This window comes from Odocoileus virginianus, unplaced genomic scaffold (assembly GCF_023699985.2).
Source record: "Odocoileus virginianus isolate 20LAN1187 ecotype Illinois unplaced genomic scaffold, Ovbor_1.2 Unplaced_Scaffold_19, whole genome shotgun sequence".
Taxonomy (NCBI): domain Eukaryota; kingdom Metazoa; phylum Chordata; class Mammalia; order Artiodactyla; family Cervidae; genus Odocoileus; species Odocoileus virginianus.
Genome location: NW_027224281.1, coordinates 194,170 through 338,348, shown reverse-complemented (window position 1 = coordinate 338,348; position 144,179 = coordinate 194,170). Strand labels below are relative to the sequence as shown.

General features: G+C 37.7%; 8 protein-coding genes, 1 non-coding gene and 4 pseudogenes across 9 annotated transcripts; 4 read left to right on the top strand and 9 right to left on the bottom strand.

The window, feature by feature from the left end:
* Positions 1 to 441: 441 nt before the first annotated feature.
* LOC110122516 (olfactory receptor 8G1-like) lies at positions 442 to 1,413 on the top strand (annotated as a pseudogene).
* A 5,215-nt stretch (positions 1,414 to 6,628) lies between these two features.
* LOC110152887 (olfactory receptor 10D1B-like) lies at positions 6,629 to 7,561 on the top strand. The gene has a single exon (XM_020916700.2). It carries the CDS (start codon positions 6,629 to 6,631, stop codon positions 7,559 to 7,561), a length of 933 nt encoding a protein of 310 aa, XP_020772359.2.
* Positions 7,562 to 34,640: 27,079 nt separating this feature from the next.
* On the bottom strand, positions 34,641 to 35,573 carry LOC110122519 (olfactory receptor 8D2-like). Its single transcript, XM_020870043.2, has one exon. The coding sequence runs from the start codon at positions 35,565 to 35,567 to the stop codon at positions 34,641 to 34,643; it is 927 nt and encodes a 308-aa protein (XP_020725702.2). The 5' UTR covers positions 35,568 to 35,573.
* A 13,145-nt stretch (positions 35,574 to 48,718) lies between these two features.
* LOC110151625 (olfactory receptor 8B8-like) lies at positions 48,719 to 49,660 on the bottom strand. Its single transcript, XM_020915017.2, has one exon. It carries the CDS (start codon positions 49,652 to 49,654, stop codon positions 48,719 to 48,721), a length of 936 nt encoding a protein of 311 aa, XP_020770676.2. The 5' UTR covers positions 49,655 to 49,660.
* A 6,636-nt stretch (positions 49,661 to 56,296) lies between these two features.
* Positions 56,297 to 57,226, top strand: LOC110151629 (olfactory receptor 8B3-like; annotated as a pseudogene).
* A 7,175-nt stretch (positions 57,227 to 64,401) lies between these two features.
* Positions 64,402 to 65,340, top strand: LOC110151621 (olfactory receptor 8B3-like). Its single transcript, XM_020915014.2, has one exon. It carries the CDS (start codon positions 64,414 to 64,416, stop codon positions 65,338 to 65,340), a length of 927 nt encoding a protein of 308 aa, XP_020770673.2. The 5' UTR covers positions 64,402 to 64,413.
* Positions 65,341 to 76,233: 10,893 nt separating this feature from the next.
* LOC110151622 (olfactory receptor 8B3-like) lies at positions 76,234 to 77,166 on the bottom strand. Its single transcript, XM_020905113.2, has one exon. It carries the CDS (start codon positions 77,164 to 77,166, stop codon positions 76,234 to 76,236), a length of 933 nt encoding a protein of 310 aa, XP_020760772.2.
* A 7,049-nt stretch (positions 77,167 to 84,215) lies between these two features.
* Positions 84,216 to 85,117, bottom strand: LOC110121991 (olfactory receptor 8B3-like; annotated as a pseudogene).
* A 12,590-nt stretch (positions 85,118 to 97,707) lies between these two features.
* Positions 97,708 to 97,813, bottom strand: LOC139033589 (U6 spliceosomal RNA). The gene has a single exon (XR_011486127.1). It is a non-coding gene; the product is annotated as a U6 spliceosomal RNA (small nuclear RNA).
* An 8,881-nt stretch (positions 97,814 to 106,694) lies between these two features.
* On the bottom strand, positions 106,695 to 111,393 carry LOC110147739 (olfactory receptor 8B3-like). The gene is made up of 2 exons (XM_070462980.1): positions 111,382 to 111,393; positions 106,695 to 107,630 (listed from the first exon to the last, which is right to left on the bottom strand). Exons 1-2 carry the CDS (start codon positions 111,391 to 111,393, stop codon positions 106,695 to 106,697), a joined length of 948 nt encoding a protein of 315 aa, XP_070319081.1.
* Positions 111,394 to 117,386: 5,993 nt separating this feature from the next.
* Positions 117,387 to 118,316, bottom strand: LOC110151627 (olfactory receptor 8B3-like). Its single transcript, XM_020915019.2, has one exon. The coding sequence runs from the start codon at positions 118,314 to 118,316 to the stop codon at positions 117,387 to 117,389; it is 930 nt and encodes a 309-aa protein (XP_020770678.2).
* A 10,370-nt stretch (positions 118,317 to 128,686) lies between these two features.
* On the bottom strand, positions 128,687 to 129,610 carry LOC110151626 (olfactory receptor 8B3-like). The gene has a single exon (XM_020915018.2). It carries the CDS (start codon positions 129,608 to 129,610, stop codon positions 128,687 to 128,689), a length of 924 nt encoding a protein of 307 aa, XP_020770677.2.
* Positions 129,611 to 140,429: 10,819 nt separating this feature from the next.
* On the bottom strand, positions 140,430 to 141,352 carry LOC139033581 (olfactory receptor 8C8-like; annotated as a pseudogene).
* Between the last annotated feature and the right edge of the window lie 2,827 nt (positions 141,353 to 144,179).

The window sequence follows — 144,179 nt, the reverse complement described above, 5'->3', positions numbered from 1 at the left end:
GACTCATCCATTTATGAGTTGATGAACATAAATTCAAATTATTTCCAAATTGGATTGTTATGCATAGAGCTGCCATGCACTTTTAATGATTATGCTGCTGCTGCTAAGTCACTTCAGTCATGTCCGACTGTGTGACCCCATGGACAGCAGACCACCAGACTCCTCTCCACGGGTTTCTCTAGGCAAGAATACTAGAATGAGTTGCCATTTCCTTCTCTATTAGTGATTATACACATGGCTAAATTTTTAATATAAAATATATTTATTATATTTGAAAATTTGGTTTTATAAATATTGGATTGAGATATACTTTGCTTACATGAGTGGACCCAGAGTTAAGTGATTATATAGGTCAAAAGCATGCCTAAACCGTGAATCATTTATATGAAACATCCTATTCCCAATGAAAAGAAAAATAATGAATTCCCTGCAATGACCGTGTTTTTCTCTTTTCCCTCCAGAAACAATGCAGAGGGAAATGGCAGCAGAAAATCACTCCTCAGTGACTGAGTTCATCCTCACTGAGCTCACAGAACAACCACAACTCCATCTGCCTCTTTCTCTCCTCTTCCTGGGAATTTATGTGGATAGGGTGGTGGGGAACCTGGGCATGACCATACTGATTGGGCTCGGTCCTCGCCTGCACACCTCAATGTACTCTTTCCTAAGCAGTTTGTCCTTCATTGACCTCTGTCAGTCAGTCCACTGTCATTACCCCTAGAATGCTGGTGAACTTCATGACAGAGAAGAACATCATCTCCTACCCTGAATGCATGACACAGCTTTACTTCTTCCTCCTTTTTGCTGTCTCTGAGTATTACACGTTGGCTGCAATGGCTTATGGACTCTATGTTGCCATCTGTAGCCACTTGCTGTACAATATTATCATGTCCCATCAGGTCTGTTTCTCCCTCATTTGGGGAGTGTATGTGATGGGAGTGATACGTGCATTCTCTCACACAGGCTGCAAGCTTAGGGTTCATTTCTGTAAATTAGATGGGATCAACCATTATTTCTGTGATCTTCTGTCCCTTCTAAAGCTATCCTGCTCTAGCTCCTATGTCAACGAATCACTGGTTCTGTTTTAGTGCACTTGACATCTTTGAGCCCAGTCTGATCATTGTCAGCTCCTACATCTTCATTATTTCCAGCATCCTCCACATTCCTTCCATGGAGGGCAGGTCCAAATTCTTCAGCACATGCAGCTCCCACATCTCAGCTGTTGCTGTTTTCTATGGGTCTGCAACATTCATGTATCTGCAGCCATCATCGGTCAGTTCCATGGATGAAGGGAAAGTATCCTCTGTGTTTTACACTATTGTTGTACCCATGCTGAACCCCCTGATTTATAGTTTAAAGAACAGAGATGTCAATGTTTCCCTAAAGAAAATGCTAGAGAGAATATTCTTTTGATCAGAAATAATATGAGAATGATTTTTTAGTCTATATAACTGGCTATTTTATTGTGTACATTGATATTTAATTTTAGTCCACATGCCAATATATATTTATCAACATATATCCATACATTTAGTGGCATTATACTGACATTATTTCATAATCATTTGGCCTGTGATGCCATTTGTCTCTGAGTTTTTTCTCTCATAAACATCACTGAGACACAGGTTAAAAGAAATACTAAGGATGATCTGGATCCGTGGACCCACTAAAGTCATCAACATCATCTCTCCCTCTGTTCTTCTCTACAATTGATAAAAACCCTCAGTCGATGAAATATCTTCTAGCAGTTATCACTAATGTTCTTTCTTCTATCCGATAAAAAACAGCAAAACCGATATAGTGTAATGATTGTAACCTCTAACTTTTGCACATCTAATCTGGAAAAGTATCTTTCCCAAATCCTAACTTGTGAATATCTGATTTCTCATGTCATTAAGTTGCATTGACAACCAACCTTGGGCTTGGAAAAAATTTCTAGATATGATCCCAAAAACATAACTCAAGAAATTGATAGTGCAGATTTCATCAAAATTAAAATATTTTGCTTTTCAAAGACAGTGTTAAGAAAATAAAAGATGGTTTTAGATAAGTGTATACACTTTTATTTTTACATCCAATATATATGTAGATAGATGGATAAACAGTAATTTCCAGGTTTCATATTTTGCTTTCTTAAGTGGCACTTTTTTATGATAAATGAAAACCACCTGACCTACTATAATTCATTACCCAGCTTAAGTATCACGCATTCTCTTTTAGTCTTTTTATGATATCCTTTTTCACTAATGTTAGGTGACACTTAAAGAATCCTAGAGTTTGCCTTGTTTCTGATGTGTGACTGGACTCTAGATAAAAGTGTGAATCTATTGCATAATTCTGGCACTATACCAGAAGCCACATCAGCCACAATACCTACAGTGAATGCTAGATATTCCTTTCCAAACTTGGATAATTCTTCCATATGTATGACCTTTCATATTTACAAATCATAAGAAAAAAGTACTCTCCCCTCTGAATCACATTCAATTCAACATCTTTGAGCTATCAGGGTTTGAAGAACCATGCTTGACTTCTTCCTCTTTGGTTTTCTTGACCAATTTCTACCACCCACCCATGCACTTATAAAAGAAATAATACGTGAATATTTACTTTATATTCTGGGCATGTCAGGCTTACCATTACCAAGTCAATGGGTTGCTAAGCCAGACAACTCAGGGTTACAATTGAAGATTCTGTCACTGGATGTGTGTGTGTGTTTGCACATGTGTGCGTGCTCAGTTGCTCAGTCATGTCCAACTCTTTGAGGCCCCATGGACTGTAGCCTACCAAGCTCCTCTGCCCATGGAATTTTTCAGGTAAGAATACTGGAGCGGGGTGCCATTTCTTACTCCAGGGGATCTTCCAGATCTAGAGATCCAACGCACATCTCCTGTGGCTCCTGCATTGGTGAAACCCCAAAAGAGGAGCGTCAAATTTATCATTCTATTTGACTTAATAATAGCTTCAATTGCTTTTTCACAAGCAGTTATTTATGTTGATGAGAGAGAGCTGATTTACAAGTGCATTTTGAAGGTCATTTTAATACATGAAGGAAGTTAATTAGTATAAAGTATTTGTGAAAATTTATTTCCTGTTGCTGGACTTAGGGTATTTCAATGTTCATACTCATAATTCACAAATCATCATGGATTCAATCAAGTCTGTTAGAATGTGAGAACCAGAAACATTATTTCTGTACTTTCTTTGTTACCTGTATTCAAAACTACTGGAAAGTGGCTTCAGAGATTTAATCAGAACCAGATGAAAGTTCATATTCTGACATTTGGACTGAAATGCATTCATGAGCAGAAATCTTCTTCCTTCAACTTTCTCATATTCTAAGAAGGGTTTGTTAGATCAGTCATACATTCTTAAAAACTTTATTACATAATATAACTTCTGTAATCTTCAAAACACATAGAATATAATGAAGATCTATACAAAATGTACTCTGTATAAATCTAGAAGACATATCTATAGACTCTTGAAAATAACTTGATTGCTGCCTAACTGGTATGTGAAAACAACATGATTTATAATAGATGCTACACTCTTACATCAGCACACTAAGACAAGTTGTTATGGACCAATGGTATCTCAGGAATTGTTGGAAATGTGTATAACATTTAAGATGTTATAGTTTATGAAATGTGCAAAGAAGATGACTTATAATGGCAAACACCAGTGTTTGCCCCTGCAGCCTCTTTTGTTGATGAAATTAGACATTTATTATTATAAATGAGTTCCTACAATGACAAAATGAGAGACATTTAGGGAAGATAGGTATTATAATAATTAATAAATTTTTGTACTTAAATGTTTGTGAAAATTTCCTTTTCTGAATTGTGCAAGAGACACTACACTCAACTGTTCTCATGATGTTGGTTAGAATCTTAAGTATATACCATCTATTATGAAGATTTAGCCAGATCAGCTTATCTTTTTGCTTTTCAAGAATGCTTGATGTCTATAAAATAAGGGAACTATGGCATTAGTTGGTATTAATTCTGCAGCATGCTCGTTCAGAGTTTCAGCTTTTATCCTGGAGAGGATAACATACAAATCTATACCATCATCCACAGTACCTAGAGTGAACCCTAGATTTTCCTTTCCAAACTCGGATATTTTTTTCCATATGTATAACCTTTCACATGTAAGAATCATATGAAAACGTATCCTTCCCTTCTGATACACATTCAATTCATCAGTCTTTGAAGTATCAGGGTTCAAAGAACCATGCTTGACTTTTTCCTCTTTGATTTTCTTGACCAATTTCTACCACCCACACATGCACTTATAAAATAAATAAAATGTGAATACTTATTTTATATAAATGCTTTTGTGTTAATATAAATACACAGACTTGCAAAAGTGAAACTTCAACTCCCAATTATAGAGGTAGGATTTATTTCTATGAGTGAGACCATTTCAGGCCAGTTGGGTGGGGAAAATATCTGCAAAACTTAAAAAATATTGCAACTCATAAATAGAAGTGAAATAAAGAGACAGGCTGGTATTTTTTAATGATGAAAATTTTCACTGATGTTGCACCATAATCTGCATATTGCCTTGGGAATCATCCTCAGAAAATGAAATTTCTCTGTAGCTATGGGACCTATTGAAATATAATATGATATTGAAAGACTCACCTCCCTCTCTGGAGCTACACTCTAGTACCATAAATGTTTCAGTGAATAGTAGATAAAGACAGTTAATGGTTGTAGAGTGCCTGGAAGACTTCTCCAAATCATAAGAATGAATCTGTGAGTGGGTTTTCAGTCATAAATGGGCAAATTTGCTTCTGTATTGTCTTTTCTTTTGGGGGCAGGAGGAGAACAATAAACTTGGGATCAGATTTGAGTATGACTTTCTCTTCACTTTTCAGTTTTAGTAAAGTTTCTAACTTTCTGAATGTCAGTGTTCTTTTTTTAGAAATTGGGATTCATTACCACTACTTCACAAGGATTTTGCAAGAATTAAGAGATCATAAAACTACATTATAACAAATAATAAATATAAACATATCTTTATTTTAAAGTTATTATTTTGAATGAATGTTAGAAAGGCAGAATTAGTAACTCAGCAGATGCTCCTATTGTTCTTTGTGGGAGAGCCAACTATACCATCTAACAGATGTAAGAACTTGGTCAATTTTCTTAAACTCTTTGTGCCTCAGTTTCCTAATGTAAACAGGAATTAACCCTACCTATCTCAGAGAATTGTAGTAAGGACTAAAGGTGGTAATGTACATGAAGTATTCAGTAGTGCCTGGACATATTTCTATTAACATAACTCAGGTTTTATCTATTTTAATTAATTAATTTTTATATTTTTAAAAAATTGGATTATAATTACTTTACAAGCATGTTGTGTTATTTTCTGCTATATAACAGAATGAATCAGATACATAGACATATTCCCTCCCTCTTGAGCCTCCCTCTTACCTTCCTATCCCACACCTCTAGGTCATCACAGAGCACTGACCTGAATCACAGGTAGGAACCTGTGCTATACAGCAGGTTCCTACTTGCTTCAAAGAAAAGTAAAAAACTACACACTGAACACAAAAGCACCCCAAAGAGTTTCTGTCATTTTAAAGGACTCTTGCTCAGTGGCATTCTGGCCTTCCCCATGGCACGTGTCTATCTTATATTAAGATACATTAAGAATGGTATTAAGTGGTTATTGTAACTTTTATAATGATATTCATAATTCTTATTGTTATAGAGGCAGATAGATTTATCATATTTAAATCAAAGTCATCTGCTCACCAAGAGAATCACTTGTTAAATTTGTGCCTCTGCAGATATATTTGAGAAAATGAACAAAGTAATAAAGGCAAAGAATTACAGAGGATATTAAGGGTGCAGGTGGGAAAAAATTGCATTTAAATTGGGAATGCAAGTTCTTCATATCTGAAAGAATATCACCCTACAAATAAACAAACCCTTATCATGATGAGAACACAACACTTAACAAGGCAACTTAGCCATTAACTTGTTCCTATACTGAAGCAAAATCTAACTTTTTAGTTTAGATTTAGTTCCACTTTTGTACACATCATTTGCAATGGATGAGCACCCAGCATATCTACATAGCAGCTCTTCAATTATTTGAAGATGAAAATCAGGTCTCAGCTTCTCTAAGTAAAAATTCCTGGGAGCTTTCACAGTAGAAAAGTTAGAAATTTGACTCTGCAGACATGAGTTTTAATCTCAGACCAGTTATTTTCTAGCTACATGATCAGGTTACTAAAAACTCCCCATGCTTTTTATGTCTTCTTTCACTTAATAAGGTTGTTTCTGAGACTTAAATTTAAAAATAAAAGAAATTAGCATAACACTTGCAAATATTTAGTCAAAAGCTGTTATTTTAATTAAAGCATTTTCATATGGAATAATTTCACTTAAGTGGAATAATTTCAATAAAGTCACTTTATATATTTATAATGTTGCTTTAAAAGTATTTAGTTTATTAATGATGCTTTGTAAATTACACTTGCTAGAAGGACACATAAGGTGATAATTAAATAATTGCTTATCCTTTATTAAATAGTTTCTTGGTTTGACATCAGTGCTGACACTTTGGAGACCTGTATTCTATGTTGAAGTCCAACATTCTAACACAGATGAGGAACATCTCACTGGTGACTGAGTTTATTCTGCTGGGCATCCCGCACACCGAGGACCTAGAGACCATGCTCTTTGTCCTGTTTCTGTCCTTCTACATCTTCACCCTTATGGGGAACCTGCTCATCCTACTGGCGATTGTCTCCTCCACTCGGCTGCACGCTCCCATGTACTTCTTCCTGTGTAAACTGTCTGTGTGTGACATATTTTTCCCCTCTGTGAGTTCCCCCAAGATGCTCTTCTACCTCTCAGGGAACAGCCGAGCCATCTCCTACGCAGGCTGCGTGTCCCAGCTCTTCTTCTACCACTTCCTGGGTTGTACCGAATGTTTCCTGTACACGGTAATGGCCTATGACCGCTTTGTTGCCATATGTTACCCTCTGCGCTACACAATAATCATGAGTCACAGAGCGTGTGCCATCCTGGCCATGGGCACCTCGTTTTTTGGGTGCATTCAGGCCATCTTTCTAACTACACTCACCTTCCAGTTGCCCTACTGTGGCCCCAATGAGGTGGGCTACTACTTCTGCAATATCCCAGGGATGCTGAAGCTGGCTTGTGCAGACACCTCGGCACTAGAGGTGGTGGGGTTCATCAGTGTGGGTCTCATGCCCCTCAGCTGCTTCCTTCTCATCCTCACCTCCTACAGCTGCATCGTTTACTCCATTCTTCAAATCCGATCGGCCGAAGGCCAACGGCGTGCCTTCTCCACCTGCAGCGCCCACCTCACTGCCATCCTCCTCTCCTTTATGCCAGTGGTTCTCATCTACCTGCAGCCCACCCCTAACCCCTGGCTTAATGCAACTGTTCAGGTCCTGAATAACTTTGTCACCCCCATGCTAAACCCCTTGATCTACAGTTTGAGAAATAAGGAAGTGAAATATTCTCTGAGGAAGGTGCTAGAGGAGATGGCCCTGATTCATGAGAAGTGATAGAGGTCATACCGTATTGCTTATGGAGGACTTCGCACAGAGATATTATCTCTGCTCTCTTTTACAGATGAAGAAGCTAAGATTAGAAGATATGAAGTGAATTGCTCCAGGTCGCTAATAAATTACCCTACTCAGGAGGGATAATAGGATATCCTACTCCTCCCATTTGGCAATAAAAAACCTAGGTCTTCTGTCCCTCACTCTTTGTCTTCCTCTCCTCCTAATCCTCTCCTGTTCCTTTCTCCCTTACCCTAACACTTCCTCATCTTGGCTGACATGATTATATGATTAACCTCTCAAATGCCTGCATCAGATAAGCCCTCATTTGATGGTCTAGGGATTGTAGAAAAATGGGAAGGTTTCAACCATATGGCTTCCAGTGGTACTCTGTGACCTCTGAAATGAAAAGAAATTGTGTAAAGAAAAAAGACCTCTGGGTGAGACCTCAGGACCTTTGTCTCCTAATGACTGAATCATAGGTATCAATGTACTGTATCACCCACAAAGTCTGCCTATTGGTCTTCAACCTGAAAACAAGCCTTGACTAGGATTTGAAGCTGTAGATGAAAGAGAATGTGAAGAAGGTAGCCAGGGGGAGTCTGTGAAGCGGTGACTAGCTCTGTTGCTTTTCAGTATTCAAATTTTAGTTTGTCTTTATAATCCCAAGCACAACCAGCAGTCCATGCAAAATCTAAGCTGCTATTGTTCTATGGTTTTGGATACTTTGCTTACCAGAAAGCTGTGGCTTTAGTGCTGCCCCTCTAACTTCCTTTTTTCCTTTGTCTAATGAGCTCAACATAAGATATGTGCTATTCTAGCCCAGGCAGAAATTTGAAGGAAAGTGAAAAGTGAGATGAGAATAGAAGGCGGTGATGGGAAGAGAAAGGAGTGATTGGAAGGGAAGAGAGTGATTGGTGATTGAAAGAGAAGGGGGTAATGTGAAGAGAAAGATGTGATGAGAAGTTAAATGGATTCTGGGACGAGAAGAAGAGGTAGAGGCCAGTTGGCTCTTCTTTTGTTTATTTTCAGGATCAGAGTTCAGTCAGGGATTCTCCCACACTTGAACCAGTCACAACATTGTGTTTAAAAGCTCATATCAGGGTGATGAGGTGATGTGTGTTTTTAAAGGGAAGAACATTTCTCCTGCTCATTTCTCTTAAACCCTGTGCCTTTTATTCTCTCTAACAGAAATGCTCCTTCCAGAGTCTTTAGTAGAACAAATTCATTCTTATCACTGTTAGTTGCTCAATCATGTCTGACTCTTTGTGACCCCATGGACTGTACCCCGCCAGGCTCCTCTGTCCATGGGATTCTCCAGACAAGAATACTGGAGTGGGTAGTCATTCCCTTCTCCAGGGTATCTTCCTGACCCAGGGATTGAACCTGTGTCTCCTACATCACAGGCAGATTCTTTACCATCTGAGCCATCAGGGAACCCACTAAAGACCCAGTTAAAATATTTTCTGTGTGAAACTTTCTTTATGCTAAGCAAGTCAGGCTCTCATTTCCCTGTGTTTTAAATCAGACTTTAAAAAAACATCCCTCCATTGTGCTAGGATAAGTTTTAGCAAAGCCATTTTTGACACTGAAAGTAAAGTAGGTCCAGGGAAGGTAATGAGAAAACAAGAGTTAGTTGTGGACTGACTAAATAAAATCAACAGTTCATTGAAGAAATTCTGTTGAAGAAATTCTGAGTCCCAGATGAGTTTTTTATTTAGTTAAGGAAGCAGAACCTCAGTAACATATCTGTCAGTTATCTCTTTTATTTAGTTGTTTATTTTTTGGCTGTGCTGGGTCTTCGTTGCTGCATGGGCTTTTCTCTTGTTGTCGTGAGTATGGCTTACTCTCCAGTTGGGATGTGTGGGCCTCTGGTGGTGACTTCTCTTCTTGTGGGCTTAGTTGCTCCATGGTATGTGGTATCTTCCTGGATTAGGGATCAAACCCATGGCTCCTGCATTGGCAGGTGGAATCTTAACACTGGATCACCAGGGAAGCCCCTGTCAGTTATTTCTAATCTATCAAGTATCTCAAGAGTCGAAAGGGCAGAAACATCTTCTGGCTCTTGGGATGAAGATGGAATGGTAGTCATAGCCCTTGTCCTCTAAAGTGTTTTTACCAAACAGAGGAAACTTGGCAGCAATCATGTTTTCTTTTCATTCAGTAATTATTTTTGGATACCACATTCCTACCTTGTTTTCCTAGATGAGATGGTTTGCTTTCATTGCCAACTGGAACTCTTCCCAGAGCTGGACTTCTCTCTTCTCTTTCAGTACTTTAAGGAGATAGAGTCCTGATCCTTTTGTCCAACTCCATTGTTTTCCATTTATTTTACTCTGTGCCTTGACCATGCTTAATTACATTTCTGGAGCCAAACTCTTCTGACTCTATTGCCACCTCTCATCTCAGACATCCATTTGGAAGCTATCAGCTATCACTGTCATTGATCATATATCTGTTTGAATTGTCTTTGGTTGCTTAGTCCCAGGATTATCTAAAATACCTACTACAAACCAATAGATTACTCTTAGCCTTTCACTAAAGTTTCCTACCTATTTGTAGCCCTTGTTCTGGTTAAAACAGAGGCATTTAACACAGCTTGTTAAGTGAGGCATGTTAAACTCTAAAAGTACAATGTGAGACAGAATTATATCATGACTCAGTACAAGCTCTATAAAGAAAAGGAACAAACATTGTTTAGTTTCTAACTATGTGCCAATAAATTCTCTTTAAAATTTTTGTACATTTTTAATTGGCTATATTAGCATCTCAACATGTTGAATATCATTCACATTTTTCCAGATGTGGGAACTGAACTCCAGAATGGGTAAATAACATCCCTAAAATTGTATTGAATCAGAGGAACTGTAATTGAAGGTGTTGTGTGTGTGTGTGTGTGTGTGTGTGTGTGTGTGTGTGTATGTGTGTGTGTTCTTAGTAGTTCAGTCATTTCTTACTCTTTGTGACCCCATTAATTGTATCATGCCAGAATCCTCTGTCCATGGGGATTCTCCAGGCAAGAACACTAGAGTGGGTAGCCATTTCCTTCTCCAGGGGATCTTCCCAACCCAGGGACTGAACCCAGGTCTCCTGCATTGCACAGGTGGATTCTTTACCATCTGAGCCACCAAGGAACGTAAGATATATCATACCACATATTCAAGATATTTTTTGGATTGTATATGAAACATTAATGTATAAGTAAAATCATGATGAAGCAGAAAGAAGTACACAAATTTTGTCTATGACTTTTAATTTGTGTAGTTCTGTGAAATCAAGCCACTTGAAAGTGTTCGGAGTAGGCAATGTTGATATTAAAAAGAAATACAGGGTTGTCATTTACCTCAAGGACCTAGTATTGATGTGTATATACATATACATACACACACACATATACACAATAAAATACATATACAATATTTCATGATTTGATATTTTAAAAATAAGTAACATTTTCAAGTACCTACTGTCTACCATCCAATATATTAAAACAGTTCAGTTCAGTCGCTTAGTCATGTCCAACTCTTTGTGATCCAATGGACTGCAGCATGCCAGGCTTCCCTGTCCATCACCAACACCCAGAGCTTGCTCAAACTCATGTCCATCAGTCAGTGATGCCATCCAACCATCTCATCTTCTGTCATCCCCTTCTCCTCACATCTTCAATCTTTCCCAGCATCAGGGTCTTTTTTAATGAGTCAGTTCTTTGTATCAGGTGGTCAAAGCATTGGGGCTTCTGCTTCAGTATCAGTCCTTCAAATGAAGATTCAGCATTGATTTCCTGTAGTATTGATTGGCTCGATCTCCTTGCACTCATAGGGACGCTCAAGAGTCTTCTCCACACCACATTTCAAAAACATCACTACTTTGGTGTTCAGCTTTCTTTATGGTCCAAATCTCACAGCCATACATGACTCTTGGAAAAACCATAGATTTGACTCTATGGGCCTTTGTCATACATATATTAAATATTCCACTCTATTTTTATTAAACATACTAATATTATTAATATTAAATATATTCAATATACTAAATAGTCCACTCTATTTTTCTCATTTAATTCTTATAATTACTTTGTGAAGTGACAACTGTTACTATTCATCATTTAAACGGTTAGGGAATCAACATTTAAGGCAGTAGTTTAAAGAAAGAACTTAGCAGTGCTCAAAGTTAGGAAATGTAAAACTAGTTATCATACACAGGTATGTCTAATAATAATATTGACAACATTCTGTAGTGTTCCTTTCAAAATAATGGATTTAAAATAAGCTGGATAGGAAAATTATAAGCTTCCTTTTGTACTGTTTCTTTGAATACTAAAGGAGGTCAGGAGAGAACAAGATGGCAGAGGAGTAGGTGGATGTGGAGTTCATCTCTCTCCACAGACACATCAGGAATACACCTTCAGACACAGAAGTGCATGCAGAACAGCAGCTGAGAGCAGACAGGAGTACCTGACCAGTGGAAAAGAATATATAGAACCACGCAAAACTCGGTAGGATGAAGGAACTAGGGAGAAAAACAGGAGTGTTAGTAGGACTGGACCTGCCCTTGGTGGGTGGGGGAACTGAAGCAGGGGTCCGATCCCCACATTGGGGCAATTGTCTGAGTCAGAGGAGAAACATTTAAGGCTGAGAGTGAAACAGCTGATCTGTGGCAGCCTAAATGGAATAAGACTCGGATAGCTCGTGCTGCAGCCATACATACCCTGGGCAGGGATGCAGGTCTCCTGGAAGGCACAGTGGCTGGGAGCTGGAGTTTAGGGATTGTGGAGCAATCCCAGGGCGAGGGATGCTGTTGATTGCAGACCGATTGAGGGGATGTGAGGGAGGAGATTGTGGTGGGAAATGCCTGTGGAGGAAAGCCGGGCAGCCATGGAAGCAAGGGGATACTGCTGAGTCATGTGTAGGGGGTGGAGCCATCACTATAACCTCTTTCTCCCCATAGGCCAGCATCGGCAGCTGAAGAGTAGAGAAGCTGGCCCATAAAACACCAGACACAATGAACTACAGGGTAGGAGCCCAGCCAGGGGGGGCCCCTCTATGTGCCTGATGTGCCAAACAACAGAGAAGGACCCCAGGCAAGGGAGCCCTCTAAGTGCCTGAATGGGCAGAGCTACAGAGAAAGACTGGCCAAAGAGGCCTTCTGATCACCAGCTACAAGAGGCTCGAAAAAAGACTGATAGGGCCATAACTCCTGTGGTGGAGGCAGTCCGTGTCCCTGCACATTTGGCACCCACAAGCAGCTGAACTACCTTCACAGTCAACTCTCACTGGGGCAGTGCTGCCACAGGCAAAAAAAAAAAAAAAAAAAAAAAAACCCTTTCATCTATGTGAGCCGCTTTTCTTTGGCCGTGTCCAACTTTTTACAACCCTATAGACTGTGGCTTGCCAGGCTTCTCTGTCCAGGAGGCTCTCCAGGCAAGAATACTAAAGTATATTGGCCAATACTGATTGCCTTACCCTTCTAGAGCACTGTATTTTCTGCTGCCCTAGCTGCCAACTCCCCTGAGTACCTGGTGCTGCCAGAACCCCTGTGACCCAAGCAGCTGCACCACCTCCACACCTGGCCCTCACAGGGGCAAACCCAAGTCCTCCAGGGCAGCCTCAGGAGCAAACCCCAGTGGACGACCCACATGTAGAGGTGGAAATAAAACCACAGTTGAAACCCAGGGGCAGTGTGGCTAAGGAAGAAGCCTTCCCACCAGCTGTACAGGCTGCAGATTAAGTCCACATGATCAACTAGGCAGACTCTGTGTCTGTGGAATATATAAAAGGTCATTGAGAGCTCCCACAAAAGAAAACACACTAGTTCTGATAGCTGTGGACATTGGAGGCAAGAACACATAGGAGTAGGACCAGATTAAGTATTTGAGCTGCCCCAGAGCAGGTCCAGAGGTCAGCACAGTGTTGGAGGGCATTCTAGGGTGGTAAGGTGAACTGTGATCCTCAGTGAAGGAAAGCCCTCTGACAGTAGTGACTCAAGAAAAACAATTATTCTCATGTGTTAACTTGTTCTCTAGATTCTTTTTAATTTCTTCTTCTTTTTTTTCCTCCTTTTTATCCCCTCTGTTGCCATTATCGACTTTATTGGTATTATCACACTATGAAATATGATTAAGCTTTTGAGCTTTTTTTTTCTTCTCAGTCACATTTTTTTATTGTTATAAACCTCTGCCTCTACATTGGGCTTTTGCAGTTCTGTGGAGTTTTCCTTTTTTTTTCTTTCTTTGTTTTCTCTTTTCTTAATTTTAATTTTTAACTTTATACATTTATATATTTATTCCTTTGTTTGCTTTTCCTACTGCACTTTTCCCCTTGCAGTTAATCTTTAACATACAAAAATCTTCTTTTCTATCTCTTTAACTTTGCATATCTATTATTTCTTTCTTTTCTTTCTTTCCTTTCCTCTCAACATATATGTTAGTTTTATTTTCATTGCTTTATTCCCCAATTGGCACCTTGCTTTACTTTTGTTTTCCCGTTTATGCTTTAGCTAGTTTGGTTTTGGTAGATATGATTTTTAGTTTTCTTTGTTCACTGGGTCAATCTACTGCACTTTATTTTTGTTGGACTGTCTCAATTTTGTTTACAGGTGTATATGTATATGTGTATATTCAGTCACACTTTTTATTGTTGTTATAAATCTCTGTCTTTGCATCAGGCATTTGCAGTTCTGTGGCGTTTTCCTTTTTGTTTTTGTTTTTTTTTTTTTCTATTTTCTCTCTACTTATGCTTTTTTTTCTCTTTTTAAAACTTTAATTTTTTAAACTTATGTTTTTTCTACATTTATTTCTTTTTTTGCCTTTCTAACTGTTTTTTTCCCCTTGCAGTTAAACTTTAATGTATATAAATCTTCTTCATCTATCTATATTTAACTTTGCATATCTATTCCTTCTTTCTTTTCTTTCTTTCCTTTCCTCTCAACATATTTGTTAGTTTTGTTTTCATTGCTTTATTCCACACTTGGCACATTATTTTAGTTTTGTTTTCCAGTTTGTGCTTTAGTTAGCTTTGTTCTTAACTGGTAAATATAATTTTTTATTTCTTTTGCTCATCGGGTCAATCTAAGGTACTTTATTTTTGTTGAACTGATTTGACTTTGCTCATTGGTGTATATGTAAATAAGTATATTCCATTATTTTAATTATTTGCCTGATTTTGTAACTGCCATTTGTCTGGGGTTCATCTTTGGTTTCTCATTTTTGGGTATTTGTTTTAATCTCACTTAATGCCATAACAAACCACTTGTGGAATCTTCATTCCTGGCCAGAGATCAAGCCCTGAGCCTTTAGAATGGGAGCACTGACTCCAAGACCCTAGACTACCAGAGAACTAACACCAGGGAGAATCAAAAAAGAAGTCACACTAAGGACACCACTTGAATAAAAGACCTGGCATCACCAACCACCAGTACCACCCTATGCAAGACTCCTCATCTAAAGAAAACACAAAGCAAAAGAACAAACCCAGTCATCAGAAGACAAATTCACTACCTCACTCAACCTTTCCCATCAGAAGAAAAACAAACAAACACACAAAAAACCTCAGCACAAATCTCACCCTATGTGAAAATTACACAAACCACTGGAACAACTTTAGGAAGGCAGAAACCAAAAGGAAGAAAGAATTCAACCTTGAAGCCATGGCAAAGGAGACCTCAAACACAATAAGTTTAAAAAAAATAATGAAAAGTCAGAGAAACACTACACAAATGAAGGAACAAACTAGAAATACAACCCCCCCACCCCCTTAAAAAAAAAAAAAAAACTAGAAATACAGAAGTCCAAATAAATGGAGAGGAAATAGGCAAACTACCTGAAAAAAATTCAGAATAATGATAGTAAAGATGATCAAAAACCTAGAAAACAGAATGGAGAAAATTCAAGAGTCAATTAATAGAAACCCAGAAGACTTGGAGAATAAACATATGCACACAAACAACACAATTGCTGAAATTAAAAATACTATAGAAGGAATCAATAGCAGACTCTGTGAAGCAGAGGAACAAATCAGTGAGCTGAAAGATAAAATGTGGAAATAACTTCTAAAGAGGAGAATAAAGTGAAAAGAATGGAAAGATCTGAGGATAGTCTCAGAGACCTCTGGAACAATATCAAACACAACAATATTGGAACTACAGGGGTCCAGGAAGAAGAAGAGAAAAAGAAAGGATATGAGAACATTTTTGAAGAGATTATAGTTGAAAATTTCCCCAACATGGAAAAGGAAAGAGTCAATCTGGACCAAGAGGCCAATAATATTAAAAGAAGCAAGAGAAAAGCAACAAGTAACGTATAAGGAAACCCCATATGCTTAATACCTGATTTTTCAGCAGAAATGCTGCAGGCCAGAAAGGAATGGCAGGATAGATTTAAAGTAATGAAAGGGGGAAATCCAGAACCAAGACTACTGTATTCTGCAAGGATCTCATTCAAAATTGATGGAGAAATCAAAAGCTTTTCAGACAAGCAAAAGTTAAGAGAATTCAGTACCACCAAACCAGCTTTACAACAAATGTTAAAGGGACTTATGTAGTCAAGAAATACAAGAGAAGAAAAAAGATCTACAAAATCAACCCCAAGCAATTAAGAAAATGGCAATAGGAACATATATATCAATAATTACTTTAAATATAAATGGATTAAATGTTCCAACCAAAAGACACAGACTGGCTGAATGGATACAAAAACAAGACCCATATATATGCTGTCTACAAGAAACCCAAATTCAGACCTAAAGACACATTTAGACTGACAGTGAGAGGATGGAAAAATATATTCCATGCAAATGGAAAGCAAAAGAAAGCTGGAGTAGCAATTCTCATACCAAATAAAATAAACCTTAAAATAAAGAAGATTACAAGAGATAAGGAAAGACACTATATAATGATCAAGGGATCAATCCAAGAGGAAGACAACGATTGTAAATATCTATGCACCCAACATAGAAGCACCTCAATACATAAGACAAACACTAACAGACATAAAAGTAGAAGCTGACAGTAACACAATAACAGTAGGAGACTTTAACATCCCACTCACACAAATGGACTGATCATAAAAACTGAAAATTAATAAGAAACTGCAAGTCTTAAATGATATATTAGATGAGATGGATCTCATTGATATCTTCAGGACATTCCATCCAAATGCAGAAGAGTACACTTTCTTCTCAAGTGCACATAGAACATTCTCCAGGATAGACCACATCTTGGGTCACAAATCAAGCCTCAGTAAATTTAAGAAAATTGAAATCATATCAAGCATCTTCTCTGACCACAACACTATGAGACTAGATATCAATTACAAGAAAAAAAAAAACTGTAAAAAACACAAACACATGGAGATTAAACAACACATTTCTAAATAACCAATAGGTTACTGAATAAATCAGAAGGGAAATAAAAAAATTTCTAGAAAAAGAGGACAATCAAAACACAACTCAAAACCCATCAGTTCAGCTCAGTTCAGTCACTCAGTCACGCCGGACTCTTTGTGACCCCATGGACTGCAGCACGCCAGGCTTCCATGCCCATCACCAACTCCTGGAACTTACTTAAACTCATGTCCATAGAGTCGGCGATCCATAAACCATCGCATCCTGTCTTCCCCTTCTCCTCCCACCTTCAACCTTTCCCAAAAGATCCCTTTTTGGGGTCTTTTCCAATGAGTCATTTCTTCACATCAGGTGACCAAATTAAAGTGTTGGAGTTTCAGCTTCAGCATCAGTCCATCCAATGAATATTCAGGACTGATTTCCTTTAGGATGGATTCGTTTGATCTCCTTACAACCCAAAGGACTCTCAAGAGTCTTTTCCAATATCACTATTGAAAAGCATCAAGTCTTCAGTACTCAGCTTTCTTTATAGTCCAACTCACAAAAATTTTGGGATGCAACAAAAGCAGTTATAAGAGGGAAGTTTATAGGAATACATTCCCACCTCAAGAAACAAGAAAAACATTGACTAGAGAACCAAACTTTACATCTGAAACAACTTGTAAAAGAAGAACAAAAATATCCCATAATTAGTAGAAGGAAAGAAGTCATAAATATCAGAGGAGAAATAAGTAAATAAGAAATGAAAGAAAGAATATAAAAGCTCAATAAAATTAAAACCTGGTTCTTTGAGAAGATAAACAAAACTGACAAACCTTTAACCAGACTCATCAAGAAAAAAAGAGAGAAGAATCAAATCAACAAAATTAAAAATGAAAAAGGAGAGGTTACAAGAGACAATGCAGAAATACAAAGGATTATAAGACACTAACATGAACAACTATATGACCAAAAAATGGATAGCCTGGAAGAAATGAACTGATTATTAGAAAAGTTTGATCTTCAGAGACTGAACAAGGAAGAAATAGAAATTATTAGCAACCTAATTGCAAGCACTGAAATTGAAGCTGTGATCAAAAATCTCCCAAAAAACAAAAGCCCAGGACCAGATGGCTTCACAGGAGAATTCTATCAAACATTTAGAGAAGAGCTAATGCCTATCCTTCTAAAACTATTTCAAAAAATTGCAGAGGAAGGAACATTTCCAAACTCATTCTATGAGGCCACCATCACCCTGACACCAAAACCAGACAAAGACAACACAAAAAGAAGACTACAGGCCACTGTCACTGAGCAACATAGATGCAAAAATCCTCAACAAAAATCTAGCAAACAGAATTCAGCAACACATCAAAAAGCTCATACACCATGATCAAGTTGGGTTTATTCCAAGGATGCAAGGATTCTTCAATATATGCAAATCAATCAATGTGATACACCATATTAACAAATTGAAAGATAAAAACCATATGATAATCTCTATAGATTCAGAAAAAGCCTTTGACAATGTACAGCACCATTTGTGACTAAAACTCATTAAAAAATAGGCATAGAAGGAACTTATTTCACCATAGTAAAGGCCATATATGATAAGCCTACAGCAAACATTATTCTCAGTGGTGAAAAACTGAAAGCATTCCCCTTAAGATCAGGAACAAGACAAGGGTGTCCACTTTCACCACTATTATTCAACATAGTTCTGGAAGTCCTAGCTACAGCAATCAGAGAAGAAAAAGAAATAAAAGGAATCCAGATTGGAAAAGAAGAAATAAAGCTCTCACTGTTTGCAGATGACATGATACTGTATATAGAAAACCCTAAAGATAGTATCAGAAAATTACTAGAGCTAATCAGTGAATTTAGCAAAGTTGCAGGATACAAAATCAATACACAGAAATCACTTGCATTTCTACATACTAATGAGAGGGTAACAGGCAGGAAGGCCAGGGGTCTCCAAATGGAGGAAATAGGCTGCAAGTGTCAGACATTTTTATCTCTCTTAAGCGGCAGGAGGAAACAAACTAGCGATATTTTTTTTTTTTCCTTCTCTATACAAATTTAAAAGAAGGTTTCTCTGAAAACACTGTGCCACCATAATGACACCTGGTTTCACTTGAAGTTAACTATTCTCAAACCTTGAGTTAACCAATACATTTTTCTTATGGAAATGTTTGTCTTAAGCTATGTTAATGTACTATGCATTTACCCCAGACTCTGTCTTCAAGTCAGTTCTGCCTAATGGCTCAGAACCTACTTGACAAACCAGTATGTTATACTCAGATATTGTTCCCCTAATCTATGTAAATGAAACTATTTGTATGGTAATCTGCCCTTCTACAAGATTCAAGTCAATCATTTTATGGCCTGGGATGAATCATCTGGTGCCAAATGCATCTTATGGATGAGGGGCCTGGTGCCATTCTGAGTTTTAAGACATTCCTTTCTTTCATTAACAGACTGCTAGTGACTATATAGCATCCAGCTGAAGACTAGCAGGGGGGTACTCTTTCTGCCCCCTTCTGATGCCTATGTCAGAAGCTTTCTCTATCTCCTTTATACTTTAATAAAACTTTATTACACAAAAGCTCTGAGCAATCCAGCCTCATCTCTGGCCCTGGATTGAATTTGTCTCCTCCGGAGGCCAAGAATCCCAGTGTCTTATCGTTCAGCAACAACCTTTCACTAACAATGAAAAATCAGAAAGATAAATTAAGGAATCAATCCCATTCACCATTGCAACAAAAAGAAGAATAAAATATCTAGGAATAAACTTACTTAAGGAGACAAAAGAGCTGTACACAGAAAACTAAAAAATAGTAATGAAAGAAATCAAAGATGACATAAACAGATGGAGAGATATTCCATGTTCCTGGGTAGGAAGAATCAATACTGTGAAAATGACTATACTACCAAATGCAGTCTACAGATTCAATGCAATCCCTATCAAATTACCAATGACATTTTTCACAGAACTAGAAAAAAAAAAATCTCACAATTCATATTGAAACACAAAAGACCCAATAGCCAAAGCAATCTGGAGAAAGAAGAATGAGCTGGAGGAATCAACCTTCCTGACTTCAGATTATACTACAAAGCTACAGTCATCAGGACAGGATGGTCCTGGCACAAAAACAGAAATATAGACCAATGGGACAAGATAGAAAATCCAGAAAAAAAGCCATGCACCTATGGGTACCTTATTTTTGACAAAGGAGGCAAGACTCTACAACGGGGCAAACACAGCCTCTTCAATAAATGGTGCTGAGAAAACTGGACAGCTACATGTAAAGAATGAAATTAGAACACATCATACACAAAGTTAAACTCAAAATGGATTACAGACCTAAATGTAAGACTAGAAAGTATAAGACTCTTAGAGGAAAACATAGGCAGAACACTTGATGACATCAGTCAAAGCCAGGTCCTCTATGGCCCACCTCCTAGAGTAATGGAAATAAAAACAAAAGTAAGCAAGTGGGACCTGATTAAACTTAAAAGCTTTTGCACAGCAAAGGAAACTATAAGCAAGGTGAAAAGACAACCCTCAGAATGGGAGAAAATAAAAGCAAATGAACCTACTTATGAAGGATTAATTTCCAAAATACTCAATACCAGAAAAACAAACAACCCACTCAAAAAGTGGGAGAAAGACCTAAACAGATATTTCTCAGAAGAAGACATACAGATGGCTAACAAACACATGAAAAGATGCTCAACATTGCTCATTATTAGAGAAATGCAAATCAAAACTACAATGAGATATCACTTCACACTGGTCAGAATGGCCATCATCAAAAAGTCTACAAACAATAAATGCTGGAGAGGGTGTGGAGAAAAGGGAACACTCTTGCACTGTTGGTGGGAATGTAAACTGATACTAGCTACTGTGGAAGACAGTGTGGAGATTCCTTAAAAACTAAGAATAAAACAATCATATGACCCAGCACTCCCACTGCTAGGCATATACCCTGAGGAAACCAAAATTGAAAAACACACATGTATCCCATTGTTCATTGCAGCACTATTTACAATAACTAGAACATGGAAGCAACCTAGATGTCCACCAACAGATGAATGGATAAAGAAGTTGTGGTACATATACACAATGGAATATTACTCAGCCATAAAAAGGAATGCATTTGAGTCAGTTCTAATGAAGTGGATGAACCTAGAACCTATTATACAGAGTGAAGTAAGTCAGAAAGAGAAAGATAAATATCATATTCTAACACATATATATTGAATCTAGAAAAATGGTACTGAAGAATTTGTTTATATGGCAGCAATGGAGAAACAGACATAGATAATAGACTTATTGACATGGGCAGAGGGAAGGAGAGGGTAAGCTATATGGAAAGAGAAATATGGAACCTTATATTACCATATGTAAAATAGATTGCCAAAGGAAATTCACTCTATGACTCAGGAAAATGAAACAGGAGCTCTGTATCAACATAAAGTGGTGGGGTGGGGAGGGATATGGAAGGGACGTTCAAAAGGGAAGGGATTTATGTATACCTCTGGTGGCTCAGAAGGTAAAGCGTCTGCCTGCAATGTGGGAGATCTGGGTTCAATCCCTGGGTGGGGAAGATCCTCTGGAGAAGGAAATGGCAACCCACTGCACAGTACTCTTGCCTGGAAAATCCCATGGATGAGAAGCCTGGTAAGCTACAGTCCATGGGGTCACAAAGAGTCGGACACGACTAAGTGACTTCACTTCACTTCATGGCTGTGAAGAGCTATCCCTCGCCCAAGGTCAGGGGCAGTGACAGAGAGCGCCAGGCTGCGACAGCACAGGAGCGGCCCAGAGGAGCCACGTCCGAGGTCAGGGGAGGCGGCCGAGAGGAGCTAACCCACGTCCAAGGAGCGGCGGCTCCGCAGGCGCAGGAGGGCTGAAAAGAGCTACTCCACGTTCAAGGTCTGGAGGGGTGGCCTTAAGGAGAAACCCCTCGTCCAAGGTAAGGAGCAGTGGCTGCACTTTGCTGGAGCAGCCGTAAAGAGATACCCCACGTCCAAGGTAAGAGAAACCCAAGTAAGATGGTAGGTGTTGCGAGAGGGCATCAGAGGGCAGACACACTAAAACCATAATCACAGAAAACTAGCCAATCTGATCACATGGACCACAGTCTTGTCTAACTCAGTGAAACTAAGCCATGCTGTGTGGGGCCACCCAAGACGGTCAGGTCATGGTGGAGAGGTCTGACAGAATGTGGTCCACTGGAGAAGGGAATGGCAAACCACTTCAGTATTCTTGCCTTGAGAACCCCATGAGCAGTATGAAAAAGCAAAATGATAGGATACTGAAAGAGGAACTCCCCAGGTCGGTAGGTGCCCAATATGCTACTGGAGATCAGTGGAGAAATAACTCCAGAAAAAATGAAGGGATGGAGCCAAAGCAAAAACAATACCCAGTTGTGGATGTGACTGGTGATAGAAGCAAGGTCCAATGCTGTAAAGAGCAATATTGCATAGGAACCTGGAATGTTAGGTCCATGAATCAAGGATGCTTTTGAACTATGGTGTTGGAGAAGACTCTTGAGAGTCCCTTGGACTGCAAGGAGATCCAACCAGTCTGTCCTAAAGGAAATCAGTTCTGGGTGTTCATTGGAAAGACTGATGCTGAAGCTGAAACTCCAATACTTTGGCCACCTCATGTGAAGAGTTGACTCATTGGAAAGACCCTGATGCTGGGAGGGATTGGGGGCAGGAGGAGAAGGGGACGACAGAGGATGAGATGGCTGGATGACATCACTGACTCGATGGGCATGAGTTTGAGTAAACTCCGGGAGTTGGTGATGGACAGGGAGGCCTGGTGTGCTGCGATTCATGGGGTCTCAAAGAGTTGGACACGGCTGAGCGACTGAACTGACTGACTGACTGATGGCTGATTCATGTTGAGGTTTGACAGAAAACAACAAAGTTCTGTAAAGCAATCATCCTTCAATTAAAAAAAAAAAAAAGGCATATAACCCCCTCCAAAAAAAAGAAGAGGTCATATGTTTATTATTAAAGACAAAGGTTATATTTAGAAGACATGAATAATAAAATAAAATACAAAAAACATAATAATTAAAAAATGCATTGATGACATCATATGGCACTTTAGTGACCATAATGTCAGTGATGTTACACACAATCAAAAGGAAAAGATGTATCCATTTATGAATGAATAACTGCTACAGAACTTGCAGCACTTGCTCAACCTCTTTAAACTACTAGAAAGGTGAAAACCACACTTTTGATATACTAATAGGAATCACAAGTCTATGACGAATGCAAGAAAAAAAAATAACCAACTAGATGAACAAATTAGCCTTGCGGTCACCCTGGCTTTTTCCTTTTGTGGAATTTTTGGATGTGGGCACAGGAAAGGTGATTTAAAAACTTTCATAGAAGTCTTGCTAAACTAACGAGACAGAATTCAGATTTCCGAGATATTAGAATGGCTAGGGTTTGTGGGGTGGAACATAGAGAGGAAGGAGGTATTCAGAGAAAGTGCTCCAGAAATCAGCACGGGGTCCTCTTGAATAAATGATTAACTACTAATTTGTGAAATTCCCCAAGACAAGGCAAAGTAAAATGCTGGAGCAATCATAACCGGTAGGAAGCTATAAGCAAAAATATTTCAAGTACTCAGAGCTGAAATGATATGGGACGTTTGGTAGAGATCCAAGAGCGGTCACATTCAGAATTGGGGCTGAATTAGCCACCGAGGAAAACTACTCCAGACACATAATAAGCCTGAAACCAAGGTTTTGATTAATCAAGATGATCCAGAAGTTACATAGCTACCTCTCAGAACAAGTTCCAACCCCCTAAAGAAGCATACCAAAATGCAGCACTCCCATGAGGGCCCTAGAGCTAATAACTGTTTTATAGTTCCACCATCCAGAGTGGAAAACCGTTGTGCTACAAAGAACATTGGGTAGGGTATGAAGATTTTGTCTCAGTAGTGGAGCAAAACTATCAATTGATTAGAGGCTGATCAGGTCAAATAAAACTTAATAGCAAGCCTTGAAAGAAGCAAGCTGTCCCAGATAACTGCATCACAGAATCAAAAATATCCAGATACATAAAGAAATTGAAACATAAGGCCCATCATTGAGGTAAAAATAAGTTAATATACAAAGACCCAGAAGAGTGACAAATGCTAGAATTAGTAGGCAAGGACATAAAAGAAATTATTTTAATTACATATCATATGTTCAAAAGATAAAAGAACTCATAAGAATCATGCAAAATATGGATGATGAAAAAAGTCTCAGCCCAAGTTCTGAAGACACACTGTCTCCATGGAGGTTTGGATCTCATGCCAGGCAGGAGTGGCCTTCCTCAAGTCTTTGTAACATCCTAGATAGAATATTCCTCCTTGTATCTACTATTACTATATTCTTTAAAAGTGTCTTATGTTCTCATGAGCTAAATTCCTATTACTTTAATCCCCAATTTAAAATGCTTATATTAAAATTTCTCTATTCAAATCACTGTGTGGTTTCTATCTCTTGACTAATACATTTTCCACCTAATGTCAAGAACAAAGCAAAAATGTTTGTTCTGACCACTTCTATTCAATATTGAGTTAAGGATTCCAGCCAGAGGAAAAAGTTGAGGAAAAGAAATAAAAGCATCCATCTTGAAAGGAGGAAATAATGTTCAGTATTTGCTGACTATATGAGCATTTTTGTGATAAATGCTAGGGAATCTATCAAGAAGCTACTAAAAATAAAAAGCAAATTTGACAAAGTTTCAGTTCTGTGTATATAGCAACCATCTCATAAAGTACAGATGTGTATGGCAGTGGGTAGAGGTATTGGCCAATAATATTTTACTATTTCTAAATTTTATGTGAAATAATACATTAGTAACCATAAGAGGATTGTGAAATTTAAACACATACCTACCATTATTAAGGACAAAAATTTGCTTACACCCCTTTGTAGTCAATCCCCAAACACTCCATCCCAGGTAAGAATTTATCTTTTTTCTCACTATGTATTTGTTTTGCCTTTTCAATAGTTTTATATGAATGGGATCTATAATGTAAACTCTTTGATGTCTAGACTTTTTCACTTAGTATAATGCTTTTGATATTCATCCCTGTTCTGATGTGTATTTGAATTCATGTCTTTTTTATTATTGAAATATGCCATCTTATGGAGATAAGTCAATTTATTTACTCACTTATTGATGAATATTTCACTTGTTTCCATTTTTTTTACTGTTTTAAATGAAACTGTCATGCATGTGTATGTACAAATCCTTGCTGAGACATGTTTTCATTTTTGAGGTTAAATATATTGTTGTATCTTATGAAAATGCGTATTCAACTTTAGAAGAAGCAGATCAACACCATTTCAGTAAGAAAACTCAGGAAAATGTCCTTGTTTCTTAAAATTACCAACATGATGACCTTTAGTGAGAAATTTAAAGTAACTTTTGTTACCATTTACATTATCCTACAAGAACTCTTTGAATTAAGACATCTATTAGAAAATAATTTTTGGTTAATTAATCTCAAAGGTCCTCATTCACCAGTCATATAGAGATCAGACTCCCTGCCCTCATTATAATATCTGATTATTTTACCTCCCGTTCCTCAACTGAGAATTTTGTAATGAGACAAAGTCGATTGATCACCTTGGGAACTGGATGAAGCAATTTAGAAATTTTCTTAAAACGATGAGGGGCTGAATTCTCTCGTGGTATTCTGAGGCAAATCTGAACAGCAGTGCAACACTTCCACGTTTACTGACTACACACACAGATGCCATTTAGACTGAGTTCTCTAGCGCCTCCCAAGTGAAACTGATTCCTCCTAAGTCACTGCACTAAAAGGGAAAGCAAAATCTTGTAGCATCGACCTTTCTCATGGTGTTAGTAATAAATATGCCTTACACAAGTTTCAAATAGCTGTTATTGATTCTGACAAGATGCAGCAGTGAAAAGGATTGCTTGATGCTAGGGCTCCAAATGACTGCATGTTCTGGATATGTAATCTCACTCGCAAAAAAAAAAAAAAAAAAAAAAAAAAACAGTGAAATCTGCAAATCACATTCTGTCAGGCAGTCCCTGTGCTCAGAGCAGACTTTGCCCTGTGCATAATGAAAGGTGGAATTCTTAAACAAGTTCACCCAAAAACAGAGACCGGGTAAACTATTTGAGCCTCACAACGAATTTCAAGGGAGAATACAGAGGGCTAAATTTATCAAACCAGGCAATACATTTATCTTAATTAACCAGATGTGGGCTCATTCTTTCCATTTGTGTATGTGGTGCAGACTTAGCTCAGATCATTCCCATCCCATGAAACTCACAATTCAAGCATATATTATGTGTTTGGAGCTTCTCTAGTGGCTCATTTGGTACAGAATCTGCCTCCAATGCAAAAGAATGAGATTCTATCCCTGGGTCAGGAAGGTCGCCTGGAGAAGGGCATGTCAACCCACTCTAGTTTTCTTACCTGGAGAATCCTGTGGATCAAGGAGACTGCTGGGCTACAGTCCATGGGGTCACATAGAATTGGACATGACTTAGTCACTAAAGAACAACAAATATATGCTTATGTATTCTTCAGATAAATAAGAATTCAGAATTCCTTGGGGGTTGGGCCTATAAATCTTGTACTATCTTTGTCTGGCTTTAATATCACAGTAATGCTGGCTGCATGAAATGGATTGTATTGTATGTTTATAAGAATTTATTCATTTCTTATAGACTATTAATTTTTTTGGTGTGTAAATGTTCATACAAGTTTACTAACCTTCTATTTCTGTGCATCACTTTTATCGTTGCCTTTCATTTCTGATTTTATCTGAGTCCTTTTATTTGCTTATTGCTGAAGCCTTGCCAATTTGCTTATCTTTTTCAAAAAGATCTTAGTTTTATTAATTTATTATTTTCTATTCACAAATTGATATATTTGTTATCTAATTTTTACTGTTTTCTTCCTTCTAATTTGGGGCCTCAGTTCTTCTTTTTATAGTTAAAGTATAAAGGTCAGCTGTCGAATTCAGTCTCTCTTCTTTTTAAATATAAAGACTTCCTTTTTATTATAACTACTGAATTCTGCAAAAATCTGCTGATATTTAAATAGAGGTTCCATCATATAGGGCTTCCCTGGTGGCTTAATTAGTAAAGAATCTTCCTGCAATGCAGGAGACCCAGGTTCCATCCCTGGGTCGTGAAGATCCCCTGGAGAAGGAAATGGCTATCCACTCCAGTATTCTTGTATGAAGAATCTCATGGACAGAGGAGTCTGGCAAAGTACAGTCCATGGGTTGCAAAAAGTCAGACACAACTGAATGACTAACATTTTCACTTTTTCTATCATATAAGTTGAATTTCTTCTGCTGCTTTGAAAATCTTCTTTGACTTTTGATGATTTGATTATGATGTGATTGTGTTGATTTCTTTGTAGTCTTTTCATTGTTATTGTTCAGTCTTTGTTATGTTCATTCAGTCATGTCAAACTCGTTGCAATCCCATTGACTACAACATGCCAAGCTTCCCTGTCCTTCACCATCTCCTGAAGTTGCTCATGTCCATTGAGTCAGTGATGCTGTCCAACCATCTATCTCATCCTTTGTCATCCCCTTCTCCTCCTGCCTTCAGTCTTTCCCAGCATCAGGGTCTTTTCTAATGATGGGTGTGCTGCAGTCAGACACGACTGAGTGGCTAAACTGACTGACTGGTCCTATTAATATGTATAAAATAGGTAACTAATAAGAACCTGCTGTGTAGCTCAGGGAACCCTACTCAGTGCTCTGTAGTGACCTAAATGGGAAAGAAATCAAGAAAGAGGGAGTATCTGTCTCTCTCTCTATATATATATATATATAGCTTTGCTGAACAGTAGAAACCAGCACAACACTGTAAAGTCACTCTGCTGCTGCTGCTAAGTCACTTCAGTCATGTCCGACTCTGTGCGACCCCATAGACGGCAGCCCACCAGGCTCCTCTGTCCCTGGGATTCTCCAGGCAAGAATACTGGAGTGGGTTGCCATTTCCTTCTCCAATGCATGCATGCATGCTAAGTCACTTCAGTCGTGTCCAACTCTGTGCGACCCCATGGACAGCAGCCCACCAGGCTCCTCTGTCCACAGGATTCTCCAGGCAAGAATACTGGAGTGGGTTGCCATTTCCTTCTCCTGTAAAGTCACTATACTCCAGTACAATTAATTTTTTTTTCAAAAGGAACACAGTACACACAATAATGGGTATACATTACCTTTATAGGAAGAAAAAGAAGATGTGTGTTTCTTATTCATTCTAAATTTTTCATCTTTGTGTGAGTGATAAAATTATTTTAAATGTTTGAAAGACTTAGGCTTTCAAACATTTGTGTCTCCAGATTTGTATATTTTGAGAGTCATTCAAAGTATTGAGCATTATCAGCATTGAAGTCTCTTTATTCCAAAAGGTGTACCTTTGACAAGTGCTTCTGAGGCCAACAGGAAGAAAACAGGGCTAAGGAGGTGAAAGGACTCTTCCTCTATCTCCTACTGACCTGAGAACCATGTTTCAAGATAAATGAGAAGGAGGATATTTTGTCTAATGTTCTTTCCAATATTTAATATGTTACCTGGGTTTGTATCTAAGCTTTTATTTTTTATCTTGTGGAGACTTATGTGGACTGGAGTACAAGAAGGACAAGTAATAAATACATCGACTAGAAGCACTCCAGGGCACTAGAACGCTCAGAGACATATGGAAATCCCATTGATGCTTTCTGCACCGGAGGTAGGTGAACTCACATTGGAAACACTCCTGCAGGAGGTTGTAACCCAAGTTAGGAGGAAGTGACAAGATGAGATTAATAAGCGAGGAGAATGGTGGACACAACCAAGTGGAAAGAACAGTAGGGCAAGTCTCCTTCTGGATTAAGCACAAACATTGCACAAGGTTAGCAGCATTGCTAATCACAAACCGTCCTCTATTAGATTGGGTACAATTGCCATGAATAAAACTGGACACTTATGCTGATACTGCTCAGAGACTGAAGTTCTTCGGCACTGCTTGCTTTGCTTAGGAAACAGGTTCTTGTAATTACCAAGAAAGATCAAATCCCCTTCGACTGACTGATGTGCATATTTATACGTCAGTGATTGAGTTATTTGATTGGCTAAAGGCAAAACATCAAAATTCATCTGATAGTACAAACTCTTGCAAAAAAACCTCATGATATTCAGTTTCCTAGTCTTAAAAAGCAAGAGGGTGGCACGTTATTCAACTTTTATTTGCAGCTTGTTAAATGTAGGGACATCATTAGATCTATCCACAGGTCCCCCAAGACCCACTGAGCCTGGAGATTATCAGAGTGCTCAGTATTTAACAACTTTTTTTCAAAAATAATTATATCATCCCCTGTACCTGCCTATTTCTATATTTCCCAAGAGTAGTAAAGATTCCAAAATAAGCTTTTTATTTTATATTTTCATGTCACCTATGAGGATTCTGAAACACAGTGAAATAAGATCAGTGACTACTGAAAGGCAATTGCTGGTTATTGACTCTGATTTCATCAGTCAGTAGAAAAAACTGGAGGAAACTAATAAAATATAATGTTCCTTACAGCTAATGTTCCTTACATTCAATGTAAGACTGTCCTTTATTTTTCTTTTTAAAAATTCTAATAAAATATACATATTTACTATTTTAATCACTTTAAAGTGTACAGTTCTGTGCCATAAAGTACATTCATATTGCTATTCAGTCATCATACCATCATCCCCAGAAATTGAAACTATACTCATTAAATAATAACTCCCCATTCTTCCTCTCCCCAGGCCCTGGTAACCACACTTCTTTCAGTCTCTATGGATTTGACTATACTAAATACTACATATAAGCAAAATCATAATTTTTCTCCTTTTGTGTTCAACTTATTTCACTAAGCATAATCTCCTCAAGGTTCACCCATGTTATGGTAAGAGTCATAATTTCTTTCTTAAGGCCAAATAATGTTGCATTGTATGTACATACCACATTTTGTTTACTCATTTGATAATATAACCTGGGTTGCTTCAAACTTTCAACTGTTGTGAATAATGCTGCTATGAACATGGGCATACAAGTATTCCTTTTTTTGCGGGGGTGGGGAGAGGGAATTATAATTTCCACTTTATTTTTATTGTGGTTGGGATTCCAAATACCCTTTAATTATATGATATGATGCTGACAGTAGAAGATAGTTATATTTCTTGGTTAGTTGCTTATTTGTTTGCTTATTCTGTTTGAATGACTATGGTTCAGAGGGTAAAGAATCCACCTGCAATGCAGGAGACACAGGAGATGCAGGTTCAATCCCTGGGTAGGGAAGATCCCCTGGAGGAGGAAATGGCAACCCACTCCAGTATTCTTGCCTGAAAAATCCCATGGACAGAGGAGCCTGGCAGACTAAAGTCCATGGGTTGCAAAGAGTGGGACATGACTGAGTGACTAAGCACTGCACTTCTGCCAAACTAAAAATGTGGCAGCCCTCTAGAGGTCAAATGCTGTGAACCACAGAGTTTGGCAATATAGACAGAACATAGTCTCGTCTGCTCTTCCTATCTAAGGACTTAGAGCCTTATACAGGTCAGAAATCTGCTGGGAGCCCAAGATATATTTTCCATGAATCTTCCCCCCTGAACTCATCTTTAATTACCAGTGATGCAATGATAGTATTAGCATATTACCAGCAATGATGTTTCTGTGACTGCTCCTATACTGTTTCTGGTGACAGGAGTTTATATCATTAAATGGCTTGAGCAACCTAAATCCATTGTTGTTTATTATACCTTTCCAGCACTCTTCCTATTCTAGGATAATTGTGGCATGTGTTCTAGGGACTTAGTTGTTGCTGTTCAGTCACTCAGTACTGTCTGACTCTGCAACCACATGGACTGCAGAATGCCAGGCTACCCTGTCCTTCACTATCTCCTGGAGTTTGCTCAAACTCATGTCCATTGAGTTGATGATGTCATCCAATCATCTTACCACTATCAAAGACAATGGTAGCGTTTAAGGGCGCCCTCTACTTTTCTGCTCTAGGCTTGCCAGAAATATCAGGGTTTTACCACTGAACTCCCTTCTCTAATGAAGTCCATTTGTCAAGTATCCAAGGATCTCTAGCAAAGTCTACACATAAATGATGTATTAATACAGTTGATTCAGAATTGGGTTTTTTCAGTAGTGTGTTTTAATTCTCTCATTCCAAACCTGTTCCAATAATAACAATAATATCACTGACTATAACTGCTGTTCCTAGTTTTGCAATTAGAACTACTCTTAACTGATGCTTAGGACTAAGCATTTTACATATGTACTGTTCATTTGGTCAAAATAACTGACCTAAGTTCCTAGAATTCTCTGAGACTCACTTTCTTCTGCCATTCATGTCTGTTCTTTCTCACCCATATGGATGGGCAAAATTATTCTGTATCTAGGCAGTGATGGAGGTGGATTTGTTGACTAACCATAATATATAGGACCTGTTTCTTCCAGCTTAGAAACTGTCTGAGTAAAATATAAATGGTTAGATAACGTGAAAGACACTCTACTTCAAATCAGTCCAAGGAGCCAAACCCTCAGAAAAGATAACTGAGATCATTATGGCTGACTAAAGTACTGGAGTTTGTTTTAAATGACAGATATGAAAAAGCTATGAATGCCTCTAGTGAGCCTCCAGGGTGTAGAACATAAAACAAAGACATTGCTTTTTTTTTTATATCCACACACTTTGATAATAACTTGGACTTAATGAATATCCCTTTTCCAGGTGTCTAGATACATGCCCTGAAAGAGTTACAGTAATATTTTGTGGCTTTATGTCTTATAGTTTGAGTCTTTTTTTTTTCTTTCATTCTATTGTAAAAGACAAGCTATCTGAGAACCCTAGAGGATACACACAATTCTCCATTAATCTCATAGGTCCTTATTTTCCCGTGGGAAATAAGGCTTTTCCATGGGAAATAAGGCTTTTCCATGAAAAGCCTTAAAAATATCTCCCCAAAGATATCTGCTTCCTAAACCCTGTAACCCGTGGGTGCTACATATTAGGGCCAGAACAGACTATGCAGATGTGACTAAATTAAGATCTTGTGATGGGGAGAGTACAATGGATTATCCAGAGGGCCCTAAACACAATCAGGCACATGCTTATAAGAGGAAAGCAGAGAGTGATTTCACAGCGAACAGGAGGAGGCAATGTAACCAGTCAGGCAGAGATTGTGGTTATGCAGCCACAAGCCAAGGAATTCCACCAGAAGCCAGAAGAGACAAGGATCAGATTGTCCCTAGAGCCTCTAGGGGGAACTAGGCTCTTGTCCACTCACGTGATTTTTGGATGTCTGACCTACAGAACCGTGAGAGAATAAAGTTCTGTTACGGTAATCCATTGGGTTTCCCTGGTGGCTCAGACGGAGACCTGGGTTGGATCCCTGAGTTGGGAAGATCCCCTGGAGAAGGAAATGGCAACCCACTCCAGTACTCTTGCCTGGGAAATCTCATGGACAGAAGAGCCTGGTGGGCTACTGCCCATGGGTTGACAAAAGAGTAGGACATGACTGAGCAACTAACATTTTCACTTTCTTTTTCACATGGTAATTCATTACAGTAGCCACAGGGAACTAATAGAAGGCCCAAAACAAAGATTTGCCATAGCTCCTTGAGAGAAAGACATCCCCCCAAATTTCACCTTCTTAGATATAAGCTGTGTTCAGGCCAGGAAATGAGCATATGGAGACTGGAGGCCCACTTACAAATGGTGATGGTATGTAAATGAGAAATTTGAGAAAAAGGCATTCTTAAATTATTAAAAAAGTGTGACTCTCTTCAACTTTCTTCCTCATAGCCTAGTTATGCCCTATGGCAAAAACTACCACAAGTTTCATAACCACACTTCTGCCCTTTTTTTTTTTCTTTTTTGAATCTAAGCATCCCCCTACCCATATACTCTTGCCTTACCTGATTTATTTTTTAAAAAAGCGTTTTGTGACCTATTACATTACATATATGTCTCCTTGTTTGTTTTCTTTCTTTGATACCAGAACCTAAATCCAATGAAGGTAAGGACTTTTGTGCTTTTATTCATCTCTTTATCACCAGTATGAGGAATAATGCTAAGTATATACTGCAATATTTGCTATATGAATAACCAAGAGAATTAATATAGGAATGGATGTATGATTTCAAGTCCCTTATTCATCATGCCCATAGACCTCAGAATGCAAAAGGAGCCAACGGTCTTTGAAAAGTGATATCCACTGAATGAATTACATTCAAATGGAAGTATTCTAAGCATTATAGTGCAAATGACTTTTTTTTAAGTTTTCTTACTCTGCTAAAATACAGCTATTGCAGCCAAGGTAACATTAACTTTAAAGAAGCTGTACTCATTTTATTGACTCTGTTGTCATCAAAAGTTCTTAATTCTCTACAGTTAACCAGTGTTTTCCACTCATCAATTTGGTAAAAGTATAAATTTTATATTATCCATGCACATTTTAACTCATTAATTGTGCTCATCATTCCAGCCTCTGGAAGTCTTTGAAAATCATCTTTGTTTCATCCACTAAATAAGTTGTTATGACAACTTCATACTTAATGAAGGTTAATGGCAAACCTAATTAAAAGTTTTCCAATATTCTTATTCAAGTCATTGAACAAAGACAAAAAATCATTTAGCTTGACCCCCAACCACTTCATGCATATACCTCTAAGACCCCCATACTTAAGAGTAGAGTAAGATGGAAGTTATGCACTGATGCCCAAAATGATGTCTCAGGGCAAGTAACCACCAAGGAGGTTGTGTTTCTGATCTCCAAGAGGGCTGGGTTCCTGCACCAGAGGGAAATTGTGGATACAGTCAAAGTCACAAGGTGATTAAAACAAACAAACAAACAAAGCAACACTATGATTCATACAGAGTATGGGTGGGAAGAGCTATATACAATTCCAGGAGAAAAGAAATAGCATTGCCCTCATTAAACTAATTATTCTAATACAAAATAAAGTAAGTTCAACACCCCAAGCCAGAACCACACTCTACTAGACTTCTAATGGATTAGTTATGGCTTAAGTGATAGCCTCCAAAGAAAGGCAATGTGAGATTTTAGATTAGTTATAATTGGTCTTAACTGAATATGATAAGACTAGGCTGACTTTGACATCTCTTACCCTCACCTCTTCACCCTAAACATGCTCTCCCCTCCCCACACACACACCACAATCCACCTTTGTGTGGTACTTTATTATAAGTACTGCAACCCCCACAGCTCTGTCATGATATCCATATTCTCAATATTTCTATATAATGGCTTTAGGCCAAGAAAAAAAAAAAAAAAAGTTTCCCTTGGAAGTTTAAAGATATCTCTATTCCTGCCCTTCGAGATGTTGAATCAGTTAACATTATCTCTTTTCAAACACAACACTAAACCCACTCCTTATTTATCAAGCACTTTCAAAATTAATATCTTCAACATATTCTTTTTTGTTTTTGTTGTTCACTTGCCCTCCCTCTTCTGCTAAATCCTTTTCCTTGAATACAAGTAAGATTTCCAAATATTATATTGACTATAAGAAAATCTTATCATTTGATTAAAATGACTAAAATGCCTCAAACATTCTCAAGTACAAATATATATTTTGTAAGTAACAGTGAATTTTGTCTCTAGAGGAGAAAAAGAAATAACACAGAGCTCATGACAACTTTTCATCTGGTTCACTTCATCTCCTCTCTGTGGAAATCTCCTTTGTTGGGGTGACTACTTTCCCCCAAGCACCTTCCTCAGTGCATTCTTCACATCCTTGTTCCTTAAGTTGTAGATCAAGAGGTTCAGCATGGGGATCATGGTAGTATAGAATATGGAGGACACTTTCTCCTGCTCCATAGTATTGCTAGAAGGACTCTTGAAATACATGAATGTTATAGACCCGAAAAAGATAACCACAGCCATGAGATGGGAGCTACAAGTGCCAAAGGCTTTGGAGCGTCCCTTGATGGAGTGAATATGGAGGATACTAGAGAAGATGAAAGCATAAGAGATGAGTACAGCCAGTGTCGGTGCCAAGGTATTAACTCCTCCAATAATAAACAGCAGTATCTCATTAACATGGGTGCTGGAGCAGGAGAGACTCAACAAGGGAAGAATATCACAAAAATAATGACTGATAACATGAGACCCACAGAAGGACAACATTGACATGCGGGTAGTGTGAACTGTGGCCCCAAACAAGCCCAGTGAATATACTACACCCATCATTATGGAACAGACCCTATGGGACATGATAATATTGTAAAGCAGTGGGCTGCAGATTGCAACATAACGATCATACGCCATGGCAGTGAGAAGATAACCTTCTGCTATTACAAAAATAAGGAAGAAGTAAAGCTGAGCCATGCATTCCTGGAAGGAAACAACATTCTTCTCTAACACAAAACTCACCAGCATCTTTGGAGTAATGACAGAGGAGTAGCAGAGATCAATGAATGACAAATGGCTGAGAAAATAGTACATTGGAGAGTGAAGCTGAGAACAGAGAGCAATTAAGAAGATCATGCCCAGGTTCCCCACCACTGTGACAACATATATTCCAAGGAACAGGAGGAAGAGTGGCAATTGAAGCTCTGGGCGTTTTGTTAACCCTTCAAGGATAAATTCACTAACTGAAGAATGATTTAAAGTAGTCATTCCTTACAAGATATTATCTGCAGAAAGAAGTGAGACAAAATAGGTGCATTAGAGTTATTTTCTGATTCCCAAAGCAGCATGACAGGTCCTGTCTTGATTGGGTCCATCTTTCATCCGTCCCATGTCTTCATCCTTTCCAGTGATCTCTTGAAAGCTCAAGGACATGGTACTGATGAACCTATTTGCAGGGCAGGAATAGAGATGCAGACATAAAAAACAGACTTGTGGACACAGCAGGGGAAGGAGAGGGTGGGATAAATTGAGAAAGTAGCATTGACGTGTATATACTACCATATGTAAAATGGGCTTTCCTGGTGGCTCATCTGGTGAAGCATCTGCCTGCAATGTGGGAGACCTGGGTTCGATCCCTGGGTTGGGAAGATACCCTGAAGAAGGGAACAGCTACCCACTCCAGTATTCTGGCCTGGAGAATTCCAAGCGCTGTATAGTTTATGGGGTTGCAAAGAGTCAGACATGACTGAACGACTTTCACTTTCATCTGTGAAACTGATAGCTAGTGGGAAGCTATCCATTTTACACATGGTAGTGTATATACGTCAATGCTACTTTCTCAGTTAGTATAGCCAGCATTGTAGAGCTCATCCTGGCACTCTGTGATGACCTAAAGTGGTTCGGGTGGGAGGGAGTCTCTAGAGGGTGGGATATACAATAACTATCACTGATTCAATTTATTGTATGGCAGAAGCCAGCACAACATTGTAAAGCAATTATCCTCCAATTAAAAAAAAAATTAAAAATGATAAGAATCTACCAAAGAACAAAAACAAACAAGCACTCAAAGACAAAGACTAGAACCATAGCCCAGAGCCTTGGTTCCACCCAACACTCAAATACCCCCCTATAAGTCATAGCTTTTTCATTTTACTCCTAGGCTTAAGCCAATAAGTACCTCACTTTGAAAAAAAAAGTACAAACTTTCAAGACCTAATTAGTTTTTCTTTAATATCCTTAAAGGAATATTGCTCATCCCTTTCTCTGACATATATGAATAGAACCTTCAAATTTGGTTGAAACATGGCTTCTAATCTAGCTCTAATGAAATAAAAGTCATCCTTTTTGATTTCTCAACCCATCTATATGAGTCATCATAATATTCTTTAAAACAGGGAATTTAGAAACAACAAACTTATTAAAGAGATTGTATATTATACAAAAAGAAATTCAATCAATGGCTTTAATCAATTCAGACTCCCACTTATCTCTCTATTGTTCTCTGGTTGGAAGACTTTAGTTAAGCCAGGAAACTCTTTTCATCCTCTGTCAGCAGATGTGGTTAACAGAAATATGGTGCCAAAGGCTGTTCTTAGACTGTATTTTAAAACTTTCTTGTTCAAGAACCAGCAAAGAAGTAAGATTAGCTTTCAGGTATATTTCCTGAGCCATCAACAAATCAGTGTTTCATTCCTGGCTCTTATCTGCTATCGGTAATCAGAGGGCCAAACTTGCACTGACCTTTCTCTCTCAAAGCTGTTATATCAGAAGTGGGGATTTCTCCTTCACTGACTTAGTTTCTCCTAAAGAGGAATCAGGGGAAAGAGATTCCTGCTTTCAGTGCATGCATTCTTTATTACCTAAAGGAATCAAACTTAATAACTTTTCATTGAGTGAAAAAAAAATAAATGGAGAAAAAATTCTGTACATAGAGTGATATATAATTTGATTTTATTTTTCATGAAAAATAAAAACAAAAATCCTGTTTCATCACAGACAAAAATTTATGAAACTTTGCTTCAATTTATTTTCTCTCTCTACCTTCCACAACATGCTGAGGGTGCTCAATATATGTGTTGATTAAAAGGCTTAATTACACAGGGTCATTATCTTTGGGAGCACATGAGAATAAATATCTTTTGAATTTCTTATATGTGGAATCTAAAGTATGACACAAATGAACACACTCACAGACATAGAAAACAAACTTGTGGTTTCCAAAGGGGAATGGAGGTAGGGGAGGGATAAATAGGAGTTTTGGATTAGTAGACATACACTATTAAACATAAAATAGATAAACAACTACACTGTACTGTATAGCTCAGGGAACTATATTTAATATCCTTATAGTAAACAACAATGGAAAAGAAAAATAAAGAACATATGAGGGAAAAAAATGTTTCTGAATTGAGAAAATTAGATAAAACTTAAGAAAAGAGAATCAGAGTTGCCAGGATAAAACTCAAAGTAACCAGATTAGCAAAGACCATGAAATTCAAGCATCTCCAGGTAGATGCTCTGAATTTGTCTGAACAGAATTAATACTAAAGTGGAGGTTTTTGTTATTCAGACCAACATTCATTTTAGGTTGAGTAGCACAGTTTCTTAAGAGACTCAGACATAAACTGACTAAAATTACTTTTTTAATCCCAAATAATACTAAAATCATTACCAGTAGGAAGGGTTGTCCAGAGGTCAGAACCAAAAAGATTTCTCTCCCTGTCGAGATATTCCTGTTGATGTTGAGACTCAAGTTGCTGATCTGTCAAGTAAACAAAACCCATTACTAGATTGTGTTTTGATGGAGTCCAGTAGAATGAGAAAAGCAACATATATGCAGTAACTTTTCATTCATTTGGAGATATTAATCTACAATTTACCAATAAACTGAATGTAAGTAAAAATACCTTGAAAAGTGAAAGTGAAAGTTGCTCAGTCATGTCCCATTTGCAACCCCAGGGACTGTATTCCATGGAGTTCTCTAGGACAGGATACTGGAGTGGGTAGCCTATCCCTTCTCCAGGAGATCTTCCCAACCCAGGGATTGAATCCAGATCTCCCTCATTGCAGGCAGATTCTTTACCAGCTGAGCCACAAGGGGAGCCCAAGAATACTGGAGTGGGTAGCCTATCCCTTCTCCAGTGGATCTTCCTGACCCAGGAATCCAACCGGGTCTCCTGCATTGCAGGTGGATTCTTTACCAACTGAGCAATCAGGGAAGCCCAAAATACCTTGAAGATACCAATATAAATGTCACAATATCATTTAATAAAATTTATCCATTTGCCAATCCACTTAGGTTTCTCTTAGTGCCCTGTTATTCTTTTCCTTATGAAATACTTCTAACAAATGTGGAGAAATCAGAATGAAGGTAGAATTTTAAAAGAGGAGGGGAGACATGAGAAAGAAGGCTCAGGATAGCAAGAAGAGAAACTTAGCAAAAAAGGAGACCTCCAGATAACTATTTGAAAAGACCCTGATGCTGGGAAAGATTGAAGGCAGGAGGAGAAGGGGATGACAGAGGATGAGATGGTTGGATGTCATCACTGATTCAATGGACATGAGTTTGAGTAAACTCCAGGAGTTTGTGATGGACAGGGAGGCCTATGGTGCTGCACTCCATGGGGTCACAAAGAGTCAGACACGACTGAGCAATTGAACTGAAGTGAACTGAACAGTATAACTGGGGGGCTTCCCTTGTGGTTCAGCTGGCAAAGAATCCACCTGCAATGTGGGAGACCTGGGTTCCAACCCTGGGTCGAGAAGATCCCCAGGAGAAGGGAAAGGCTACCCACTCCTGTATTCTGGTATGGAGAATTCTATGGACACTACTGTTTGCATATGTGTGTGTATGTGTGTATGTGTCTGTATGCCTAATTAATTTTTTTTAATTCTAAAGTTTTGTTTCTTTAACAACACAAATCTAAGAAAACTCTTCTTGCAAAAATCCTACTTTTTCCATGTAGGACTATTTAGGGCAGATGTTGATTTGCTATTTTCTCTCACTGAAAGATAACATAACACTAATAACATTTTCCTAAACTAATTTGTTGCAGGATCTGAATAGAGAGTTATAGTTATGGGGGAAATCCTGTTATTCTTTCTACGATGTAACTTTATTTGAGAGAGAAGAACAAAATTGGCTTGATACCCAAATCTCAAATACTACTGGGAAAACAGATGTCTGTCTCTTTGGGATCTGATGAAGTGGGTATTTTTGTCAAGAAAGTATAATTCGTAAGGTTTAATCTTTTGAGTAGAGGATGAAGCTTAATTCTTCATAGAATTCAAATATTGTGAAAAAGAGATATTCCTGTTTGTATCTTTATCCAAGCAAATAGTTATAAAACATCTGTATGACTTTGTCAATTTCAAATCTTAAATGCTGTGATTGTATAATGACACACGGAGTGTGAAGAATGGGCTAAGAGCACTTTGCATAGAGTCTGTGTGACTAAAGCAAGTCACCCTCTCTGAATCTTTGTTTCCTCAACTAGAAAAAGAGTAGCTATGAAGACAAAGACTTGTACTGAGATTTGAAAACTTTATACCACTGGGTTACCATCTGTGATTCTTACACTTACAAAATATGTTCTGAGTTTACTTTACCTGTGTATGCCAATGTTCCCCAAAGTAACAGGCACCCTTACCCATGTAATGAAAGTATAGGAGTGTATTCACCAAGAAAAGCAGTGTTTGTTCCAGGGTCTCATCAAGAAGGGCACTCTCTTTAACCATGAAAAGCAAAATTTTTTTTAATTATAATTTAAAAAGCAAAGCAGTCAGGAGATTCCAGGCATTTCTACAGTGGCTTTGGAAGAATTTTCAAGAGTTTGGTGCATATTAGAAGCTATGAATAACAGAAATTCCAGGATTCAGATTTAAGAAGGAGCTGTGTTAGCAATATGTCAACTCTGTTCTTGCTGTTTTAGGAATACCAATTGCAATAAACTGGTCAGAAAAGCACTGGGAGCAACAAGGGGATGAGGTCATTAAATGCTGCTGATCCCTGAGGTTCTGTAGTCCATGGGGTCACAAAGAGTCTGATACAATTTAGCGATTGAACAACAACAATAACAATATAGTGGAGCATTCTGACTTTTCCATATGTAAATATTCTCACCAGTTACTTAAACTTTAACAATGACAGTTAACAGCCCAGCAACTTAAGTCTGATAATTTAGAATTTCATTCGCCAGTTCTGCCTTAAGTAGGACACCATTTTCCTAGCAATTTACATCTACATAAGAAAGATCCTTTAGTGTTTAGTCAAGCCAGTGTAACAGATTTCAGAACAAGAGAGATTTAAAATAATTGGGCTCTGTGAAAACTGTTTGGCTCATTGGAGCATCTGATAGGAAATATTGAAACTGAATTGCAGAAAATGGGTAATTAGATCAAGAAAATTGTCATCCAGTGTATGGACTGACAAAGAAGCAAACAAGTACATTTAAAGTTCAGGATTACCTTTCTCCAGGCAAAGTTTTCAGAACAGCTGGCTTGTCTTGCTATGTATGTCTTTTTGCAGTCATTGAAAACTTAAATGAATATAATCTCAAAAAATAAAGAATACAGTAACATAGTGATTAGAGCTTAAACATCACTCTAGGCTCAGTCTACCAAAAATCATGTGTTGGTTTTACCACTTAAGATTTGTGTGATTTAGGGCAATTATATCACTTGTGACTCAATGTCTTCATCTGTAAAACCTGTCTCCTAAGATCCTTTTAGTTAATAGAGGTTATTAAAAAACTGGTATATTATTAAGTACTGAATAACTATTTTATATTATTAACCTAAAATCATGAAGGAAAAAAAAACACTAATTAGAGTGTTTAAATAGAGCCAATCCTGGCATCACTTCAAACTTTGTCACTGCTGAGAAGTTGATATCCACTCACCTTAAGATATTTATTTCCTTTCAAAGACTGGATCTTGATGTTGTTTGCAGATATTGAGATGGAGCTTAGAAATATACAACTGCAAATTCCCAAAGGTCTACAAATGCCTCAAGATTTGGCCTTATGTGCATTAGGCAATCAATGGAAACAAACAAACAAACAAACAAATTAGGTCTCAAAAAGATCACCCAAGGGACTGGTCTCTGTTAGTAAAATGCAGTAATGATATATACACTGTCTTCTATAAAACAGTAGAATTTACAAACTGTTTCACCAAACATTCCTCCTAGCAAAATTTTTTTGTCCGAATCTCTACTCCAGTTGTTCTCAGACAGTCCCAAAGAGATGTGCTGTCTGGGAAAGCTTTTGAATTTTTCTATTTAATAGTCCATCTGTTTTTTGTCATAAAATTAATTAAGGGAACATAAGGTCTCAAATATAGTTGTTTCTGGAACAAAGCTAATTCTTTGTGCAGCGAATGATTTCAATATTTTAATTACTTTGAGCCACCCGGTCAACTCTCAATCAATTGAAGTATTTCTGTAGCATAGGAGCAAAAGTAAATTTCTGATGCTTCCAAACAGGCTGAAAGTGAAAGTCACTCAGCCGTGTCCGACTCTTGCAACGCATGGGCTCTATACAGTCCATGGAATTTCCTGGGCTGGAATACTAGAGTGGGTAGCTGTTCCCTTCTCCAGGGGATCTTCAGAGATTGAACACAGGCTTCCCACATTGCAGGCAGATTCTTAACCAGCTGAGCCACCAGGGAAGCCCTCGAACAGGTTAGGTTGCCTTATTAATTGTACTTTCTTAAACTATCATCTTTTGGTGAGATCTCAGTGTTGTTAACAATTTGAGGGAGTTATCCCTTTAGTTCTTCTCCACAAAAATATTCACATAAATTAAAGGTCATCTATGCTTGGAGTCATGTTAGAATTTATATGTAAATCTAAAGTTATGACCAACCTAGACAGCATATTGAAAAGCAGAGACATTACTTTGTCAACAAAGGTCCGTCTAGTCAAGGCTATGGTTTTTCCAGTGGTCATGTATGGATGTGAGAGTTGGACTATAAAGAAAGCTGAATGCCAAAGAATTGATGCTTTTGAACTGTGGTGTTGGCGAAGACTCTTGAGAGTCCCATGGAGACCCAACCAGTCCATCCTAAAGGAGATCAGTCCTGAGTAGTCATTGGAAGGACTGATGCTGAAGCTAAAACTCCAATACTTTGGCCACCTGATGCAAAGAGCTGACTCATCTGAAAAGACCCTGATGCTGGGAAAGATAGAGGGAAGGAGGAGAAGGGGACGACAGAGGATGAGATGGTTGTATGGCATCACTGACTCAAAGGACATGGGTTTCAGTGGACTCTGGGAGTTGGTGACAGACAGGGAGGCCTGGCATGCTGCAATCCATGGGATCACAAATAGTCGGATACAACTGAGTGACTGAACAGCAAATGAAAAAGGAGAAGCTAAATGTTCTTCCCAATCAGGTAAAGGCTAGAGAAAGGCAAGGTGATTGCACTAATGCTCCTATTCCATACGGAGGGAAACTCCAAGAGCAGAGTATAAGTATCCCCTTAATCCTCTGCTCTTGGAGTGCAAGTAGCCCCTCCATATTCCACAACCATTTTTACAGATTAATATTCTACTAATAAAAATTGCTGAGGCTCTAATGTGTCTATTGTTTGTATGTTCTACTTCCCACTCATACTGGATCATTCCCTTTTCTGTTTAAGCATTTAATTTTCCCTGAGAAAATCCCCTGCAGGCTAACATATGAGAAATTTCCACTCAGAGACGTTTTGCATATTTTTCAGTCATCCCAGTATTATTACCTAAGATGAAGCAACAAATGAGTTCAAAGAAGGGGAAAACATAAAGTAAATATACAAAGTTAAGAGATAGTTGTGGGGGGAAAGTGGGTTTTTTGCAGGGAGGGGCTAGAAGGAGGTAGAAGGAGGCAGTATACCAGGAGAAAATGCTGGAGCTGTGATAGAGGCCAAATTATGAAAGACAGTATTGTTATGGTATTTACTTTGAAGTTATTTTTAATCTTTTCCATATTGTCTTATTCTGATAATTTAATGTAGCCTACAAATCTCTACATGGTACACTAGTTAATCTGCTTTTGTACAGATATGACAGATTTAGTAAAAAAAAATAAATACAATATAAATATTGCAGTTGGATAAATTGAGAAGTATTGGGACTTCTGAGATAGGTTTTCAAAATAATTTTCTTTTACCCAATGGAATACATCAACAGCATATTTTTAAATCAACCAGCTACCTTAGCCCTAGAGACATATTCTCAGAAATTGCTACTAATGTTAATAAAACATCTCTTACCATTCTAACACTCTTTAATTTCTTTCAGCTTTTTCATTTACCCTCAATAAAATTCCTTGCTTTCTATTCCACTGCAAAATTTCTCTTGGGAATGAGAAAAGTAATATGCTTGCCATGTGTTAACAGTTGAAAATCAACTTTTTATTTCAAAACAATCTCTAAGACAAACATTCACCTAATTCATTGTCAAAGCAAAGTGGAATTGTTTGTTGTCAGAAATTAACAAATACTTTCCTATATCTTATTTATGCCTTAAAATATGAAGCTGTAGCCACTTTAAAAATGATTTAATGAATTCATGCTCTAAAATCACAGAAATAAAATATATATATGTATGATTTATATTGACTTTCTGAAATTTTTAAATAAAAAAATCACTAAGATTAGATGCAAAGAGAGACACTGTAGAATTTTTAAGCATTTTAAATATCTCTTAAAATTTTATATTAAGCAATATCTTCTTCATACTGAATGGTTGAAACACCAACTTTTATGCTTTAGAAGCAAAAAGTATCATAATTTATTTTATATTACAATATAAAGAGTATGAAACACTGAATGATTTCCAAACAAAAACTGTGTCAAACACCAGGAATACAAAGATTAAAAAAAAAGAGTCTGAGTTTTATAGGATTTCATAATCTATTAGGGGTAGCAGAGAAGTAATTCTTTTTCAAGATTAACTGTGTCAAGTAGTATAATAGGGTTAATGAAGAATACTTAAAACTATGAAGAATAGACTAATGCTGGAGAAGTTGATACAAACCAAACTGGGCAGCATTCACTATAGTACCTATTTTCAACACACATCTACACTGACTGCCATTTTATATTTTTTCATCTAATAATTTCTAAAGGCTAATAGAAGTTGGCAAAAATTTTGCATGTGTTAATAAAATCAGGAAAGAATGAAAGTAGTAAATCACAAATGCTCTTGTTCACTGCTTTTGTTTTTGTGAGCAAATCTGAAACTGTGTCTGTCATATGAATTCTATTACTGACACCAAAGACATACTTAGCACTAAGTCCTCAACTTATTAGACATACTGCTTTAGTGTGTAGATAGATATTTTGTGATATTATTCTATTAATTTATTACAGAATCTGCAATATTTGCCCCAGAGGTAGATATCATTCCACATAGCAAAGACAGAGTAATAGTAATTTCTCTATGTTCCTTAATGTTGCAATTACATAATTACAATTGTAAAAGTTAAGAGGAGAAGGGAGAGGAAATGCTGAGAAACCTCAGAAAGAGAGAAGAAAGAAAAAAAAGAAAGCAAAAAAAGGAAGGAAAGAAGGATGAAAGGAAGGAAGAGACTCTGAATTAAAGTAGAAAATATATTCCATTTCCATTTGATTAAGGTGAAGATCCAGCCATGAAGAAACCCAAACGAAATCAGCAGAACAATACAGTCCTCCAAATTCCTCACAAAAATTCTGTTGCTGCCAAGCTCTTAGGGTTTTCTTCATAGAAAATTGACATCATTATTGCTTAGACTATAGGTAATGGAGCTCAAGATGGGCCCAACATTTGTATGAAAGACTGAGGTCACATTTGCCCAGCCCATAGACTCTACATTAGAAGCTGAGCTGTACATGAATGCTATTGCCCAGAAGAAAAGTGAAACAGTCATTACATGGGAACCTCAGGTGCTGAAGTACTGAATCAGAGCTTTAGCTCTGCTCTCTGTGGAGCTGACAGAGATAATACTGGAGATGATAAAAGTATAAGTGAAAGTAGTGCTGGTGTGAACCAAAATGTTCATCCTATTAGAAGACAAACCACAAGCTCATTGTTGCAAGTACTGGTGCAGGAAAGCTGAAGCACAAGAAGTATATTGCAAAGATGGTATATTGACAATATACCAATGACAATATACCAATATACCAGTATATTGACAATATTGGCATCATGAAAATTCGGTCTTGCCATATAAAGAGTGTGGATTCCTGTTCCCCTTGGCAATTTCCTGTATATTTTATTGTATAATTTGATGTATATGATATCTGATGCAAGATCTAGCTATTTTGCAGAAATGGGGCCCACTAGAGTATCTAATTCAGCATATAGCAAAAGGTGAAAGTTGGTATCTTTTACTCTCTATTTTTATATTTACAGAAGTTTTCACTAAGTTTTTGAAAAAGTTTTTCTTGTAGTTTCTTTTTCTGCACTCACCCTGAGATTGGAAGAATACTCATGTGGGTAATCTATGAATATGTTCTACTTCCTCCCTGTCCTCCACTCCTTACTCAACTGCAATCAGACTTTCACTTCTATCATTTCCATAATATTATCCTCCAGAGTTTATAGATTTCCAATGCAAAAGCCATCTAAACTCTACAGTGCTGAATACTACTGACTCCTCTTTCCTTCTTGAAATTGCAAATTAACTTTCTTGATACCATGAAATTGCTTATTATTAAAGTTTATATGCATCCACATATCTTCTTGTCAAGAGACAACTTTATAATCACAGGCCATTAGATATGGAAAGCTCCAAATCAGCAGTTAACCAAACAGGAATATAATCATTTGAAAATAATTTTAAAAGGGCATATTCTTGAGTCCTGATCTGAGATGTATTCCAACACAGTAGGTCTTGAAATGGAAAAGAAGATAATAATATGAATTATTATTCTGAATGATTCTAACACATATCCAAGTTAAGAATGATTAATTCAGTTCAATCTTATTACTGTATGTCAAGAAACTGAGAGACAGTGATTGCAAGATTTTTTTAATGAATAGAAAACATGTTATCATACAGTCAAGGCTCTTATTTTTCACATTATTAAACTGAGGCTCTAAAAATGAAATGATACTACTATATAGGGTCAAATCCAGGACTATACCTCATTTACTGTAGCTTGAATCCCAAGCAAATAAATAACAACCTTCACAAAAATCCTTTTAAGTTGATATTATTATTTTTCTAATTTTGGAAATGAGGAAACATATTCTGAAATGTTAAGTCTTTCAGAATCACACATTTAGCAAATGACAGAACTGAATTTTAAGCACAGGTAGTAAAAATTTAAACCAGAAACTGTGAGCTTGCTCACCCTAATGGGCTTCTAGGAGCCTGTCCAACTCATAACTTCATTTCCTGACTCTTAAACACACACAACAATCTACATGAAAACAAATCAATCTTTGTTTTCCATCATTGTGCATTAAGAAAAGCACCGTGGAAGTTAATTGTTACAAAACTCATTCCAGGAGGAAGTGGTAATAATTCTTAGAATGACTCACCTTCTCCCCAAATATCTCTTCTTTATGACTCAAAATTTTAAATCAAATTGAAGGACTCACTTATTCCAGACATAAATTACTGAGCCTTTACCAAATACCCAACACTTTGTTAAGCCCTAGAGATAAAACTGAGAAGACACCCAAGGTGCTTTCCCTCACAGGGAAGACAGATAATCAGGTGATTAGAAAAGCATGTGAAAATTGCTCTCATTACTCCATGTCAGGCCTGACTGCTACACTCTGGGAAATTAAAAAAAAAAAAAGAGCACCTAAACTTTGCAAGGTGCATTAGACAGATTTCCATTCAACTGACACTTAAATATCAACAGAAAACTAGGTGGGTTATAAATAGGTAATAAAAGCATGCTAGAAAAAGGAAAGCAATTAGAATATAACCAGGAGGAAGCCTCATTGTTCAGTGAGCAAAATGAGTTTTCATGGAAAGGCAGAAAAATGAAAACAAGACAAACCCTCTGTGTACTCTATAAGTTATCATGTGATTCTCTTCCCACTTTTGAAAATCCAAGTTGAATAAGTAAACATATGTTTTACCTAACATATTCCCTTGTATTGAACTAAATTTTTTCCTGCAAATAAATAACTTAAATTTTTCTTATAATTAAATACATAGAGTGACATTGAATATTTAAAGGAAATAAATTTCAGTAGAGTGGAATATGTGCCAGGAGAGGGTAAGCATATACCTGAAGGTCATCTACCCATCTTTCTGTCCAGGAAAGACCTCCTGGATTTATGGATAACCTATTACCTGAAGGATAAACAAGCTGTGTAAGACAAAGGACTCTTTCTTTGTACATGAAGGTGTTCCAGACTAAGAGGAGAGCTTATAGAAAAATAATGCAAAGGAACAAGAGTTTATTTAATTTGGGAAAGTTCAGTATAACTTTTGCAGAGTACTGGGAAGAAGCAGGGAGGAAGGAGTTGTAGCGACAGAAGATCAGACTGGAGAGGTGATCAGGGCTCAGACAGAAAGATCCTTGCTTGTTCTACTGTGGAACTTTGGTTTTACCTTGAAAGAAATTCCAGTGAACACAGTAAACCAAGGTAAATGTGATTTTATTTGAAGTATGGAAGGAGCATTCCGGTTGTAGTGTGGAGAATGGATTTTAAGGGGAAAGACAAGAAAGGGAGAAGCCATTAGGAAGACTGTTGTCTGGATGAGAAATGATGAGATATGTTCATGAGAAGAACAAGAATTGTTATCAATTGATAAATTGGGTGTGGAGGACAAGTAAAGAGAGGGGGATCAAGGAAGATACCAATTTGGGATTTGAGCAATTTAAGTAGATGGTGCCATTCACAGTGACAGAGACCAAAAGAAGAGAAGAGAGCTTGGTAGGCTTGGTGATGTTTCTGTGATTAAGTTGATTTTACAAATTAAGTTCAGATGCCTATAGAGCATTCAAACAGAGATATTAGGAAGTTAAACATAGGTTTAAAGTTCAAATGTGAATTTCACATTTGAAGTTCACATTGTTTTCTGTGTAAAAATTTTCCATAATCAGAAAATTCTTATCAACTATGAACTAGTCGACTTACTTTTAAAAGGTGTGAATATTCTTTCTGATTTTTAAGAGGAAAGCACTTGGAGGGAAGATAGAAATAGAGGAAGAAGAGAAAGGAGGCAGGAATAAATTTCATAGCTGTGAGACCCTCAATTCTTTGCTACAAATATTAAGTTGCATCAGTTTCTTCCCAATAACCCTATAAAGTAACAGGATACCCATATTTTGCAGAGTATTAAACCCAAACTTTCTAAATCAAAGTCTTTCTATTACACAGACTTTCTATTAAACCTAACTTTATCCTGTGTGAAAGAACTCTATATAGAAAAAAATTATTTTGAAAGAAAGGTGTATTCTATTATCATAATTAATACTGTTCCAGTTTAGAAAGATATGTTTCTACTCAAGGTTTTCTTCAGGGCGACCTTAACCTCCTTGTTTCTGAAGCTGTAGATCAGAGGATTAAGCATGGGCACCAAAATAGTATAGAATATGGTGGACACTTTCTTCTGGTTCATGGACAAAACAGAAGAAGGATGAAGATACATGAATGCCCCTGATCCAAAGAAAACAGACACAACAATTATATGTGAGCTGCAAGTACTGAAGGCTTTGGATCTTCCTTCTGTGGAACTGATGCGGAGGATACTGGAGAGGATAAAAACATATGAGACAATGACAGTGAGTCCAGGCACAGCAACATCAAAGCCAACGATGATAAGAACCACCAGTTCATTGATGTGAGTGCTGGTGCAGGAGAGCTCCAGGAGGGGGAGGATGTCACACATGTAGTGGTTGATGGTGTTGGCATCACAGAAGGTCAACCTCAACATGCATCCTGTGTGGGCCCAGGCAGCAATAAAGGCCCCCAAATATACAATCACAGCCATTAAAGAACAGACCTGAGGGGACATGGTGACCTTATACAGCAGGGGCTTGCAGATGGCCACATAGCGATCATAGGCCATCACTGTCAGTGCATAGCACTCTGGTTTGACAAAGAAGCAGTAGAAAAACAGCTGAGTCATGCATTCTGCATAGGAGATGATGTTCCTCTTTGACACAAAATTTACCAACAGTTTAGGGGTGATGACAGAAGAGTAACAGAGATCAATACAGGATAAATTAAAGAGGAAGTAGTACATTGGAGTGTGGAGCTGAGAAGTCAGCCTAATTAGAGTGACTAAGCCCAGGTTTCCTGCCACGGTGATGATGTAAATTCCCAAGAAGAGGAAGAACAGGGGTACCTGGATCTCCAGATGTTTAGTTAAACCCACAAGGATTAACTCAGTGACCAATGAGCTGTTTCCAATATCCATTCTCTTCCAGTGGGATCTGAAAGATAGGAGAATAGAGTCATATTTGAGGCAGAACTCAGATTCCCCATGCAATCCCATGCCCAGTCCATTCAGGACCAAGAACCCAAAGACTCTGCTGAGGCTTAACTATTTTACAGAAATAAATTATAAATAAATGGATCTGGCTCTGCTCATACCGAGAAAGGCAAGTGCCGAGGGGGGGGGGCATCAGCATAGTAATACTGGGCGAATCTAAGAGTTCAAGAGAATTTAAGAAGAGCAAGCATTTCTCACCTTTTCTCCCCTCAATTTGTCACTAACAGTTGTTATTCCTTCACCTGCTAAAGTTTGTATTTGTTAATATTTACTCACTACACTTCATCTACCCTGTGCTAGCTACCAATCCAGACTGGACACTATGTAGTGGCTGATCATAATCACATGTCCACAGCAGAGTTGTGGAAACAGAGATTCAGAGAGAACCTTTGGCTTCTCAAGCATACACAACAAGGAAATCATTAAGTCAGACCTAGAACCTGGGTTTCCTGCATAAGAAATTCCCTAAAGGGCACAAATCTTAGAAACACTGCAAACCCACTGATCTCAGCACTACCTTTAATTTCTAATTTCCTCCCCCACAGACCCATTAGTCATCTCTATACAGTGCCAGAACCATGGGAAGCAGAAAAATCTATTACTTTCCAATGGCTATGGGTTGTGAAAGAAGTAAAAACAAAAAGGATTCAGTGCTCACTCTTCTTTGCCTACAGGCACCGGAACTGTCTTTGTGGTTTCCCCTCCATCATGGCTCTCCAAAGAGGAAGAGCTCTTCTGCTGCAGGAGGCAGCAGAACTGAACTCACCCATCTCCTCCATCCCTGTGGAGGGGCTCAGAACATTTATAAATCTCAGCATTTCTTTTGCTCTGAGAGTCAGTCAGATGATCATGATTTTTAATTAAGGTTTTGCCCAGAAGTGATCATTAAGCCACAAAAAGGAATCCAAACAGCATTCTTTGTTTTCAACATAATAATACGTATTTTATTCCGAGCTGCAAGGTCTCAGGGATTTGATAAAGAGATTTTCTCAGGAGCCTCTGCATAGTGCAAATCCTTGAGGAAATACAGATTTATGAAACTGTTTACACAGTATGAAGATAATTTAACCCTGGTGTCTTTGGAAGCTCAATATTTTACTCAAAATTTCACATTAGGGATTGTACATTCTCCCAGGTAAAAATATTTTCTCCTCCCTTATCTTTCTTCTAATGTTTCTTTGACTTTTAGGTACAATTGCTAACACATAGCTAATGATATTTTAAAACCTATAAAAATATGACATGCACATGCACATCTTCCCACACATACATGTTTTTAACATTATGGCATAAATGAACATATAATGCATATTTTATATTTTTAAAGCATATCATTTCCTTTTCCTTAGCACTCTCCTTCCTATATGATCTCCTGTCCATCAATCACCCTCAATTATCCATGTTTATTTATAACCAAGAACACCTTTCTATATCTTCCTACTCACTGATATGAAAAATAATTACAACTATAAAGACTTTACAATTGATTACAAACTTCATATTTTTGACCCTTTGCTTTTTTCATCTAACAGAATTATACTAAAATGTCTCTAAAAGTCTATGTTGTGAACATATTGTAATACATCAAACCACTCCCCATTGATAGACATCTATAATTTCTATCCAACAGCAATGCTAAAATATTCAACATTGTACATACATTTGATATTCCAGTACTTTTATTTTAATGGGATAAATTCCAGAATGTCTCCCATGGGATCCCTTCTTAAGTTCAATTCATCAGTTAGAGTGGCTCACAGAACACAGGAAAAGTTTACTTATAGTTACCAGATTATAAAATGATCTGATATAGGATACAGATGAACATCCAGATAGATGAGATGAATAGGGCAAGGTCTGCAGAAAGAGTGTGGAGCTTCCATGCCCTTCTCAGGTACACAGCTCTCCCAGCATCTCCACCCTTTCACCAACCCAGAAGCTCTTGGAATCCCATCATTCTGAGGTTTTATGGTGGCTTCATTTCACAGGCATGATTGATTAAATCACTGGCCATTGGTGATCGAACCCAATCTTCAGCCCCTCTCCTCTTCATGGAATTCTAGAAGTTCTAGGAAGAGAATAACCCTAATAATAAGGTTGGTTCTTCTGGCAACCAGTCAGCATCCTTAGATGAGGCCCCAAAGTCACCTCATGAACATTACCAAGTACACCTTTATCTTTGTCATCCCTTGAATTCCAAAGTCTTTAGGAACTCTGTGCCACAAATGGGGTAGAGGCTGAATATATTCAATACATTTTATATTATTATTAATTTGACAATAATAGATACTAGTCTAATGTTTGTCACCATCATTAAACTATATATTTCTCTGATCTACTATTAGTCTCCTAGTTTGCTTAAGGTATCTCTTCCCAAACAAGAGTTTTTAAACATTATGCAATAAAATATGACTACTTTTTAATACATTCATAATTATACTATATATCCCAACTCTGATACAACCACCTAAATTTGAGAAAATGTTATTTCTTACTTTTATTACTACAAAGTAAGTCCTCCTGACTAAATCCTTGATTCATCCATTGCTTCATACAGTATATTCCCAACACAGCAACCAAGATCATCTTTTAAAAGCATGTCACTATGTTATAAATTCCTGTATTCAATTTTACTCAAAGTACCAAGTTTTACAATGGCCTGCAGAAAGCAATATGTTACATCTCAGTGCTTATCATCATCTCTTTCCCTCACTCCTTTTAATAAATAAAACCATTATGCTTTTTTCAAACATGCCAAAAGTATCACCTTAGATCCAGCAACCCCGCTCCTGGGCATATATCCAGTCAAAACTACAATTACAAAAGATATATGTACTCCTACATTCAAAGCAGCAATATTCACAATAGCCATCATATGAAAACAATATAAATGTTCATTGACAGGTGATTGAATAAAGATGTGGTACGTATATTGATTGTAATTTCCATAAATTCTTTGGCAATGCCAAAGAATGCTCAAACTCCCTCTCAATCACACTCATCTCACATGCTAGTAAAGTAATCCTCAAAATTCTCCAAGCCAGACTTCAGCAATATGTGAACCATGAACTTCCAGATGTTCAAGCTCGTTTTAGAAAAGACAGAGGAACCAGAGATCAAATTGCCAACATCTGCTGGATCATCAAAAAAGCAAGAGAGTGTCAGAAAACCATATATTTCTGCTTTTTGACTATGCCAAAACCTTTGACTGTGTGGATCACAATAAACTGTGGAAAATTCTGAAAGAGATGGGAATACCAGACCACCTGACCTGCCTCTTGAGAAACCTATATGCAGGTCAGGAAGCAATAGTTAGAACTGGACATGGAACAACAGACTGGTTCCAAATAGGAAAAGGAGTATATCAAGGCTGTATATTGTCACCCTGCTCATTTAACTCATATGCAGAGTACACCATGCAAAATGCTGGGCTGGATGAAGCACAAGCTGAAATCAAGATTGCCAGGAGAAATATCAATAACCTCAGATATGCAGATGACACTACCCTTATGGCAGAAAATGAAGAAGAACTAAAGAGCCTCTTGATGAAAGTGAAAGAGGAGAGTGAAAAAGTTGGCTTAAAGCTCAACATTCAGAAAACTAAGATCATGGCATTCAGTCCCATCACTTCATGGCAAATAGACAGGAAAACAGTGGAAACAGTGACAGACTTTATTTTGGGGGGCTCCAAAATCACTGCAGATGGTGATTGCAGCCTTGAAATTAAAAGATGCTTGCTCCTTGAAAGGAAAGTTATGACCAACCTAGACAGCATATTAAAAAGCAGAGACATTACTTTGTCAACAAAGGTCTGTCTAGTCAAGACTATGGTTTTTCCAGTAGTCATGTATGGATGTGAGAGTTGGACTATAAAGAGGGTTGAGTGTAGAAGAATTGATGCTTTTGAACTGTGGTGTTGAAGAAGGCTCTTGAGAGTCCCTTGAACAGCAAGGAGATCCAACCAGTACATCCTAAAGGAGATCAGTCCTGGGTGCTCATTGGAAGTACTGATGTTCAAGCTGAAACTCCAATACTTTGGCCACCTGATGCGAAGAGCTGACACATTTGAAAAGACCCTGATGCTGGGAAAGATTGAAGGCAGGAGGAGAAGGGGACAATAGAAGATGAGATGGCTGGATAGTATCCCCGACTCAATGGACATGAATTTGGGTAGGCTCCAGGAGTTGGTGTTGGACAGGGAGGCCTAGCGTGCTGCAGCTCATGGGGTCGCAAAGAGTCGGACACGACTGTGACTGAACTAAACTGAATCTCCTCTGAAGGGTTACATATTGTGAATTGAACAGCACTGAATAGCTTTCTTTTCTGTATTTTTAGATGTTCAACATTGACTTACAGTTCTTAACTCCTTGCTACATCCTTGATTTATCGTTTTCATGGCACTCATACCATATCCCTTGATCTCAATATCAACATATATTATTTTCACATGCCAAGGCCTATATTTAAAAAATAGTTGACCCAGTTGGAAATTTTTTTTTCATTTATATCTTACCCCTTTGAAAAAACATCTCTTCCTTATTGAGAAAAACATGTATCTAAAGAAGTAAATAATAATTACACTACTTGGGAACTCTTGTAGGCATACAGAAGTGCAGCCACCTTGTTTTGTATTTTACCATTATTTGATGTGCCAAAAATATGTTAAAGTTCGTCACAAGATTCCCATTTGAGAGGCCTCAAAATGCAATTTGTTTCATTTTTAGAAAAAATAAACATTCTGTCAAATTAGATTTCATTCTATCAGAATATTGTGGATAAAATAATATAGAAGTTTAAATAACACTTCTAAAATTTACATTTGGCAATGGGTTAAGGAATCAAGTTAATTATTATTTCTTGTTAGCAACTGAAGCTCTGTGTGTTGGTTTGGACCTCACTAAAAGGAGGGGAATCGAATTAGGATGCTTACATATATAATATGGAACATATTGCTGCAAAACTTGAAAATTGCACCATTTGAAAAATTTCAGATAAAAAAATAAAGAGACCTGGAAGTAAGACTCTTACAGAAATATGTCCATTTAGGAAATGGGCATAGAGAGGGAATCAAGCAGTGTCCTAGTTTTCCCTTCAGAGGTGAAGATAATAAAGAGATGGGAATTCACTTTGGATCTCCCTGAGGGAGGCACAGTCCCCGGAGTAAAGCAAAAATGATAAAAAGAATAGGTCCATGAGAACTAAAGAACAAAAGACAGATCACACACAGGGATTTATAATTTCCTTATTCCATATCTATATCTATACATATATATATAGATATATATAATCTACACCTCAGGGAAGAGACTTAGAAAGCTTCTACCCAGTTTTTATCAAACAGCATTACATCATTATATTCACATTAATTCTTTCTGTGTATAATTACTAGCAAGTGTGATAATTAAAGGCTTTTACTTTTTCTACTGCTTGAAAGGACAATATAATCAGAAATTACACTAGATCATAAACATTTCCTAAGCATATGTCTAGATTATCTCCTCTTAGAATCAAGGAATCAAGCCCAAAGAACCTGAAATTATATTTCCAATACCAACAGAGTGACAATCAATGATAAGGGAACCAGCTGTGTGGTTTTCTGAACGAAGAAGCGTGAGTTTCTGAATTCAACTTATATATGTAATTTAATTTACAATACTTATTCCTTATTTTGAGATGAAAATTGGGGAATCTAATACATGTCTAATCTTTCTCATTTTGTGTAGTTCTGAGACTCAAGTGATCCCAGGGCATCTATTGGAGAGGGATCTAAGAATGTTCCAAAACATGAGTGGGCTCAAAACATATCAGTCACGAAGTTTCCTCTAAGAGGATAAAGCTCTCACTCTTTTACCTTTATGGTTTTTACTTTGTGCCAAGGGAAATTACTTAATTCTCATAGACTCTTTTCTTGTATTAGAAACAGAATTCTTGGTTCTGACCACATGAAGTCTAATGTGTATTAGAAGCCAGTGCCTAGTTGCTAGGGTCACTGCTTGCAGTTCTACTGATGAGGGATGAGCTCAAGTGAATGAGGAAATGTTGAGATGAGGGTAGAATGATAGTGTCCTAATCCATCCCTCTTCACTCTTGGTTTTTTCAGCTGGTATGTTTGCATATGGTAGCACTGGCCTTTCCCTCTGTAAGCTGTTTGTGATATCCTTTGCTCCATTTAGCTTATAAAAGCTGAATACACATCACTGTATCAATATAAAGGTAAAGGCAGATTGTATGGGACTAGGTTGGGATAGTGTCAGGCATCCACAGTGTTTGTACACTTTAGTGCTGAACTTTCCTGGTGGCTCGGTGCTAAGAATCCATTTTCTAATGTTCGATCCCTGGGTCAGGAAGATCCCCCAGAGAAGGAAATGGCAACCCACTCCAGTATTCTTGCCTGGGAAATTCCATGGACATGGAGCCAGTTCACGGAGTAACAAAAGGGTCAGACATGACTTAAAAACTCAACAACAGCAAAAATACTCTTTTATAGGATGAGACACTGTGGGTAGAGCTGCGTTGTTCTCTAATGCAACACTTTCCTCCTGTATCCACAGGTTCCCTTAGAGAAGAATGGCTCCTGGAAATGTCTCTTTTGTGACCAAATTCATCCTGTTGGGATTAACAGACTGACATGATCTCCAACTCCCTCTGTTCTTCCTGTTCCTAGGAATGTACATGGTCATTGTGCTGGGAAATTTGGGACTGATAATGATAATCGCACTGAATTCACACCTGCACACTCCCATGTACTTTTTCCACTTTAACTTTTCCTTCATAGACCTCTTCTTTTCTTCTGTATATACACCCAACATGACGATTAACTTTATATCAAAGAAGAATATTATTTCTTATATGGGATCCATGATACAGCTCTACTTTTTCAGGTTTTTCACCATTTCTGAATGCTACCTGCTGACATCAATGGCCTATGACTGCTATGTGGCCATCTGTAAACCACTCTTCTATAATGTTGTCATGTCCCCTAAAGTGTGTTCCATCCTTATGCTTGCTTCCTACTTGATGGCATTTTCTGGTGTCATGGTTCACACTGGATGCATGCTGAGACTGACCTTCTGTGATACAAACAACATCAACCATTATTTCTGTGATGTCTTTCCTCTGCTCAAGCTCTCCTGCACAGGTAGCCACATCAGTGGGCTGGTAGTTTTCATTGTGGTGGGCATCAGCATCATTGTGCCCAGTCCCACCATCTTAGTCTGTTATGATCTCATCCTCACTGACATCTTCCACATCAGCTCCATAGAGGGCAGGTCCAAAACCTTCAGTACCTGCTATCCCCACATCATTGCTGTTTCTCTCTTCTTTGGATCATGTACGTTTATGTATCTCAAACCTTCATCTACTGGGCCTATGGATGAAAGAAGTTTCTTCTGGATTTTATACCAGTGTGTTGCCATGATGAACCCTTTAGTCTACAGCTTGAGAAATAAAGATATGAAAGTTGCTCTGAGAAAATCTCTGAGTAGGAGAGAATTTTGAATTAATAGAATATCTCTCTGTGCAGTTGGTCACAGGGCAGAAAGGTTCTGTATTTAATCATAATAATTTTGTTGACAATCTTTTTCTTTCTTTTCAACCAATTAGAAGGAAATCTGAGTCATCTCTCAATTTATTTCCACTCTGTGTAGAGCCAGACTTCTCTCTTACTTAACCATTTGCTGAATTTCTCACCATCTCCCATTTATTAATACTAATTAGAAAAAAAATATTACCTCTTGCTTTTTTTTCTCAGTTTGAGCATATTTACCCTCTGGAAATAGAAAACTGCTCTACAGTTGATGAAACAGGGAATATTAGGGTGACATAGTGTCATTGGGGACGTCTTATCTGCCATTTGCCATTGGAAGTATGAATCAGACAATTTTTTCTCTTCCTATCTTTTCAATCTTCCTTGAGCAAGAATATATCTCCTTAAATGCCTGAAATGGAAGGTTCCATAATGACTGCTAAGTATAAAACACTTTACTTCTCTAAACATTACACATTATATTTTCTCGGAAAAAAATGTTTTTTAGTTTGTACATCCAGTCCTGCACATAACATATTGTTAAAATATATTACCTGGATGTGAGAGTTAAGTTCAGAGTAGTACTTTGCTTCTACTTTATGTCATTGTTTTTGTTTCAGTAAACATGGAAAGGAGAAAATACTCTAATTTGAAAGTTGACTTTCAAACTTTGTCTTTGGGTGGTATATGACTTTTTCTCATGGTGAGTGTCAGCAAAGTTTATGGCAGTATCAAAAAGGTTTTTCAGATATGTCTCCTCAGCCTCAGAAACAAAAGCAAAGTTAAGCAAAAGGGACTGCATCAAACTGATAAGACATTGTGTAGCACAAGAAACTTAGCAAAATGAAAAATCAGTCTGCTGAATGGGAGAAGATATTTTGGAAACACTATGTCTGAAAGGCTAATATCCAAAATATACAAATAACCTGTGTTACTCAGCATCTAGAAAACAAAGAACCCAATTAAAAAATGGGCAGAGGTGTCGCTTTTCAAAGACATATGGATGACTACCAGACCCATGAAACAATGTTCAGCTTCACTAATCTTCAGAAAAATGCAAATCAAATCCAAGGAGATACTTCACTACTGTCAGAATGGCAAACAAAAAGGCAATAAGCAAAAACTGTTGGTAAAGATGCATGGAAAAGGAAACCCTCATGCACTGTTGGTGGCATGTAAACACAATGGGAAACAGTATGAAGGTTCCTCAAAAATTAAAAATAGAACTACTATACAGTCCAGCCACTCCACTCCTGAGTATTTACCTAAAGGAAACAAAATCACTAATTCAAAATATATACATACCCTGAAGTTCACTGCAGCATTATTTATAATGGCCAAGATATGTATGCCTAAGGGCTCAATGATATAATAAACAATTGGATAAAGGAGATGTGGTATATATTTATACAATGGAATACTTCTCATACATAAAAAAGAATGAAATCTTGCTATTTGAGACAACATAAATGAACTTACAGAATGTAAAGAGAAATAAGTCAGATAGAGAAAGACAAATGCTATATGATTTCACTTATATTTGGAATCCACAAAACAGAAAAAATAAACAACATAGGCAAGCAGAACCTGTTATAGACACAGACAATAAACAGATTGTTGCCAGAGGGAAGGAAGAGAGGGCAGGAGAGAAGTTGGTGAGAGACTTTAAGAGGTATAATTTTCCAGTTACAAAATAAACAAGTGATAGGCATGAACAGTGTGGGGAATATAGTTGATTAATATGTAATATCTTTGAAAGGTGAAAGCTAGTAACAAGACATATTGATGTTAACTTCAAAGTGTAGAGGAATAGCAAATCAGTTTACTACCCGTTAGGCACAAATATAATGTTGTTGGTAAGTTATACCTTAAAAGCAAACAAACTAACAAATGTATAGAAAAATAGATCAGATTTATGGTTACCAAAGGCAGGGAGCTGGAGAGAAGGGGAAGTGGATGAACATAGGACAAATATCCAGTTCTAAAATAAATAAGTACTAGATGTAATATATGATAAGTATAAATAACACTGCTGTATGTTTTATATGACAGTTGTTAAGAGAGGAAATCCTTAGAGTTCTCATTACAAAGAAAAAGGATACTTTTTTCCCTTTTATTTTGTATCCATATCAGATGATGGGTGTTCTTATTGTGGTTATTACTTCATGATGCATGTAAATCAAATCATTATACTGTACATCTTAAACTTACACAAAGCTGTATGAAAAAAAAGTGAAAGTGTTATTTTATCAGGAGTGTCCTACTCTTTGTGATCCCATAGACTGTAGTCCAGAAACTCCATGGAATTCTCCAGACAAGAACACTGCAGTGGGTAGCCATTCCCTTCTCCAGGGGATCTTTCCATCCCAGGGATTGAACCCAGGTCTCCTGCATTGCAGGCAGATTCTTCACCATCTGAGCCATCAGGGAAGCAGATTATATTTCAAAACCAGAAGAAGTGTTTCAAATGGGGAAAAAAAAATTCCATGTGTTTGGATTTGAATGTATTCTGGATACTAGGTGTTTATCAGATATATTATTTAAAAGTATTTCTTCCATTTTGTTAGTCCTCTATTCATTCTCTTGATGATATCTTTGAAAGCTCAAAAGTTTTTAATTTCATGATGTTCAGCATCCACTTTTTCATTTGTCATTTATTAGTCATATCTAAGAACCATTGTCCATCCCAAAGTCAAAAAGATTTACTCTGATGATTTCTTCTAGGAGTTTAATAATATTACCTTTCATATTTAGGTATAAGGTTTATTATGAATTAACTTTCTTATTTTGTGGAGTGCTCCAAATTCATTCTTTCAAAATGGACTTAATTATTCTAGTAGGTTTTGTTGAAAAGAATTCTCTCTCTACCACATTATCTTGGCATCCCTGTTGAAAATCAAGTGAGCATAAATGTAATGGTTTATTTTCAGACTCCCTGAAATATATATACATATACACATATGTTTTCCCCTCACATGTGTGTATGTAAATGCAGCAAATTCATATCTATGCTCTAACTTCATTTTCTTTCACTTCATTTCTCTAATATGTTTGCATCACTATTTTAAAATATGTTTATTTAAAATAGTTTTTTTTTCCGTTGATTATAAACAAAGATGGGCATGGTGTTATAATATTTTCAAACTACAGTTTTCATCATTTGTGACCATCGTGAACAATAAGACAGAGGATAGAGAGGTAAAGGGAAGAACTTATACTCTTTTTCTCTCCTGAGCTCATTTCTGGAAAAGCTGCTTCCCTTACCTATTAATATTCCTCCATAGAACTAAAAGCCTTCTTCCAAGGAGATAAGAGGAAGTGCAAGTAGAGGGAAAAATAATGACCAATATGTACTCCATCAGTTCAGTTCAGTCACTCAGTCATGTCTGACTCTGTGATTCCATGGACTGCAGCACACCAGGCCTCCCTGTCCATCACCAACTCCCAGAGTTTATTCAAACTCATGTCCATTGAGTCGGTGATGCCATCCAACCATCTCATCCTCTGTCGTCCCCTTCTCCTCCCGCCTTCAATCTTTCCCAGCATCAGGGTCTTTCCTAGTGAGTCAGTTCTTCACATCAGGTGGCCAAAGTACTAGAGTTTCACTTCAGCAACAGTCCTTCCAAAGAATGTTCAGGACTGACTTCCTTTAGGATGGGTGGGTTGGATCTCCTTGCAGTCCAAGGGACTCTCAAGAGTCTTCTCCAACACCACCGTTCAAAACCAACTATTTTTCAGCACTCAGCTTTCTTTACAGTCCAACTCTCACATCCTTAAATGACTACTGGAGAAACCATAGCCTTGACTAGACTGAATTTTGTTGGCAAAGTAATATCTCTGCTTTTTAATATGCTGTCTAGGTTGGTCATAACTTTTCTTCCAAGGAGTAAGCATCTTTTAGTTTCATGTCTGCGATCACCATCTGCAGTGACTTTGGAGCCCCCAAAAATAAAGTCTGTCACTGTTTCCACTGTTTGACCATCTATTTGCCATGAAGTGATGGGACCAGATGCTGTGATCTTAGTTTTCTGAACGTTGAGCCTCAGGTCAACTTTTTCATCCTCCTGTTTCACTTTCAAGAGGCTCTTTAGTTCTTCTTCACTTTGTGCCATAAGGGTGATGCCATCTGCACATCTCAGGTTCTTGATATTTCTCCCAGCAATCTTGATTCCAGCTTGTGCTTCATTCATCCAGCCCAGTGTTTCTCATGATGTACTCTGCATATAAGTTAAATAAACAGGGTGACAATATACAGCCTTGATGTACTCCTTTGCCCAATTTGGAACCAGTCTGTTGTTCCATGTCCATTTCTAACTGTTGCTTCCTGACCTGCATACAGGTTTCTCAAGAGGCAGGTCAGGTGGTCTGGTATTCCCATCTCTTTAAGAATTTTCCACACTTTGTGGTGATCCACACAGTCAAAGGCTTTGGCGTAGTCAATAAAGAAGAAATAGATGTTTTTCTGGAACTCTCTTGCTTTTTCGATAATCCAATGGATGTTGGCAATTTGATCTCTGGTTCCTCTGTCTTTTCTAAAACCAGCTTGAACATCTGGAAGTTCACATTTCCCATAAAGTTGAAGTCCCATTGTATTGTTTTTCTCTATTTCTTTGCACTGATCACTGAAGAAGGCTTTCTTGTCTCTCCTTGCTATTCTTTGGAACTCTGCATTCAAATGGGTATAGCTTTCCTTTTATCCTTTGCTTTTCACTTCTCTTCTTTTCTCAGCTATTTGTAAGGCCTCCTCAGATAGCCATTTTGCTTTTTTGCTTTTCTTTTTCTTGGCGACGGTCTTGATCCCTGTCTCCTGTACAATATCACGAACCTCCATTCGTAGCTCTTCGGGCTCTCTGTCTATCAGATCTAATCCCTTGAATCTATTTCTCACTTCCACTATATAATCATAAGGGATTTGACTTAGGTCATACCTGAATGGTCTAGAGGTTTTAAAGCTGGTCACAAGTCTTCCATTTGAGAAGCCTCAAAATGGAAGTTAAATTTGCTTCATTTTTAAATAAGGTAAATTTTCTTTCATATTAGATTTCATTCTGTCAGAATATTGTAGAAAAAAATGACTGAGCAATGAAGCAATGCAACTGTTACAGTTTATGTTGGAAGAAGGAAAGCAAGATTCACAGCAGTCTAACTCCATAGTCCCTGGTGTTTTCCATAATGAGAAGAAACTGATAACTTCAGTTACTGAATTTTTATAGAAAGTGACCCAACAGGGAAATCAGGAAGAAATTTCAGGTGTGTGTTAAAGTTATAAACTGTAAAGGTATAAAATATAGAAGGGACATCTGTGCTCTATGCTTACTCATGTCCAACTCTTGTGACCCCATAGGCTGTAGCCTACCAGGCTCCTCTGTCCATGGGATTTTCCAGGCAAGAACACTGGAGTGAGCTGCCATTCCCTTCTCCAGGGTCTCTTGCATTGCAGGCAGACTCTTTACCAACTGAGCTATGAGGGAAGCCCCCATAGAAGGGACACAGAGTATTGCAAATTATTTCAGCGATTTCCCACAGAGAGAACAACCTAAATGAGTTATTTCAACATTTGAAAACATTTAGATAAAGAAATAAGGAATCTTGAAAGTAGGACCCTTTGGGAAAACACATTCATTTAAGAAATGGACATAAAGAGGAAGTGAAGCAATGCAGTAGCTTTCCCTTTGGATGTGAAGATAATGAGGAGACAGGAATTTACTTTGATCCACCGAGGGATGTTCAGTCCCTAGAGCAAAGTGAAAATGGTTAAAAGAGTGAGTCCCTAAGGAACTAAAGACAGATCATGAACCATTTATAAAGTTTCCTTCTTTTTCTTTTTTTTCATAAGATCTACTCCCTGGGGAATTGTTGGAGCAAACCTCCAGTCTCTTTTTAACTATGTGCATTACATCATTACGCTCATATTAAATCTTCTGTGTCTAATCAAGTTGCGAGTGTGGTAATAAAATGCTTTATTTTCCTCTACCTCTTGAGGGGACTGAAAATAACCAGAAATTACAGTAGTTCATAAAGTTTTTGAGGGCATATGTCAATGCTGTCTCATTTTATCAAAGAAGTCAAGCCTCAAGAACCTGAAATTACATTTCCAGTACCAAAAAGGTGAAGACTAATGATAAGGGAGCCAGCCACGAGGTTTTCTGCCCTAAGGAGGGTGAGTTTCTGAATTCATCTTACATGCTGAATTCAATTTACAATCCTTATTCCTTGTTTTGAGGTGAAAATCCAGGGTCCATTGTTTCTCATTTTGTGTAGTTCTAGGAGTCAAGTGAAGCTAGTGGATGAATCTGTAGAAGAGGGATCAGAGACTGTTCAGAGATACAAGGGGGCTCAAAGGACATATCAGTCAGGAAGCTTCCTCTAGGTAGGTGTAACTCTCACTCTTCTAATATTATGTCTTTCAACTCTGTGAAAAGCGGAGTAAAAACTCATAGATTTTGGTCCTTTCATCTTGGATTAGAAAACATATTTTTGGTTTGGACCACATCACAGCTAATCTGCATCAGAAGCCAGCGTCAGGTTGCTAGGATCACTGCCTCCAGTTGTAGTGGTGAGGGAAGAGTTCAAGTGAGGAAACGTTGAAATGAGAGTAGAACAATTGTATTCTAATCCATTCCTCTTCCCCTTGGACTATCCAGCAGGCATGCTTGCATATGGCAGGACTGGCCTGCCCTCTGTAGGCTGTTTGTGATGTGCTTTGCTATATTTAACTTGTAACAGCTCTAATAAAGGGCAAGTCCACATCACTCTGTATTGTAATAATGGGAAAGTCAGATTCTATGGGGCTAGGTTGGGACAGTGTCAGGCATTCCTAGTGTATACTATTTTAGGCTGGGCTTCCCTGGGACTCAGTGGTAAAGAACCCTCCTGCTAATGCAGGATATGTGGTTCGATCCCTCGGTTGGGAAGAACATCTGGTAAAGGAAATGTCAATCCACTCCAGTATTTTTGCATGGGAAATTCCTTGGGAAATTCCATGGACACAGGAACCTTGAGGGCTACAATCCATGGGGTCACAAAAGAGTTGGACACAACTTAGTGACTAAACAAGAAAAACAACTGATTCTTTTGTAGGATGAGACACTGTGGAAGAGCTGGGTTGTTCTCTAATGGAACCCTTTTCTCCTGTATACACAGATTACCTCAGAGAAGAATGGCTCCTGGAAATGACTCTTTTGTGACTGAATTCATTCTGTTGGGATTAACAGACCGACCTGATCTCCAGCTCCCTCTGTTCTTACTGTTCCTAGGAATGTACATGGTCACTGTGCTGGGAAATTTGGGATTGATCATTCTAATTGCACTGAATTCACATCTGCACACCCCCATGTACTTTTTCCTCTTTAACTTGTCCTTCATAGATCTCTGTTATTCTTCTGTGTTTACACCCAAAATGATGATTAACTTCACATCAAAGAAGAATATTATTTCTTACATGGGGTGCATGACCCAACTCTACTTTTTCTGTTTTTTTGTCATTTCTGAATGCTATGTGCTCACATCAATGGCCTATGACCGCTATGTGGCCATCTGTAACCCACTCTTGTATAATGCTGCCATGTCCCCTAAAGTGTGTTTCAGCCTTATGTTTGCTTCCTACTTGATGGCATTTTCTGGTGCCATGGCTCACACTGGATGCATGCTGAGACTGACCTTCTGTGGTACAAACACCATCAACCATTATTTCTGTGATGTCCACCCTTTGCTCAAGCTCTCCTGCACAAGTACCTATGTCAATGAGCTTGTAGTTTTCATTGTGGTGGGCATCAACATCATTGTGCCCAGTTTCACAATCTTTGTCTCTTATTGTCTCATCCTCACCAACATCCTCCAAATCAAGTCCACGGAGGGCAGGTCCAAAGCCTTCAGCACTTGTACTTCCCATATCATTGCTGTTTCTCTGTTCTTTGGATCAGTGTCATTCATGTATCTTAAACCATCTTCTGCTGGTTCTATGGATACGGAAAAAATCTCTTCTGTCTTTTACACCAATGTGGTTGCCATGATGAACCCCTTGATCTATAGCTTGAGAAATAAAGATGTGAAAACTGCTCTGAGAAAAACTCTGAGTAGGAGATAATTTTGAATAGACTATCTCTCTCTGTGAAGTTGGTCAAGGGCAGAAAGTTTCTGTGTTTCATCATAGTAACTTTGTTGACTATGTTATTTCTTTTTCACCATGTGGAAGGATATCTGAGTCACCTCACAATTTATTTCCACTTTTTTAGAGTTGGTCTCTCTTTTCTTACCACTTTCTCCCATTTATGAATACTCTTCAGAAAAATTTATTAAATCTGTTTTTTCTATCAGTTTGAACTTTTTTCCCTGTTGAAATAGAAGACTTGTCTACTGATGATCAAATCGGGGAAAATTAGTTTGATGTTGTGTCTTTACGGTTGTCTTATCTGCCATCTGCCATTGGAAGCATGAATCAGACAATGTTTCTCTTCTTTTCCTTCCAGTCTTGCTTGAGCAAGATTATATTTCATTTCATCCCTGATATATAAAGTTACATAATGGCTAAGTATAAAAAATTTTGGTTTTGTTGACAATGCACATTTTGCTTTTTTGACAAAGAATTTTCTTACTTTTACACAGCCAGTCCTGCACATAACAGATTATTAAGATATACTCCTGGATGGGAAAGTATAACTCACAGTAGTTATTGATTTATTTACAGTTGTATATTTCTTAATGAAGACACCTAGACTAAATTCAGTTTTATGTTTTAAAGTCTACTAATCTCAGTATACTTTGTTTCTGTTTTATCTCATCATTTTTGTTTAATTAAACATGGCACAGAGGAAAATATTCTAATTTGAAATTTGACAGTGCCTTGTCCCTGAGTGGTACATGAATTTTTCTCAGGATGGGTATTTTTTTTTTTTTCAGTTTTTTTTTTTGTTTGTTTGTTTGCTTATGAACATAATTTATTTTGTCCTTGTTGTTGGGTAATAGGAAGCTTTATGGACCTGAATACTGGGGAAATGACTGGCTTAAGTAAGCACATTATTTTTTCCAAAAAATTAAGAAAAAAAATGGAATACTTTCAAGTGTTTGTAATTCAATGAACACTGGTCGGTAGATTAAAGAGTTCAGAATCCTTTCATGAGGACAAGGTCAACAGGCCACATTGCCAATAAATAAGAGGTTTTTGTGGGGATTTCTCATGAGGCTTAGGAACTGCATTTAAATATGGGGTTTTTTTTTTTTTTTTTTTTTTTTTACCTATTCCATCTAGTACATTAAATGTTTAGTCCATAAAGCTTTCATAAACTTATGATACACAGTGACCATACAATAGTAGTGTCTTTTGAGATGAAGGTAGAAAAGTTGTGACTACCTGTGAGGAAAAAGTTATAGGACTTTTTTTTTCCCCTGAATATAAAATAACTATTAGTGATTAAAACTCAAATTAGGAATAAGGAATCTAGGAAATAAAATTTTGAAAATAAAAGACTCATTTTTATGATTCCCCTCTTTTTTTCTGGAAGACCTAGAAATATGAAGGAAATCACAGGATTTCTATGAATAGAACGAAAACTTATTTGATAATTAAAAAAATTAACTCATCAACCTCAACACTGTGTGTGACCTGGGCAAAACTTTATCACTTCTGCTTTTGTTGGCTACTTCGTCATGGATTTTAGGGAATAAAATCTGCCGGGGTCCAGCCTCGGCAGGATCCAGGGGTACCCTCAGGATGAACGGCATCGGCGAGAGAAAGAGAGAGAGAGAGAGAGAGAGAGAGAGAGAGAGAGAGAGTGACCAGACGGGGGGTGCAGCAGAGTCTGGCAAATCTTTATTTTTTACCGTAGCTTTTATATTCTAAGTTAGTACATTTTTAAGGGGAAGATAGTTTAATATTACATCAGCTTATCCTTCACGAAACCAGGGTGTTTTCTGCATACTTCTTTGTGAGAGTCTTGTACATTATCTTCTGGCCATGGGGCCTATTGACATTTTTTGACCTACATGAATGCAAAGTTGTTTTCCGTAATCTATTCTTTAATGAACACAAAGGTCAGTCCTTTTGCAGAAGTTATCAGTTAAATTTATCTAAAAGGTTTACCACACAAAGACTCTGCAGCTCCGGTGAGGCAGCCCCTGTTTAGCATTCCTGGTTAAAATGAACAATTCTAAACTCTTATTTTTCTAAATCTTTAACTATAACCACTTTTAGAATAATATTTTTGTGTTCTCTAATAGGGCTTCCTCACCCCCGAAGGGCTCTGTGCCTATTAGGGCCTTTTGTGTGATCAGGTTCTTTATGCTGTTTATGATTAAGGTGTTGTGAGCAGTCATGTGCATTAGTACGCATTTGCCAAGCAGGCTAGAATGCCAGCAAAGGGGTCTAAATTGAAACACTCCTTTCATCCTGGATAATCTTATAGGATACCACCATCTGGGGGACATATTGATTAAAGTTCTAAGTTGATTCTGTTTGGAGAGAGATCGGGGAAGGCCTTCTACCTGTGTCACAGAAATTAGGGAGTAGTCTAATATAGCAAGCATCAGAAAGACAGAGATCATCTTTAAGGTGAGCACCGGGGCAGCTTTTCAAAATCCCTGAAGTCCTGATCTGCCTTGCTTGTCAGGTCTTCTCCTCACGACCTTGTCATGGGTGGGATCTCGTGTGCTGGCTCCTGGCAAAAAAACTCAAAATGCTGTTAGAAAATTATAATTTGAAAGAAATATTTGGTGACTTTTCAGGAAGCATTTAACAGGAGGCTTCCTGTGTGCTGTTTTGGATCTGTCATGAATCCTCTGTTCCTTATTAATTCCTGAATATTCAGGAATTAAGAGGAGAGGCAAGCCTCTCCCAGGGCTGAGGAATCCATGCATTTCCTTCGTTAGTTTTTCCATACGGTGATAAGTAACTACTTACAACCCTCTTCCTTTTTATGAACCATATGTTAGATGTGATTGTTTACAACTCTCTCTCTCTTTGATATGGATCGCCTTGTGTTTTGTAAGTCTGGAATTTTGATTTTTATCTTTGCTGAGAATAGCTACCTTGTAAGACAGTATATATACCCACACCATGTTGAATAAAACACCTTTGCTCCATCAGAGCTTGGGTCCCCGTGTCTTTCTTTCCTTCTCTCTCTCTCTCTCTCTCTCTCTCTTTTTCAGGCTAATTCCTTGGAGCGCGAGAGCCTACTGAGCTCCCTTTCTTGCCCGGGCTTCTAAGATCCTCTCAAGAAAGCGCACTGTGCCTACAGTGAAGAGGGCGCTGGTGCCTACCTGAAGCAGTGCAAGCTCTGTTGAAGCTGCAGAGTCAATACTTTGGCCATCTAATGCAAAGAATTGACTCATTAGAGAGGATCCTGATGCTGGGAAAGACTGAGGGCAGGAGGAGAAGGGGACCCAAGTATTAAAGTTTCAACATCAGTCCTTCCAATGAACACCCAGGACTGATCTCCTTTAGGATGGACTGGTTGGATCTCCTTGCAGTCCAAGGGACTCTCAAGAGTCTTCTCCAACACCACAGTTCAAAAGCATCAATTCTTCTGAGCTCAGCTTTCTTTATAGTCCAACTCTCACATTCATACATGACCACTGGAAAAACCATAGCCTTGACTAGATGGACATTTGTTAACAAAGTACTGTCTCTGCTTTATAATATGCTGTCTAGGATGGTCATAACTTTCCTTCCAAGGAGTAAGTGTCTTTTAATTTCATGGCTGCAATCACCACCTGCAGTGATTTTGGAGTCCCCCAAAATAAAGTCAGCCACTGTTTCCACTGTTTCCCCATCTCTTTGCCATGAAGTGATGGGACTGGATGCCATGATCTTAGTTTTCTTAAATGTTGAGCTTTAACCCAACTTTTTCACTCTCCTCTTTCACTTTCTTCAAGAGGCTCTTTAGTTCTTCTTTGTTTTCTGCCATAAGAGTGATGCCTGTACTAGTTTTCATTCTCCAACTAAAATAAATAAATTTATAAAATTTAAAAAAAGAAAGAGTGGTGTCATCTGCACATCCCTCTGGTAGATCCAAAGTGAATTCCCATCTCCTCATTATCTACACCTCTGAGGGGAAAGCTACTACATTGTCTCATCCCTCTTTGTTCACATTTACTAAATGGACTTATTTCCTCAAAAGATCTACTTCCAGGTTTCTTTTTTTCTTTATCTGAATACCTCAAATGTTGCAGCAACTCATTTCAGTTTTTCTCTTTCTGAGATGTCTCTGAAATAATTTGCAATATTGTGTATCTCTTCTATAGTTTATACTTTTAACATATTCCTGAAATTCTTGCCAGACTCTCCTGCTGCCTAATTTTTTGTAACATTTCAGTAAGTGAAGTTATCAATGCTTCACATCAGCAGTTATTGATATTCTTGGTTCTCCTATGTAAAATAAGGGATGCCAAAATAGCATCTCTTTCATTGAGCTGTTGTGTTAATCAAAAAAAAAAAAAAAACCTAAGTAAAATGATTGGGCCAGTATTGGCATATGAGAGTCAATAAATGTCAGCTCTTATTATTCATGTTCTCATAAATTTCAGTAGATTCTCCTTCATAAAACTCATCATACTTTTCCCCTTTAATTCATGCTTTTCTATAAACTGTATATTCTATAAGGACAAACATCTATTCTATGTTGTTAACTATTTGGATCCTGAAACTAAGAACAATGCTGAGTACACAGCAAAAATTCAATTAATACTTCTGAAACTCATCTTGTTTTCATCTAAGAGCTTTCAGAATACATTCAAAACTTGTCTTATGCTAAACCACGACAGCAACAACCACAATGACCTCCACCCACGTGACCCCAGCACCACACAACTTCTGGTTTTATGATTAAACTGAACTAGTATAATATTGAACTATAGTGGCTCCTAACTATTATTTTCACATTTTCCCAAATAGTCACTCTTATTTGCTCATGAACAATGCTGCTAGAATAAAGTCTGAAAGCACAGCTTTGTCCCTCCCTAGTTCAAGGACTTTCAGTGGTTCTCCATGTGAAAATTGAAGCTGTGTAGTAAAAATATAATTCTCAAAACTATAATTAAGGCTTGGTTAGAACTAAAGTAGAAAGCAAGTCAGAGTTAATTTTGATAAGAAGCCATGAAAGTACCCTTCTGATTGATTGAAATATATTGCACACTTTATATATGGTACAAAACTTTAACCTTCTCAAAAACATATAAAAGAAAATAGGAGAGTGTTTACTTTTAAAAGACCACTCAATTGTCTTGGTACAGTCCATCCATTTTAGAAATATACATGTTTTTGTGTGAAAAAATAAATCTGCATGAGCCTATCTTTAAACACACTACTTATATTGAGTGGAAGGAGAGAGAAAAACATCATTCGGTAGTAAGAGAGTGTTCTCTCTCTTATTGATAGAAAAACATCAAATGCTCGAAAATGTGCCTTCAAAATGCTCCAAAAAAAGAGGGCTTCCATAAACAAAATAATAACTTGTGAAACTACCACAATTATAGAATTTGTTTGTTTTTAGTTGGGCAACTCTTAAAAGGGAGAGATGGAAGAAATGGCTAGGCACTGAATTTCTGATGAAAGAAAATTAAAACCATGCCATGTGAAACTTTAAATGTAGGCTTCTGTGAAACATCTTCTTAGCTCTCTATCTCTTGTTTAGAATCTTCCCAATATGTTGTATAATATTTGAGATCACTAGTCTAACCACATTAGGTAAGAAAATATATATTCTTGATGCAGCATTGTGGAAAAGAATCCAATTTCACACCAATTTAGAAAAAGTTCTGTCCTGGTTCACAGGCACAAGAGAAAGTTGTCAACTTAAAAGGTTGACTCTAAGACTGAACACCTTCAGCAGAACCATAACTTCCCTCAAAACCCGTCAGTGCCAATCACATAACTCAAGAAAGGAAGAACTACAAGGAGGTAAAACTGGACAATTCTAAAGGAACTCAGTTCTGAATATTCATCGGGAGGACTGATGCTGAAGCTGAAGCTCCAGTACTTTGGCCACCTGATAGGAAGAACTGAGCCATTAGAAAATATGCTGATGCTTGGAAAGACTGAAGACAGGAGCAGAAGGGGATGACAGAGGATGTGATGGCTGGATGGCATCACAAAATCGATGCACATGAGTTTGAACAAGTTCTAGGTGTTGGCAATGGACAGGGAAGACTGGCGTGTTGCAGTCCATGGACTCGCAGAGTCAGATACGACTGAGACTGAACTGAACATTAAAATATGTTGGCTTGATTTCCCCTCCACTTAAAAGAAGTCCAAATACAGAGATGCACAGTTGCATTGCTAACTGAAACAGTTCCATTGCTAACTGATTAATTTGCTGAACAGTCAGCAAAGTTGCCTCCTTTACAATGCTAACTCCCACAATTATCACAAATTGTATTTTATTTATATACATTTTTTCAAATTAACCAAAGATAAAAATCACTCATTTTAAAGAGTAACTCTTAATTTCACAATTTGTATGGAAATACAAAAAACCTCGAATAGCCAAAATAATCTTGAGAAAAAATGGAACTGGAAGAATCAACCTGCCTGACTTCAGACTCTACTACAAAGCCACAGTCATCAAGACAGTATGGTACTGGCACAAAGACAGAAATATAGATCAATGGAACAGAATAGAAAGCCCAGAGATAAATCCACAAACCTATGGTCACCTTATCTTCAACAAAGGAGGCAAGGATATACAATGGAAAAAAGACAACCTCTTTAACAAGTGGTGTTGGGAAAACTGGTCAACCACTTGTAAAAGAATGAAACTAGAACACTTTTCAACACCATACAGAAAAATAAACCCAAAATGGATTAAAGATCTAAATGTAAGACCAGAAACTATAAAACTCCTACTAGAGGAGAACATCGGCAAAACACTCCCCGACATAAATCACAGCAGGATCCTCTATGACCCACATCCCAGAATTTTAGAAACAAAAGCAAAAATAAACAAATGGGATCTAATGAAACTTAAAAGCTTTTGCATAACAAAGGAAACTATAAGCAAGGTGAAAAGACAGCCCTCAGATTGGGAGAAAATAATAGCAAATGAAGCAACAGACAAAGGATTAATCTCAAAAATATACAAGCAACTCCTCCAGCTCAACTCCAGAAAAATAAATGACCCAATCAAAAAATGGGCCAAAGAACTAAACAGACATTTCTCCAAGCAAGACATACAGATGGCAAAAAAACACATGAAAAGATGCTCAACATCACTCATTATCAGAGAAATGCAAATCAAAACCACAATGAGGTACCATTACACGCCAGTCAGGATGGCTGCTATCCAAAAGTCTACAAGCAATAAATGCTGGAGAGGGTGTGGAGAAAAGGGAACCCTCTTACACTGTTGGTGGGAATGCAAATTAGTACAGCCACTATGGAAAACAGTGTGGAGATTTCTTAAAATGCTGGAAATAGAACTGCCATATGACCCAGCAATCCCACTTCTGGGCATACACACTGAGGAAACCAGATCTGAAAGAGACACGTGCACCCCAATGTTCATCACAGCACTGTTTATAATAGCCAGGACATGGAAGCAACCTAGATGCCCATCAGCAGACGAATGGATGAGGAAGCTGTGGTACATATACACCATGGAATATTACTCAGCCATTAAAAAGAATTCATTTGAATCAGTTCTAATGAGATGGATGAAACTGGAGCCCATATACAGAGTGAAGTAAGCCAGAAAGATAAAGACCATTACAGTATACTAACACATATATGTGGAATTTAGAGAGATGGTAATGATAACCCTATATGCAAAACAGTAAAAGAGACACAGATGTATAGAACAGACTTGTGGACTCTGTGGGAGAAGGTGAGGGTGGGATGTTTCAAGAGAACAGCATTGAAACATGTATATTATCTAGGGTGAAACAGATCACCAGCCCAGGTTGGATGCATGAGACAAGTGCTTGGGCCTGGTGCACTGGGAAGACCCAGAGGGATTGGGTAGAGAGGGAGGTGGGAGGGGGGATCGGGATGGGGAATACATGTAACTCCATGGCTAATTCATGTCAATGTATGACAAAAACCACTACAATATTGTGAAGTAATTAGCCTCCAACTAATAAAAAAAATAAATAAATAAATAAAATAAACATGGTTCCTTAAAAAAAATAAAATGAAATAAAGAGTAACTCTTTTATGTAATGAACAGATTTCATTCTAAGTTTGAGGCCCATGAAATGAAAGATTAGTGACCAGGCTTAACTCACTCTTCAGCTTAGTTCAGTTCAGTCACTCAGTCATGTCTGACTCTTTGTGACCCCCATGGACTGCAGCACTCCAGGCTTCCCTGTCCATCACCAACTCCTGGAGATTACTCAAACTCATGTCCAACCATCTCATCCTCTGTCACCCCCTTCTGCTACTGTCTTCAATCTTTCCCAGCATCGGAGTCTTTTCCAATGAGTCAGTTCTTCACATCAGGTGGCCCAAGTATTAGAGTTTCAGCATCATTCCTTCCAATGAATTTTCAGGAGTGTTTTCCTTCAGGATGGACTGGTTGGATCTCTTTGCTGTCCAAGGGACTCTCAAGAGTCTTCTCTAACACCACAATTCAAAAGTATCAAACCTTAAGCGCTCAGCTTTCTTTATAGTCCAGCTCCCATATCCATAGAACGTTACTGGAAAAGTCATACCTTTGACTAGAGGGACCTTTGTTGGCAGTCTTGGGAATCCTCAAATGGTTACAAAATACATAATAGAGTACATGCATCTGTATTCCTTAGGTTTCCAAATGGCTCAGTTAATTTCACTTGTTTAGATGCATTTGTTTCCATTCAAAGAAACAAGTTTATAGAAGGAAACACTAATTTAAACAAAGAAACAAAACTCTAACCAAGATCAACAATATTATGTAAGTAGAACTTGTTAAGGAAAAGTCAGTCATGTTCATATTGCAGTCAGGAGATGGAATATGAGTGGTCATCTAAAAATATAAGCCAAGGATTAAGCTATGCTGAACATCTCAAACAAACAAACAAAACAAGTCAAAAATCAGGTTTGCCAAATTTCAAAATACATAAATACTGACTGGAGATTAAGAGTGTTAAGTAATGAATATTATTCAAAATATCTTAGAAAATGATTACAGTGTCACTGATACAACATATTGAGGATTTTTAAAGTAGCATGTTTTTGCTTTCAAAAAATAATCCAACATTCTTGTCATAACATATTTTATTCTCCAAATAGTTCTTTCACATTGTCATTATTCTCCCAGCTGCAATTTGATGTTTCTGCACCTAAAATTCCACATGAATGTAGCACACAGAAGTCAACAAAACCAGAAATAATCCACTTGTTCAAAGGTCATCTAGTCCTGTTGGTTTAACATTTTAAATCATAAATAAATTAAGCTTTCATCTTATATAGATAAATTCTGTGATCTCGATGGTATCTAGGGTCTTGCACAAGAAGTGAGTCCATAGGTAAAAGTTTTCATTATCCAACACTTTTCTGTGTAATTTACTTCATCCCTTATTTATGCAATTACTCCTTACAATTTACCTCCTGTAACTGATGCCTTTTCTCTATCCATTTCCCCAAATGAGACCCCAGCTCTTCCACTTTCATTCTCCAAAACACTAATAATGTGTGCTCATTAAGCAAATCATTTTATCAAAGATTTATGAATAGTGAAATATATTTACAGTACTCGGCAAACAGGAAGCAGCTTCAGAATGAAAATGAAAATCACTCAGTAGTGTCCGATTCTCTGCAATCCCATGGAGTACAGAGTGCATAGAATTCTCCAGGCCAGAATAGTGGAGTAGGTTCCCTTCTCCAGGGGATCTTCCCAGCCCAGGGATCAAACCCAGGTCTCCTGCATTGCAGGTGGATTCTTTATCAGCTGAGCCACAAATGAAGCCCAGGTACCTAAATCTCATGGCCACGTCCCACACTGGGACATCTTATTTATTGGCCATATGCCTCCTTGAGTCCTGACATAATTACATGTTTCTGAGCATCCTTACTGCATGAGCCCTGCTCTCTGAAGTACAAACACTTGCAAGCATTCCACATTCAGGTTTTTAATTTTGCAGAAATAGTTCCCTTTTTGAGCAAATCATTTCTATAATATATAAGCTCAAAAGGCTTTCTCTTTCTGACAACAACAGCAAAAGACAATCAAACTGTTTTGCTATAAAGAAAAGAAAGGAATACCCAGCTTGAGAAAAATTCTGAGACGGAGGAGAATCAACTTTTAAATCAGGAATGTTTTCTTATATTTCATGCTCATTGAAATAGAATAACAGAATCAAGAGTGTATAGACTATGCTGAAGAATAATACACTTGAAGTCAAAATGATAAGAATTTAGTCTACAAACTTTCTTTCTAAAATTGTGTGACTTTAAGTAAATCATCATCCAGTCTTGGCTTCACTTTACCATTCATGCAAAACATTTTGATGATTGGTTATGAGTCAGTTTTACTTACAAAGGTGAAAAATAAAACTCTTTGCAAAAAGAAGCTTAACACTAAATGTTTACATATGGGAAAGGGATAATCCTTGATACTCTTAGAACCATCAATCTCTGGTATTTCAAGAAGGTATATATTGCCAAGTGAAATATGGAAAGATAAGAGTAGAAACAGAGTATCTTATTTATCCTTCTTATTGCAAGTTGATAGATTAAAAATATCCCTAGTGATATGTTTCAGTCTAGTACTATGTAATTCATTATTTGGAGGCCATTCATCTTTTCCCAGTGGAAAAATAATTTCAAAATGACAATAAAAAAAGATAATATATTCACTATTTAATATTATTACTATTTAAGAGAAAGAGATGATATGTATTTTGAAAACAGTGAGAAAAATTTATAAAAATGGTAATAAATTATTCAAACAAGACTCAAATTTCTTTAAAATACTAGGTTAAAAAATAGATTAAAAATGTGGTAAGAAGGTTGTCATTAAAATTAAAAACTCAACATCTCATGGTACAAGTTACTTGTGCACACAGACAGTTCTAATTAAAACTGTCTCCTACTCAGAGTTTTTCTCAGAGCAAGTTTAACATCTTTGTTCCGCAAGCTATAGATTAATGGGTTCATCATAGGAATCAAATTGGTATAAAAGACAGAAGAGATTTTCCCCTCTTCCATAGACACAGCAGAAGGTGGTTTGAGATACATAAATGCCCCTGATCCAAAGAAGAGAGAAACAGCAATGATGTGCGAACTGCAGGTGCTGAAGGCTTTGGACCTGCCCTCTGTGGAGCTGATGTGGAGGATGTTGATGAGGATGAGACCATAAGAGACAAAGATGGTGAGACTGGGCACAGTGATATTGATGCCCACTACAATGAAGACTTCCAGCTCACTGACATAGGTACTTGTGCAGGAGAGCTCGAGCAGAGGGAGGATATCACAGAAATAATGGTTGATGGTGTTTGCATCACAGAAGGTCAGTCTCAGCATGCATCCAGTGTGAGCCATGGCACCAGAAAACGCCATCAAGTAGGAAGCAAACATAAGCCTGGAACACACTTTAGGGGACATAACAACATTATACAAAAGTGGCTTACAGATGGCCACATAGCGGTCATAGGCCATTGATGTCAGCACATAGCATTCAGAAATGATAAAAAAGCAGAAAAAGTAAAGCTGGGTCATGCACCCCATGTAAGAAATAATATTCTTCTTTGATATGAAGTTAATCAGCATTTTGGGTGTAAATACAGAAGAATAACAGAGGTCTATGAAAGACAAGTTAAACAGGAAAAAGTACATGGGGGTGTGCAGATGTGAATTCAGTGCAATTAGGATTATCAATCCCAAATTTCCCAGCACAGTGACCATGTAGATTCCTAGGAACAGGAAGAATAGAGGGAGTTGGAGATCTGGCTGGTTGGTTAATCCCAACAGAATGAATTCGGTCACAAAAGAGCCATTTCCAGGAGCCATTCTTCTCTAAGGTGATCTGTGAGCACAGAAGAAAAAGGTTACATAGAGAACAATGACCCAATTTTCACACAATATCTCCTCTCACAAGTGGGATGTTTGGGCTGGGAATCTCTGAGAGTAACCCAGCCTTTCTCACAGAATTGTCTTACCTACTCTCTCATGGAACTGTGTTACCATTATCCTGAAACTGAGTGACAGGGAATTTCACTTTCTCGGGTCTTTGTAAACTAAGTAGGAAAGAGTATCAAAACGTAGCCTACAGAAGGAAGGAAATGACTGCCCTGTGTAGACTTGACTGCTTGGGAAAAAATCAAAAATTGGATAAAGGAGAGGTTTGGACCAGGATTGACTCATTCTTCCCACATCTCAACATTTCTCCTTTCACTTGGAATCTCCCCTCACCAGTAAGACTATAGGCAGAGACTAACGATTAGGTGCTGGTCTCTAAAGCAGATTAGACTTGGTGGGGTGGGAAGAAAGAAAATTGCTTCTTAACTAAAACTAAAAGGCCAGAGTCAATGGGGGGTTAACTCTTTGCCCCACATCACAAAGTTGTAATTGCAGATGAGTAAGACCTCCATCCATGGACAGAGAACTTACTGACTGATTTAATGCATCCTTTTAGGCCCCTAGTGTCTCTGAACATTCACTGATCCATGCCTTGAATAGAGATTTTTCTAAGTTTTATGTGAGTCTCAGGGTGCTAAATTGGAAATAAATTGCCATATCTTAGATCCTTGAACTTCCATTTCAAACAAGAAGGGCATGAATAAATGGAATTCAGAAACTCACCTTACTTTCTCCAGAAAACCCCAGGGCTTTCTTATCATTGGTTGTACACTCTGGTCTTAGTAGTGCAATTTCAGGTTCTGAAACTTTGGTTCCTTTGACTCTACATGACTCTACATGAAGCCCACATGTATTTTCTGATTTGACTTCATAATATTTTAGAAATATAGAACATAATTTCTGTTTATGACTTCCAGTTCACTCAAGCAACAGAGAATAATAAACATTCTTTATTATTATTTTTGCCACTTTGTAAGTCACAGATTTAATGTGAGTGTAATGCTATAATGAACTCAGTTATAAATGTGGCAGAAGCTTGCTCAGGCTCTTCCCCAGGGAAACATTCTATGTATAATAGGGACCTGGGGGGATTGCATTTGCATTCTGTACCTTAGTCTGTCCTCAGTACCTTAGAGATTCCATAGTTTACTCAAGTTTTCCCTTCACTTAGGGATTGTCCATTCACAAAAGGAGAGCCAAATCTCACATGTTCTGTTCATTTAGATTACAGAAATGAAGAGGAAGCCCTAGTCTCTCTTTTCCTACAAGAACAACTGATGCAAAAACAATTTATGTACCGAATATGTAGGATTCAGAAAATTGCCAAGAGAGTCTTTCATCCAGTTCATGCATGAAGCCAGACATATTGAAGTTGGGTGTAAGGGCAATGAGCAATTGCATTTCTGGACAATATGATTCAGAAATGAGTCCTAGCAAATCAGTGCTGGTGCTGTGCTTACTCACTCAGTCTTGTCCAACTCTTTGTGACCCTATGGACTGTCACCTGCCAGGTTCCTCTGTCCATGGGGATTCTCCAGGCAAGAATATTGGAGTGGGTTGCCATGCCCTCCTCCAGGGGATTTTCCCAACCAAAGGATCGAACCCATGTGTCATTCATTGCAGGTTGATTCTTTACCATCTGAGAAACTAGGGAAGCCCAAGAATACTGGAGTGGGTAGCTTATCCCTTTTCCAGGGGATCTTCCTGATCCAGGAATGGAATCAGGTTCCCCTGTATTGCATTTGGATTCTTTACCAGCTGGGCTAGCATGGAATCCCAATAAACTGGCCTATCAATGACTCACTTATAGGAAAAATGTTCCCTCTGAGATTTTCTAATCCATCAATTCTCTACACATTCTAGAAAATAACTCTTATTAAAGGAGTAAAAGAACACTAGGTCTTCAGGTGAAAGCTTTCTTGTAATTTAAATGGTTCTGAAATAACAATTTTCTTCTATATCAGAACTAGAACAGTGCAAAAACTCAGGTTTGTGAGTATCCTCACCATTTTTGGTTTCTGTACTGGGGTAGAGTTTATAGTGAGACTGTATCTCAGCCTGTTCTATCGACCTCAGTGTGGACTTTTTCTCACCTTACAAGGTGAAGAAAGTGCTCAGCAAGTTTTCAAATCTTTTTCAGATATGATTGTTTCATATATAGCTGTAGAATCACTGCATTCATGGAGGGAGGTGAGCTCAGGATCTTCCTATGTCACCATCTTGAACCATGTTCCCTAAAACTGGGCTTCTCTGATAGCTCAGTTGGTAAAGAATCTGCCTGCAATGCAGGAGACCCCAGTTCAATTCCTGGGTCAGGAAGATCTGCTGGAGAAGGGATAGGCTACTCACTCCAGTACTCTTGGGCTTCCCTTGTGGCTCAGCTGGTAAATACCCACCTGCAATGCAGGAGACCTGGGTTCGGTCCCTGGGTTGGGAAGATCCCCTGGAGAAGGGAAAGGCTACCCACTCCAGCATTCTGGCCTGAAGAATTCCATGGACTGTATAGTCCCTGGGGTTGCAAAGAGTCGGACATGACTGATCAACTTTCACTTTCACTAAATGTATACAGTCATTTTTTTCCTCAATAAAACTGCAAAAGTATGATAAAGTCATCAAATAAGATATTTTATTTTTAAATGACAGAAAATGTATGGCCATTGAATTTCCCTGTTGGTCCAGTAGTAAAGAATCCACCTGCCAATGCAGTAGACATGAGTACAATTCCTGATACAGGAAGATTCCACATGTCCTGGTACAACTAAGTCCATTCACCACAACTGAGCCCTCGGGCCAGAACAACTGAAGCCCATGCTCTAGAGTCCAAGAGCGGCAACTACTGAGTTCACGAGCCACAACTTGAGAGCAACCCTCACTCGCCACAACTAGAGACAGCCCAGATACATGTTTGGAACAACTTAAGTATGGGATTCTGTCTCTCCAATTGTAAATTTAATGAAATCTAAACAGAGATCAAGGGCTCTTAATATTAAAAATTTAGTGCCACATTGATCTGGGCTGTTGTGAGAGCACTTTGAAGGCTTAATACAATAAAAGGTAAAAATGTCTTCATTTTTATATTGGTTGCATGATGAAGTGATAATGTTTTGGGTCTATTGAGATACAGGAAACATTATTTTAATTAATGTCACATCTTTCTCTTTTGCCTTTATAATTTGGCTAGCAGAAAATTTGAAATCACATGTAAAAGGACTTGAAGTATATTTAAATTGGATATTGCTATAATCATTTTTTTTTTTAATTTCCTTCCCATTTAGGTCACTACAAAGAACTGAATAGAGGTTTTTGTGCTATACGAGAGGTTCTCATTAGTTATCTAGTGTATACATAGCAGTGTTTATACGTCAGTCCCAATGTCCTAATTCATCCCACCTCCTCTTCTTTTTGTTGTTGCTGTTCAGTTTCCCAGTCTTGTCTGACACTTTGCGACTCCATGGACTACAGCACACCAGGCTTCCCTATCCTTCACTATCTCCCAGAGTTTGCTCAAACTCATGTCCATTGAGTTGATGATGCCATCCAACCATCTCATCCTCTGTCGTCCCCTTGTCCCCCTGCCCTCAGTCTTTCTTAGCATCAAGGTCTTTTCCAATGAGCTCATTCTTTGCATCAAGTGGCCAAAGTTTTGGAGTTTCAGCTTCAGCATCAGTCCTTCCAACGAGTATTCAGGGTTAATTTCCTCTAGGATTGAGTGGTTTCATCTCCTTTCTGTCCAAGGGATTCTCTGTGACCCCATGAGCTGTAGCCCACCAGGTTCTTATGTCCATGGGGATTCTCCAGGCAAGAATACTGGAGTGGGTAGTCATTCCCTCTCCAGGGGATCTTCCTGACCTAGGGATCTAACCCAGGTCTTCCATGTTGCAGGATGATTCCTTACCCATCTGAGCCACCAGGGAAGCCTCTTCCCTTCTTAGTACCCATAAGTTTGTTCTCTACATCTGTGACTCTATTTCTGCTTTACCATTTTAACTAATGGTCGTTAATCTCTACCATTTTTCAGGATGTAATTTAGGAATTTTTTGGTCTGTGATTCAGAGGACCATTTTTGTCAAAACTAGAAAACCAGAGCTTCCAGCTCTGTTTAGTACATAAGTACTGTCACATTCCATAATTAACCTGATGGACTCTCAGTTGTGAAAATTTCAACAGTTTCCCTTGTTACTCATCGGCTCCATTCACATACATTAAAAAAGCAAAAACAACTAAGAATAGCTATGCTGTGTAAGTAAAATATCCTAACTTGATTTCCCTCTTTTGAAAGAAGTACAAATAGATAGACACAGTACTTATTTGTAACTAAAATGTGTTCAAATTGCCCAACTCTCTAAGTTATCTCCTTAGAAATGTCACCACTCTTTATTATAACAATTACTATTTAAGTAATTTTTTCCAATTAGTCAAAGACAAATTACTTTCAAGAAAACTTATTTTTTTTCTGTAAATAAAGCACATTTCATTTGCATTTTGATGTTCATGACAGATTAGTAACTGGGTTTCAGCCACTCTTGTGGCCACCTCAAATTATGATAGAACATATAACCTAGTGGACACACCTCTGTGATGTCCACAGATTTCCAAATACCACTTGGATATTATTTATACCTGCTTATATATACTTTTCTTTCAGCAAAGAAAACAAGTTTTTTTAAATGAAGAGTAAGTAAAAGAAAGGGGAGAAAGCAGAAAGCTTCAGCCGAGACCAAATATTTCACATAATTAGAACTTGTAAAGTTAAAATAAATTGTGTTAATAGTGGGATCAAGGGAAGGGAATGAGTGGTCTTTTTAAACTAAGAAAGGATTTAACAATCACAACATCCAAAAAACTAACAGACAAACAAACCAGTTATGCTGAATTTTAAAATAATTGAATAGTGAGTGGAGACTAGGAATGTGGCAAATGGTGAATATCATCAAAGGCATCTAGAAAATATTTAAATTCTCACTTGATACATTCAGTTGAGGATTTTTAGAGTTGCCTTTTTTAACCTTTTTTCCCCCAGAATGATAATAATTCAGGATTCTTTCCAGAAGTCATGGTCACAACTTGGTTCATTCATCCAATTTTTTTTTAATTTCTTTAATTTCTCATTGCTATACCAACTGTGGTTCAAGATTTTCATACTTAAATATCCAAATGGAAATAGCATATGAAAGCCAACAAGAAGGTGCTATTTAGTCATCTCCGAGTCCTCCAGTCCTGTGGGTTTAGTTTATTCTTTCTTTTAATTTAAGTAAAGTATGCTTTTATCATCCAAATAGATTATGTGACCTCCACAATAAATCTAGGGTCTTCCAGAATGTAGAAAGCAACAGGTAAGTCTTCCATTATCTACTATTCTTCATTCTAAATTCCTTTTTTGTAAATTGAGTTCCAGTTATCCCTAGCTATTTTATCTGCTGGGGCTTCCAGGTGGCTCAGTGGTAAAGAATCTGCCTGTCAGTGCAGGAGACAAGGTTCAATCCCCAGGTTGGGAAGATCCCCTGGAGAAGGAAGTGGCTACCCACTCCAGTATTCTTGCCTGGAAAATCCCATGGACAGAGGTGCCTGGCAGGCTAGAGTCCATCAGTTCACAGAGTTGGATGTGACTTAAGCTATTGAACAATAATTTTATCTCCTGAAGAGCTGTCCTCTCTCTACCTGCTTCCCAAACATGGCTGTAACTTTTCCATCTTCATTTCCAAACACCACCAATTTATGGACATTGTGCATTATAATTTTATCAAGGCCTTATGGACACCGGAATGTATTTACAATACTCAATGGGATATAAATTCAGATTGAAATTGTATCATGACCACTCCCAAGGGGGACCTCTTATTTACTGCCCATGTGTCTGTCTCGGTCCTGACATATTGCATGATTTAGGCTTCTTTTTCTCACATTCTTTTTCTCACATACTGTTCCTGAATTACAGATAGTTGCAAACCTTCTAAATTCAATTCTTTAAATTTTTTTTTCAGAAAAACTAACTTCCTTGTTTGAATCAATCTGCTCCCCAATATATTAACCCCAAAGTTTTCCTAGATCCCAACAAAAAGAACAATCAAGCTATTTTTCTACAAAATAACTAAAAAGTGATAGCCACATTGAGAGAAATTCATTTATCATCTTAGGGCAAGGCAGAGTCACTTTTGTGTGTGTGTGTGTGTGTTATATGTTTAAGATTTATTTACATTTCTTTTAATTGACCATTTTTGAAATTAGCAATGTTTCCTCATATTCTACCATTACTGAAATAAAAGTAATAGAAGAAAGTAACAGCAAAATAGATTACAAAGTAGCAAACTTGAAATCAGGTTTTCTTTGTAAAGTTAGGTGACTGAAGTAAATCTAACCACTCTAAACTTAACTTTTCCATGCATACAATAAATATAGTTTGATGAACTGTTATGCCTATGCTTGACTGTACAAAGGTTAAAAAAAAAAATCCTTTGCCAAAAGAAGCTTGAAGCATAACCTTTATATACGTAAAATGGATTATCCTTGATAGTGACCATAGAAACTTTAAACTCTGGCGTTCTTGAAAAGAGCATGAAAAGAGTAGAAATATTTAATTCATACTTTTAATAGCAAGTGGTAGATAAAAACACCCTCGATGATACAAAGTCACTCTATTGTTATAGAATGCCATTATTTGAAAACCATGCATAATGTTCCAAAGGAAAAAAAAGAGTTCAGAAGTGACAATGATATAAAAAGATGGAGATAATGTTATGATTTAATTAATGCTATTACTAAACAGGAACAAAAAGGGTAGAGAAGATATTTTGGTAATCATGAGAAAAAAAAAAAGACCTACTCCAAAAAGACTAGAAATTACTTATAAAAAAGACTCAAATTTCCTTTATCAAGTTAAGGAAAAAATAGGATTAAAAGGCTGCCATAAATAATATATAATTGCAGCACACAATCGCCTTGTCATATAACCAACTGCACAGACAGATACTCTTTGATCAAAACTATCTCATACTCAGGGTTTTTTCCAGAGCAAGTATAATGTCTTTGTTCCTCAAGCTATAAATTAAGGGGTACAGCAAGGGAATGGTATTGATATAAAAGACAGAAGAAATTTTTCCCTCACCCTTTGACCCAGCAGAAGATGGTTTGAGATACACAAATGCACCTGATCCAAAGAACAGGGAAACAGCAATTATGTGGGAACTGCAGGTGCTGAGGGCTTTGGATCTTCCTTCCATGGACTTGATGCGGAGGATGCTGGAGAAGATGAGACCATAAGAGACAAAGATGATATTGATGGCCACCACAATGGAAATTACCAGCTCATTGACATGAGGACTTGTGCAGAAGAGCTGGAGAAGAGGCAGCATGTCACAGAAAAAAAAGCTAATGAAATTTGCATCACAGAAAGTCAGTGTCAACATAGAGTGTGAACTGGGGTACCAGAAAATGCCATCAAGTAGGAACCAAGGAAAAGGCTGGAACACACTTTAGGGGACATGATAACATTCTAAAAAAGTGGGTTACAGATGGCCACATAGTGGTCATAGGCCATTGATGTCAGAACATAGATTTCAGAAATAGCAAAAAAACACAAGTAAAGCTGGGCCATGCACCCCATGTAAGAATAATGTTATTCTTTGACATGAAGGTAACCAGCATTTTTGGTGTAAACACAGAAGAATAATGGAGATCTGTGAAGGACAAATTAAAGAGGAAAAAGCACATGGGGGTGTGTAGATGTGAATTCATCCCAATTAAAGTTATCATGCCCAAGTTTCCCAACACAGTGACTGTTATATGTTACTAGGAACAGGAAGAACAAAGGGGATTGGAGATCTGGTTGGTCTGTTAACCCCAATAGAAGGAATTCAGTCCCAAATGAACCATTTCCAGAAGCCATTCTTCTCTAAGAGAACCTGTGGACAGAGGAGAAAGAATTACACAGAGAAAAATTCAACTTTCCCACAACATCTAAAGAATGTTGCATGCACTGGCAAGATCTGAGATCTGACCAATGTGGACGATGCTCTATTTTATCATTATCATGAAACTGAGTGACATGGGTGTTCCCTTGTTAGGCTTTATGAGCTATATGAGCAAAAAGTATAAAAAGTTAGCCTACAGCATGTAGCACTTTGCTTCCCTATGCAAATGACTGCTGTAAAAACCACAGGATTGTGGAGAAGTTTGGACCAAGACATAGCCACCCTTCTCTCTTTCATCAATTCTTCCTTCACATGACCCTTCTCTTCACCAGTAAAACTGTGGCAGCAACCCCACCAACTTGGTACTGACCTCCAACACAGATTAGGCTTGGTGGAGGGGGAATCAAGAAGATTTTCTAAACCAAAACTAAGGAAATCTAGGAGGGATTAACTTACCGCTCCATGTCACAAAGTAGAAACCATAAATACAGAAGAGTGAGATGTCCACGATGGAGCTGACTGAGATAATGCATTCTCTGAGCGAAATAATGTCTTTAAACTTTCCCAGCACCCTTCTTTTAATGTATTCTTCTGTCAGTTTCACTGAATCCCAGGGCTACAAAAATGAAAAAGAAAGTCATCTATCTTAGTTCCCTGAACACTTATCACAAAAGGAGGGTATTAATATAAGTGGAATTCAGAAACTCACCTTCCTTAGGCCATTAAACCATGCAGTTTCCTTATCTGAGTTCTTACCCCCATGTCTTGGAAGAGCAACTTCAGGCTCTGAGACTTTCTTTCCTTTGCTTCTAAGAGGATGCAGCCTACACTTAATTTCTGATATGTACCATAAATCTTTCAGAACTACAGCTCATAATTTTTGAGCAAAATTGAGTTTTTATTATTATCATCTTTGCCACTTGGTAAGACTCAGAACTCGATGGACATGAGTTTGAGTGAAGTCCGGGAGTTGGTGATGGACAGGGAGGCCTGGCGTGCTGCGATTCATGGGGTCGCAAACAGTTGGACATGACTGAGCAACTGAACTGAACTGAAGTGAACTGAAGCCACAGAAGACTTAAAGTGAGTGTAATGATGTCATACACTCAGTTATCCCAGGGCAGAAGCTTGCTCAGACACTTCCTCAGGAAAACATTCCAGGTGTAATAGGGACCTGAGGGGATTTTATTTACAAATATGACCATTATGTGTTTTTTGTCACTTAGGGATTTCAATGTTTACTCAAGTTTTCCCTTCACTATTGGGATTATTGACTTCACTGGCAGTCCAGTGGTTAAGACTCTGAGCTTCCAATGCAGGGGGCACAGGTTTGATCCCTGGTCGGGGAACTAAGATCCCACATCGGGGAACTAAGATCCCACATGCCACGTGGTGCAGACAAAATATATTTTGAGTTTCCCTGGTGGCTCAGCTGGTAAAGAATTTGTCTGCAGTGTGGGAGACCTGGGTTCAATCCCTGGGTTGGGAAGATCCCCTGGAGAAAGGAATGGCTATCCATTCCAGTATTTTGCCCTGGAGAATTCCATGGACTGTATAGTCCATGGGGTTGAAAACAGTCAGACACAGTTGAGTGACTTTCACTTTCATAGAGATTATACATCCCCCAAGGAAAAGCTGAAAATAAATTCCTGTTATCTATTCAGCAAGATGACAGAAAAGCAAGCCCTAGAACCATCTACCCGCCCTCCCACCCCCACCCCATGAACACACTGATTCAGAAACATTTCAGGCACAGATTTCCTTTGTAAGAAATCCAAAGAGTCATTAAAAAGATCCAGCTCCTAGTAATGTGTGAAACCAGTTATACAGAAACTGTTAGAGAAATTCAGGAAATCCTCTTTTCAAAGTACTTATTCTTCCAAAGAACTTTCAGGTTGGGACCAACTCCCCAGTTCTAGCTTCTCCCTGGGGAAGGAAAGGTATGCACTATGTGGCCAATGCCCCAAGGCCAGAAGATAGGCTTCAAGACTGCCTGTGTCAGAAAGCATAGGGGACCCAGGATACAGAATTCTGTGGCTATCCTGGGTAAGAGAGAACCACCCAGGGCTGGAAGTCACTATAGCTCCCCCTCACCAGATCAGCATAGAACAAAATATTGAAAACCCCTCTCTTATAGCTTTCCCTGGAGAGGAAGGAAGTGCACCATACATCTCATGACACAGCATATCTGGGGGCTGCATGTGGACTTGGCTTCGGTCTTGCTTGTTTTAGACCACTGAGGCGACCGAGCATACTTGGAATACCTGGAAGCCCACTAAGAGTAAAGAGAGAAGGCTGAACTGACACAGAGGTTGAGCAGTCCACACTGGCCAGGCTTATTAGTGCTTTCTTCAGTACAATGCCAGCCCATAAAAATTAGGACAGGTGGGTGTTCAGTGTAACATGCAGACACCAAAGCAGAGAGTCAATAAAGATGAAAACTAGTTGAAATATTTTCCAAAAGAGATTAAGATAAAGCATTCCAAACTGACTTTAATAGAATGGATATGTAAATTACCTGACATAGAATTCAAAAATGTATCACGCTTACTGTAATCAGAGAATAATACATAAACAAAGTGAGAATTTCACAAAGATACAGAAAACTTAAAAATACTAAACAGGAATCATGGAGCTAAAGAACAGAATAGAGAGAACAGTCACTCAGTCCTGTCCGACTCTTTGTGACCCCATGGACTATAGTCTGCCAGGCTCCTCTGTCCATGGAATTCTCCAGGCAAGAATACTAGAACGGGTTTATCCTTCTCCAGGGTATCTTACCAACCTAGGGATTGAACCCTCACCTCTTTCACTGCAGGAGGATTCTTTACCGTCTGAGCCAGCAAGGAAGCCTAAAGAATACATACACATTTATTTACACACACGCATATTTAGTAGGGCTACCCTAGTGGCTCAGTGGTATGGATCCACCTATAAAGGAAATGTGGGTTCAATCCCAGGGTCAGGAAGATACGCTGGAGAAGAAACTGGCAACCCACTCCAGGATTCTTTCCTGGGAAATCCCATGGACAGAGGAGTCTGCTGGGCTTCACTCCATGGGGTCACAGAAGAGTCAGACACAACTTAGCAAATAAACAACATTTATAGGGAAAAACAGTATCATTTTTACCTATATAGCAGGGTCCTCTTAGTAGTAAAAGAAAGTACCAGACTCTGAGATTTGTCAAACTGCACAGAATAAGCAGTGCTCACAATTCAAAACCCAGAACAATGACCTGTGCTACCACAAATATGGGATATTTTTTGCAAGGCAACTCTAAAGGGAGAAATATTGAAAAGGTTAAAAGACATTGTATGAAATAAATAAAAATACAATAAAATAAATCTGGGGCTTCCCTGGTGGCTTAGATGTTAAAGGATCTGCCTACAATGCAGGAAACCCAGGTTCAATCCCTGGGTTGAGAAGATCCCCTGGAGAAAGGAATGGCAACCCACTCCAGTATTCTCACCTGGAGAATTCCATGGGAATTCAGGACAGAGAAGCCTGGTGGTCCCAGCCCATAGGATGGCAAAGAGTCAGACATGATTGGGAACACACACACACACACACACACACACACACACAGAGTAAAATCTACAGATCGGGGTACTTATAAAAAACCACAATGTATCTCTCAAAGTTGTGGATCCAAGGAAGTCCAAGATCAAGGCATTGGAAGATTGAGAGTCTGATGAGGTCCCTCTGCCTGGTTCACAGCCTGCCATTTCTTGCTATATCCTCTCAGGACCAAAGAGAAAGGAGACCTCTCTGCTGTCTCTTTTACAGAAGCACTGATCCCATCCATGAGAGCTCTATCCTTATGATGTGATCAACTACCACAGTTCTCACTTCCTAAGGCCATCACATTGAGGATTAGGTTTCAACATATGAATTTCAGGAGGACACAAACATTCAGTCTGCAGTAATCTTCACTCAAAGATTACACATTTTGACATTTTAATTTTAGGTTTCACTTTGAATTTTTTCCTTCATTCTTTGTATCTACAACCTAAGATCTATGTTTAGGATCATTACAGTATATCACATTGTATTTTGAAAATGCTATCCTCACACAGTTAGGTAGAATGGGGAAAATCATGATGTAGCATTTTGGAAAAGAATCCAAATAAATAGAAAATTATTAATTATGTGAATTGCGATTAGATATCCTGCTAGGAAACTCCAGAAATGTTTAGTCCATGGCTGATTCATGTCAATGTATGGCAAAAGCCACTACAATATTGTAAAGTAATTAGCTTCCAACTAATAAAAATAGATGAAAAAAAAAAAGAGAGAGAGAGAGAGACACCAGACTCTCTTCACAAGAATCATTTTAACTACCAAAACTCCCCATTTCAAAGCAAGTAGCCATGATTAAGGGATATTCTTTTAGTCAAATCTCGTCATATTTTGAATTTTTAAACAAACGAAAGAATAGAAATCCTGGCTGCAAACGCAATGGATAATTGCATTTCTGGACAACAGAACTTAGAAATGTGTCCTAGCAAATCCCACAATGTTACAGTACATGTATTATTAGAAGAGAAGTGCAATTATCTGGGGTTTACCCTACTATGCATATCAACAGTCCTATCAATAACTTATAGGAAAAAGGTTTTCTCTTAGATTTACTAGTTCATATAAATAAATTGTCTACATAGTTTAAAACATAACTCTTGGCAAAGGAAAGAGAGGACACTGGGTTTTAGGGGACAGGTTTCTTAAAATTTCAAGTATCCTAAAATAAGCTTTCCTTCTGTATCAGAACTACAACCTTGTGTGAAAAAAATAATGTGCTAATTGTCCCTGTGTATTAAGGAATAGAGTTATAAGGTATGAAACATTTCCTATCAGTGAAGAGAATTAGTCTCAGTTGGAAATTGTTTCAGCAATAATCTAAGTAAACAGCTCCCTCTGATGGGGACTTCTGTCTTAAATAATACTGGAACTAACTTAAAAGAAAAAAAAAATGCTCTAAGAAATATACCAAGAATATAGAAGAGATTTTCCTAGAAACACACAACCTACCAAAAATGAATCAAATAAAGATCTGTGGCAAACAAAAGAGTAAAATTGGACCATTATCTTACACCAAACACAAAAATTAATTCAAAATAGATTAAAGAATTAAGTGAAAGACCTAAAACCATAAAATTTCTAGAAGAAAACACAGGCGGTAACCTCCAAACAATCCTAGAAATGTTTTTTAATTAATTAATCAATTTTTAATGAAAGCATAGTTGATTTACATTGTTATATTAATCTCACATTAGTTATATTAACAGCATAGTTATTCACTTATTTAAATTTTTGTGTTTCATTTATAAGTGAAAAATGTAGAATATATCTTTCTCTATATGACTTATTTCACTAAGCAAAATAACTTCCCAAGTCCACCAGTCTTGCAAATAGCAAATTTTTTTTTTTTTTGACTGATTAGTACCTACTGCATATATATTCCAAATCTGCTTCATACCCATTCATTTACTAATGAACACAGGTTGCTTCCACATCTTGGAAGTTATAAATAATGCTGCTATGAGCAATGGGGTTGGAATTAGTGTTTTCATTTTCTTCAGATATATACCCAGAAGTAGGAATTGCTGGATCATACAGTGATTCTATTTTTACTTTTCTGAGGAACCTCCATAATGTCTCACATAATGACTGTATCAGTTTACGTTCCAGCCAGACTCCATGTGGATCTCTCTTTACAGCCTTGGTTGTGAACAGCTGTTCTGCTTGTCCCCAGGCTGATTTCAGCAAGAGCTGCTCTATATGTGCTTGTAGTCTGATATATTCTTCAGGGAAGGTGAACCCACTGTCTTCCTACTCTGCTATCTTGATCTCCCTTTTTATATTTGTAGTTTTGATTGTTATAGGCAATCTCTGTGCTGAGGGTCAGGCTCAAGCAAAACAAGTTCTCTGGTCTTTCTGAGCCTGCACCTCTCACTGCACATGCATGAAGACTTTCTAATTTTTTGTGTGTATGCTTCTTAAAAGTCCCAATCTTTAATGTCTGGCTCCCAAAAGACAAAAAAAAAAAAAAAAAAAAGAAGATGGGAGGGATACAAGGTACTGGTCTTTAAATTCCCTGAAACTCACTTCAGCTGGGCTGGGGAGGCGGGGAGGGAGGGGCAAAGCCATGGTGGGGAGATGCACCAATTATGGCTGGTCTCCTCTCTGCGCCTCTGATTCAGAAGCAACAATCAATGATCAGAGAACAGACACTGGATATTTGGAGGAAAATGTCCTATTTACCACCTGGCTCCCATAAGCATTCTTGCAAAATTCAACTGGAACTTATGCATGTGGGTTAGCCATAGAGTTGTGTGGGGGCATGGGTACCTGCACTACAGTGAAGTGACTGAAATCAACCACAATTAACTGTTCACGTTTCCTGGAAGTTGTGAGGCTTCAATAGACTACGCAGCTCCAAAACAGTTATATAAGAGATTCTGGCAGTGCAATTGTTTTTAAGTGGCGAAATATTTGCTGTGCTTCCTATTTGCCCTCTTCCTAGGATCCTCCTCCTTCCCCTTTTACATAGCAATCCATTTCCTTTCACAGCTACCCTCCAGCTCATCAACCCAGTTATACATGTTTAAACCTGGCATACCCTCTCATATTTTCTTACTTGTTCGATATACTCAAATACATTGAGAGGGGCTATGTCCTTGATTTAAGAGAAATATTATTTGAAAGAGTATCTGACCTCTTGTTTTTGAAGAGCATTTCTGACCATTTAAAACAACTTCATCGAAACCTCTTCAGTGTTCTATGCTGTAAACATAATTTATCCAACCATCTCACATAGACAGATTTTATATACTTCTAGTTCTTATCATCAAAAGCAATGACAAAATAAACACCAGTATACATACATCATTTTATGTCAGTTCTTTTACTTCAATAACATCCCAGAAGGTTGTCTTTCTGTGTGTTATATAAACCAAATATTTTTCTAAAGTGAGTCAGTCAGTCAGTTCAGTTACTAAGCCTTGGACTCTTTGGAACCCCATGGATGGCAGCACACCAGGCTTCCCTGTCCATCACCAGATCCCAGAGTTTGCTCAAACTCATGTCCACAGAGTCAGTGATGCCATCCAACCATCCCATCCTCTGTCGTCCCCTTCTCCTCCTGCCTTCAATCTTTCCTAGCATCATGGTCTTTTCAAATGAGTCAGTCCGTCACATCAGGTGGCCAAAGTATTGGAGTTTCACCTTCAGTATCAGGCCCTTCCAATGGATATTCAGGACTAATTTCCTTTAGGATTGACTGGTTGGATCTCCTTGCCATCCAAGGGACTCTGAAGAGTCTTCAACACCACAGTTCAAAAGCATCAGTTCTTCAGCACTCAGCTTTCTTTATGGTCCAACTCTCACATCCATACATGATCACTGGAAAAATCACAGCTTTGACTAGACAAACATTTGTCGGCAATGTCTCTGCTTTTTAATATGCTGTCTAGGTTGGTCATAGCTTTTCTTCCAAGGGGCAAGCATCTTTTAATTTCATGGCTGCAGTCACCATCTGCAGTGATTTTGGATCCCAAAAAAAATAAAGTCCGTCACTGTTTCCAGTGTCTCCCCAATATTTGCCATGAACTGATGGGACTGGATGTCATGATCTTAGTTTTCTGAATGTTGAGGTGCTTTTTTTTTTGTTTTTAATTTATTTCCAATTGAAGGATAATTGCTTTACAAAATTGTTTTTTGTTTTTGTTTTTGTTTTTTTGCTTTACAGAATTTTGTTGTTTTCTGTCAAACCTCAACATGAATCAGCCATAGATATACAAATATCCCCTCCCTTCTGAAACTCCCATCTTCCTCCTCATCCCAACCCTCTAGGTTGATTCAGAGCCCCTGTTTGAGTTTCCTGAGCCAAAAATTCCCATTGGCTATCTATTTTACGTATGGTAATGTAAGTTTCCATGTTACTCTTTCCATACATCTCACCCTCTCCTCCCCTCTCCCCATGTCCATAAGTCTATTCTCTATGTCTGTTTCTCCATTGCTGCCCTGTAAATAAATTCTTCAGTACCATTTTTCTAGATTCCATATATATGTGTTAGAATACAATATTTATCTTTCTCTTTCTGACTTACTTCACTCTGTATAATAGGCTCTAGGTTCCACCTCATTAGAACTGACTCAAATGTGTTCCTTTTTATGGCTGAGTAATATTCCATTGTGTATATGTACCACAACTTCTTTATCCATTCATCTGTCGATGGACATCTAGGTTGCTTCCATGTTCTAGCTATTGTAAATAGTGCTGCAATGAACAATGGGATACATGTGTCTTTTTCAATTTTGGTTTCCTCAGGGTATATGCCTAGGAGGACTATCTTCCATAGTGGCTGTATCAATTTACATTCCCACCTACAGTTCTCCACATCCTCTCCAGACTTTTTGATGATGGCCATTCTGACTAATGTCAGGTGATATCTCATTGTAGTTTTGATTTGCATTTCTCTAATAATGAGAGATGTCGAGCATCTTTTCACGTGTTTGTTAGCCATCTGCATGTCTTCTTTGGAGAAATGTCTGTTTAGGTCTTTTGCCTATTTTTTGATTGGGCTGTTTGTTTTTCTGGTATTGAGTTGTATGAGCTGCTTGTATATTTTGGAAGTTAATCCTTTGTCAGTTGTTTCATTTGCTATTATTTTCTCCCATTCTGAGGGTTGTCTTTTCACCTTGTGTATAGTTATGTCATCTTTGATTTCTTTCATCAGTGTCTTATAATTTTCTGTATACAGTTCTTTTGTCTCCTTAGGTAAGTTTATTCCTAGATATTTTATTCTTTTTGTTGCAATGGTGAATGGATTGATTTCTTAATTTCTTTCTGATTTTTCATTTTTAGTATATAGAAATGCAGGTGATTTCTGTGTATTGATTTTATACCCTGCAAGTTTGTTAAATTCACTGATTAGCTCTAGTAATTTTCTGATACTATCTTTAGGGTTTTCTATGTACAGTATCATGTCATCTGCAAACACTGAGAGCTTTATGTCTTCTTTTTCGATCTGGATTCCTTTTATTTCTTTTTCTTGTCTGATTGCTGCAGCTATGACTTCCAGAAATGTGTTGAACAATAGTGGTGAAAGTGGGCACCCTTGTCTTGCTCCTTATCTTATGGGGAATGCTTTCAGTTTTTAACCATTGAGAATAATGTTTGCTGTAGGCTTATCATATATGGTCTTTACTATGATGAGGTAGGTTTCTTCTGTGACCATTTTTGAAGTTTTAATCATAAATGTGTGCTGAATTTTGTCAAAGGCTTTTTCTGCCTCTGTTGAGATTATCATATGGTTTTTATCTTTCAGTTTGTTAATACGATGTATCCACATTGATTGATTTGTGTATATTGAAGAATGCTTGCATTTCTGGAAAAAAAACAAACTTGATCACGGCATATGGGCTTTGTGATGTGTTGCTGAATTCTGTTTGCTAAAATTTTGTTGAAGATTTTTGCATCAGTGTTAAAAAGTAATATTGGCCGGTAGTTTTGTGTGTGTGTGTGGTGTCTTTCTGGTTTTGGTATCAGGATGATGGTGGCCTTGTAGAATGAGTTTGGAAGTGTTCCTTTCTCTGCAATTTTTTGAAAGAGTTTTAGAAGGATAGGCATTAGCTCTTCTCTAAATGTTTGATAGAATTCTCCTATGAAGCCATCTGGTCCTAGGCTTTTGTTTCTTGGAACATTTTGATCACAGCTTCAATTTCAGTGCTTGGAATTGGTTTGCTCATAATTTCTATTTCTTCCTGATTCAGTTTCGAAAGATTGAACTTTTCTAAGAATCTGTCCATTTCTTCCAGGCTATACATTTTATTGCCATATAGTTTTCCATAGTAGTCTCATAATTCTTTGTATTTCTGCATTGTCTTCTTGTAACCTCTCCTTTTTCATTTTTAATTTTGTTGATTTGATTCTTCTTTTTTTCTTGATGAGTCTGGCTAAATGGTTTGTCAATTTTGTTTATTTTCTCAAAGAACCAGCTTTTAGTTCTATTAATCTTTACTATTGTTTCTTTCATTTATTTTTCAATTATTTCTGCTCTGATAATTATGATTACTTTCCATCTACTAATTTTGGCCGTTCTTCTTTTTCCAGTTGTTTTAGGTGTAAAGTTAGGTAGTCTACTTGATGTTTTTCTTGCTTTTTGAGGTATGATTGCATTGCTATAAACTTCCTACTTCGATCTGCTTTTGCTGCATCCCATAGGTTTTGAGTTATCATGTTTCATTGTGTGTTTTGTTTCTAGAAACTTTTTGAATTCCTTTTTGATTTCTTCAGTAACTTGTTGGCTATTTAGAAACATATTCCTTAATCTCCATGTGTGTGTGTTTTTCAATTTTTTTTCTTGTAATCAATATATAGTCTCATAGCTTTGTGGTCAGAGAAGATGGTTGATACAATTTCAGTTTTCTTAAATTTACTGAGGTTTGATTTGTGACCCATAATGTGGTCTATCCTGGAGAATGTTTAACATGCACTTGAGAAGAAGGTGTATTCTTCTGCATTTGGATGTATGTCCTGAAGATATCAATGAAATTCATCTCATCTAATGTATCATTTAAGACTTGTGTTTCCTTATTAATGTTCTGTTTTGATGATCTGTCCATTGGTGTGAGTGGGGTGTTAAAATCTCCTACTATCATTGTGTTACTGCTAATTACACCTTTTATGTCTGTTAGTGTTTTTTTTATGTATTGAGGTGCTTCTATTTTGGGTGCACACATATTTACAATTCTTATGTCTTCCTCTTGGATTGAGCCCCTGATCATTATGAAGAGTCCTTCCTTATCTCTTGCAATATTCTTTATTTTAAGGTCTATTTTGTCTGACATGAGGATTGTTACTCCAGCTTTCTTTTGCTTCCCATTTGCATGGAATATATTTTTCCATCCTCTCACTTTCAGTCTATATGTGTCTTTAGGTCTGAAGTGGGTTTCTTGTAGACAGCATATATATGGGTCTTATTTTTTATCCATTCAGCCAGTCTGTGTCTTTTGGTTGGAGCATTTAATCCATTTATATTTAAAGTAATTATTGATATATATGTTCCTATTGCCATTTTCTTAACTGTTTGGGGTTGATTTTGTAGATCCTTTTCTTCTCTTGTATTTCTTGACTATATAAGTTCATTAAGCATTTATCATGAAGCTGGTTTGGTGGTACTGAATTCTCTTAACTTTTGCTTGTCTGAAAAGCTTTTTATTTCTCCATCAATTTTGAATGAGATCCTTGCCAGGTACAGTAATCTTGGTTGTAGATTTTTCCTTTCAATACTTTAAATATATCCTGCCATTCCCTTCTGGCCTGCAGAGTTCCTGCTGAAAGATCAGTTGTTAAGCCTATGGGGTTTACCCTGTGTGTTAATTGTTTCTTTTCCCTTGCTGTTTTTTTTTAATATTTTTTTCTTTCTGTTCAGTCTTTTTAGTTTGAATAGTATGTGTCTTGGCATGTTTCTCCTTGGGTTTATCCTCTATGGGACACTTTGTGCCACTTGGACTTGATTGACTATTTCCTTTTCCATGTCGGGGAAATTTTCAACTACAGTCTCTTCAAAAATATTCTCATACTTTTTTTCTTTTTCTCTTCTTCTGGGGCCCCTATAATTCAAATGTTGATGCGTTTGATAATGTTGCAGAAATCTCTGAGACTATCCTCAGTTCTTTTCATTCTTTTTACTTTATTCTGCTCTTCAGAAATTATTTCCACCATTTTATCTTCCAGCTCACTGATTCATTCTTCTGCTTCAGATATTCTGCTATTGATTCCTTCTAGAGTATTTTTAATTTCAGTAATTGTGTTATTTGTCTCTGTATGTTTATTATTTAATTCTGTCTAGGTCTTTGTTCATTGATTTTTTCATTTTCTCCATTCTGTTTTCAAGGTTTTGATCATCTTTACTATCATTATTCTGAATTATTTTTCAAGTAGCTTGCCAATTCCTCTTCGTTTATTTGAACTTCTGTGTTTCTAGTTTTTTCCTTCATTTGTGTTGTATTTCTCTGCATTTTCTTTTTTTTAACTTATTATGTTTGAGGTCTTCTTTTCCCATGCTTCAAGGCTGAATTTTTTTTGGTTTCTGTCCTCCTAAGTTTTGCGCAGTGGTTTGTGTAAGCTTTGTATAGGTTTCTGCTGAGTTTCCCCCCCTCCCCCTCGCCCCTGCCAATGGGCAAGGCTGAGTGAGGTGATAATCCTGTCTGCTGATGATTGGGTTTGTATTTTTGTTTTGTTTAGTGTTTAGATGAGGCATCCCACACAAAGTGCTACTGGTGGTTGGGTGATGCCCTGTCTTGTATTCAACTGGTTTCCTTTGTGTGAGTTCTCACTATTTGATACTCCCTAGGGTTAGTTCTCTGGTAGTCTAGGGTCTTGGAGTCAGTGCTCCCACTCCAAAGGTTCAGGGCTTGATCTCTGGTCAGGAACAAAGATTCCACAAGTGGTTTGCTATGGCATTAAGTGAGATTAAAACAAATAACCAAAAATGAGAAACCAAAGACAAACTCCAGACAAGTGGCAGTTACAAACTCAGGCAAATAATAATTTTTTTTAAATATATGGAACACTTCACAACTTTGCATGCCATCCTAGCACAGTGGCCATACTATCTTCTCTGTAAGGTTCCAATGATAGTATATGTGCTGCCGAAGTGAGCAATGAAGATTGTGTTTTACGTAAGCTTTTAAACTCTCCTTTTTCAATTTCATCAACAGTCTCTTTAGTTCTCTTTTGCTTTCTGCCTTAATGTTGGTGTCATCTGCATATCTGAGGTTATTGATATTTCTCCTGGCAATCTTGATTCCAGCTTGTGCTTCCTCCCACCCAGCATTTCGCATGATGTAGTCTGAATAGAACTTAAATAAGCAGGGTGATAATATACGCCCTTAACATACTCTTTTCCTGATTTGGAACCAGTCTGTTGTTTCACAGCTAGTTCTAACTGCTGCTTCTTGACCTGCAGACAGATTTCTCAGAAGGCAGGTTACATGGTCTGGTATTCTCATCTCCTTAAGAATTTTCCACAGTTTGCTATGATCCACAAACAAAGGACTTGGCATAGTCCATGAAGCAGAAATACATGTTTTTCTGGAACTCTCTTGCTTTCTGATGATCCAACAGATGTTGTAATTTGATCTCTGGTTCCCCTGCCTTTTCTAAATCCAGCTTGAACATCTGGAAGTTCACAGTTCACGTACAGTTGAAGCCTGGCTTGGAGAATTTTAAGCATTACTTTACTAGCATGTGAGATGAGTTCAATTGCACAGTAGTTTGAACATTCTTTGGCATTGCCTTTCTTTGGGATTGGAACAAAAACACATTTTCCAGTCCTGTGGCCACTGCTGAGTCTTCAGAATTTGCTGGCATACTGAGTGCAGCACTTTCATAGCATCATTTGTTAGGATTTGAAATACCTCAACTGGAATTTCATCACCTCCACTAGCTTTGTTCATTGTGAAGCTTCCTAAAGGCCACTTGACTTCACATTCTAGGATGTCTGGCTCTAGGTGAGTGATCATGAAGATCTTTTTGTATAGGTCCTTTGTGTATTCTTGACACCTCTTCTTAATATCTTCTGCTTCTGTTAGATCCATACAGTTTCTGTCCTCTATTGTGCCCATCCATGCATGAAATTTTCCCTTAGTATCTCGAATTTTCTTGACGAGATCTCTGGTCTTTTCCATTCTATTGTTTTCTTCTATTTCTTTGCACTGATCACTGAGGAAGGCTTTCTTATCTCTCCTTGATATTCTTTGGAACTATGCATTCAGATGCTTATATCTTTCCTTTTCTCCTTTGCCTTTAGCTTCTCTTCTTTTCTCAGCTATTTGAAAGGACTCCTCAGACAACCATTTTACCTTTTTGCATTTCTTTTTCTTAGGGATTTTTTTGTTTTTTGATCACTGCCTCTTGCTCAATGTCACAAACCTCTGTCCAAAGTTCTTCAGGCACTCTGTGTATCAGATCTAATCCCTTGAAATGATTTGTCACTTCCACTGTACAATCATAAGGGATTTGATTCAGGTCATACCTGAATGGCCTAGTGGTTTTCCATACTTTTTTCAATTTAAGTCTGAATTTGTCAATAAGGAGTCATGATCTGAGTCACAGTAGGCTCCTGGTCTTGTTTCTGCTGACTGTATAGAGCCTCTCCATCTTTGGCTGTAAATATAATCAATCTGATTTTGAGATTGACCATCTGGTGATGTCCAAGTGTAGAGTCTTCTCCTGTGTTGTTGGAAGAGGGTGTTTGCTATGAGCAGTGAATTCTTTTGGCAAATCTCCATTAGCATTGGCCCTGCTTCATTCTGTACTCCAAGGCCAAATTTGCCTGTTACTCCAGGAGTTTCTTGACTTCCTACTTTTGCATTACAGTCCCCATTATAATGAAAAGGACATCTTTTGGGGGTGTTAGTTCTAGAATGTCTTGTAGGTCTTCATAGAGCCATTCAACTTCAGCTTCTCCAACATTACTGGTTGGGACATGACATGGAATATTGTGATATTGAGTGGTTTGCCTTGGAAACGAACAGAGATCATTCTGTCATTTTTGAGATTGTACCAAGTACTGCATTTTGGACTCTTTTTATGACTATGAGGGCTATTCCATTTCTTCTAAGGGATTCTTGCCCACAGTAGTAGATATAATGGTCATCTGAGTTAAATTCATCCATTCCCGTCTATTTTACTTCTCTGATTCCTAAAATGTCTATGTTTACTCTTGCCATCTCCTGTTTGACCACTTCCAATTTACCTTGATTCATGGACCTAACATTCCAGGTTCCTATGCAATATTGTTCTTTACAGCATTGGACTTTACTTCCATCACCAGTCACATCCACAACTGGGCATTGTTTTCACTTTGGCTCCATCTCTTCATTCTTTCTGGAGTTATTTCCCCACTGATCTCCAGTAGCACATTGAGCACCTATTGACCTGGGGAGTTCATCTTCAAGTGTCCTATCTTTTTCCTTTTCATACTGTTCATGGGTTTCTCAAGGCAAGAATACTGAAGTGGTTTGCCATTCCCTTCTCCAGTGACCACATTTTGTCAGAACTCTCCACCATTTTCTCAAAGGCTATAACAATTCCCATTCTCACAGGGAATAAATGAAACTTGCCATTCTTCCCCAAACATTTCTAAATTACATTCCTCTATTATTCAACTTGAGAATCTTTTCATTAACTTCTAAATTGTTTGAATTTGCTTTACTGTGACTTACACTTATGTCCTCCCACCATTTTCCATGAGGTCAATTCTCATTTGTTGCTCAGTTATAGAATACAATGGATAGTAATCCTATACTTGTTACTTGCAGTTAAATTCAATTTTTTTCCTAATCTACTATTGTCCACTGATTTACTTAGGGTATATTTTGACAAAAGAAATTAAATTTAACTCAGTAAAACATGACTATATTTATATTTATTTTATATATATACATAAAATTAGGCTTAGACAGTAAAGAATCTGCCTGCAAAGTGGGAGACCCAGGTTCGATCCCCTGGAGAAGGGATAGGCTACCCACTCCAGTGTTCTTGGGGCTTCCCTGGTGGCTCAGATGGTAAAGAGTCCACCTGCAATGTGGAAGACCTGAGTTTGATCCCTGGATTGAGGAAATGCCCTGGAGAAGGGAATAGCTACCCACTCCAGTATTCTTGCCTGGAGAATTCCATGGACAGAGGAGCCTGGCGGGCTACAGTCCATGGAGTTGCAGAGAGTCAGACACGAATGAACAACTATCACAACATTTACACAACAACAGCATCCTGTATATCACATCTATGACACCACTACATTGGTTCGAGAACCATAATCTGTTACTATTACTAGTGCTACTACAGACTTCTCCTAAGTAGATCTCTCATTTATTCATTGCCTTCTACAGTTTATTACTCCCATTAGAATCATGCTTAAAAATCTTAAATCAATTTACTTTTAATTTTCTGGACTCCATTTCACTCAAAGAAAAAGTCTGATTTTCACAGTAACCCATAAGATCCAAGGTGATCTTTCTCTTGTTACATCACTGTCCTCATCTCCTTTAACTCTCTCCTTTACTCCATCATTCAGTACAGTAGCCCTTATTATTTCCCAAACACATAAAAGCATCACCTTAGTGGTTTTGTATTGGCCATTAATCCCTCCAAAACTATTTTTGCAAATATCCACTTTAAACATCACTTTCTCAATGAAACAGGATTTATGTCCAATTTATCTTTGTATATTGATCTTTCACACATTTTGTTATCTAGGGATTGTGATATATTTGGATAAGTCTTCCTTCTTTCAAAACACCTAAGCAGGGGTGGGATTACAGTGAGGATCTCTTGAAATGCAAGGTTAATTTGACTGGCTTTAAAATATTCTAAAGTAAGTGAAAATATTCTAGTAGAATAATTCCTTTAACAGCCTTTAATAGTTCCTTTTTAAATTAATGACAAATTTTTCTAACAACCTTTAACAATTCCTAATAATTAATTAATTAATAATCCCTTTTTAAATTAATGTCATATTTTTATTTTGAAATTTGAGGAAAATGTATGGTCATTTTTGTTGCTCAGTCGCTCAGTCATATCCAGCTCTTCACAACCTCACTGACTGTAGCACATCAGACTTCCCTATCCTTCACTAGTTCCTGGAGCTTGCTCAAACTCATGTTCGTTGAGTGGATGATACCATCCAGCATCTCATCCTCTGTTGCCCCCTCTCCAGCTGCCCTCAATCTTTCCCAGGATCAGGGTTTTTTCCAATGAGTTGGCTCTTCACTTCAGGTGGCCAAAGTTTTGGAACTTCAGCTTCAGCATCAGTCCTTCCAAGGAATATTCAGGGTTGATTTCCTTTATGATTGACTGGTTTGATCTTGCTGTCCAAGGGACTCGGGTCATAAAACAGATACTCAAATGTCAGGAGCAATGCTGATTATATAAGGTGAATTTTAGAAGTCATTTCTGTGTAAGAAATTATTCTATTGTGTTGCATTATCAAAATCTGTCATTTATCAGTCTCTTATATCGTCATCTTAATGTCTCAAATACAGCATATTGCAACACATTACCAGGGACTCAGTGGGTTAAAAAAAAAATGGTTGCTGTTGGGTTTTTAATTGAAGCAAATTAATGTCTGAAGCAATAACTATACCTTCTTGTTAGATTCACCAAGTACTTCTCACTCAGTCTGGGAGCTGAAGCAGGAACCATCTAGCTGAATGTGCTTGAAAACATTAAAAGTGGGCTCCACAGCATGCAATAATAGACAGTGATCTCATCAAATACACCACTTGAAAACACTGTGTGCGTGTGTATGTGTGTAATCCCTGTGAAGGAAAATAGAGGATGAAATTCAATATAGTGCAGTTTCAGGAAATAAATGGATAAAGAACTCAAAATTCCTTTTACTTCTCATTTCCATCAACCCTTAACCACAGTGACCCTTAATCATGCTCATTCTAAACCCAATCTTGAGTAATTAACATCAGCTCTCTCATAGAACATTTACATTGAACAAATTTGGGATATAACCAGGGAACAAACTTTCTGCTCTTTAACTTAGAGGACCATTTTCTGTTAAACTTACAAATGAAGTTTTCACACTGACTCAGACACATCTGTCCTTTCACAGCAGCACAGAGGAATCCCACGGCTTACCCAATTGATTCTCAGCTGTGGTAACTCCATTAGAACCATTCTGAGAGGGTAACAGGCAGGAAGGCCAGGGGTCTCCAAAAGGAGGAAATAGGCTGCAAGTGTCAGACATTTTCTCTCTCTCTCTCTTAAGCGGCGACTGCTGCTGCTGCTAAGTTGCTTCAGTCATGTCCGACTCTGTGTGACCCCATAGACAGCAGCCCACCAGGCTCCTCCCTCCCTGGAATTCTCCAGGCAAAACACTGGAGTGGGTTGCCATTTCCTTCTCCACTCTTAAGCTGCAGGAGGAAACAAACTATAAATGTTAGGGTTTTTTTCCCCTTCTCTATACAAATGTTAAAAAAGGTTTCTTTTAAAGCTCTGTGTTGCCTTGATGACACCTGGTTCCACCTGAACTTAACTTTTCTTAAACTTTGATGCATTTTTCTATGGAAATGTTTGTCTTAAGCTATGTTAATGAACTATGTATTTACCCTAGACTCTGTCTTCAAGTCAGTTCCACCTAAGACTCAGAACCAACTTGACAAACCAGTATGTTTTACTCATGCAAATGTTCTCTTAAGCTATGTTAATGAGACTGTATTTGCTTGGAAACCTGCCTTTCTTCAAGATTCATGTCAATCATTTTATGGCCCAGGACAACTCACCTTGTGCCAATGTTATCTCAAAATGAGGGGCCTGGTGCTAGTCTCTGAGTTTTGAGACATTTCCTTTCTCCAATTACCAGACTGCTAGGAGAAGGAAATGGCAACGCACTCCAGTGTTCTTGCCTGGAGAATCCCAGTGACAGAGGAGCCTGGTGGGCTGCCGTCTATGGGGTTGCACAGAGTCAGACACGACTGAAGAAACTTAGCAGCAGCAGCAGCAAGTAGCTATAAAACACCTGGCTACAGACTAGCAGGGGGCACTCTTTCTGCCCCTTTCTGATGTCTATGTCAGAAGCTTTCTCTATCTCTTTTATACTTTAATAAAACTTCATGATACAAAAGCTCTGAGTGATCAAGCCTCATCACTGGCCCTGGATTGAATTCTTCTCCTGAGGAGGCCAAGAATCCCAGCATCTTTCATGGCTCAGCAACAACCTTTCAATTCCTTCCCTCAAAAGATGTCAGTGTCATTCATATAACTCAATAAAGCAAAAATGATTAAGAAAAACTATGCTGTGCATGTAAAATACTCTGACTTGATTTCCCTCCTTTTGAAGGAAATCCAAATGATAGACAGGCTTATTGTTAAATAAAAAGTGCTTAAATTGATCAGCTATCAACAAACTTGCCTCTCTTAAATTTAAACTGCCACCCTTAACTATTACAAACTGTAATTTTAAATGTATTTATTACTTTTTTTTCAAATAAGTCAAATATAAAATTAACTGTGAAGACAGTTTACCTTCTCTGAAAATGAACACATTTTATCTGAATTTTTAGGCACACGAAATTAAACATTAGTGACCAAACTAACCCACCCTTTGTTTTTGTTGTTTCTCAGTTTCTAAGTTGTGCCAACTGTTTTGCAACCACACAGACTGTAGCCTGCCAGGCTCCTCTGTCCATGACATTCTTCAGGCAAGAATACTGGAGTGGGTTGTCAATTCTTCCTTCAGGAGATCTTCCCAACCCAGGAATTGAACTCGAGTCTCCTGCATTGTCAGGTGGTTTCTTTATACTGAGCCACCAGGGAAGTTGTACCCTTGGAAGACCTCAAATATTTATAAAATACATAACAGAGTGAGAAGATGGAGATCTGAAACGTTTCCGAATGACTCGACACACGAACTTGCTTAGACACACATTTGTTATTATAGGGGAAACAAGCTAGAGACAGAAAGTAAAAAAACAAAAGGAAACTCCAACCAAGATCAACTATTTTAAATAAATATAACCTTTTCAGTGAAAAAGAAGCATGTTGATATTAGAGGCCAGGAGATGGGAGATGAGTGGTCATTTTAACCATAAGATAGGGATTCAGCTATGCCAAACAACTATAAACAAAAAAAAAAAAAATCAACAAATCATCTATGTGAAATTTCACAACACCCAAATATTGAGTGGAGATTAAGAAAATGATATATAGTAATATTGTTAAAGTATCTTGGAAATTATTTTCATTACATTTCCACATATCATATTGAGGATTTTTAAGGTAGTATTTTTCCTTTAAAAAAATTTTGACATGCTTTTCAGTAAAGTCAGTGCCAAAATTTAGTGTTTTCGCCAAAGTGTTTTTCAAGTTATCATTATACTACCAGCAGGACTTTGAGGCTTAGCACCATAAAATGCATATGGAAGTAGCATTTGGAAGTCCATAGAAACAGGAGTGATTTAGTTGTTCTCAGGCTCACCAGTTCTGTTGATTTCACTATTTCAAAAAGTCCAGTAATTTGAGATTACATCCTATCCAAAGAAACTCTGTGAGCTCCATAATATATCTAGGCCCTTCCAGGAAGGAGACGGGAGTCATAGGTATGGACTTTCTTTATTCATCATTTTTCTTCTCTAAATTCCTATTTCCTAACTGAGTTTCAAATGCTCTTAACAATTTTATTACTTCTACCTGCTGCCTTCTTCTCTCCTGGTTCCAAATGTGACCATAGCTTTTTCACCTTTATTTCCCAAAGCACTATTAATTTACAGTCATGTACATCATAGCTCTATCAAAGATCTATAGACAGTTAAATACACTTATAGTCCTGTACAGAAAGCATACATATTCAAAACAATATTTGTCTCCTAATGCACATGAATACTTCCCACACAAGACATCTTATTTATTGAATATGTGTCTTGTTGAGGTCTGTCATAATGACATGATGCTGGACTCTTTTCTCACCCATGTCATATTCTCTTAATAAAAAAAATCTTAAATTCAGTTTTATTGATTTTGCAAAAAAATAAAAAAGTTCCCTATTTGAGTCAATCATCTCACCAATACACTAGCCCAAAAGGCCTTCTTTACCCACCCAAATAAACCATGAAACTCTGCCTAAATAAGCAAACAACAAAAAAGCAACAAACGGCATGAGAGAAATTCATGTATTTCCCTGTAATAAACAAAAGTTAAGCTTCAAATTTAAAGTGTCTTCTCATTAATGATCATACTGAAGGAAATGGAGTAGAATGAAGTGGATTTAAGCAGACTACAAAAGTAGCAGGCTTGAAATTAGAAGGCTAACAGTTTAGCCTAGATCTTTATTTAGCTGTGACATTAAATCATTAACCATTCTGAGCTTCATTTCACCATCTATAAAATAAATATATTTATATGATCTGTCACTTTCTGGTTTCATTGAACAAAAGTAAAAAGAAAACACTTGCCCAAAGAAGCTTGGTGTAGAATATTTAGAGATGCAAAATAAATTATAGTCAACATCTTAATGAAGGCTCCAATCTCTGACATTTAAAGGAGACATAGTCTTCCTAGTCAGATAATAGAAAAATTGGAGTAAAAACAGCAAAAACATCTGATACATGCTTGTAAAGCATGTGGAGAATACATACAACTCCAATAAAACAATGCTACTCTAGTGGTATCCAGCTGATTTTCATCATTGCTGTCTCATTATATCAAAGGTATCTCAAATTTGATCACTCGGAGACAATTTTTTTTTCAGTAAAAATTAAAACTTTGAAATGAAGCTAGAAAATAACAGAGTTACATTTATAATTTAATATTATTAGCTAAAAGGAAAACTGGAGGAGATACTGTGCAAATCATTTGGGGAAAAAAGAAGTCCCAGACAGAAAAATTGTAAATACATCATTGAGAGAAGTCTTAAATTTTCTTAGGCATGTTATTTAAAAAAATAGAAAAATAAGGCCATGACTAAAAATATTTAATTGAACACACAGAATCTCCTTGTCCTATAACTATATGCACAGACAGATAATGTCTCTAATCAAAACTCTGCCACACGTAGAGTTTTTCTCAAAGCAAGTTTAACATCTTTGTTCCTCAAGCTATAAATTAAGGGATTCATCATGGGAATCACATTGGTGTAAAAGACAGAGGATATTTTTCCATCATCTGCAGACACAGAAGATGGTTTGAGATACACAAATGCACTTGATCCAAAGAACAGAGAAACAGCAATGATGTGGGAACTGCAGGTGCTGAAGGCTTTGGACCTGCCCTCTGTGGACTTGATGTGGAGGATGTTGGAGAGGATGAGACCATAAGAGACAAAGACGGTGAAACTGGGCACGGTGATATTGATGCCTGACACAATGATAACTTCCAGTTCAATGATGTAGGTACTTGTGCAGGAGAGCTGGAGGAGAGGGTAGATGTCACACAAATAATGGTTGATGGTGTTTGCATCACAGAAGATCAGTCTCACCATGCATCCAGTGAGGGTTGTTGCCTCAAAAAATGCCATCAGGTAGGAACCAAACATAAGGCTGAAACACACTTTAGGGGACATGGCAATGTTATACAATAGTGGGTTACAGATGGCCACATAGCGATCATAGGCCATTGATGTCAGCACATAACTTTCAGAAATACCAAAAAAACACAAAAAGTAAAGCTGGGTCATGCACCCCATGTAGAAGATAATCTTCTTCTCTGATATGAGGTTGATCAGCATTTTAGGTGTAAAAACAGAAGAATAGCAGAGATCTATGAAGGACAAATTAAAGAGGAAAAAGTACATAGGGGTGTGCAGGTGTGAACTCAGCCCAATTAGGATGATCAAGCTCAAATTTCCCATCACAGTGACCACATACATTACTAGAAACAGGAGAAACAGGGGGAGTTGAAGAACTGATTGGTCTGTTAATCCCGCTAAAATGAACTGAGTCATGAAAGAGTCATTCCCTGGAGCCATTCTTCTCTAAGGGGATCTGCGAAAACAGGGGAGAAGGGTCTCATAGACGAGAAAGAGTATTTCTCACATCTCCTCGCATAAATGATATATGCACTGGGAATGAATTTGGGTAGCCCAAACTTAACCCATAGAATTTACTTACTGTTACCATGGAAATGAGTGACAAGAATTTCCTTTATAAATGCTTTATAAACTAAGTAGCCAAAAGCATCAAAATTTAGCTTTTTATCCAAAAGGATAATGGAAAAGAAGTTTGAACCAGGACAGAATCTTCATTCTCTCATCTTACCATTATTTCATTCACTTGTATCTTCTTCTTGCTTCTCCTCTTCTTTTGGCAGCAACCCCCAAAGCCTGGCTTTTGTCTCTAGTGCAGATGAGAATTTACAAGGTAGGAACCAAGAATATTGCTTCTAATTAAAAAAAAAAGAAACAAAAAGAAACACAAGAGCAACCAAAGTCTAGGAAAGGATAAGTCACTCCATGTATCACAGAATAAAAGCTATAAAAGTAGAAGAAAGAGTGTTCTATCTCTGGAAAGGGAACTTACTAAGAAATGGTATCACCTTTATTCTTTAATATTTCTGAATATTCCCCCCTCTCCCTTCAAACAGTTTTCTCTGAAAGATTCAGTTGAATCTCAGGACTGCACAAATAGGAAATGAAGTGTCATATCTGAGTCTCAATTGTGTCATATCTCAGTCTTCATCTTGGACAAGGAAAACATGAATATAAATGTAATTTGGAAACTCACTCTCTTAAGCCAGAATATCCCAGGTCTTTCTTCTTCGTGATTTTACCCCCATGGTCTTAGAAGGGCAATTTCAGGTTCTCAGGCTTTGGTTTCATTTTTTTCTAAGAAAAAGTCACCTGTAAATAATTTCTGATATACCTTAGAAATCTTGCAGAATTATAGATCACAATTTTGATTATGATTTTTGTCCTATCCAGCAGCAGAAAACAATAAATGAACTCTAAAATCATTTTTGGTGCATACTAAGTCACAGAGGATTTTAGTGTGCCTGTAATGATACAACGCACTCGGTTATAGACATGGAAGCAGCTTGTTCAGTCTCTTCCCTAGGGAACAGTTTCTATGTGTAATAGGGAACTAAGGGGTTTGTCTTTACAGTCTGTCTTTAGTCCCTTTTAGCTTCAATATTTTACACAGTTTTATCCTTCACTATCGGGATAGTGCATCCCCCAAGGAACAGCCAAAATTAACAACAATTTCCCATCAACAAGATTGCAGTAACGCAAGCCCTAGAATCTCCTCCGGGCATGAACACACTGACTCAAAAGCAATTTATGTCAGATTCTCTCTGTAAGAAATCCAAAACTTAGTTAAAATGATCCTGAGCACAGTTCAATCATAGTACCAGTTATGTTGAAGCTGTTAAGATAATTTAAGATATGTCTTCCATATACCTATGGAGGTCCAAAACCATGTGACTGGGACAAAAATCACCATTTCCCAGGTTCTTCCTGGGAAGAGAAAGAGATGCACAATACATCCAAAGCTCCAACTTTTCTAGGGGCCATCCAGAAGACTGGTTTCTGTCTAGCCTGTGTCAGAAAGCAGGACAGGCACAGGAAATGGCATAATCTAGCTGCCTGAGGTGAGAGAGAAGAGAGACAGCAGTTTATGCTAAAACTCTCTGTAGCCACCCCCCTCACTTTGGTTTAACACAGCTAGAAGTAGAAAATACTTCTACAGCTTCTCCTTACAAAGGAAAAGGGGCCCTGTGTAGCCTTTAACACAACTTACCTAGGGGCTGCCAGAGGAATTGACTTTACTCTCCCACGTTAAGGGTGTGATGGGATCCTGACATTCTCCTGACTCCAGGGACCTACTAAAAACTAGGAAAGTGGATTGTACTATCACAAGATTGAGAGGTCTGCCTTTTCTAACCAGGTTTATTAATAGGGTCAGCTCCAGTACAAGGCCAGTTCACGAGGATTAAAATAGTTTGCTATTTTTGTCTGTGTGCAGTCATGAGTGCAGAAAGTCAAGGAAAAATAAAGAAAAGTTCAATAACATTAAAAAAAGAAACATTCCAAGAAAATGAGCACACAAAGTGGACCTAAAGAAATGGGGATATATTACTTAAGTGACAGAGAATTCCTTTAACTGTCATAAAGATGCACGATGTAGTCACAGAACAATGCATGAACAAAGTGTGACTTTTTTCTTCAAAGAGTACCAAACAGAAGTCATGAAGTCAAAACCATGATAATTTAACTGAAAATTTCAGTAGAAAGTCAAAACCACAGACTAAACAGACAAAGCAAAGGATTATAGAATTTGGGGAAAAAAGGACAATTCAAACAATTTAGTAAATGGAGTAAATAGATAAAAGAATGAAAAATAATGTCAAAAGTCTAAGATTTATGGAATGTATTATATCACATGACACACAGGAATTACAGGGATCACCAAAAGAGAAAAATGTGAGTAATAGTCTAAAAGATTTCCCAAAGAAAACCTAGCTGAAAAAAAATCCCCAAATGTGTGCAAGGAACTGGACATCCCGAATGAGGAAACAAAAATATTCCAAATCCCAAAGAAATCCACTACAAGGGACACTACAATTATCAGAAGTCAAAGAAAGATTTTTTATTGAAGTATATTTGATTTAAATACTATGTCAATTTTAGGTGTACAACATAGTGATTGAATATTTTTATAGATTATAGTTCACTTAAAGCTATATAAAAATATTGGCTATGTTCATTGCATATCCTTCTTCTTTATATATTTTATATATACTGGTCTGTATATCTTAATGCCCTCCTCCTATATTTTCATTTACCCCTTCCCTCTCCTCATTGATAACCACCAGTTTGGTCTCTATGTCTGTGAGAATGTTTCTGTTCTGTTATATTCATTTTTTTCTTGTATAATTACACATATAACTAATAACATACCATACTGATCTTGTTAGTTCCCTGAATATACTATTCTCTAGGACCAGATACATGACTGCAAATGGCAAGATTTCATTCTTTTCATGACAAATATAATATATATATAATTGAGCCATTAAATGTATGTGTATGATGTATGTATGTGTGTGTATATATATATATATATATATATATATATATATATATGTATGTATATATATATAGTCAAGAAGATCCCCTGGAGAAGGGAATGGCTACCCACACCAGTATTCTTGCCTGGAGAATCCCAGAGACAGAAGAGCCTGGCTGGCTACAGTCCATGAGGTCGCAGAAAGTCGGACCCGACTGAAGCAACATAAGCATATTAGGTCCATATACATTTCTGAGCATTATATTCTCTTCTTGCATTGATCCTTTTAATGTCCTTCTTTGTCTTTTACTATTGACTTTGTTGTAATGACTTCTTTGTCTCATATGGGTATTGAATTTCCCTATTTCTTTTTTTCCACTTGACTTGAATATCTTTTACTATCCCTCATTTTAATCTGTGTGTCTCTTTAGATCTGAAGTGAATCTCTTGTAGGCAGAGAAGGCTCTTTTTTTGTTTGTTTTGGTTTTTTTAATCCATTTAGCCACCCTATGTCTTCCTATTGGAGCATTTAGTCTATTGACACTTAAATTGTATCTACTTACTATCTTTTATTTGTTTTCTAGATGTTTCTGAATATCTTCTCTGCTCTTTTTCTATTGGTCTCTTCCTTTGTGGTTTGATGACTTCTGTAGTGTTATGTTTGTGCTCCTTTCTCTCTAGTTTTTATAATATCTACTGCAGGTTGTTTATTATGATTACCACCAGTCTCATATATGTTGACCTATATCTATAGCCACTCATTTTAAAATGCTAGTGATTTAAGTTCAAACAAATTCTAGTATGTTTACATTTTTACTTGCTTCCCCCACATTTTGTGTTTTAGATGTTGTATTTTACATTTTTATGTCTATCCCGTTGATTGTAGTTATGACTGAATTTATAATTTTCACCTTTTAATGGAGGTTGATATCTATCTACAATATTATGTAAGTTTCAGGTGTACAACAGAGTGATTCAAATTTTAAAGGTTATATTTCTTTTATATTTATTATACAACATTGGTTATAGTCCCTGTGTGTACAGGATATTCTTATAGCTTATTTACTTTATACATACTAGCTATATCTCTTAGTCCCCTACCCTTTTCTTGCTCCTCCCTCTTCTAATTCCTCATTGGTAACCATTAGTTTGTTTGCTATATCTGTGAGTCTGTTTCATTTTTATATTTACTAGTTTGCTGTATTTTTTAGATTAAAATATAAATGATAGTATGTAGTGTTTGTCTTTCTCAGTGACTTATTTCATTTAGTATAATATCCTCCAAGTCCATTCATTTATTGCTAATGGCAAAACTTCATTCTTTTTAACAGCTGAGCAGTATTCCATTGTGTGTATTTACCACATCTCCATCCATTTGGCCCTTCATGGACATTTAGGTTTCTTCCATATCTTGGCATGATTTTATAATTTTCATTTTTAACCACTAATTAGCTTAAAGTGGTTGATCCACAGCCTTTACTATATACTTGCCTTTACCAATAGAAATTTCCCTTCCTCTAATTTCTTATTCTTCTTGAGTCTTTTTCAATAAAGAAGACTTTTTAACATTTCCTCTATAGTCGGTTTAGTATTGGTGAACCCTTTTAGTGTTTGCTGTTGGAGATGCTCTTTATTTTTACTTCAAATCTGAATAATAGACTTGGCTTGGAAGAGCATCCTAGGCTGCAGGGTTTTTTGGTTTGTTTTTGTTTTTGTTTTTCCCTTCAGCACTTTAAATATTGTGCTACTCCCTTCTGCCCTGCAGAAGCCCTTCAGAAAAATCAACTTATAATAGATTTATGTGGGTTAATGCAAATGAGATTCTTTGTTTTCCTATTGCTGCCTTTAAAATTCTATTTTGATCTTTAACTTTTGCCATTTTAATTATGATATTCCGTGTGTATTTCACTTTGGGTTCATCTTGTTTGAGACTCTCCATAATTCCCAAAGCCTGATAGCTGTTTACTTCAAATGTTTAGCAAAAATTTCATTAATTTCACCTTTTACATTTTAACTTTTTTCCTGCTGCTTCCACTAGAATATGAATGTTAATAAGACTGATGTTGTCACAGAGATCCATTAAACTACTCATATTTTTTTAAATCTGTTGTTCTTTTTTGCCATTCTTATTGCATGAGTTCCATTATTCTGTCATCCATATCACTTAAGAATTCTTCTTTATCACTAAAATGCTGCTAATTCCTGCTAGTGTATTTTTCACTACAGTTGTTATATACTTGATCTATAACTGTTTTTTTCTAGTTCCTTGTTAAAATACTCATGGTGTTCATCTATTATTTCCCCCGGTTTCATTAGCATTCTTACTACTATTGCTTTAAATTCTTTATTGGTAAATTAGTTATTTACTTTTCATTAGGGTTAATCAAGATTTTACTTGTTCTCATTCTTTGTTCTGAAACAAATTCTTATAACTTCTGATTTTTCTTAACTTTTTCTGTCTCTCTGAAATTAGGTAAAGCAATTACATATTCCAGTCTTGAAAGTGGTTTCTTGTATGGGAGTGTCCCTAAGAAGTCTATGTATGTTCAATGGCTTTGGTGGGAGAACTGGATCTGAAGTGTGCATGGACCATATCTTTCCCTGGGGTGTGATGGCAGCCACTGCATTGGTGAGATGTAGGACTGGAGTTGGTGGGACCAGAGCCAGAGCCAGGTGTGAGCAAGGGCTTCCCTGTTCTCAATGGCTTTCACGACCTTAACAGGGATAGGCATGTGGTCTGAGTAGCTGGAACAGGAGCCTTGAGAAGGTGGATTTCTCCTGTATGTGATGGCAGTTTCTGAATTATTCTAAGCCATGATCAAGGTATGAGAGAGGGGGGTGGGGTGCACTTCTGAGCTGGTTTTGCTTTTTCCCTAGTGTGCTAAAGGCTTCCTTGGTGGTTCAGTGGTTGGTTAAAAAAAAAAAATCCACCAGGGGCAGGAGGCCCAGATTTGACTCCTGGGTCAGGAAGGTCCTCTGGAGCAGGAAATGGCAACCTGCTCCAGTATTCCTGCCTGGGAAATCCCATGAACAGAGGAGCCTTGTGGGCTACAGTCCATGGGGTCACAGAAGAGTCCGACATGACTCAACAACCAAATATCAACAACCTCACCTAAGTTCGTGGCTGGGTAGTGGTGAGGGGTTGGTGCCACAGCACAGAACTGAACCTTCCCCTTGCCAACATGGACAGGAATGTGCCTTCTGCTGACAGTGTTCTCTCCCCTGGACCTGACGTCCCTCCTCCTGGAGTGCCTGCAGAGACACGAGTTGACAGTGGCTCAGTTGCAGCCTCAGTGTCCAAGTCACCTCCCACCCCTCCAAGGCTGCACACTTTTGCTAGCAATGGAATCCATCCTCCCATCCTCCCTTTTAGTGGGCAGCAACCACTAAAAGGAGCATGAGAGGCTGGGGCAGGAGCTCAGTTAGGGCTGGGTAGAGGGGATGTTGGGGTGGTCCTTGCCAGCCGGCCGGAGTCCCAGGCAGTTTTCAATCCGCTGCCTCCATGCTATGATTGGGAGTGAGCAGGTCTGGCAATGCTCTTCAAGAGCAGGGTCTCAGTTACTTGCAGCATTCAGGTAAATCTCCACTGGTTTTCAAGCCAGAAAGGGGGCTTATTTCTCTTTTTAAACCCCAGGCCTGGTGTGCCTAAACTCTGGCCCCAAATCCTTGCTCCTCCAGGAGTATTTCACAGCTTGTGATATCCCCTTCCTCTTCTCTGTCCCAGGTGAGATGTATAGGTCCCAACCTTATCGCTTCTCTCCCCTTCCTGGCAGATTCCATACGAATCATTCTTTACAACCTTGGTTGTAGAACAGCTGTTCTGCTCTTGCCCAGGTGGATTTCAGCAAGAGGTTCTGTATATGTAATGTGATGTGTTCCTAAGGAGGGGTGAGCTTAGCATCCTACCAACCTGCCATCTAGAGCTCCCTCCTCATTTTTGTAGTTTAGATTATTATAGGCAATCTCCGTGCAGAGGATCAGGTTCAGGAGAAAATTTAAATTATTTACTGGTCTTTTTGAGCATGTATCATTCCAAGTACATGCACGGGGACATTCTCATTATCTCTATATAGGCTTCTTGCTTTTTAAAAGTCCTATCTTTAACATCTGGCTCATGAAAGACCAAAAAGAGAAAATAATGATGACAGGGGAAAAGTGTGCTGGCCTTTAAATTCCCTGGAAGTCACTTCAGCTGGATTAGGAGCAGCTTGTAGCCGTGGTGGAGAGGTGCACCAGCAGTGGCTGCTCCCCCTGTGTCTGCACATCTGGTTCGGAAGCAACAATTAGAAATCAGAGTACAGACTCTGGATATGGGAGGGAGAAAGGTCCTACTTTCTCAACTTGGGTTCCATAAGCTCTGTGGAAGCTTCTCCTGGACATTTGCATGCCTGACATCCATGGAGAAAATATTTAAATTATCCCTTGCCACATCACATTGAGGATTTTTAAGGTAGCAATTTTGCCTTTAAAAAAATAATAAAAAAGTAACATCTTTTCCGGTAAAGACAGTGCAAAAATTTGTGTATTCACAAAATATTTCCTTTAAGATGTCGTTATACTATCAGCTGAGGTTTAGTAATTTAAAATCTGTATGGAAGTACTAGGGGCTTCCCTAGTGGCTGAGACAGTAAAGAGTCCACCTACAATGCAGGTTTGATCCCTGGGTCAGGAAGATTCTCTGGAGAAGGGAATCGCAACCCACTCCAGTATTCTTGCCTGGAGAATCCCATGGACAGAAGAGTCTGGTGGGCTACAGTCCATGAAGTTGCAAAGAGTCAGACATGACTGAGCGACTAAGCACACACAAGGAAATATTAATAGATATGAAGGTCCACAAGAACAAAAATGATTTAGTTGTTCCCAGGTTCTCCAGCTCTGTTGGTTTAACTGATAAAAATCAAATAACTTAAATTTGTGTCCTATCCAATGAAACACCGCTGAGCATCATAATATTTCTAGGGTCCTAGAAATAGAAGAACGATGTCATAGGTAGGATCTTTCATTATCCATCAATTTACTCTCTAAATTTCTTCTTCCTAACTTGAGTTTCAAATGCCCATAGTTATTTTATCACCTCCAGCTTCTCTCTTTCTCCCATGTTCCAAATGTGACCATAGCAAATATGGCAATAGCATTTTCATCATTTCCCAATGCACTACTACTTTACAGTCATGCACATTACAACTTTATCAAAGATTCATGGACCATGAAATACACATACAGTTCTGTGTAGATGGACAGAATTTCAGAATAAAATGTGTTTCCTAAATCTCATGACCACTTTCCACAAACAACCTCTTATTTGTTGGCTGTGCCTTGCTGAAGTATCTCCTAATGACATGATTCTGGATTCCTTTCTCACCCATATCCTGTCCTTTTAATTAAAAAGAAAAAAGAAACACTTTCAAACACCTCAAATTCAGTTCTTTTAATTTTTCAGAATTAGCAACTCCCTATTTAAATCAATCATCTCAACAATACACTAGTCCAAAAAGCATTCTTTTCCCACCCAAAGAAAACCATGAAACACTTTGCCTAAACTAAAAAAACATCAAAAGCAACACATAGCATGAAGGAAATTCATATATCTCCCTTGAAAAAATAACAGTCAATTTTCAAATTAAAAATATTTTCTCATAGTATGGTCTTAATGAAACAAATAGAATAAAGCAAAGTGAATATAAGTACAGAAGTCATAGACTTGAAATTAGAAGGCTAACAGTTAAGTCTAGATATTTTTTTATGAAGCTGTGAATTTAAATCATTAACCATTCTGAACTTCATTTTACCATTTATGAAATAAATATATTTATATGATCTGACATGTAATAGTTTCACTGTAAATAGTAAAAGGAAAACACTTGCAGAAGCTAGATGCAAATATTTAGAGATGCAAACTGAATCATAATCTAAGCCTTTATGGAAACTTCAATCTCTGGCATTTAAAGGAGACATAGTCTTCCCAGTCAGAAAATGGAAAGACAGGAGTGAAACAGTATCTAATTCATGCTTCTGACAGTAAGTGGAGAATAGGCACAACTCAAATAGAATAACATTACAATAGTGCTATCTAGCGGAGAAGGCAATGGCAGCCCAACTCCAGTACTCTTGCCTGGAGAATCCCATGGACAGAGGAGCCTGGTAGGCTGCAGTCCATGGGGTCGCTAAGAGTCAGACACGACTGAGCGACTTCACTTTCCCTTTTCACTTTCATGCATTGGAGAAGGAAACGGAAACCCACTCCAGTGTTCCTACCTGGAGAATCCCAGGGACAGGGGAGCCTGGTGGGCTGCCGTCTATGGGGTCGCACAGAGTCAGGACACGACTGCAGCGACTTAGCAGCAGCAGCAGCACCAGTGCTATCTAGTTCACTTTGATCACTGATCTCTTAGTATATCACAGGTATCTCAAATTTGATCACTTGGAGACCATTCTCTTTTAAAAACTTTGTTTTAAGTTTGAAATGACAGTAAAAAATAACAGAGATACTACATATATCTTTTAAAGTTATCAAAAAACAGTTTAAAAATGTGAAAAAAGATAGTATGCAAACAGGGAAAAAGAAATCCCAGACTAAAAAACTGGAAATACAGTATGGAGAAAACTCTCAAATTTTCTTAATCATATTAAAAGAAAATATTTATAAGAATAAGGCTGAAACTAAAAGCAATTAATCACACTGAATCTCCTTGTCCTGTAACTATATGCACAAACATCATTTCTGATCAAAACTTTCTCATCCTCAAAGTTTTTCTCAGAGCAAGCTTAACATCTTTGTTCCTCAAGCTGTAAATTAAGGGATTCATCATGGGAACCACATTAGTGTAAAAGACAGAGGATATTTTCCCATCATCCACAGACACAGAAGATGGTCTGAGATACATAAATGCACTTGATCCAAAGAACAGAGAAACAGCAATGATGTGGGAACTGCAGGTGCTGAAGGCTTTGGACCTGCCCTCTGTGGACTTGATGTGGAAGATATTGGTGAGGATGAGACCATAAGAGACAAAGATGGTAAGACTGGGCACAATGATGTTGATGCCTCCCACAATGAACACTTCCAGTTCAATGATGTGGGTACTTGTGCATGAGAGCTGGAGCAGAGGGTGGATGTCACACAAATAATGGTTGATGGTGTTTGCATCACAGAAGGTCAGTCTCAGCATGCATGTAATAAGGGTCGTGGCATCCAAAACTGCCATCAAGTATGAACCAAGCATAAGGCTGGAACACACTTTAGGGGACATGGCAGCATTATACAAGAGTGGATTACAGATGGCCACATAGCGGTCATAGGCCATTGATGTCAGCACATAGCATTCAGAAATACCCAAAAAACTGAAAAAGTAAAGCTGGGTCATGCACCCCATGTAAGAAATAATCTTCTTCTTTGATATGATGTTAATCAGCATTTTGGGTGTAAACACAGAAGAATAACAGAGATCTACGAAAGACAAGTTAAAGAGGAAAAAGTACATGGGCGTGTGTAGGTGTGAACTCAGCCCAATAAGGATGATCAAGCCCAAATTTCCCATCACAGTGACCACATACATTACTAGAAAGAGGAAGAAGAGCGGGAGCTGGAGATCTGGTTGGTCTGTCAATCCCATCAAAATAAACTGAGTCATGGAAGAACCATTCCCCAGAGCCATTCTTCCCTAAAGAAATCTGAGAGCACAGGAGAAAAGGGTCACAAAGAGGAAAAACAGGGTTTTGCATAACATCTCCTATACAAGACAGTCTATGTGCTGGGATGACTATGAGTAGCCTATCCTGCACTCATGGATCTTCCTTATCATTATCATGGAAATTAGTTTCAGGAACTTTCCCTTATAAACCCTTTTTTAACTAAGTAGCAAAAAGCATATGGAGTGAGCCTATGGAGAGAAGGGAACTGCATATGCAAAGATAAGTATTGGAAAAAACCAAAGGATCATGAAAAAGAATTTTGAATGAGAACAGAATTTTTATTGCCTCTTCTCACAATTTCTTCATTCACTTGGCCTTCCCCTCACTGGTAAATTTAGAGGCAGTCATCCCAAAAGCCTAGTGCTCACCTGCAATGCAGATAAGACTTTACAAGGTAGGAACCAAGAAGATTATCTCTACATTAAAAAAAGGGAGGGGGGCGGTAGTGGGGGGAAGGGACCACAGTCTAAGAGAGGTTAAGTTAACTCACCATGTCACAAAATAAAACTTATAAATCTAGAAGAATGAATGTTCCATCCATGGAAAGGGAATTTACTGAGAAATTGCATCACCTGTGTCCCTTAGTAATTCAAACATTCCCTGCCTCTCTTCAAACACTTTTCCCTGCAAGATTCAGCTGAATCTCAGGACAGCAAAAACAGGAAATGAACTGTCATACTGTAGGTCCTCATTCTCCATCTCCAACAAAGGAAACATGAATATAAATGGAATTCAGAAGCTCACCCTCTTTTAAGTCAGAATATCCCCAGGGTTCTTCTTATTGTGTATAATTCCCCTGGTCCTTAAAGGGTAATTTCAGGTTCTGAGGCTTTAATTTCTTTGATTCTAACAAAATGTCACCTGTAATTAATTTCTGATATGCCCTCAAAAGCTTTCCTGAACTACAGGTCGTAATTATGATTATGACTTTGAGTCCTATCAAACTGCAAAAAACAATAAACAGCCTCTATTATTATCATTTTAGCCACACAGTAAGCCATAAAAGATTTAATTTGAGTGTAATGGTATAAGGCACTCCGTTATAGATGGCAGCAGCTTATTCAGTCTCTTCCCCAGGGAACAGTTTCTACGTGTAATGGGAACTAAGGGGACTGTATTTAAAATCTGTCTTTTAGTTCCTTATAGACTCAATCTTTTACTCAAATTTTCCCTTCACTGTAGAGATTTTCATCATCCAAGGAAGAGCCAAAATTAACTCCCATTTCCCATCAGCAAGATGGCAGAACAGGAAATGCTAGAATCTCCTTCTCTGCATGAATACATGGACTCAAAATCAATTTATGTACAGATTCCCTTTGTAAGAAATCCAAAACTTGTTTAAGAGGATCCTGCACACAGTTCAAGTGTGATACCAGTCATGTTGAATCTATTAAAAAAATTCAACATACATCTTGCCATATAGCTATAGTGGTTCAGACCATGTGACTGGGAAAAAATCACCAGTTCCCAGATTCTCCTTAGGAAGAGAAAGAGGTGCACAATGCATCCAAAACCCCAGCTTTCCTAGAGGCCATTCACAAGATTGACTTCTGTATAGCCTGTGTCAGAAAACTGAAGGGACATGGGATATGACAGACTTTAGCTACCTGAGGTGAGGGAGAAAAGAGAGAGCAGTTTGGTCTAGAATTCACTATGAACCCTCCCCCTGACTTAACAGAGCTAGCAGTAGAAAACACTTTTCCTACAGCTTCTCCTTGGTGAAGGAAAAGATGTACTGTAGTCACCTGGAAGCTGCGTGAGGAATTGATTCTAGTCTGCTTTGTTTTAGGAGCCTGATGGGACCCTGACATTCTCCAGATACCTGGAAGCTTTTAAAAACAAAGCAAGTGGATTGTACTATCGCCAGATTGAGAGGCCCACTTTTTCTAGCCAGGCTTATTAATGTTGGTCTTCTCCAGTACAAGGCCAGTTCATGAAGACTAAAATATGTTGCTAGTTTGCCTATGTGCAGACACAAACACAGAAAGTCAAGGAAAAATGAAAGAAAGTCCAATTAACACACCCCTCTGCTTTACAAGAAAGTGACACTACAAAGTGGCCCTAATGAAATTAAGAGTAACACACAGAAATAATGAATCAAAAAGCACAGTAACTGCACTGAAAAATTCACTAGATGGTCAAAGCAGCAGACTAAATAAAGGAAAGGATTGTATAATTTGAAAAAAGGACATTTGAAATAATTTATTAAATGGAGCAAAAAGAAAAAAAATAAAATATACTGTTAAAAATCTAAGGAATTTATGGGAAGTATCACATGGACCATATAGGCACTACAGAGATCCTTGAAGGACAAAAATATGAGACATGATCTAAAAGTTTCTCAAAGAAAAGCTGACTGAAATGTCCCCAAATCTGTCAAAGAATATGGACATCCAGAACCAGGAAACAATAAATATATCAAATACAGTAACTCCAAAGAAATCCACAACAAGACACATTACAATCAAGTTACCAGAAGTCAGACAGAATTTCTTCCTGAAATACGGTTGATTTACAGTATTATATTAATTTCAGGTATACAAATATAATGATTCAATTATTTTATAGATTATACTCCACTTGAAGCTACTATAAAACACTGGCTACATTCTTCACCTGTATAATACATCCTGGTTGTTTATTCATTTTATACATGCTGGTCTGTATCTCTTTAATCACCTGCTCCTGCATTGACCCTCACTGCTTTCCTCTCCCCACCAGTATCAATACTTTGGGCTCTGTATCAGTGAGATTGTTTCTGTTTTGTTATATTCATTTTTTCTTTTATTTTTTATGTTCCATACAGTATTCATCTTTCTTTGTCTTGTTTTACTAAATATAATATTCTCTGCTGCTGCTGCTAAGTCACTCCAGTCGTGTCCGACTCTGTGCGACCCTCTAGATGGCAGCCCACCAGGCTCCCCTGTCTCTGGGATTCTCCAGGCAAGAATACTGGAGTGGGTTGCCATTTCCTTCTCCAATGCATGAAAGTGAAAAATGAAAGTGAAGTCGCTCAGTCGTGTCCGACTCTTAGCGACCCCATGCATAATATTCTCTAGGAACAACCATATATTTGCAAATGGCAGAATTGCATTCTTTTTAATGGCCGGGTAATATAGTGTACCTGGGATTCCCAGGTGGTGCTAGTGGTAAGCAACCTGCCTTTCAGTGCAGGAAACATAAGAGGCATGGGCTTGATCCCCAGGTTGGGAAGATCCCTTGGAGCAGGGCATAGCAACCCACTCCAGTATTCTTGCCTGGAGAATCCCATGTACAGTGGAGACAGTCAGGCTACAGTTCATAGGGTTGCAAAGAGATGGACATGACTGAAGCAACTTTGCACCTACACATGCAATATACTGAATATATCACTGACCATTAAATATCATATATTTTTAATCTATTTAATCTTTGTTACTGAAAATAATTTTGCTATGAACACGCAGTGGCATTAATCTTTTCTGACTACTCTTTTCACTTTCTTCAGATATATACCCAATTGTTGGGTCATATGGTACTTTTATTTTTAGTTTATTGAGGAACCTCTGTACTTTTTTCCATAGTGGTTTAACCTTTATATTCCCTCCAACAGTGTACAGGGGGGTTCCCTTTTCTTCATATTCTAAAAACATTTCTGGGGGGTTTTTGATGATTGCCATTTTTAAAAGTATGAAGTAATATCTCATTGTTCTGATTTGCATTTCTCTAATAATTACTGATAGTTGAGCATCTTCTCATGTGTCTGTTGTTACCTGTGTATCTTCCTTGGAAAATTGCCTATTCAGTTCCTTTGTCCATTTTTTGATTGGGTTGTTTTGATATTGAGTTGTATGAGCTGTTTATGTATTTTGGATATTAACTCCCTTTGGTTATATCATTTGCAAATTTATCTCCCATTCAGTAGATAGCTTTTTCATTTTGTTGATGATCTTCACAGTGCAAAACCTTTTAACTTTAATTACGTCCCATTCATTCATTTTTGCTTTTATTTCTTTTGCCTTAGGAAACAGATTCGAGAAAAAAAAAAAAAAAGGTTTATGCAGAAAGAGATTTCCCTACATTATCTAGGAGTTTCATGGTTTTAGGTCTTACACTTATGTCTTTAAATAATTTTGAGTTTGTCTATGTAGTGTGAGGAAATGTTCATATCTTATTGTTTTATATGTACCTGTCCACTTCTCCCAGAACCACTTACTGAAGAGACTGTCTTCACTGTATATTTTTATCTCCTTTGTCATAGATTAGTCAGTCAAAGGAATGTGGGTTTATTTCTGAATTACCTATTCTGTTCCACTTATCTATGTATTTGTTTTTTGTGCCTGGGCCATGCTGCTTTGATTGTAGCTTTATAGTATAATCTGAAGTCTGGGCATGTGATACATCCACCTTTGTTATTTTTTTCTCAATATTGCTTTGGATAATCGGGGTCTCCTGTGATTCCATATAAATTTTGGGATTATGAGTTCTACTTTTGTTGGAAATGCCATGGGTATTTTCTTAAGAATTGCATTAAAACTGTAGATTGCTACAGACTTTTAACAATATTGATTCTTCCAATCCATAAACACAGAATATCTTTCCATTTAATTGTTTTAAAATTTTCAGAGTATAGGTTTTTCACTTCTTTGACTAAGTAGTTTGTTCTTAGGTATTTTATTCTTTTTGATGCATCATTAAACAAGATTGCTTTCCTGTTGTCTCTTCCTGATAGTTCATTATTACTGTACAGAAAAATAACAGATTTCTGTATATTAATTTTGTATCCTGCAACTTTACTGAATTCATTTATTAGTTCTAATAGTTTTTTTGGTGGAGACTTTAGGCTTTTTTATATATAGTATTATGTCATCTGCAAAGAGAGAGTGTTACTTCTTCCCTTCCAATTTGAGTGATTTTATTTCTTTTTCTTGTGATTGCTCTGGCTAGGATCTCCAATACTATGTAAAATAGAAGTGGTGAGAGTGGGCATCCATATCTTGTTCCTAACTTTAAAGGAAAGTCTTTCAGTTTTTCATTGTTGAATATGATGGTATCTACGGGTTTCTCATACATAGCCTTTATTAAGTTATATTTTCTCTATACAAACATTAGTAAGAAATTTTATCATGATTGGATGTTAAATTTCATCAAAAATTTTTGCATCTATGTAGATATCACTGCAGATGGTGATTGCAGCCATGAAATTAAAAGACGCTTACTCCTTGGAAGGAAACTTATGACCAACCTAGATAGCATATTAAAAAGCAGAGACATTACTTTGCCAACAAAGGTCTGTCTAGTCAAGGCTATGGTTTTTCCAGTGGTCATGTATGGATGTGAGAGTTGGACTGTGAAGAAAGCTGAGCGCCGAAGAATTGATGCTTTTGAACTGTGGTGTTGGAGAAGACTCTTTGAGAGTCCCTTTTAGGACTGCAAGGAGATCCAACCAGTCCATCCTAAAGGAGATCAGTCCTGGGTGTTCATTGGAAGGACTGATGCTGAAGCTGAAACTCCAGTACTTTGACCACCTCATGTGAAGAGTTGACTCATTAGAAAAGACCCTGATGCTGGAAGGGATTGGGGGCAGGAGGAGAAGGAGACGACAGAGGATGAGATGGTTGGATGGCATCACTGACTGGATGGACATGAGTTTGAGTAATCTCCCAGAGTTGGTGATGGACAGGGAGGCCTGGTGTGCCACAATTCATGGGATCGCAAAGAGTCGGACACTACTGAGCAACTAAACTGAACTGAACTGAGATATCATTTGATTTTTATTCTTCCTTTTCTTAATGTAGTGTATCCCATTAACTGCTTTCTGGATATTGAATCATCCTTGCAGTCCTGGAATTAATCCCACTTGGTCATGATTTATGATCCATCACTTAATTTAAGAATAGTTTGTTGAATATTTTTTACATCTATATTACTCAGAAATATTGGCCTGTAATATTATTTTTTTTTTTTTTGTAGTGTCTTCCTGTGGTTTTGGAATTGGCAGGTGCTGGCCTTGTTGAATGAACCTGGGAGTGTTCCTTGTTTTTCAATATTTTGGAATAGTTTGAGAAGTTAGGTATTAGCTCTTCTTTATATGCTTGGTAGAACTCCCATTTGAAACTGTCCAATCCTAAACATTTTTCCTTTGCTGGAACATTTTTTTAATTACAAATTCAAAATTAGTGATCAGTTGGTTCAGATTGCCCCTTTCTTCCTGATTCAGTCTCTAGAGTTTCTATGCTTCAAAATGTCCATTTTTCTTGGTTGCCAAATTGCTAGCATATAACTGCTTTCTGTATATACACCTTTATGATTTTTGGTATCTCTGCTGTTGGTTGTTATTTCTATTTCATTTTTTCATTTTATCTTGATGAGCCTGAGTAAAGATTTATTAATTTTTTTTTATCTTTTAAAAAACAACTCTTGGTTTAATTGCTTTTTATATATTTTTAATCTCTAATTCATTTAGTCTCTGAATTTTATTATTTCCTTCCTTCCACTGACTTTGAACTTTATTTGTTCTTTTTTTCTAATTTCTCGGTTGTTTGTCTGAGATTCTTCTTCATTTTAAGGCATACCTGTACAGCTATAAAGATACCTCTTAGAACTGAAAAAAAAAAAAAAAAAGTTGCATTTTTATCTGCATTTGTCTCAAAGCACTTTCTGATTTCCTATTTGATTTCTTCTTTGACCTATTAGGTTTTTGAGTAGCAGGTTGTTTAGTCTGCATGTGTTTGTGGTTTTCCCATTTTTCTTCCTGTAGTTTCATACTGGAGTGCCCAAAATAGGTGTTTGATATAATTTTTATCCTCTTAAATTTGTTAAGATTAGTCCTGAGGCCTAGTATGTGATGTATCCTGGAGAAAGTTCCATAGGTACTTGAAGACAGGGTGTGACTTCCCCTGAAGTGTGAATGCAGCCACTGCATTGGTGGGATGTAGGGCTGGAGGTGGTGGGGTTAGACCCAGAGCCAGGGGTGAGCAAGAGCTTCAGTTCTCAGTGGCTTTCACCACCTTATCAGGGGTAGGGTGCAGCCTGCGGTGCTGGAACAAGAGCCTTGAGAAACTGGGTTTCTCCTGTCTGTAATGGCAGTCTCTGATTTTTTCTGGGACAGGACCAAGGCCTGAGAGCTTGGGGTTGTGCTTCTGGGCTGGTTTCTCTTGTTCCCCAGTGTGTTTGTCTCAGTGAGAATCTGGGCAGGACTGGAGGGTTGGTGCCATACCACTGAACCGGGTCTGCTCCCTCCTAAGTTCTCAGAGGGATGTACACTCTGTTGATAATGTTCTCCTCTCTGGAGCTAGCTTCACTCCTCCTGGAGTGTGTGCAGAGACATATGAGTTGACAGCGGCTCAGTTGCAAGCTCAGTGTCCAAGTCACCTCTGTTTTGTCCAAGAGTGCACAGTTTCTTTAGCAATGGTGTCCTCCCCTTAGTGGGCAGCAGCCACAGGAACAAGAGGGACTGGAGCAGAAGCTCAGTTAAGGCTTGGTGGGAGTGTTGGAGTGGCCCCTACCAGCTGCCCAGCATCCCAGGCAGTTTTCAGTCTGCTGTCTCTGTGCTGTGACTGGGAGTGAGCACTTCCGGCACAGGCCCTTCAAGAGCAGGTCTCAGTTTCTTACAAACTCGGATAAACCTCCACTGGTTGTCAAACCAGATAAGGCGGCTCATCTTCCTGTTGTTAAACCCCAGGGCTGGTGTGCCTGAAATCTGGACCGAAATCTTCCCTCCTTGGGGAGGACTCCCTCGCCTGTGATCCCCCCTTCCTCTTCTCTGTCCCAGGCTAGGGGTATGTGCTCTGACCTGATGACTTCCCTCCCCTTCCTGCAGATTCCATGTGGATCATTCATTACAGCCTTGGTTGTAGAACAGCTGTTCTGCTAGTGCCCAGGTTAATATCAGCAAGAGTTGCTCCAAATGTAGTTGTACTTTGATGTGTTCCTAAAGAGGGGTGAGCTTAGCATCCTGCCACTCTGCCATTTTGATCTCCTTTCTTATTTTCTGTAGTTTCGATTGTTACAGGCTACCTCTGTGTGGAAGATCAGGCTTAGGTAAAAATTTAAGTTCTTCCCTGGTCTTTCTGAATTTGCATTATGTACAAGCATGGTGTACAAACATGGGCACTTTCTAATTACCCCTGGATGTGCTTCTTGATTTTAAAAGCCTTGGTCTTTGTGTCTGACTCCCACAAGACAAAAAAGAGAAAAACAAAGATGAGAAGGATAAAGGGTACTGGCCTTTTAAGCCCCTGGAAATCACTTCAGCTGTATCAGGAGGGGATTATAGCCACAGTGGGGAGGTGAACCAACAGTGGCCACTCCCCCTGTGTCTGCATGTCTGATTCAGGAGCAACAACTAGTAATCAGGGGACAGACATGGGATATTTGAGGGGAAAAGCCCTACTTTCTCACTTTGGCTACCGTTAAGCTTTGTGGAAGCTTCTCCTGAACATGTGCATGCCAGCCAGCCATGCAGAAAATATTTACATTATCCTTTGACACATTATACTAAGGACTTTTAAGGCAGAATATTTAACTAAGAAAAATAATAGTTCAGCATCCTTTTCAGTAAAGACAGGGCCAAAATTTGTGTATTCACAAAATATTTCTTTCAAGATGTCATTATACTGCCAGCTGCACTTTGCAGTTTAGTAACTTAAAATATTTATGGAAGCACACAAAATCAAGAGTGATTTAGTTGTTCCTAGGGCCTTGAGCTCTGTTGGCTTAACTTTGTTAAGTATCAAATAACAAGCTGGTGTCCTATCCAGAGAAACCCTCTGATAATGGAGTAGGTAGTCATTCCCTTCTCAAGGGGATCTTCTCAAACCAAGGACTGAAGGTTAGTGTCTTGCATTAGCAGGCAGATTCTTTACCTTCTGAGCCAGGGATGCTTGAAACCCCATGAGCTCTGAGAGTTTCTAGGACCTTCCAGAAAGAAGAGGAGAGTAACAGGTATGGGCTTTAATTATCCATCATTTTACTCTAAATTTCATCTTTCTAACTTGAATTCAAATTATTCTTAACTATTTTACTAGATTATTTATTATTTTATTACTGCTGCCTTTTTTCTGCCTGGTTCCAAATGTAACCACGGTGTTTTTCACCTTCATTTTCCCAAAGCAGTACTAATTTACGGTCATGTACTTTGCAGTTTTTACCAAAAATTTAAAGACATTTACAGTCCTGTACAGAAAGGATACAGTTTTAAAATAAAATGTTTCCTAAGCCTCATGAACACTTCTCACACACGGTCTCTTTTTTGTTGACCATGTGCCTTGCTGAGGTCTGTCCTAATGACATGATTCTGGGCTCCTTTCTCACCCAGGTCCTATTCTTTTAATAACAGCTATTTTCAAATATCCCAAATTCAGTTCTCTTAATTTTGCAGAAAAAGTAACCTAATTTGAGTCAATCATCTCACCAATATACAAACCCAACCAAAGAAACCAATGAAACTCTTTGCTAAACAAGCAAGCGTCAACAAAAAAGGTAACACATGGCATGAGACAAATTCTGTAATAAATAGTCAAGCTACAAGTTAAAAATATTTTCTCAAAGTACAGTCTTACTGAAACAAATAGAACAAAATGGATTTGATATGAGCAGTTTACAAATTAGTACACTTGAAATTAGAAGGCTAACAGCTTAGTCTAAATTTTTCCTTTAAAGCTGTGACTTTAAATCATTAACTGTTCTGAACTTCATTTTACTATTGATGAAATAAATATATTTATATGATGTGCATGTACTGGTTTCCCTGCACAAAGGTAAAAAGAAAATACTTGCCGAAAGCAAGATTTAAAATATTTACAGGCGTAAAATGAATTACAGTCAAAGTCATTTTAGAAACTTCAGTATCTAGCATTTAAAGGAAACATTTTTTCATAGTCAGATAATGGATACATGGGAGTAGAAATCGGAGATTACGATGCATGCTTCTAAAAGTAAGTGGTATATAAGCACAACTCCAATGAAACTGTTACTCTGGTGTTATCTAGGTGATTTTCTTCATTTGTTGCTCATTATATCAGAGATATCTCAAATTTGATCACTTGAAGACCATTTTCTTTTTCCAGTAAAAACTAAAAGTTTGAAATCACAAAAAAACACAGATAACATTTCTAGTTTAATGTTATTACTATATAGGAAAAACGGAGGAATACAATCTTGTGTAAATGGTTAGAAAAAGAATTTCCAGATAGAAAAATTGGAAGTAAATTATTGAAAAAAGGCACACATTTTCTTAATCATGTTATGAAAAAACAGGATAATAAGGCTGCAACTAAAAATATTTAATTAATGTTAATTAACACAAAATCTCCTTGTCATATCAATAACTGCACAGAAGCACACTCTCTGATCAAAACCATCTAGGCAGGGTTTTTCTCAGAGCAAGTTTAACATCTTTGTTCCTCAAACTGTAGATTAAGGGGTTCAGCAAAGGAACCGTATTGGTGTAAAAAACAGAAGAGATTTTTCCTTCATCCATAGACACAGCAGAAGATGGTTTGAGATACACAAATGAAATTGATCCAAAGAAGAGAGAAACAGCAATGATGTGGGAACTGCAGGTGCCAAAGGCTTTGGATCTGCCCTCTTTGGAGCTTTGAAGGATGTTGGAGAGGATGAAAACATAAGAGACAAAGATGGTGATACTGGGCACAATGATATTGAACCCTGCTATAATGGAATCTACCAGCTCATTGACATAGGTGCTCATGCAGGAGAGCTTGAGCAGAGGCATGATATCACACATATAATGGTTGATGGTGTTTGCCTCACAGAAGGTCAGTCTCAGCATGCATTCAGTGAGAACCATGGCACCGGCAAATGCCATGAAGTATGAACCAAGCATAAGTCTGGAACACACTTTAGGGGACATGATAACATTATACAAAAGTGGGTTACAGATGGCCACATAGCGGTCATAGGCCATTGATGTTAGCACATAGATTTCAGAAATCACAAAAAAAATGAGAAAATAGAGCTGGGTCATGCACCCCATGTAAGATATAAACTTCTTTGATATGAAGTTAATCAGCATTTTGGGTGTAAACACAGAAGAATAACAGAGATCTATGAAGGACAAGTTAAAGAGGAAAAAGTACATTGGCGTGTGTAGGTTTGAACTCAGCCCAATAAGGGTTAACAAGCCCAAATTTCCCATCACAGTGACCATATACATTACTAGAAAGAGGAAGAAGAGCGGGAGCTGGAGATCTGGTTGGTCTGTCAATCCCAACAAAATGAACTGAGTCACGGAAGAGCCATTTCCTAGAGCCATTCTTCTCTAAGTAAATCTGTGAGCACAGGAGAAAAGGTTCACATAGAGGAAAAACAGCTTTTCTCATAGCAACTCCTCTCACATAGTGATGCATGCACAGGGAATGACCAGAACTATCCAAAATTTGACCCACAGAATTTTTTTACCATTACCATGGAGATGCAAGACAAGAGTTTTCCCTTTCAAGGCGTTATAAACTAAACAGCAAAAGAATCACCAAGGTTTAACCTACAGAGTGAAGGGAACAGCTGCCATATGCAAACATAACTGTTGGGGGGAGAAAGAAAGGGAAAGGGAAAAGAAGTTTGAACCAGGACAGGATTTTCCTTCTCTCATCTCACCATTTCTTCTTCATGCATTGGACCCACCCCTCACCAGTAAATTGAACCCTGTGGACCATAACCCACTAGGCTCCTCTGTCCATGGGGATTCTCCAGGCAAGAATACTGGAGTGGGTTGCCATTCCCTCCTTCAGAGGATCTTCCCGGCCCAGGGATCGAAACTGTTATCTCTCGGTCTCCTGCATTGACAGGCAGGTTCTTCACCACTAGTGCCACCTGGGAAACCCAAAATTGAAGGCAGCGACCCTCAGAGCCTGATGCTTTTCTCTAACACAGATTAGACCTGATGGAGTAGGAGTCAAAGAAACTGTCATATATAAGATCCTTGGTCTCCATCTCAAACAAGGAAAACACGAAAATAAATGGAATTCAGAAACTCACCCTCCATAGCCAGAAAATCCAAATTCTTTCTTCTTATTATGGCTATATCCCTGATCCAGGAAGGTCAATTTCAGATTCATAGACTCTGGTTTCTTTGATTCTAAGAAAATACCATCTGCAATTAATCTCTGATATTCCCTGGAAAGTATATTCAGAATTATAGATCATCATCTTGAGTATGACTTTTCACTCTATCAAGGAGCAGAAAGCAATAAACGGCCTCTATTAATATCATTCTTGCCACACAGTAAGTCACAAAAGATATTCTGTGAGTGTAATGGGTATAATGTACTCAGATATAAAAGGGGCAGCCGCTTCCTCAGTCTCTTCCCCAGGGAACAGTTTCTGGGTGTAATAGGTAACTAAGGGGATTGTATTTACACCTAGACCACAATATGTCTTTTGTTCCTTATGCAATTAATATTTCATTCAAGTTTTTCCTTCGCTGCAGGGACTGTTAACCCTCCAAGGACAAGCCAAATTTAACAACCATTTCCCATTAGCAACATGCAAAAGACCCCAAGCCCTAGAACCTCCTCCTCTGTATGACCACACTGATTCAAAAACAATTTCTGTACAAATTCCCTTTGTAAGAAACCCAAAACTTAGTTAAAAGGATCCTGCACACAGTTTGAGCATGATACCAGTTATGTTGAAGTTGTTAAGAAATTTCAAAATAAATTCTCGCCATATACCTATGGTGGTCCAGAACCACGTGACTAGGACAAACTTCCCCCAGTTCCCAGATTCTTCCTGGAGAGATAAAGAGATGTACAACACACACAAAGCCCCAACTTTTCTAGGGGTTATCCTGAAGACTGGCTTCAGTATAGCCTGTGCCAGAAAGTGGAGTGGACATAGGGTATGGCATAGGTTAGCTGCCTGAGGTGAAAGAGAGAACTGAGATAGCAGTCAGGGCTAAAATTCACCTCCCCTTGGCTTAACACAGCTAACTGTAGAAAATACTTATCCTACAGCTTCTCCTTGATTAAGGAAAATGTGCACTGTGCATCCAATGACCCGATTTATCTAGGGGCTGCTTGAGGAATTGACTTTAGTCTCCTTTGTTTTAGGAGCCTGATGTGATCCTAACATGATCCAAATACTTGACAGCTACTAAAAACAAAGTGGATTGTACTTTTACAAGTTTAAAGAGGTTTGCTTTTTCTAGCTAGGCTTAATGATGTGGGTTTCCTCCAGTACAAAGCCAGTTCATGACAACTAAAATAGGTTGCTGTTTTGTCTATATACAGACATAAAGGCAGAAAGTCAAGGTAAAATGAAAGAAAACTCAATTACATTCCAAAAAAAAAACAAAAGCCTTTCCAAAAGAGCCTAAAAGTGGCCCTAATGAAATGGATACATGATTTACATGACAGAGATTCCACTTAACTGCCATAAAGATGCTTATTGTAGTCACAGAACAATACATGAACAAGTGAGAATTTTAGCTTTATGAATACCAAGCAGAAATCATGAAGCCAAAGAACACAATAATTGAATGGAAAAATTCACTAAAAATTCAAAACAGCAGACTAAACAAACTGAGGAAAGGATTGTAAAATTTGGGGGGGAAAGACATTTGAAATAATTCAGTAAATGGAGGAAAAAGAAAAACGAATTAAAAATAGTGGGTAAAAAGTCTTCAAGCAATAAATGCTGGAGAGGGTGTGGAGAAAAGGGAACCCTCTTACGCTGTTGGTGGGAATGCAAATTACTACAGCCACTATGGAGAACAGTGTGGAGATTTCTTAAAAAGCTGGAAATAGAACTGCCATATGACCCAGTAATACCACTTCTGGGCATACACACCGAGGAAACCAGATCTGAAAGAGACACGTGCACCCCAATGTTCATATCAGCACTGTTTATAATAGCCAGGACATGGAAGCAACCTAGATGCCCATCAGCAGACAAATGGATGAGGAAGCTGTGGTACATATACACCATGGAATATTACTCAGCCATTAAAAAGAATTCATTTGAATCAGTTCTAATGAGATGGATGAAACTGGAGCCCATTATACAGAGTGAAGTAAGCCAGAAAGATAAAGATCATTACAGTATACTAACACATATATATGGAATTTAGAAAGATGGTAACGATAACCCTATATGCAAAACAGAAAAAGAGACTCAGATGTATAGAACAGACTTGTGGACTCTGGGAGAAGGCGAGGGTGGGATGTTTCAAGAGAACAGCATCGAAACATGTATATTATCTAGGGTGAAACAGATCACCAGCCCAGGTTGGATGCATGAGACAAGTGCTCGGGCCTGGTGCACTGGGAAGACCCAGAGGGATCGGGTGGAGAGGGAGGTGGGAGGGCGGACCAGGATGGAGAATACATGTAAATCTATGGCTAATTCATTTCAATGTATGACAAAAACCACTGCAATGTTGTAAAGTAATTAGCCTCCAACTAATAAAAATAAATGAAAAAAAAAGAACTCTAAAAAAAATTAAAAAATAAAAATAGTGGGTAAAGTCTAAGGGATTTATGAAAAATGTCACCTGGACCATATAGGCATTATAGAGATTCAGAAGAAGAATGTGAGAAATGAAGCAAAATATTTCTTGAAGAAAAACTGGCTGAAAAATCACTGTCTATGCAAGGAAATGGATCTCCAAAACCAGGAAACAAAAAGGATCCCAAAGAAATCAACAGAAAAAGACGCCTTACAATCAAGTTACAAGAAGTCAAAGACAGAATTTTTTTTATTGAAGTGTAGTTGATTTACAGTATGTTGTAAGTTTCAGATGCACAATATAGTGATTAAATATTTTTATAGGTTATACTCCATTTAAAGCTATATTAAAATACTGACTGTATTCTCCATCTATATATTTTTATTTTATGCATACTGATCTGTATCTCTTAATCCCTTCCGTCCTTGACTGTCTCTCACCTCTTCCGTCTCCCCACTGATAACCACTACTTTGATCTCAGTATCTGTGAGATTGTTTCTGTCCTATTATATTAACTTTTTCCTTTTTATTTTTTATATTCCATATATAAGTGGTAATACAATATTGGTAATTCTCTGTCTGCCCTATTTCACTAAAAAATATTCTCTAGGACCAACCACATTATTGCAAATGGCGGAATTTCATTATTTTTATTGGCCGAGTTATATATTATACATATATTATATAGCCCAGCTTTTAAAATATTATATATGATACTTAGTCATTAAATATATATATGTGTGTGTACATATATACAAATACATGTATATGTATATATACATTTTTGCTGTTATTCACTCACTAAAGGCATCTCTGACTCTTTGCAACACGCCAGGCTTCCCTGTACTTCACTATCTCGTGGAGTTTGCTTACACTCATCTCCATTGAATCAGTTATGCCATCCAACCATCTCATCCTCTGTCACTCACTTCTCCTGCCCTCAATCTTTCCCAACATCAGGGTCTTTTCCAGTGAGTGGGTTCTTCGCATCAGGTAGCCAAAGTATTGGAGCTTCAGCTTCAGCACGTCCTTCCAACGAATATTCCAGGTTAATTTCCTTTAGGATCAACTGGTTTGATCTTCTTGCTGTCCAAGAGACTCTCAAGAGTCTTCTCCATTACCACAATTCAAAAGCATCAGTTCTCCTAGATCATTACCATTAAAGCTCATCACTTACTTTAGGTTCTCTTTTGATGTATATTACATAGGTTTGAACAAATTTATAATGACATATATCCACCATTACAGTATCATACAGAGTAGTTTCATTGCCTAAGAATTAATCTGTGCTCTGCCTATGGATCCTTCTCTCCCCTGGCAACTAATGATCTTTTCACTGTCTCAATAGTTTTGCCTTTTCCAAATGGTATATAGTTGGAATCATATAGTATGTAGCCTTTTCAGATTGACTTCTTTCATTTAGTAATATGAATTGTTTCCTCCAGTCTTTTCACAGCTTGATGGCTCATTTCTTTATAGTGTTATATAATATAACTGTCTCGATGTGTCACAGTTTATCCACTCACCTTCTGAGGGATATTTTATTAGCTTCTAGGTTTAAGTGATTATGAATAAATTCTGCTATAAAGATCCATGTGCAGGTTTTTATGTGGATGTAACTTTTCAACTCATTTGGGTAAATTCCAAGAAGTGTAATTGCTGGATCTCATGGTAAGAGTAGGATTAGTTTTCTAAGAAATTGCCAAATTGACTTCCAAAGTGGCTGCACCATTTAGAATTCCCATCACCCATGAAAGAGAGTTCTGTAGTTCCACATTCTCTTCAGGACTTCATGCTGTTTATATTCCAGATTTCAGCCATTCTAACATGGTGTAGTAGTATCTCATTTTTTGAAAAGTATCTCATTTTATTAAATCATGGTTGATTTATAATGCTCTGTTAATTTCTCTTGAATAGCAAAGTGATTCAGTTATACATATATATATATATATATATATTCTTTTTCATATTCTTTTCCATTATAGTTTATTATAGGATAGCAACTGTAGTTCCCTGAGCTATACAGTAGGACCTTGTCTATTCATTTCCTATATAATAGATTGCACATGCTAATCCCAAACTTCCAATCTATCCTTCTCCAACCACCACTCCCTTCCCCTGGCAACCATGAATTTGTTCTCTATATCTGTGTGGTTCTATTTCATTGTTGCTTGATGCCATATGCAGTTTCTTGATGCCATATGATGTTGAGCAACTTTTCACATGCTTATTTGTCAATTGTATACCTTTTTGGTTAGATATTTGTTAAGGTCTTTGACTCATTTATAAATAATCTTGTTCTATTGTATAGCACATGGAACTCTGCTTAATGTTATGTGCCATCAGGATGGGAGGGGTGTTTGGGGGAGAATGGGAACATGTATATATATGACTGAGTCCCTTGTGTGTTCATCTGAAACTATTACAACACTGTTAACCAGCTATACATCAATACAAAATAAAAAATTTGAAAAAAATAAAGAAAGCATCAAGTACTTGGAAGGATCTAGAGAATTTTATGATTAGTGAAATATCTCATATAGAAACATAGTATAAGATACCAGTTATATAGGAATCTAAAGTATAAAACAATCAAATGTATACATCAAAACAGAAAGAGGCTCACAAACAAAGAAAAAAAACTATAGGTGACCAGCAGGGAGAGGGGCAAGAGGGGGGTACAGGATTAAGAAATAAAAATTACTATGTATAAAGCAGATAAGCAACAAGGAGTTATTGCATAGCACAGGGAATTATACAATTATCTTGCAATAATTTTAATGGAGTATAATCTGTAAAAACACTGAAACACTATGCTGTACGCCTGAAAATAATGTTGTAAATCAACTATATTTCAATAAAAATGCATTTAAAAAATAAATTTCAGCATGAAAAGGTGTTTGTAGTTAAAAAATTATAATAGAAGAGTCTTGGACAAACCAAAAGGAGTTAATACTGTATTTTGAATGGCCTGATGTAAGACTTCAGGCATAGGAATCAAGGGAGGTAAATTGAACTGGCAAAAGAAAATTTAGAATGAAAGACCTATATAGCTATCTAATCTTATCTAAATAATTTATTTCCAAAATGTGTTGTATACAATATTTACATGATTCTGTGTTAAAGTATGTCTACCAAGTAATTAATTAAGAAAACTAGCAAGAATTCACAAAGCTATATATCATCACAGTTTTTAATTATAAATAGGTCTATTTATACAAATAATCCTCCAAATAAAAAGACAATCAGCAAAATCAATGACAGCACCAAATTCACTCACACGAATTTGACTAAATAAGCTCTTTTAAAACTTACCTATCTCATAGCATTTAGCTAGATTTTTGACAACAAATACACATGGGGGGAAATATAGCTGTAAGCACTGAATCAATTATGTTGGAAACATTTTATGACCTTGGTAGATATTAAATTGAATGTTTAATTATTTATTAAACCATGAATGAATGTTCAGTGAACATCTAGCATGTCTGTTATGTTTGATGATAAAGAAAAATAGGTATTTTCAACATTTATCATATTAACATAAATTATCTAAAAATTGAAAATATTCTCATATTTAAAGATGAATTATGATGATTTTATCTACTCGATAATATTTCCAAATAAAATCATCAAAATTCTAATGTAAATGTGTGCTTGTTTGTGGAATGTAATTTTTCTGTCAGGTCTTATTAATGAAATATCAATTACTGATCAAAAATTCTCTTTTTACTTATTTTATTGAAGTATAGTCTATGTACAATATTATATGAGTTACAGGTGTACAATATAGTGATTCATAATTCTTAGAGGTTATATTCCATTTATAGCTATTATAAAAACACTGGTTATATCTCCTGTGTTCTACAATATATTCATAAAGCTTATTTTATACATAATAGTTTATACCTCTTAATCACCTATCCTTTTTTTTTTCATTTATTTTTATTAGTTGGAGGCTAATTACTTTACAATATTCTGGTGGTTTTTGTCATACATTGACATGAATCAACCATGGATTTACATGTGTTCCCCATCTCGATGCCCCCTCCCACTTCCCTCTCCACCCGATCCCTCTGGGTCTTCCCAGTGCACCAGGCCCGAGCACTTGTCTCATGCATCCAACCTGGGCTAGTGATCTGTTTCACTCTTGATAATATACATGTTTCAATGCTGTTCTCTTGAAACATCCCACCCTCGCCTTCTCCAACAGAGTCCAAAATTCTGTTCTGTACATCTGTGTCTCTTTTTCTGTTTTGCATATAGGGTTATTGTTACCATCTTTCTAAATTCCATATATATGTGTTAGTATACTGTATTGGTCTTTATTTTTCTGGCTTACTTCACTCTGTAAAATGGGCTCCAGTTTCATCCATCTCATTAGAACTGATTCAAATGAATTCTTTTTAATGGCTGAGTAATATTTCATGGTGTATATGTACCACAGCTTCCTTATCCATTCATCTGCTGATGGGCTTCTAGGTTGCTTCCATGTCCTGGCTATTATAAACAGTGCTGCAATGAACATTGGGGTGCATGTGTCTCTTTCAGATCTGGTTTCCTTGGTGTGTATGCCCAGAAGTGGGATTGCTGGGTCGTACGGCAGTTCTAATTCCAGTTTTTTAAGGAATCTCCACACTGTTTTCCATAGCGGCTGTACTAGTTTGTGTTCCCACCGACAGTGTAAGAGGGTTCCCTTTTCCCCACACCCTCTCCAGCATTTATTGCTTGTAGACTTTTGGACAGCAGCCATTCTGACTGGCGTGTAATGGTACCTCATTGTGGCTTTGATTTGCATTTCTCTGATAATGAGTGATGTTGAGCATCTTTTCATGCGTTTGTTAGCCATCTGTATGTCTTTTTTGGAGAAATGTCTGTTTAGTTCTTTGGCCCATTTTTTGATTGGGTCATTTATTTTTCTGGAGTTGAGCTGGAGGAGTTGCTTGTATATTTTTGAGATTAATCCTTTGTTGCTTCATTTGCTATTATTTTCTCCCAATCTGAGGGCTGTCTTTTCACCTTGCTTATAGTTTCCTTTGTTGTGCAAAAGCTTTTAAGTTTCATTAGGTCCCATTTGTTTATTTTTGCTTTTATTTCCAATATTCTGGGAGATGGGTCATAGAGGATCCTGCTGTGATTTATGTCAGAGAGTGTTTTGCCTATGTTCTCCTCTAGGAGTTTTATAGTTTCTGGTCTTACATTTAGATCTTTAATCCATTTGGAGTTTATTTTTCTGTATGGTGTTAGAAAGTGTCCGAGTTTCTTTCTTTTACAAGTGATTGACCAGTTTTCCCAGCACCACTTGTTAAAGAGGTTGTCTTTTTTCCATTGTATATCCTTGCCTCCTTTGTCGATGATAAGCTGTCCATAGGTTCGTGGATTTATCTCTGGGCTTTCAATTCTGTTCCATTGATCTATATTTCTGTCTTTGTGCCAGTACCATACTTTCTTGATGACTGTAGCTTTGTAGTAGAGCCTGAAGTCAGGCAGGTTGATTCCTCCAGTTCCATTCTTCTTTCTCAAGATTGCTTTGGCTATTCGAGGTTTTTTGTATTTCCATACAAATTTTGAAATTATTTGTTCTAGTTCTGTGAAAAATACCGTTGGTAGCTTGATAGGGATTGCATTGAATCTGTAGATTGCTTTGGGTAGTATAGCCATTTTGACAATAGATTCTTCCAATCCATGAACACGGTATATTTCTCCATCTATTTGTGTCCTCTTTGATTTCTTTCATCAGTGTTTTATAGTTTTCTATGTATAGGTCTTTTGTTTCTTTAGGTAGATATACTCCTAAGTATTTTATTCTTTTTGTTGCAATGGTGAATGGTATTGTTTCCTTAATTTCTCTTTCTGTTTTCTCATTGTTAGTGTATAGGAATGCAAGGGATTTCTGTGTGTTAATTTTATATCCTGCAACTTTACTATATTCATTGATTAACTCTAGTAATTTTCTGGTAGAAAAGTATAGTCACCTATACTTTTATTGCCTCTTCCCACTTCCTTTTCCCCACAGATAAACATGAATTTGTTCTCTACATCAGTGAGTCTATATCTCTTTTGCTTTATTCACTAATTTTTTAGTTTTCCAATTTCACATGTAAGTAATATCATCTTTGTCTTTTATGCCTGACTTATTCCACCTAGCGTAATACCCTCCAAATCCACTGATGTTGCTGTAAATGGGAAATTTTCATTCTTTTGATGGATGAGTAATATTCCATTGTATATATTTGCCACATCTTATCTCTTCAATCTGTTGATGGAGTTTAGGATACTCCCATATCATGGCAATTGTAAATAGTGCTGCACTGAATATTGGGGTACAAATATCTTTTTGAATTAGTGTTTTCATATTTTTCAGATATACACATAGCAGTGGAATTACTGGACATATGGTATTTCTATTTCTAGTTTTCTGAGATAACTCCACACTGGAAAATTCCCACTTTCAAGCTCATTCAGAAACAACCCTCCAGAAGTTCTATCTGTCCCTTCACAGTTCTTTCTTTCCTTCCATTTTTTTTCACAAGATGAATAGTGGCTGCAAAAACTGGTCTCTCCAATTTTAGCTGTGTGATTCTGAGCAAGTCACAGAACTATTTCCTCAGCAAAAAATCAGATAAGGAGATTTCTCTTTTAGACCATTTATAAAATTCAAGAACACATTATTTTCTACCAATTTAAATTTTCCTCTAATAGAGGGAAGGAGTCAAATTTATGAACTAAAAGAAAAAAATATCAACAAGACAATGTTTCTGCCAAATACTTTTGTTTTCTTTTGAAAAGTGGGAAACACATCTTTCTTTGCAAAGAGGAAGCCTCCTTACACAGTTAGACAATGAACCTCGACCTTATGTTTGACAACATATTCCACAGTCAAATATAGCACTGTGCAACTTTTAATCACAATTACAATCCACTGATAGGCAAGTTGATAACAATTTCAACTATATTTATGACAACATATCAATTGACCAATAAATTAAAAACAGGCATTTTTATTGGTGTAGATTGAGAAAGGTAGGTAGAATAGTTTAGCTTATTCATTCTCAAGTACCTTCAAGAATAAAAGAATCATGGTTCAACAAATTATTCAATTGCTTTACCTATGTGGCACCTAAAATACAGAACAGGAGCTATTACTAAAAGAAACTCCAGAAAATTTTCGGAAATTTTTACATCTTTACCATGTCCACTTTTTTGGGATTACTTCTCTGTGTTAATAGAGTGGTAAGAAATGACAGAACTGATACAGGAAAGGGCTCTATGTAATGAAAGCAAGAAAGAAAAATATTGGTCAAACAGCATACTACTCTATGGCATACCTTGGATGAGTTGACACACAAGGGAAATAGTGGTGTTATCATCAGATGGGAAAGGTTATTGGTTCCTACTCTCCAAATGCTATGGGATCACTTAGGGCTGAGGAAGATTCTCCAGTCAAATAGACCCACAGTGTTACATTATGTGCAAGAGAAGAATAGGCATCAGACATTAGAGATGAAATCCTGTCAAGAAGACATGAGGAAGACAAAGGAAGAAGGGAAAAAAGAATGAGAGGAAGAGGATAAAGTCGAGCAGGAATAAAAGAAAGACAACAAAGAAAAGGTGGCATAAGTTTGGTTCAGTCTGTAATTCTCTTCAGGATTTTCTTCACAGCAATTTTGACATCCTTGTTCCTGAGGTTATATGAGAGGGTTTGGCATGGGTACCACATTGGTGGAAAATAGTGAGAAAAATTCCCTCTTCTACAAACCCAGAAGATGATGATCTGACATGAGTGTGCAGCCCAAATCCATAAAATAGACCAACTGTTGTAAAATGGGACAAACAGGTGCTCAAGGCTTTGGATCAACCTTTAGATGATGGCATATGAAGAATACTGAAAAGAATCAAAGTGTAAGAAATAAAGATAACAAAGCTAGATACTTTTACAACTGTCCCCACCACAGCAGAAACTACAATCCTGTTGGCATAAATCCTGCTGCAGGTGAGCTGGGGGAGTGTGAAGATGTCACACATGAAATGGTTGATGATATTGAAATCACAAAAGTTCAGCCTCATCATACACCCTGTGTGGACCATGGCTCCAGTGAACCCCATCACATATGAACCAGACATCAGCAGGGAACACGCCTGAGGGGACATGGCCGTTGTGTACAGCAAGGGCTGACAGATGGCCACACAGCGATCATAGGCCATGGCTGTCAACACATAGCACTCAGAGTTGACTAAAAAGCAGAAGAAAAACAGCTGGGATATACATCCTGTAAAGGAGATAGCATATTTCTCAAAAAAATAAAGCTCATTAGCATTTTGGGATAAAGACAGATGAGTAACAAAGATTAATAAAAGAGAGACTGAAGAGAAAAAGTACACGGGGGTGTGCAGGTGTGAATTTAGACAAATTAGAATCATCAAGTATAAATTGCCCACCACAGTGACCAGGTAGTTCAGCAGAAACAAGAAAAACAGAGGTAGCTGGAGATTAGGCTTGTCTGTCAATCCCATAAGGATAAACTCACTCACAGAGGAGGCATTTTCCATAGTCATTTACTCCAGAGTTGTGATCTGTAGGAACAGGGACAGAAACTCAGATTCACAATGGACCTTCATGGACTTTCCCTCTGTTTCTCAAGTGGGAGCTGGATCTCTTGGTTTATAACCACAGCATTGTCTAAAGACACTCATCAAAGCATCCAAAATACAAGACTTGTAATGATTATTCCCACAGACTCCTCATTTTCATCTTTCTGTCCTTACTCCTCTTGTTTGTCTCTGTGCTTAAAACAACCTGGTAGTCTCCCAGTGTCTCTGCACATCATTTTTCCTTCTCTCCAAGCTCTGTTCAGGATCAGGGCTGAAAAGGACAATAAATATGTGGTGTTCCTCAGAACCCTCAATTTATATAGTCTGAGGTTTGAAAGGAATTGAGACAAAGGTGATTCAACCCTCACCTTCTTTTTCCTCGATGCCTCACTGACACTGAACCTTAGGACTCCTACCCTACGGTCCTTAGGTCAAAGTATCTGACAAAGAAGAAGACAGTATCCATCACTGTGGTCATCAGTCCTTGACATACTAAGGGAACAGGCCACAATTTTCATATGAGAATTCTCCCAGAAGGTTTTCTTCACTTGCAAGGACAATATCCACCTTCAGTTCAGTTCAGTTCAGTCACTCAGTCATGTCCGACTCTTTGCAACCCCATGAACCGCAGCATGCCAGGCCTCCCTGTCTATCACCAACTCCCTGGAGTTTACCCAAACTCATGTCCATTGAGTTGGTGATGCCATCCAACCATCTCATCCTCTGTCGTCCCCTTCTCCTCCTGCCCTCAATCTTTCCCAGCATCAGGGTCTTTTCAAATGAGTCAGTTCTTCACATCAGGTGGCCAAAGTATTGGAGTTTCAGCTTCAACATCAGTCCCTCCAATGAACACCCAGGACTGATCTCCTTTAGGATGGACTGGTTAGATCTCCTTGCAGTCCAAGGGACTCTCAAGAGTCTTCTCCAACACCACAGTTCAAAAGCATCAGTTCTTTGGCACTCAGCTTTCTTCACAGTCCAACTCTCACATCCATACATGACCACTGGAAAAACCACAGCCTTGACTAGATGGACCTTTGTTGGCAATGTCTCTGCTTTTTGATATGCTGTCTAGGTTGGTCATAACTTTCCTTCCAAGGAGTAAACGTCTTTTAATTTCATCGCTGCAATCACCATCTGCAGTGATTTTGGAGCCCTAAAAAATAAAGTCTGACACTGTCTCCCTGTCTATTTGCCATGAAGTGATGGGACCGGATGCCACGATCTTAGTTTTCTGATTATTGAGCTTAATGCCAACTTTTTCACCCTCCTCTTTCACTTTCATCAAGAGGCTCTTTAGTTCTTCACTTTCTGCCAGGGTGTAAGGGTGGTATCATCTGCACGTCTGATGTTATTGATATTTCTCCCAGCAATCTTGATTCCAGCTTACGCTTCATCCAGCCCAGCGTTTCTCAAGACACACTCTGCATATAAGTTAAATAAGCACGGTGACAATATGCCTCGACATACTCCTTTTCCTACTTGGAACCAGTCTGTTGTTCCATGGCCAGTTCTAACTGTTGCTTCCTGACCTGCATACAGATTTCTCAAGAGTCAGGTCAGGGGGTCTGGTATTCCCAGCTCTTTCAGAATTTTCCACAGTTTATTGTGATCCACACAGTCGAAGGTTTTGGCATAGTCAATAAAGCAGAAATAGATGTTTTTCTGGAACTCTCCTGCTTTTTTGATGATCCAGCAGATGTTGGTAATTTGATCTCTGGTTCCTCTGCCTTTTCTAAAACCAGCTTGAACATCTGGAAGTTCACAGTTCATGTATTGCTGAAGCCTGACTTGGAGAATTTTGAGCATTACTTTACTAGCGTGTGAGATGAGTGCAATTGTGCAGTAGTTTGAGCAATTCTTTGGCATTGCCTTTCTCAAGGATTAGAATGAAAACTGACCTTTTCCAGTCCCGTGGCCACTGCCGAGTTTTCCAAATTTGCTGACATATTGAGTGCAGCACTTTCATAGCATCATCTTTTAGGATTTGAAATAGCTCAACTGGAATTCCATCACCTCCACTAGCTTTGTTCATAGTGATGCTTCCTAAGGCCCACTTGACTTCACATTCCAGGATGTCTGGCTCTAGGTGAGTGATCACACCATTGTGGTTATCTGGGTCATGAAGATCTTTTTTGTACAGTTCTTCTGTGTATTCTTGCCACCTCTTCTTAATATCTTCTGCTTCTGTTAGGTCCATACCGTTTCTGTCCTTTATTGAGCCCATCTTTGCATAAAATGTTCCCTTGGTATCTCCAATTTTCTTGAAGAGATCTCTAGTCTTTCCCATTCTATTATTTTCCTCTATTTCTTTGCACTGATCACTGAGGAAGGCTTTCTTATCTCTCCTTGCTATTCATTTGGAACTCTGCATTCAAATGGGTATATCTTTCCTTTTCTCCTTTGCTTTTCACTTCTCTTCTTTTCACAGCTATTTGTAAGGCCTCCTCAGACAGCCATTTTGCTTTTTTGCATTTCTTTTTCTTGGGGATGGTCTTGATCCCTGTCTCCTGTACAATGTCATGAACCTCCATCCATAGTTCATCAGGTACTCTGTCTATCAGATCTAGTCCCCTTAAATCTATTTCTCACTTTCACTGTATAGTCATAAGGGATTTGATTTAGGTCGTATCTGAATGGTCTAGTGGTTTTCCCTACTTTCTTCAATTTAAGTCTGAATTTGGCAATAAGGAGTTCATGATCTGAGCCACAGTCAGCTCCTGGTCTTGTTTTTGCTGACTGTATAGAGCTTTTCCATCTTTGGCTGCAAAGAATATAATCAATC

Bases quoted from the DNA above. Each gene is read 5' to 3' on its own strand.
- LOC110151621 (XM_020915014.2), top strand. From the start codon at position 64,414: ATGGCTCCTGGAAATGACTCTTTTGTGACTGAATTCATTCTGTTGGGA.
- LOC110151622 (XM_020905113.2), bottom strand. From the start codon at position 77,166: ATGGCTCCTGGAAATGGCTCTTTTGTGACCGAATTCATTCTGTTGGGA.
- LOC110151626 (XM_020915018.2), bottom strand. From the start codon at position 129,610: ATGGCTCTAGGAAATGGCTCTTCCGTGACTCAGTTCATTTTGTTGGGA.
- LOC110151625 (XM_020915017.2), bottom strand. From the start codon at position 49,654: ATGGATATTGGAAACAGCTCATTGGTCACTGAGTTAATCCTTGTGGGT.
- LOC110152887 (XM_020916700.2), top strand. From the start codon at position 6,629: ATGAGGAACATCTCACTGGTGACTGAGTTTATTCTGCTGGGCATCCCG.
- LOC110122519 (XM_020870043.2), bottom strand. From the start codon at position 35,567: ATGACTACTTTAAATCATTCTTCAGTTAGTGAATTTATCCTTGAAGGG.
- LOC110151627 (XM_020915019.2), bottom strand. From the start codon at position 118,316: ATGGCTCTGGGGAATGGTTCTTCCATGACTCAGTTTATTTTGATGGGA.